General features: G+C 41.4%; 5 protein-coding genes across 9 annotated transcripts in view; 2 read left to right on the top strand and 3 right to left on the bottom strand.

Moving 5' to 3' along the window:
• Positions 1–57,557: 57,557 nt before the first annotated feature.
• On the top strand, positions 57,558–59,041 carry LOC127968639 (uncharacterized). The gene is made up of 3 exons (XM_052569952.1): positions 57,558–58,244; positions 58,345–58,455; positions 58,731–59,041. The coding sequence occupies exons 1-3, from the start codon at positions 57,854–57,856 to the stop codon at positions 58,991–58,993; spliced, it is 765 nt and encodes a 254-aa protein (XP_052425912.1). The 5' UTR covers positions 57,558–57,853; the 3' UTR covers positions 58,994–59,041.
• Positions 59,042–59,730: 689 nt separating this feature from the next.
• On the bottom strand, positions 59,731–61,480 carry LOC127968553 (uncharacterized). The gene is made up of 2 exons (XM_052569834.1): positions 61,038–61,480; positions 59,731–60,945 (listed from the first exon to the last, which is right to left on the bottom strand). The coding sequence occupies exons 1-2, from the start codon at positions 61,260–61,262 to the stop codon at positions 59,863–59,865; spliced, it is 1,308 nt and encodes a 435-aa protein (XP_052425794.1). The 5' UTR covers positions 61,263–61,480; the 3' UTR covers positions 59,731–59,862.
• A 2,349-nt stretch (positions 61,481–63,829) lies between these two features.
• Positions 63,830–95,824, bottom strand: sp1 (sp1 transcription factor). 3 transcript variants are annotated; one of them, XM_052568489.1, is made up of 6 exons: positions 95,459–95,824; positions 94,745–94,827; positions 80,087–81,203; positions 78,017–78,158; positions 72,928–73,121; positions 63,830–64,850 (listed from the first exon to the last, which is right to left on the bottom strand). In XM_052568489.1, the coding sequence occupies exons 1-6, from the start codon at positions 95,508–95,510 to the stop codon at positions 64,612–64,614; spliced, it is 1,827 nt and encodes a 608-aa protein (XP_052424449.1). In that variant the 5' UTR covers positions 95,511–95,824; the 3' UTR covers positions 63,830–64,611. The 3 variants fall into 3 exon arrangements, with proteins under 3 accessions (XP_052424449.1, XP_052424450.1, XP_052424448.1); XM_052568490.1 differs by having other exon boundaries at positions 94,745–94,830; positions 95,731–95,746; XM_052568488.1 differs by having other exon boundaries at positions 94,745–94,830; positions 95,459–95,659.
• Positions 95,825–103,560: 7,736 nt separating this feature from the next.
• myg1 (myg1 exonuclease) lies at positions 103,561–111,281 on the top strand. Its single transcript, XM_052568491.1, has 7 exons — positions 103,561–103,730; positions 104,793–104,905; positions 107,314–107,473; positions 107,539–107,688; positions 108,473–108,595; positions 110,658–110,839; positions 111,013–111,281. The coding sequence occupies exons 1-7, from the start codon at positions 103,584–103,586 to the stop codon at positions 111,194–111,196; spliced, it is 1,059 nt and encodes a 352-aa protein (XP_052424451.1). The 5' UTR covers positions 103,561–103,583; the 3' UTR covers positions 111,197–111,281.
• Positions 111,282–116,816: 5,535 nt separating this feature from the next.
• The window catches only part of col2a1b (collagen, type II, alpha 1b), a 47,958-nt gene continuing 20,595 nt past the window's right edge, over positions 116,817–144,179 (bottom strand). For all 3 annotated transcript variants that reach the window (XM_052568485.1, XM_052568486.1, XM_052568487.1), the window contains 35 exons: positions 142,227–142,271; positions 141,930–142,028; positions 141,520–141,573; positions 141,015–141,122; positions 140,798–140,851; positions 140,317–140,415; positions 140,178–140,231; positions 139,464–139,562; positions 139,245–139,298; positions 137,878–137,931; positions 137,747–137,800; positions 136,735–136,788; positions 136,590–136,634; positions 136,414–136,512; positions 136,202–136,309; positions 135,901–135,954; positions 135,014–135,067; positions 134,880–134,933; positions 134,469–134,522; positions 133,610–133,717; positions 133,466–133,519; positions 133,337–133,390; positions 132,682–132,843; positions 131,805–131,912; positions 131,386–131,493; positions 128,336–128,389; positions 128,141–128,248; positions 127,550–127,603; positions 127,325–127,432; positions 127,180–127,233; positions 125,465–125,572; positions 124,453–124,741; positions 124,200–124,387; positions 123,838–124,080; positions 116,817–118,376 (listed from right to left, as the gene is read on the bottom strand). In XM_052568485.1, the coding sequence (XP_052424445.1) occupies positions 118,230–118,376; positions 123,838–124,080; positions 124,200–124,387; positions 124,453–124,741; positions 125,465–125,572; positions 127,180–127,233; positions 127,325–127,432; positions 127,550–127,603; positions 128,141–128,248; positions 128,336–128,389; positions 131,386–131,493; positions 131,805–131,912; positions 132,682–132,843; positions 133,337–133,390; positions 133,466–133,519; positions 133,610–133,717; positions 134,469–134,522; positions 134,880–134,933; positions 135,014–135,067; positions 135,901–135,954; positions 136,202–136,309; positions 136,414–136,512; positions 136,590–136,634; positions 136,735–136,788; positions 137,747–137,800; positions 137,878–137,931; positions 139,245–139,298; positions 139,464–139,562; positions 140,178–140,231; positions 140,317–140,415; positions 140,798–140,851; positions 141,015–141,122; positions 141,520–141,573; positions 141,930–142,028; positions 142,227–142,271 (3,243 nt within the window). In that variant the 3' untranslated portion in view covers positions 116,817–118,229. The remainder of the gene's footprint in view (positions 118,377–123,837; positions 124,081–124,199; positions 124,388–124,452; positions 124,742–125,464; positions 125,573–127,179; positions 127,234–127,324; positions 127,433–127,549; positions 127,604–128,140; positions 128,249–128,335; positions 128,390–131,385; positions 131,494–131,804; positions 131,913–132,681; positions 132,844–133,336; positions 133,391–133,465; positions 133,520–133,609; positions 133,718–134,468; positions 134,523–134,879; positions 134,934–135,013; positions 135,068–135,900; positions 135,955–136,201; positions 136,310–136,413; positions 136,513–136,589; positions 136,635–136,734; positions 136,789–137,746; positions 137,801–137,877; positions 137,932–139,244; positions 139,299–139,463; positions 139,563–140,177; positions 140,232–140,316; positions 140,416–140,797; positions 140,852–141,014; positions 141,123–141,519; positions 141,574–141,929; positions 142,029–142,226; positions 142,272–144,179) is intronic.

Raw genomic sequence — 144,179 nt, 5'->3', positions numbered from 1 at the left:
AAAGGGGTGCTAAAAACACAAATAAGTGTGTGAAAGTGAAACATAAATAAATGGGTCTGTGAAGTTAGTAACACAAAAAAGTGTACACTAAAACAAAAAAAAAGTAAACTTATAAGAGTGTAAGGGAAGATGAAAGAGTGCTTGAATTCAAAAAATGCACTTAAAAGTGCTTGATATATTCAAAGAAAAGGCTCTGAAAAATTAGAAAAATTTAAAAATTCAAAAATAAACAGAGGGGAGGAGCCTAGGCCCTGCTCGGGGTATAAGAAGCTGCACACACAGCTCCCGAGTGAGAAGAGGATGACAGTTGATTTTTTGCTCCACCACATACATGGTGTTTAGAAATAAAATTAAAAAATTAAATTGAGCTCAGAGAGAAAAACATTTATTTTACACAAGTCATGCCTGAAGAAGACACAGAAAGCTGTCGAAACGTCGCGATAAAAGGCTTGTGTACTTGTATATAGTTTAAAATCTCCTCCCAAAAACCAACCCTGACCTTAACCACTTAGGCCCTGGGTAATAGAGCCCGGGACATTAGAGCCCTGACTGTTAGAGCCCTATACTGGGTGATGGGACACTCTGGTGTGAGCCAGTATGAAAGTGGAGCCTGCTTGGTGACCATGGGTGGGATGGACAGTGCACAACCCAGTCCGATGCCCTTTGGGCGTTGGTTCTGGTATCTCTACTTACCTAACTCAGCCCGTGCCTCTCTCTCTGGGCCTCGCTGGTCTCCCTTTACGGAAAACCATACTGGATGTCTCCATCTGTAAAAAATCAAAAAAGATATATATGGGTTAAGAGTCATGTAAACAGAATTTGTATATAGTTGGTTTAAATGTGATACACAAAAATGTACAGTAGTGAGCTAGAAAGAGGGATGTATCATAGCACAAAAAGGTGTATTTTTTTGAATGAAAGCACAGTTGATGTTGAAAAGACAATGGGGGTGCCGTGAGTGATACATAACACAAAAAAATGTGTTGTAAAATAAAACAAAGGGGTGCTAAAAACACAAATAAGTGTGTGAAAGTGAAACATAAATAAATGGGTCTGTGAAGTTAGTAACACAAAAAAGTGTACACTAAAACAAAAAAAAGTAAACTTATAAGAGTGTAAGGGAAGATGAAAGAGTGCTTGAATTCAAAAAATGCACTTAAAAGTGCTTGATATATTCAAAGAAAAGGCTCTGAAAAATTAGAAAAATTTAAAAATTCAAAAATAAACAGAGGGGAGGAGCCTAGGCCCTGCTCGGGGTATAAGAAGCTGCACACACAGCTCCCGAGTGAGAAGAGGATGACAGTTGATTTTTTGCTCCACCACATACATGGTGTTTAGAAATAAAATTAAAAAATTAAATTGAGCTCAGAGAGAAAAACATTTATTTTACACAAGTCATGCCTGAAGAAGACACAGAAAGCTGTCGAAACGTCGCGATAAAAGGCTTGTGTACTTGTATATAGTTTAAAATCTCCTCCCAAAAACCAACCCTGACCTTAACCACTTAGGCCCTGGGTAATAGAGCCCGGGACATTAGAGCCCTGACTGTTAGAGCCCTATACTGGGTGATGGGACACTCTGGTGTGAGCCAGTATGAAAGTGGAGCCTGCTTGGTGACCATGGGTGGGATGGACAGTGCACAACCCAGTCCGATGCCCTTTGGGCGTTGGTTCTGGTATCTCTACTTACCTAACTCAGCCCGTGCCTCTCTCTCTGGGCCTCGCTGGTCTCCCTTTACGGAAAACCATACTGGATGTCTCCATCTGTAAAAAATCAAAAAAGATATATATGGGTTAAGAGTCATGTAAACAGAATTTGTATATAGTTGGTTTAAATGTGATACACAAAAATGTACAGTAGTGAGCTAGAAAGAGGGATGTATCATAGCACAAAAAGGTGTATTTTTTTGAATGAAAGCACAGTTGATGTTGAAAAGACAATGGGGGTGCCGTGTGAGTGATACATAACACAAAAAAATGTGTTGTAAAATAAAACAAAGGGGTGCTAAAAACACAAATAAGTGTGTGAAAGTGAAACATAAATAAATGGGTCTGTGAAGTTAGTAACACAAAAAAGTGTACACTAAAACAAAAAAAAGTAAACTTATAAGAGTGTAAGGGAAGATGAAAGAGTGCTTGAATTCAAAAAATGCACTTAAAAGTGCTTGATATATTCAAAGAAAAGGCTCTGAAAAATTAGAAAAATTTAAAAATTCAAAAATAAACAGAGGGGAGGAGCCTAGGCCCTGCTCGGGGTATAAGAAGCTGCACACACAGCTCCCGAGTGAGAAGAGGATGACAGTTGATTTTTTGCTCCACCACATACATGGTGTTTAGAAATAAAATTAAAAAATTAAATTGAGCTCAGAGAGAAAAACATTTATTTTACACAAGTCATGCCTGAAGAAGACACAGAAAGCTGTCGAAACGTCGCGATAAAAGGCTTGTGTACTTGTATATAGTTTAAAATCTCCTCCCAAAAACCAACCCTGACCTTAACCACTTAGGCCCTGGGTAATAGAGCCCGGGACATTAGAGCCCTGACTGTTAGAGCCCTATACTGGGTGATGGGACACTCTGGTGTGAGCCAGTATGAAAGTGGAGCCTGCTTGGTGACCATGGGTGGGATGGACAGTGCACAACCCAGTCCGATGCCCTTTGGGCGTTGGTTCTGGTATCTCTACTTACCTAACTCAGCCCGTGCCTCTCTCTCTGGGCCTCGCTGGTCTCCCTTTACGGAAAACCATACTGGATGTCTCCATCTGTAAAAAATCAAAAAAGATATATATGGGTTAAGAGTCATGTAAACAGAATTTGTATATAGTTGGTTTAAATGTGATACACAAAAATGTACAGTAGTGAGCTAGAAAGAGGGATGTATCATAGCACAAAAAGGTGTATTTTTTTGAATGAAAGCACAGTTGATGTTGAAAAGACAATGGGGGTGCCGTGAGTGATACATAACACAAAAAAATGTGTTGTAAAATAAAACAAAGGGGTGCTAAAAACACAAATAAGTGTGTGAAAGTGAAACATAAATAAATGGGTCTGTGAAGTTAGTAACACAAAAAAGTGTACACTAAAACAAAAAAAAGTAAACTTATAAGAGTGTAAGGGAAGATGAAAGAGTGCTTGAATTCAAAAAATGCACTTAAAAGTGCTTGATATATTCAAAGAAAAGGCTCTGAAAAATTAGAAAAATTTAAAAATTCAAAAATAAACAGAGGGGAGGAGCCTAGGCCCTGCTCGGGGTATAAGAAGCTGCACACACAGCTCCCGAGTGAGAAGAGGATGACAGTTGATTTTTTGTGCTCCACCACATACATGGTGTTTAGAAATAAAATTAAAAAATTAAATTGAGCTCAGAGAGAAAAACATTTATTTTACACAAGTCATGCCTGAAGAAGACACAGAAAGCTGTCGAAACGTCGCGATAAAAGGCTTGTGTACTTGTATATAGTTTAAAATCTCCTCCCAAAAACCAACCCTGACCTTAACCACTTAGGCCCTGGGTAATAGAGCCCGGGACATTAGAGCCCTGACTGTTAGAGCCCTATACTGGGTGATGGGACACTCTGGTGTGAGCCAGTATGAAAGTGGAGCCTGCTTGGTGACCATGGGTGGGATGGACAGTGCACAACCCAGTCCGATGCCCTTTGGGCGTTGGTTCTGGTATCTCTACTTACCTAACTCAGCCCGTGCCTCTCTCTCTGGGCCTCGCTGGTCTCCCTTTACGGAAAACCATACTGGATGTCTCCATCTGTAAAAAATCAAAAAAGATATATATGGGTTAAGAGTCATGTAAACAGAATTTGTATATAGTTGGTTTAAATGTGATACACAAAAATGTACAGTAGTGAGCTAGAAAGAGGGATGTATCATAGCACAAAAAGGTGTATTTTTTTGAATGAAAGCACAGTTGATGTTGAAAAGACAATGGGGGGTGCCGTGAGTGATACATAACACAAAAAAATGTGTTGTAAAATAAAACAAAGGGGTGCTAAAAACACAAATAAGTGTGTGAAAGTGAAACATAAATAAATGGGTCTGTGAAGTTAGTAACACAAAAAAGTGTACACTAAAACAAAAAAAAGTAAACTTATAAGAGTGTAAGGGAAGATGAAAGAGTGCTTGAATTCAAAAAATGCACTTAAAAGTGCTTGATATATTCAAAGAAAAGGCTCTGAAAAATTAGAAAAATTTAAAAATTCAAAAATAAACAGAGGGGAGGAGCCTAGGCCCTGCTCGGGGTATAAGAAGCTGCACACACAGCTCCCGAGTGAGAAGAGGATGACAGTTGATTTTTTGCTCCACCACATACATGGTGTTTAGAAATAAAATTAAAAAATTAAATTGAGCTCAGAGAGAAAAACATTTATTTTACACAAGTCATGCCTGAAGAAGACACAGAAAGCTGTCGAAACGTCGCGATAAAAGGCTTGTGTACTTGTATATAGTTTAAAATCTCCTCCCAAAAACCAACCCTGACCTTAACCACTTAGGCCCTGGGTAATAGAGCCCGGGACATTAGAGCCCTGACTGTTAGAGCCCTATACTGGGTGATGGGACACTCTGGTGTGAGCCAGTATGAAAGTGGAGCCTGCTTGGTGACCATGGGTGGGATGGACAGTGCACAACCCAGTCCGATGCCCTTTGGGCGTTGGTTCTGGTATCTCTACTTACCTAACTCAGCCCGTGCCTCTCTCTCTGGGCCTCGCTGGTCTCCCTTTACGGAAAACCATACTGGATGTCTCCATCTGTAAAAAATCAAAAAAGATATATATGGGTTAAGAGTCATGTAAACAGAATTTGTATATAGTTGGTTTAAATGTGATACACAAAAATGTACAGTAGTGAGCTAGAAAGAGGGATGTATCATAGCACAAAAAGGTGTATTTTTTTGAATGAAAGCACAGTTGATGTTGAAAAGACAATGGGGGTGCCGTGAGTGATACATAACACAAAAAAATGTGTTGTAAAATAAAACAAAGGGGTGCTAAAAACACAAATAAGTGTGTGAAAGTGAAACATAAATAAATGGGTCTGTGAAGTTAGTAACACAAAAAAGTGTACACTAAAACAAAAAAAAGTAAACTTATAAGAGTGTAAGGGAAGATGAAAGAGTGCTTGAATTCAAAAAATGCACTTAAAAGTGCTTGATATATTCAAAGAAAAGGCTCTGAAAAATTAGAAAAATTTAAAAATTCAAAAATAAACAGAGGGGAGGAGCCTAGGCCCTGCTCGGGGTATAAGAAGCTGCACACACAGCTCCCGAGTGAGAAGAGGATGACAGTTGATTTTTTGCTCCACCACATACATGGTGTTTAGAAATAAAATTAAAAAATTAAATTGAGCTCAGAGAGAAAAACATTTATTTTACACAAGTCATGCCTGAAGAAGACACAGAAAGCTGTCGAAACGTCGCGATAAAAGGCTTGTGTACTTGTATATAGTTTAAAAATCTCCTCCCAAAAACCAACCCTGACCTTAACCACTTAGGCCCTGGGTAATAGAGCCCGGGACATTAGAGCCCTGACTGTTAGAGCCCTATACTGGGTGATGGGACACTCTGGTGTGAGCCAGTATGAAAGTGGAGCCTGCTTGGTGACCATGGGTGGGATGGACAGTGCACAACCCAGTCCGATGCCTTTGGGCGTTGGTTCTGGTATCTCTACTTACCTAACTCAGCCCGTGCCTCTCTCTCTGGGCCTCGCTGGTCTCCCTTTACGGAAAACCATACTGGATGTCTCCATCTGTAAAAAATCAAAAAAGATATATATGGGTTAAGAGTCATGTAAACAGAATTTGTATATAGTTGGTTTAAATGTGATACACAAAAATGTACAGTAGTGAGCTAGAAAGAGGGATGTATCATAGCACAAAAAGGTGTATTTTTTTGAATGAAAGCACAGTTGATGTTGAAAAGACAATGGGGGTGCCGTGAGTGATACATAACACAAAAAAATGTGTTGTAAAATAAAACAAAGGGGGTGCTAAAAACACAAATAAGTGTGTGAAAGTGAAACATAAATAAATGGGTCTGTGAAGTTAGTAACACAAAAAAGTGTACACTAAAACAAAAAAAGTAAACTTATAAGAGTGTAAGGGAAGATGAAAGAGTGCTTGAATTCAAAAAATGCACTTAAAAGTGCTTGATATATTCAAAGAAAAGGCTCTGAAAAATTAGAAAAATTTAAAAATTCAAAAATAAACAGAGGGGAGGAGCCTAGGCCCTGCTCGGGGTATAAGAAGCTGCACACACAGCTCCCGAGTGAGAAGAGGATGACAGTTGATTTTTTTGCTCCACCACATACATGGTGTTTAGAAATAAAATTAAAAAATTAAATTGAGCTCAGAGAGAAAAACATTTATTTTACACAAGTCATGCCTGAAGAAGACACAGAAAGCTGTCGAAACGTCGCGATAAAAGGCTTGTGTACTTGTATATAGTTTAAAATCTCCTCCCAAAAACCAACCCTGACCTTAACCACTTAGGCCCTGGGTAATAGAGCCCGGGACATTAGAGCCCTGACTGTTAGAGCCCTATACTGGGTGATGGGACACTCTGGTGTGAGCCAGTATGAAAGTGGAGCCTGCTTGGTGACCATGGGTGGGATGGACAGTGCACAACCCAGTCCGATGCCCTTTGGGCGTTGGTTCTGGTATCTCTACTTACCTAACTCAGCCCGTGCCTCTCTCTCTGGGCCTCGCTGGTCTCCCTTTACGGAAAACCATACTGGATGTCTCCATCTGTAAAAAATCAAAAAAGATATATATGGGTTAAGAGTCATGTAAACAGAATTTGTATATAGTTGGTTTAAATGTGATACACAAAAATGTACAGTAGTGAGCTAGAAAGAGGGATGTATCATAGCACAAAAAGGTGTATTTTTTTGAATGAAAGCACAGTTGATGTTGAAAAGACAATGGGGGTGCCGTGAGTGATACATAACACAAAAAAAATGTGTTGTAAAATAAAACAAAGGGGGTGCTAAAAACACAAATAAGTGTGTGAAAGTGAAACATAAATAAATGGGTCTGTGAAGTTAGTAACACAAAAAAGTGTACACTAAAACAAAAAAAAGTAAACTTATAAGAGTGTAAGGGAAGATGAAAGAGTGCTTGAATTCAAAAAATGCACTTAAAAGTGCTTGATATATTCAAAGAAAAGGCTCTGAAAAATTAGAAAAATTTAAAAATTCAAAAATAAACAGAGGGGAGGAGCCTAGGCCCTGCTCGGGTATAAGAAGCTGCACACACAGCTCCCGAGTGAGAAGAGGATGACAGTTGATTTTTTGCTCCACCACATACATGGTGTTTAGAAATAAAATTAAAAAATTAAATTGAGCTCAGAGAGAAAAACATTTATTTTACACAAGTCATGCCTGAAGAAGACACAGAAAGCTGTCGAAACGTCGCGATAAAAGGCTTGTGTACTTGTATATAGTTTAAAATCTCCTCCCAAAAACCAACCCTGACCTTAACCACTTAGGCCCTGGGTAATAGAGCCCGGGACATTAGAGCCCTGACTGTTAGAGCCCTATACTGGGTGATGGGACACTCTGGTGTGAGCCAGTATGAAAGTGGAGCCTGCTTGGTGACCATGGGTGGGATGGACAGTGCACAACCCAGTCCGATGCCCTTTGGGCGTTGGTTCTGGTATCTCTACTTACCTAACTCAGCCCGTGCCTCTCTCTCTGGGCCTCGCTGGTCTCCCTTTACGGAAAACCATACTGGATGTCTCCATCTGTAAAAAATCAAAAAAGATATATATGGGTTAAGAGTCATGTAAACAGAATTTGGTATATAGTTGGTTTAAATGTGATACACAAAAAAGTTACAGTAGTGAGCTAGAAAGAGGGATGTATCATAGCACAAAAAGGTGTATTTTTTTGAATGAAAGCACAGTTGATGTTGAAAAGACAATGGGGGTGCCGTGAGTGATACATAACACAAAAAAATGTGTTGTAAAATAAAACAAAGGGGTGCTAAAAACACAAATAAGTGTGTGAAAGTGAAACATAAATAAATGGGTCTGTGAAGTTAGTAACACAAAAAAGTGTACACTAAAACAAAAAAAAAGTAAACTTATAAGAGTGTAAGGGAAGATGAAAGAGTGCTTGAATTCAAAAAATGCACTTAAAAGTGCTTGATATATTCAAAGAAAAGCTCTGAAAAATTAGAAAAATTTAAAAATTCAAAAATAAACAGAGGGGAGGAGCCTAGGCCCTGCTCGGGGTATAAGAAGCTGCACACACAGCTCCCGAGTGAGAAGAGGATGACAGTTGATTTTTTGCTCCACCACATACATGGTGTTTAGAAATAAAATTAAAAAATTAAATTGAGCTCAGAGAGAAAAACATTTATTTTACACAAGTCATGCCTGAAGAAGACACAGAAAGCTGTCGAAACGTCGCGATAAAAGGCTTGTGTACTTGTATATAGTTTAAAATCTCCTCCCAAAAACCAACCCTGACCTTAACCACTTAGGCCCTGGGTAATAGAGCCCGGGACATTAGAGCCCTGACTGTTAGAGCCCTATACTGGGTGATGGGACACTCTGGTGTGAGCCAGTATGAAAGTGGAGCCTGCTTGGTGACCATGGGTGGGATGGACAGTGCACAACCCAGTCCGATGCCCTTTGGGCGTTGGTTCTGGTATCTCTACTTACCTAACTCAGCCCGTGCCTCTCTCTCTGGGCCTCGCTGGTCTCCCTTTACGGAAAACCATACTGGATGTCTCCATCTGTAAAAAATCAAAAAAGATATATATGGGTTAAGAGTCATGTAAACAGAATTTGTATATAGTTGGTTTAAATGTGATACACAAAAATGTACAGTAGTGAGCTAGAAAGAGGGATGTATCATAGCACAAAAAGGTGTATTTTTTTGAATGAAAGCACAGTTGATGTTGAAAAGACAATGGGGGTGCCGTGAGTGATACATAACACAAAAAAATGTGTTGTTAAAATAAAACAAAGGGGTGCTAAAAACACAAATAAGTGTGTGAAAGTGAAACATAAATAATGGTCTGTGAAGTTAGTAACACAAAAAAGTGTACACTAAAACAAAAAAAAGTAAACTTATAAGAGTGTAAGGGAAGATGAAAGAGTGCTTGAATTCAAAAAATGCACTTAAAAGTGCTTGATATATTCAAAGAAAAGGCTCTGAAAAATTAGAAAAATTTAAAAATTCAAAAATAAACAGAGGGGAGGAGCCTAGGCCCTGCTCGGGGTATAAGAAGCTGCACACACAGCTCGCGAGTGAGAAGAGGATGACAGTTGATTTTTTGCTCCACCACATACATGGTGTTTAGAAATAAAATTAAAAAATTAAATTGAGCTCAGAGAGAAAAACATTTATTTTACACAAGTCATGCCTGAAGAAGACACAGAAAGCTGTCGAAACGTCGCGATAAAAGGCTTGTGTACTTGTATATAGTTTAAAATCTCCTCCCAAAAACCAACCCTGACCTTAACCACTTAGGCCCTGGGTAATAGAGCCCGGGACATTAGAGCCCTGACTGTTAGAGCCCTATACTGGGTGATGGGACACTCTGGTGTGAGCCAGTATGAAAGTGGAGCCTGCTTGGTGACCATGGGTGGGATGGACAGTGCACAACCCAGTCCGATGCCCTTTGGGCGTTGGTTCTGGTATCTCTACTTACCTAACTCAGCCCGTGCCTCTCTCTCTGGGCCTCGCTGGTCTCCCTTTACGGAAAAACCATACTGGATGTCTCCATCTGTAAAAAATCAAAAAAGATATATATGGGTTAAGAGTCATGTAAACAGAATTTGTATATAGTTGGTTTAAATGTGATACACAAAAATGTACAGTAGTGAGCTAGAAAGAGGATGTATCATAGCACAAAAAGTGTATTTTTTTGAATGAAAGCACAGTTGATGTTGAAAAGACAATGGGGGTGCCGTGAGTGATACATAACACAAAAAAATGTGTTGTAAAATAAAACAAAGGGGTGCTAAAAACACAAATAAGTGTGTGAAAGTGAAACATAAATAAATGGGTCTGTGAAGTTAGTAACACAAAAAAGTGTACACTAAAACAAAAAAAAGTAAACTTATAAGAGTGTAAGGGAAGATGAAAGAGTGCTTGAATTCAAAAAATGCACTTAAAAGTGCTTGATATATTCAAAGAAAAGGCTCTGAAAAATTAGAAAAATTTAAAATTCAAAAATAAACAGAGGGGAGGAGCCTAGGCCCTGCTCGGGGGTATAAGAAGCTGCACACACAGCTCCCGAGTGAGAAGAGGATGACAGTTGATTTTTTTGCTCCACCACCATACATGGTGTTTAGAAATAAAATTAAAAAATTAAATTGAGCTCAGAGAGAAAAACATTTATTTTACACAAGTCATGCCTGAAGAAGACACAGAAAGCTGTCGAAACGTCGCGATAAAAGGCTTGTGTACTTGTATATAGTTTAAAATCTCCTCCCAAAAACCAACCCTGACCTTAACCACTTAGGCCCTGGGTAATAGAGCCCGGGACATTAGAGCCCTGATGTTAGAGCCCTATACTGGGTGATGGGACACTCTGGTGTGAGCCAGTATGAAAGTGGAGCCTGCTTGGTGACCATGGGTGGGATGGACAGTGCACAACCCAGTCCGATGCCCTTTGGGCGTTGGTTCTGGTATCTCTACTTACCTAACTCAGCCCGTGCCTCTCTCTCTGGGCCTCGCTGGTCTCCCTTTACGGAAAACCATACTGGATGTCTCCATCTGTAAAAAATCAAAAAAGATATATATGGGTTAAGAGTCATGTAAACAGAATTTGTATATAGTTGGTTTAAATGTGATACACAAAAATGTACAGTAGTGAGCTAGAAAGAGGGATGTATCATAGCACAAAAAGGTGTATTTTTTTGAATGAAAGCACAGTTGATGTTGAAAAGACAATGGGGGTGCCGTGAGTGATACATAACACAAAAAAATGTGTTGTAAAATAAAACAAAGGGGTGCTAAAAACACAAATAAGTGTGTGAAAGTGAAACATAAATAAATGGGTCTGTGAAGTTAGTAACACAAAAAAGTGTACACTAAAACAAAAAAAAGTAAACTTATAAGAGTGTGAAGGGAAGATGAAAGAGTGCTTGAATTCAAAAAATGCACTTAAAAGTGCTTGATATATTCAAAGAAAAGGCTCTGAAAAATTAGAAAAATTTAAAAATTCAAAAATAAACAGAGGGGAGGAGCCTAGGCCCTGCTCGGGGTATAAGAAGCTGCACACACAGCTCCCGAGTGAGAAGAGGATGACAGTTGATTTTTTGCTCCACCACATACATGGTGTTTAGAAATAAAATAAAAAATTAAATTGAGCTCAGAGAGAAAAACATTTATTTTACACAAGTCATGCCTGAAGAAGACACAGAAAGCTGTCGAAACGTCGCGATAAAAGGCTTGTGTACTTGTATATAGTTTAAAATCTCCTCCCAAAAACCAACCCTGACCTTACCACTTAGGCCCTGGGTAATAGAGCCCGGGACATTAGAGCCCTGACTGTTAGAGCCCTATACTGGGTGATGGGACACTCTGGTGTGAGCCAGTATGAAAGTGGAGCCTGCTTGGTGACCATGGGTGGGATGGACAGTGCACAACCCAGTCCGATGCCCTTGGGCGTTGGTTCTGGTATCTCTACTTACCTAACTCAGCCCGTGCCTCTCTCTCTGGGCCTCGCTGGTCTCCCTTTACGGAAAACCATACTGGATGTCTCCATCTGTAAAAAATCAAAAAAGATATATATGGGTTAAGAGTCATGTAAACAGAATTTGTATATAGTTGGTTTAAATGTGATACACAAAAATGTACAGTAGTGAGCTAGAAAGAGGGATGTATCATAGCACAAAAAGGTGTATTTTTTTGAATGAAAGCACAGTTGATGTTGAAAAGACAATGGGGGTGCCGTGAGTGATACATAACACAAAAAAAATGTGTTGTAAAATAAAACAAAGGGGTGCTAAAAACACAAATAAGTGTGTGAAAGTGAAACATAAATAAATGGGTCTGTGAAGTTAGTAACACAAAAAAGTGTACACTAAAACAAAAAAAAGTAAACTTATAAGAGTGTAAGGGAAGATGAAAGAGTGCTTGAATTCAAAAAATGCACTTAAAAGTGCTTGATATATTCAAAGAAAAGGCTCTGAAAAATTAGAAAAATTTAAAAATTCAAAAATAAACAGAGGGGAGGAGCCTAGGCCCCTGCTCGGGGTATAAGAAGCTGCACACACAGCTCCCGAGTGAGAAGAGGATGACAGTTGATTTTTTGCTCCACCACATACATGGTGTTTAGAAATAAAATTAAAAAATTAAATTGAGCTCAGAGAGAAAAACATTTATTTTACACAAGTCATGCCTGAAGAAGACACAGAAAGCTGTCGAAACGTCGCGATAAAAGGCTTGTGTACTTGTATATAGTTTAAAATCTCCTCCCAAAAACCAACCCTGACCTTAACCACTTAGGCCCTGGGTAATAGAGCCCGGGACATTAGAGCCCTGACTGTTAGAGCCCTATACTGGGTGATGGGACACTCTGGTGTGAGCCAGTATGAAAGTGGAGCCTGCTTGGTGACCATGGGTGGGATGGACAGTGCACAACCAGTCCGATGCCCTTTGGGCGTTGGTTCTGGTATCTCTACTTACCTAACTCAGCCCGTGCCTCTCTCTCTGGGCCTCGCTGGTCTCCCTTTACGGAAAACCATACTGGATGTCTCCATCTGTAAAAAATCAAAAAAGATATATATGGGTTAAGAGTCATGTAAACAGAATTTTGTATATAGTTGGTTTAAATGTGATACACAAAAATGTACAGTAGTGAGCTAGAAAGAGGGGATGTATCATAGCACAAAAAGGTGTATTTTTTTGAATGAAAGCACAGTTGATGTTGAAAAGACAATGGGGGTGCCGTGAGTGATACATAACACAAAAAAATGTGTTGTAAAATAAAACAAAGGGGTGCTAAAAACACAAATAAGTGTGTGAAAGTGAAACATAAATAAATGGGTCTGTGAAGTTAGTAACACAAAAAAGTGTACACTAAAACAAAAAAAAGTAAACTTATAAGAGTGTAAGGGAAGATGAAAGAGTGCTTGAATTCAAAAAATGCACTTAAAAGTGCTTGATATATTCAAAGAAAAGGCTCTGAAAAATTAGAAAAATTTAAAAATTCAAAAATAAACAGAGGGGAGGAGCCTAGGCCCTGCTCGGGGTATAAGAAGCTGCACACACAGCTCCCGAGTGAGAAGAGGATGACAGTTGATTTTTTGCTCCACCACATACATGGTGTTTAGAAATAAAATTAAAAAATTAAATTGAGCTCAGAGAGAAAAACATTTATTTTACACAAGTCATGCCTGAAGAAGACACAGAAAGCTGTCGAAACGTCGCGATAAAAGGCTTGTGTACTTGTATATAGTTTAAAATCTCCTCCCAAAAACCAACCCTGACCTTAACCACTTAGGCCCTGGGTAATAGAGCCCGGGACATTAGAGCCCTGACTGTTAGAGCCCTATACTGGGTGATGGGACACTCTGGTGTGAGCCAGTATGAAAGTGGAGCCTGCTTGGTGACCATGGGTGGGATGGACAGTGCACAACCCAGTCCGATGCCCTTTGGGCGTTGGTTCTGGTATCTCTACTTACCTAACTCAGCCCGTGCCTCTCTCTCTGGGCCTCGCTGGTCTCCCTTTACGGAAAACCATACTGGATGTCTCCATCTGTAAAAAATCAAAAAAGATATATATGGGTTAAGAGTCATGTAAACAGAATTTGTATATAGTTGGTTTAAATGTGATACACAAAAATGTACAGTAGTGAGCTAGAAAGAGGGATGTATCATAGCACAAAAAGGTGTATTTTTTTGAATGAAAGCACAGTTGATGTTGAAAAGACAATGGGGGTGCCGTGAGTGATACATAACACAAAAAAATGTGTTGTAAAATAAAACAAAGGGGTGCTAAAAACACAAATAAGTGTGTGAAAGTGAAACATAAATAAATGGGTCTGTGAAGTTAGTAACACAAAAAAGTGTACACTAAAACAAAAAAAAGTAAACTTATAAGAGTGTAAGGGAAGATGAAAGAGTGCTTGAATTCAAAAAATGCACTTAAAAGTGCTTGATATATTCAAAGAAAAGGCTCTGAAAAATTAGAAAAATTTAAAAATTCAAAAATAAACAGAGGGGAGGAGCCTAGGCCCTGCTCGGGGTATAAGAAGCTGCACACACAGCTCCCGAGTGAGAAGAGGATGACAGTTGATTTTTTGCTCCACCACATACATGGTGTTTAGAAATAAAATTAAAAAATTAAATTGAGCTCAGAGAGAAAAACATTTATTTTACACAAGTCATGCCTGAAGAAGACACAGAAAGCTGTCGAAACGTCGCGATAAAAGGCTTGTGTACTTGTATATAGTTTAAAATCTCCTCCCAAAAACCAACCCTGACCTTAACCACTTAGGCCCTGGGTAATAGAGCCCGGGACATTAGAGCCCTGACTGTTAGAGCCCTATACTGGGTGATGGGACACTCTGGTGTGAGCCAGTATGAAAGTGGAGCCTGCTTGGTGACCATGGGTGGGATGGACAGTGCACAACCCAGTCCGATGCCCTTTGGGCGTTGGTTCTGGTATCTCTACTTACCTAACTCAGCCCGTGCCTCTCTCTCTGGGCCTCGCTGGTCTCCCTTTACGGAAAACCATACTGGATGTCTCCATCTGTAAAAAATCAAAAAAGATATATATGGGTTAAGAGTCATGTAAACAGAATTTGTATATAGTTGGTTTAAATGTGATACACAAAAATGTACAGTAGTGAGCTAGAAAGAGGGATGTATCATAGCACAAAAAGGTGTATTTTTTTGAATGAAAGCACAGTTGATGTTGAAAAGACAATGGGGGTGCCGTGAGTGATACATAACACAAAAAAATGTGTTGTAAAATAAAACAAAGGGGTGCTAAAAACACAAATAAGTGTGTGAAAGTGAAACATAAATAAATGGGTCTGTGAAGTTAGTAACACAAAAAAGTGTACACTAAAACAAAAAAAAGTAAACTTATAAGAGTGTAAGGGAAGATGAAAGAGTGCTTGAATTCAAAAAATGCACTTAAAAGTGCTTGATATATTCAAAGAAAAGGCTCTGAAAAATTAGAAAAATTTAAAAATTCAAAAATAAACAGAGGGGAGGAGCCTAGGCCCTGCTCGGGGTATAAGAAGCTGCACACACAGCTCCCGAGTGAGAAGAGGATGACAGTTGATTTTTTGCTCCACCACATACATGGTGTTTAGAAATAAAATTAAAAAATTAAATTGAGCTCAGAGAGAAAAACATTTATTTTACACAAGTCATGCCTGAAGAAGACACAGAAAGCTGTCGAAACGTCGCGATAAAAGGCTTGTGTACTTGTATATAGTTTAAAATCTCCTCCCAAAAACCAACCCTGACCTTAACCACTTAGGCCCTGGGTAATAGAGCCCGGGACATTAGAGCCCTGACTGTTAGAGCCCTATACTGGGTGATGGGACACTCTGGTGTGAGCCAGTATGAAAGTGGAGCCTGCTTGGTGACCATGGGTGGGATGGACAGTGCACAACCCAGTCCGATGCCCTTTGGGCGTTGGTTCTGGTATCTCTACTTACCTAACTCAGCCCGTGCCTCTCTCTCTGGGCCTCGCTGGTCTCCCTTTACGGAAAACCATACTGGATGTCTCCATCTGTAAAAAATCAAAAAAGATATATATGGGTTAAGAGTCATGTAAACAGAATTTGTATAGTTGGTTTAAATGTGATACACAAAAATGTACAGTAGTGAGCTAGAAAGAGGGATGTATCATAGCACAAAAAGGTGTATTTTTTTGAATGAAAGCACAGTTGATGTTGAAAAGACAATGGGGGTGCCGTGAGTGATACATAACACAAAAAAATGTGTTGTAAAATAAAACAAAGGGGTGCTAAAAACACAAATAAGTGTGTGAAAGTGAAACATAAATAAATGGGTCTGTGAAGTTAGTAACACAAAAAAGTGTACACTAAAACAAAAAAAAGTAAACTTATAAGAGTGTAAGGGAAGATGAAAGAGTGCTTGAATTCAAAAAATGCACTTAAAAGTGCTTGATATATTCAAAGAAAAGGCTCTGAAAAATTAGAAAAATTTAAAAATTCAAAAATAAACAGAGGGGAGGAGCCTAGGCCCTGCTCGGGGTATAAGAAGCTGCACACACAGCTCCCGAGTGAGAAGAGGATGACAGTTGATTTTTTGCTCCACCACATACATGGTGTTTAGAAATAAAATTAAAAAATTAAATTGAGCTCAGAGAGAAAAACATTTATTTTACACAAGTCATGCCTGAAGAAGACACAGAAAGCTGTCGAAACGTCGCGATAAAAGGCTTGTGTACTTGTATATAGTTTATCCTCCCAAAAACCAACCCTGACCTTAACCACTTAGGCCCTGGGTAATAGAGCCCGGGACATTAGAGCCCTGACTGTTAGAGCCCTATACTGGGTGATGGGACACTCTGGTGTGAGCCAGTATGAAAGTGGAGCCTGCTTGGTGACCATGGGTGGGATGGACAGTGCACAACCCAGTCCGATGCCCTTTGGGCGTTGGTTCTGGTATCTCTACTTACCTAACTCAGCCCGTGCCTCTCTCTCTGGGCCTCGCTGGTCTCCCTTTACGGAAAACCATACTGGATGTCTCCATCTGTAAAAAATCAAAAAAGATATATATGGGTTAAGAGTCATGTAAACAGAATTTGTATATAGTTGGTTTAAATGTGATACACAAAAATGTACAGTAGTGAGCTAGAAAGAGGGATGTATCATAGCACAAAAAGGTGTATTTTTTTGAATGAAAGCACAGTTGATGTTGAAAAGACAATGGGGGTGCCGTGAGTGATACATAACACAAAAAAATGTGTTGTAAAATAAAACAAAGGGGTGCTAAAAACACAAATAAGTGTGTGAAAGTGAAACATAAATAAATGGGTCTGTGAAGTTAGTAACACAAAAAAGTGTACACTAAAACAAAAAAAAGTAAACTTATAAGAGTGTAAGGGAAGATGAAAGAGTGCTTGAATTCAAAAAATGCACTTAAAAGTGCTTGATATATTCAAAGAAAAGGCTCTGAAAAATTAGAAAAATTTAAAAATTCAAAAATAAACAGAGGGGAGGAGCCTAGGCCCTGCTCGGGGTATAAGAAGCTGCACACACAGCTCCCGAGTGAGAAGAGGATGACAGTTGATTTTTTGCTCCACCACATACATGGTGTTTAGAAATAAAATTAAAAAATTAAATTGAGCTCAGAGAGAAAAACATTTATTTTACACAAGTCATGCCTGAAGAAGACACAGAAAGCTGTCGAAACGTCGCGATAAAAGGCTTGTGTACTTGTATATAGTTTAAAATCTCCTCCCAAAAACCAACCCTGACCTTAACCACTTAGGCCCTGGGTAATAGAGCCCGGGACATTAGAGCCCTGACTGTTAGAGCCCTATACTGGGTGATGGGACACTCTGGTGTGAGCCAGTATGAAAGTGGAGCCTGCTTGGTGACCATGGGTGGGATGGACAGTGCACAACCCAGTCCGATGCCCTTTGGGCGTTGGTTCTGGTATCTCTACTTACCTAACTCAGCCCGTGCCTCTCTCTCTGGGCCTCGCTGGTCTCCCTTTACGGAAAACCATACTGGATGTCTCCATCTGTAAAAAATCAAAAAAGATATATATGGGTTAAGAGTCATGTAAACAGAATTTGTATATAGTTGGTTTAAATGTGATACACAAAAATGTACAGTAGTGAGCTAGAAAGAGGGATGTATCATAGCACAAAAAGGTGTATTTTTTTGAATGAAAGCACAGTTGATGTTGAAAAGACAATGGGGGTGCCGTGAGTGATACATAACACAAAAAAATGTGTTGTAAAATAAAACAAAGGGGTGCTAAAAACACAAATAAGTGTGTGAAAGTGAAACATAAATAAATGGGTCTGTGAAGTTAGTAACACAAAAAAGTGTACACTAAAACAAAAAAAAGTAAACTTATAAGAGTGTAAGGGAAGATGAAAGAGTGCTTGAATTCAAAAAATGCACTTAAAAGTGCTTGATATATTCAAAGAAAAGGCTCTGAAAAATTAGAAAAATTTAAAAATTCAAAAATAAACAGAGGGGAGGAGCCTAGGCCCTGCTCGGGGTATAAGAAGCTGCACACACAGCTCCCGAGTGAGAAGAGGATGACAGTTGATTTTTTGCTCCACCACATACATGGTGTTTAGAAATAAAATTAAAAAATTAAATTGAGCTCAGAGAGAAAAACATTTATTTTACACAAGTCATGCCTGAAGAAGACACAGAAAGCTGTCGAAACGTCGCGATAAAAGGCTTGTGTACTTGTATATAGTTTAAAATCTCCTCCCAAAAACCAACCCTGACCTTAACCACTTAGGCCCTGGGTAATAGAGCCCGGGACATTAGAGCCCTGACTGTTAGAGCCCTATACTGGGTGATGGGACACTCTGGTGTGAGCCAGTATGAAAGTGGAGCCTGCTTGGTGACCATGGGTGGGATGGACAGTGCACAACCCAGTCCGATGCCCTTTGGGCGTTGGTTCTGGTATCTCTACTTACCTAACTCAGCCCGTGCCTCTCTCTCTGGGCCTCGCTGGTCTCCCTTTACGGAAAACCATACTGGATGTCTCCATCTGTAAAAAATCAAAAAAGATATATATGGGTTAAGAGTCATGTAAACAGAATTTGTATATAGTTGGTTTAAATGTGATACACAAAAATGTACAGTAGTGAGCTAGAAAGAGGGATGTATCATAGCACAAAAAGGTGTATTTTTTTGAATGAAAGCACAGTTGATGTTGAAAAGACAATGGGGGTGCCGTGAGTGATACATAACACAAAAAAATGTGTTGTAAAATAAAACAAAGGGGTGCTAAAAACACAAATAAGTGTGTGAAAGTGAAACATAAATAAATGGGTCTGTGAAGTTAGTAACACAAAAAAGTGTACACTAAAACAAAAAAAAGTAAACTTATAAGAGTGTAAGGGAAGATGAAAGAGTGCTTGAATTCAAAAAATGCACTTAAAAGTGCTTGATATATTCAAAGAAAAGGCTCTGAAAAATTAGAAAAATTTAAAAATTCAAAAATAAACAGAGGGGAGGAGCCTAGGCCCTGCTCGGGGTATAAGAAGCTGCACACACAGCTCCCGAGTGAGAAGAGGATGACAGTTGATTTTTTGCTCCACCACATACATGGTGTTTAGAAATAAAATTAAAAAATTAAATTGAGCTCAGAGAGAAAAACATTTATTTTACACAAGTCATGCCTGAAGAAGACACAGAAAGCTGTCGAAACGTCGCGATAAAAGGCTTGTGTACTTGTATATAGTTTAAAATCTCCTCCCAAAAACCAACCCTGACCTTAACCACTTAGGCCCTGGGTAATAGAGCCCGGGACATTAGAGCCCTGACTGTTAGAGCCCTATACTGGGTGATGGGACACTCTGGTGTGAGCCAGTATGAAAGTGGAGCCTGCTTGGTGACCATGGGTGGGATGGACAGTGCACAACCCAGTCCGATGCCCTTTGGGCGTTGGTTCTGGTATCTCTACTTACCTAACTCAGCCCGTGCCTCTCTCTCTGGGCCTCGCTGGTCTCCCTTTACGGAAAACCATACTGGATGTCTCCATCTGTAAAAAATCAAAAAAGATATATATGGGTTAAGAGTCATGTAAACAGAATTTGTATATAGTTGGTTTAAATGTGATACACAAAAATGTACAGTAGTGAGCTAGAAAGAGGGATGTATCATAGCACAAAAAGGTGTATTTTTTTGAATGAAAGCACAGTTGATGTTGAAAAGACAATGGGGGTGCCGTGAGTGATACATAACACAAAAAAATGTGTTGTAAAATAAAACAAAGGGGTGCTAAAAACACAAATAAGTGTGTGAAAGTGAAACATAAATAAATGGGTCTGTGAAGTTAGTAACACAAAAAAGTGTACACTAAAACAAAAAAAAGTAAACTTATAAGAGTGTAAGGGAAGATGAAAGAGTGCTTGAATTCAAAAAATGCACTTAAAAGTGCTTGATATATTCAAAGAAAAGGCTCTGAAAAATTAGAAAAATTTAAAAATTCAAAAATAAACAGAGGGGAGGAGCCTAGGCCCTGCTCGGGGTATAAGAAGCTGCACACACAGCTCCCGAGTGAGAAGAGGATGACAGTTGATTTTTTGCTCCACCACATACATGGTGTTTAGAAATAAAATTAAAAAATTAAATTGAGCTCAGAGAGAAAAACATTTATTTTACACAAGTCATGCCTGAAGAAGACACAGAAAGCTGTCGAAACGTCGCGATAAAAGGCTTGTGTACTTGTATATAGTTTAAAATCTCCTCCCAAAAACCAACCCTGACCTTAACCACTTAGGCCCTGGGTAATAGAGCCCGGGACATTAGAGCCCTGACTGTTAGAGCCCTATACTGGGTGATGGGACACTCTGGTGTGAGCCAGTATGAAAGTGGAGCCTGCTTGGTGACCATGGGTGGGATGGACAGTGCACAACCCAGTCCGATGCCCTTTGGGCGTTGGTTCTGGTATCTCTACTTACCTAACTCAGCCCGTGCCTCTCTCTCTGGGCCTCGCTGGTCTCCCTTTACGGAAAACCATACTGGATGTCTCCATCTGTAAAAAATCAAAAAAGATATATATGGGTTAAGAGTCATGTAAACAGAATTTGTATATAGTTGGTTTAAATGTGATACACAAAAATGTACAGTAGTGAGCTAGAAAGAGGGATGTATCATAGCACAAAAAGGTGTATTTTTTTGAATGAAAGCACAGTTGATGTTGAAAAGACAATGGGGGTGCCGTGAGTGATACATAACACAAAAAAATGTGTTGTAAAATAAAACAAAGGGGTGCTAAAAACACAAATAAGTGTGTGAAAGTGAAACATAAATAAATGGGTCTGTGAAGTTAGTAACACAAAAAAGTGTACACTAAAACAAAAAAAAGTAAACTTATAAGAGTGTAAGGGAAGATGAAAGAGTGCTTGAATTCAAAAAATGCACTTAAAAGTGCTTGATATATTCAAAGAAAAGGCTCTGAAAAATTAGAAAAATTTAAAAATTCAAAAATAAACAGAGGGGAGGAGCCTAGGCCCTGCTCGGGGTATAAGAAGCTGCACACACAGCTCCCGAGTGAGAAGAGGATGACAGTTGATTTTTTGCTCCACCACATACATGGTGTTTAGAAATAAAATTAAAAAATTAAATTGAGCTCAGAGAGAAAAACATTTATTTTACACAAGTCATGCCTGAAGAAGACACAGAAAGCTGTCGAAACGTCGCGATAAAAGGCTTGTGTACTTGTATATAGTTTAAAATCTCCTCCCAAAAACCAACCCTGACCTTAACCACTTAGGCCCTGGGTAATAAGAGCCCGGGACATTAGAGCCCTGACTGTTAGAGCCCTATACTGGGTGATGGGACACTCTGGTGTGAGCCAGTATGAAAGTGGAGCCTGCTTGGTGACCATGGGTGGGATGGACAGTGCACAACCCAGTCCGATGCCCTTTGGGCGTTGGTTCTGGTATCTCTACTTACCTAACTCAGCCCGTGCCTCTCTCTCTGGGCCTCGCTGGTCTCCCTTTACGGAAAACCATACTGGATGTCTCCATCTGTAAAAAATCAAAAAAGATATATATGGGTTAAGAGTCATGTAAACAGAATTTGTATATAGTTGGTTTAAATGTGATACACAAAAATGTACAGTAGTGAGCTAGAAAGAGGGATGTATCATAGCACAAAAAGGTGTATTTTTTTGAATGAAAGCACAGTTGATGTTGAAAAGACAATGGGGGTGCCGTGAGTGATACATAACACAAAAAAATGTGTTGTAAAATAAAACAAAGGGGTGCTAAAAACACAAATAAGTGTGTGAAAGTGAAACATAAATAAATGGGTCTGTGAAGTTAGTAACACAAAAAAGTGTACACTAAAACAAAAAAAAGTAAACTTATAAGAGTGTAAGGGAAGATGAAAGAGTGCTTGAATTCAAAAAATGCACTTAAAAGTGCTTGATATATTCAAAGAAAAGGCTCTGAAAAATTAGAAAAATTTAAAAATTCAAAAATAAACAGAGGGGAGGAGCCTAGGCCCTGCTCGGGGTATAAGAAGCTGCACACACAGCTCCCGAGTGAGAAGAGGATGACAGTTGATTTTTTGCTCCACCACATACATGGTGTTTAGAAATAAAATTAAAAAATTAAATTGAGCTCAGAGAGAAAAACATTTATTTTACACAAGTCATGCCTGAAGAAGACACAGAAAGCTGTCGAAACGTCGCGATAAAAGGCTTGTGTACTTGTATATAGTTTAAAATCTCCTCCCAAAAACCAACCCTGACCTTAACCACTTAGGCCCTGGGTAATAGAGCCCGGGACATTAGAGCCCTGACTGTTAGAGCCCTATACTGGGTGATGGGACACTCTGGTGTGAGCCAGTATGAAAGTGGAGCCTGCTTGGTGACCATGGGTGGGATGGACAGTGCACAACCCAGTCCGATGCCCTTTGGGCGTTGGTTCTGGTATCTCTACTTACCTAACTCAGCCCGTGCCTCTCTCTGGGCCTCGCTGGTCTCCCTTTACGGAAAACCATACTGGATGTCTCCATCTGTAAAAAATCAAAAAAGATATATATGGGTTAAGAGTCATGTAAACAGAATTTGTATATAGTTGGTTTAAATGTGATACACAAAAATGTACAGTAGTGAGCTAGAAAGAGGGATGTATCATAGCACAAAAAGGTGTATTTTTTTGAATGAAAGCACAGTTGATGTTGAAAAGACAATGGGGGTGCCGTGAGTGATACATAACACAAAAAAATGTGTTGTAAAATAAAACAAAGGGGTGCTAAAAACACAAATAAGTGTGTGAAAGTGAAACATAAATAAATGGGTCTGTGAAGTTAGTAACACAAAAAAGTGTACACTAAAACAAAAAAAAGTAAACTTATAAGAGTGTAAGGGAAGATGAAAGAGTGCTTGAATTCAAAAAATGCACTTAAAAGTGCTTGATATATTCAAAGAAAAGGCTCTGAAAAATTAGAAAAATTTAAAAATTCAAAAATAAACAGAGGGGAGGAGCCTAGGCCCTGCTCGGGGTATAAGAAGCTGCACACACAGCTCCCGAGTGAGAAGAGGATGACAGTTGATTTTTTGCTCCACCACATACATGGTGTTTAGAAATAAAATTAAAAAATTAAATTGAGCTCAGAGAGAAAAACATTTATTTTACACAAGTCATGCCTGAAGAAGACACAGAAAGCTGTCGAAACGTCGCGATAAAAGGCTTGTGTACTTGTATATAGTTTAAAATCTCCTCCCAAAAACCAACCCTGACCTTAACCACTTAGGCCCTGGGTAATAGAGCCCGGGACATTAGAGCCCTGACTGTTAGAGCCCTATACTGGGTGATGGGACACTCTGGTGTGAGCCAGTATGAAAGTGGAGCCTGCTTGGTGACCATGGGTGGGATGGACAGTGCACAACCCAGTCCGATGCCCTTTGGGCGTTGGTTCTGGTATCTCTACTTACCTAACTCAGCCCGTGCCTCTCTCTCTGGGCCTCGCTGGTCTCCCTTTACGGAAAACCATACTGGATGTCTCCATCTGTAAAAAATCAAAAAAGATATATATGGGTTAAGAGTCATGTAAACAGAATTTGTATATAGTTGGTTTAAATGTGATACACAAAAATGTACAGTAGTGAGCTAGAAAGAGGGATGTATCATAGCACAAAAAGGTGTATTTTTTTGAATGAAAGCACAGTTGATGTTGAAAAGACAATGGGGGTGCCGTGAGTGATACATAACACAAAAAAATGTGTTGTAAAATAAAACAAAGGGGTGCTAAAAACACAAATAAGTGTGTGAAAGTGAAACATAAATAAATGGGTCTGTGAAGTTAGTAACACAAAAAAGTGTACACTAAAACAAAAAAAAGTAAACTTATAAGAGTGTAAGGGAAGATGAAAGAGTGCTTGAATTCAAAAAATGCACTTAAAAGTGCTTGATATATTCAAAGAAAAGGCTCTGAAAAATTAGAAAAATTTAAAAATTCAAAAATAAACAGAGGGGAGGAGCCTAGGCCCTGCTCGGGGTATAAGAAGCTGCACACACAGCTCCCGAGTGAGAAGAGGATGACAGTTGATTTTTTGCTCCACCACATACATGGTGTTTAGAAATAAAATTAAAAAATTAAATTGAGCTCAGAGAGAAAAACATTTATTTTACACAAGTCATGCCTGAAGAAGACACAGAAAGCTGTCGAAACGTCGCGATAAAAGGCTTGTGTACTTGTATATAGTTTAAAATCTCCTCCCAAAAACCAACCCTGACCTTAACCACTTAGGCCCTGGGTAATAGAGCCCGGGACATTAGAGCCCTGACTGTTAGAGCCCTATACTGGGTGATGGGACACTCTGGTGTGAGCCAGTATGAAAGTGGAGCCTGCTTGGTGACCATGGGTGGGATGGACAGTGCACAACCCAGTCCGATGCCCTTTGGGCGTTGGTTCTGGTATCTCTACTTACCTAACTCAGCCCGTGCCTCTCTCTCTGGGCCTCGCTGGTCTCCCTTTACGGAAAACCATACTGGATGTCTCCATCTGTAAAAAATCAAAAAAGATATATATGGGTTAAGAGTCATGTAAACAGAATTTGTATATAGTTGGTTTAAATGTGATACACAAAAATGTACAGTAGTGAGCTAGAAAGAGGGATGTATCATAGCACAAAAAGGTGTATTTTTTTGAATGAAAGCACAGTTGATGTTGAAAAGACAATGGGGGTGCCGTGAGTGATACATAACACAAAAAAATGTGTTGTAAAATAAAACAAAGGGGTGCTAAAAACACAAATAAGTGTGTGAAAGTGAAACATAAATAAATGGGTCTGTGAAGTTAGTAACACAAAAAAGTGTACACTAAAACAAAAAAAAGTAAACTTATAAGAGTGTAAGGGAAGATGAAAGAGTGCTTGAATTCAAAAAATGCACTTAAAAGTGCTTGATATATTCAAAGAAAAGGCTCTGAAAAATTAGAAAAATTTAAAAATTCAAAAATAAACAGAGGGGAGGAGCCTAGGCCCTGCTCGGGGTATAAGAAGCTGCACACACAGCTCCCGAGTGAGAAGAGGATGACAGTTGATTTTTTGCTCCACCACATACATGGTGTTTAGAAATAAAATTAAAAAATTAAATTGAGCTCAGAGAGAAAAACATTTATTTTACACAAGTCATGCCTGAAGAAGACACAGAAAGCTGTCGAAACGTCGCGATAAAAGGCTTGTGTACTTGTATATAGTTTAAAATCTCCTCCCAAAAACCAACCCTGACCTTAACCACTTAGGCCCTGGGTAATAGAGCCCGGGACATTAGAGCCCTGACTGTTAGAGCCCTATACTGGGTGATGGGACACTCTGGTGTGAGCCAGTATGAAAGTGGAGCCTGCTTGGTGACCATGGGTGGGATGGACAGTGCACAACCCAGTCCGATGCCCTTTGGGCGTTGGTTCTGGTATCTCTACTTACCTAACTCAGCCCGTGCCTCTCTCTCTGGGCCTCGCTGGTCTCCCTTTACGGAAAACCATACTGGATGTCTCCATCTGTAAAAAATCAAAAAAGATATATATGGGTTAAGAGTCATGTAAACAGAATTTGTATATAGTTGGTTTAAATGTGATACACAAAAATGTACAGTAGTGAGCTAGAAAGAGGGATGTATCATAGCACAAAAAGGTGTATTTTTTTGAATGAAAGCACAGTTGATGTTGAAAAGACAATGGGGGTGCCGTGAGTGATACATAACACAAAAAAATGTGTTGTAAAATAAAACAAAGGGGTGCTAAAAACACAAATAAGTGTGTGAAAGTGAAACATAAATAAATGGGTCTGTGAAGTTAGTAACACAAAAAAGTGTACACTAAAACAAAAAAAAGTAAACTTATAAGAGTGTAAGGGAAGATGAAAGAGTGCTTGAATTCAAAAAATGCACTTAAAAGTGCTTGATATATTCAAAGAAAAGGCTCTGAAAAATTAGAAAAATTTAAAAATTCAAAAATAAACAGAGGGGAGGAGCCTAGGCCCTGCTCGGGGTATAAGAAGCTGCACACACAGCTCCCGAGTGAGAAGAGGATGACAGTTGATTTTTTGCTCCACCACATACATGGTGTTTAGAAATAAAATTAAAAAATTAAATTGAGCTCAGAGAGAAAAACATTTATTTTACACAAGTCATGCCTGAAGAAGACACAGAAAGCTGTCGAAACGTCGCGATAAAAGGCTTGTGTACTTGTATATAGTTTAAAATCTCCTCCCAAAAACCAACCCTGACCTTAACCACTTAGGCCCTGGGTAATAGAGCCCGGGACATTAGAGCCCTGACTGTTAGAGCCCTATACTGGGTGATGGGACACTCTGGTGTGAGCCAGTATGAAAGTGGAGCCTGCTTGGTGACCATGGGTGGGATGGACAGTGCACAACCCAGTCCGATGCCCTTTGGGCGTTGGTTCTGGTATCTCTACTTACCTAACTCAGCCCGTGCCTCTCTCTCTGGGCCTCGCTGGTCTCCCTTTACGGAAAACCATACTGGATGTCTCCATCTGTAAAAAATCAAAAAAGATATATATGGGTTAAGAGTCATGTAAACAGAATTTGTATATAGTTGGTTTAAATGTGATACACAAAAATGTACAGTAGTGAGCTAGAAAGAGGGATGTATCATAGCACAAAAAGGTGTATTTTTTTGAATGAAAGCACAGTTGATGTTGAAAAGACAATGGGGGTGCCGTGAGTGATACATAACACAAAAAAATGTGTTGTAAAATAAAACAAAGGGGTGCTAAAAACACAAATAAGTGTGTGAAAGTGAAACATAAATAAATGGGTCTGTGAAGTTAGTAACACAAAAAAGTGTACACTAAAACAAAAAAAAGTAAACTTATAAGAGTGTAAGGGAAGATGAAAGAGTGCTTGAATTCAAAAAATGCACTTAAAAGTGCTTGATATATTCAAAGAAAAGGCTCTGAAAAATTAGAAAAATTTAAAAATTCAAAAATAAACAGAGGGGAGGAGCCTAGGCCCTGCTCGGGGTATAAGAAGCTGCACACACAGCTCCCGAGTGAGAAGAGGATGACAGTTGATTTTTTGCTCCACCACATACATGGTGTTTAGAAATAAAATTAAAAAATTAAATTGAGCTCAGAGAGAAAAACATTTATTTTACACAAGTCATGCCTGAAGAAGACACAGAAAGCTGTCGAAACGTCGCGATAAAAGGCTTGTGTACTTGTATATAGTTTAAAATCTCCTCCCAAAAACCAACCCTGACCTTAACCACTTAGGCCCTGGGTAATAGAGCCCGGGACATTAGAGCCCTGACTGTTAGAGCCCTATACTGGGTGATGGGACACTCTGGTGTGAGCCAGTATGAAAGTGGAGCCTGCTTGGTGACCATGGGTGGGATGGACAGTGCACAACCCAGTCCGATGCCCTTTGGGCGTTGGTTCTGGTATCTCTACTTACCTAACTCAGCCCGTGCCTCTCTCTCTGGGCCTCGCTGGTCTCCCTTTACGGAAAACCATACTGGATGTCTCCATCTGTAAAAAATCAAAAAAGATATATATGGGTTAAGAGTCATGTAAACAGAATTTGTATATAGTTGGTTTAAATGTGATACACAAAAATGTACAGTAGTGAGCTAGAAAGAGGGATGTATCATAGCACAAAAAGGTGTATTTTTTTGAATGAAAGCACAGTTGATGTTGAAAAGACAATGGGGGTGCCGTGAGTGATACATAACACAAAAAAATGTGTTGTAAAATAAAACAAAGGGGTGCTAAAAACACAAATAAGTGTGTGAAAGTGAAACATAAATAAATGGGTCTGTGAAGTTAGTAACACAAAAAAGTGTACACTAAAACAAAAAAAAGTAAACTTATAAGAGTGTAAGGGAAGATGAAAGAGTGCTTGAATTCAAAAAATGCACTTAAAAGTGCTTGATATATTCAAAGAAAAGGCTCTGAAAAATTAGAAAAATTTAAAAATTCAAAAATAAACAGAGGGGAGGAGCCTAGGCCCTGCTCGGGGTATAAGAAGCTGCACACACAGCTCCCGAGTGAGAAGAGGATGACAGTTGATTTTTTGCTCCACCACATACATGGTGTTTAGAAATAAAATTAAAAAATTAAATTGAGCTCAGAGAGAAAAACATTTATTTTACACAAGTCATGCCTGAAGAAGACACAGAAAGCTGTCGAAACGTCGCGATAAAAGGCTTGTGTACTTGTATATAGTTTAAAATCTCCTCCCAAAAACCAACCCTGACCTTAACCACTTAGGCCCTGGGTAATAGAGCCCGGGACATTAGAGCCCTGACTGTTAGAGCCCTATACTGGGTGATGGGACACTCTGGTGTGAGCCAGTATGAAAGTGGAGCCTGCTTGGTGACCATGGGTGGGATGGACAGTGCACAACCCAGTCCGATGCCCTTTGGGCGTTGGTTCTGGTATCTCTACTTACCTAACTCAGCCCGTGCCTCTCTCTCTGGGCCTCGCTGGTCTCCCTTTACGGAAAACCATACTGGATGTCTCCATCTGTAAAAAATCAAAAAAGATATATATGGGTTAAGAGTCATGTAAACAGAATTTGTATATAGTTGGTTTAAATGTGATACACAAAAATGTACAGTAGTGAGCTAGAAAGAGGGATGTATCATAGCACAAAAAGGTGTATTTTTTTGAATGAAAGCACAGTTGATGTTGAAAAGACAATGGGGGTGCCGTGAGTGATACATAACACAAAAAAATGTGTTGTAAAATAAAACAAAGGGGTGCTAAAAACACAAATAAGTGTGTGAAAGTGAAACATAAATAAATGGGTCTGTGAAGTTAGTAACACAAAAAAGTGTACACTAAAACAAAAAAAAGTAAACTTATAAGAGTGTAAGGGAAGATGAAAGAGTGCTTGAATTCAAAAAATGCACTTAAAAGTGCTTGATATATTCAAAGAAAAGGCTCTGAAAAATTAGAAAAATTTAAAAATTCAAAAATAAACAGAGGGGAGGAGCCTAGGCCCTGCTCGGGGTATAAGAAGCTGCACACACAGCTCCCGAGTGAGAAGAGGATGACAGTTGATTTTTTGCTCCACCACATACATGGTGTTTAGAAATAAAATTAAAAAATTAAATTGAGCTCAGAGAGAAAAACATTTATTTTACACAAGTCATGCCTGAAGAAGACACAGAAAGCTGTCGAAACGTCGCGATAAAAGGCTTGTGTACTTGTATATAGTTTAAAATCTCCTCCCAAAAACCAACCCTGACCTTAACCACTTAGGCCCTGGGTAATAGAGCCCGGGACATTAGAGCCCTGACTGTTAGAGCCCTATACTGGGTGATGGGACACTCTGGTGTGAGCCAGTATGAAAGTGGAGCCTGCTTGGTGACCATGGGTGGGATGGACAGTGCACAACCCAGTCCGATGCCCTTTGGGCGTTGGTTCTGGTATCTCTACTTACCTAACTCAGCCCGTGCCTCTCTCTCTGGGCCTCGCTGGTCTCCCTTTACGGAAAACCATACTGGATGTCTCCATCTGTAAAAAATCAAAAAAGATATATATGGGTTAAGAGTCATGTAAACAGAATTTGTATATAGTTGGTTTAAATGTGATACACAAAAATGTACAGTAGTGAGCTAGAAAGAGGGATGTATCATAGCACAAAAAGGTGTATTTTTTTGAATGAAAGCACAGTTGATGTTGAAAAGACAATGGGGGTGCCGTGAGTGATACATAACACAAAAAAATGTGTTGTAAAATAAAACAAAGGGGTGCTAAAAACACAAATAAGTGTGTGAAAGTGAAACATAAATAAATGGGTCTGTGAAGTTAGTAACACAAAAAAGTGTACACTAAAACAAAAAAAAGTAAACTTATAAGAGTGTAAGGGAAGATGAAAGAGTGCTTGAATTCAAAAAATGCACTTAAAAGTGCTTGATATATTCAAAGAAAAGGCTCTGAAAAATTAGAAAAATTTAAAAATTCAAAAATAAACAGAGGGGAGGAGCCTAGGCCCTGCTCGGGGTATAAGAAGCTGCACACACAGCTCCCGAGTGAGAAGAGGATGACAGTTGATTTTTTGCTCCACCACATACATGGTGTTTAGAAATAAAATTAAAAAATTAAATTGAGCTCAGAGAGAAAAACATTTATTTTACACAAGTCATGCCTGAAGAAGACACAGAAAGCTGTCGAAACGTCGCGATAAAAGGCTTGTGTACTTGTATATAGTTTAAAATCTCCTCCCAAAAACCAACCCTGACCTTAACCACTTAGGCCCTGGGTAATAGAGCCCGGGACATTAGAGCCCTGACTGTTAGAGCCCTATACTGGGTGATGGGACACTCTGGTGTGAGCCAGTATGAAAGTGGAGCCTGCTTGGTGACCATGGGTGGGATGGACAGTGCACAACCCAGTCCGATGCCCTTTGGGCGTTGGTTCTGGTATCTCTACTTACCTAACTCAGCCCGTGCCTCTCTCTCTGGGCCTCGCTGGTCTCCCTTTACGGAAAACCATACTGGATGTCTCCATCTGTAAAAAATCAAAAAAGATATATATGGGTTAAGAGTCATGTAAACAGAATTTGTATATAGTTGGTTTAAATGTGATACACAAAAATGTACAGTAGTGAGCTAGAAAGAGGGATGTATCATAGCACAAAAAGGTGTATTTTTTTGAATGAAAGCACAGTTGATGTTGAAAAGACAATGGGGGTGCCGTGAGTGATACATAACACAAAAAAATGTGTTGTAAAATAAAACAAAGGGGTGCTAAAAACACAAATAAGTGTGTGAAAGTGAAACATAAATAAATGGGTCTGTGAAGTTAGTAACACAAAAAAGTGTACACTAAAACAAAAAAAAGTAAACTTATAAGAGTGTAAGGGAAGATGAAAGAGTGCTTGAATTCAAAAAATGCACTTAAAAGTGCTTGATATATTCAAAGAAAAGGCTCTGAAAAATTAGAAAAATTTAAAAATTCAAAAATAAACAGAGGGGAGGAGCCTAGGCCCTGCTCGGGGTATAAGAAGCTGCACACACAGCTCCCGAGTGAGAAGAGGATGACAGTTGATTTTTTGCTCCACCACATACATGGTGTTTAGAAATAAAATTAAAAAATTAAATTGAGCTCAGAGAGAAAAACATTTATTTTACACAAGTCATGCCTGAAGAAGACACAGAAAGCTGTCGAAACGTCGCGATAAAAGGCTTGTGTACTTGTATATAGTTTAAAATCTCCTCCCAAAAACCAACCCTGACCTTAACCACTTAGGCCCTGGGTAATAGAGCCCGGGACATTAGAGCCCTGACTGTTAGAGCCCTATACTGGGTGATGGGACACTCTGGTGTGAGCCAGTATGAAAGTGGAGCCTGCTTGGTGACCATGGGTGGGATGGACAGTGCACAACCCAGTCCGATGCCCTTTGGGCGTTGGTTCTGGTATCTCTACTTACCTAACTCAGCCCGTGCCTCTCTCTCTGGGCCTCGCTGGTCTCCCTTTACGGAAAACCATACTGGATGTCTCCATCTGTAAAAAATCAAAAAAGATATATATGGGTTAAGAGTCATGTAAACAGAATTTGTATATAGTTGGTTTAAATGTGATACACAAAAATGTACAGTAGTGAGCTAGAAAGAGGGATGTATCATAGCACAAAAAGGTGTATTTTTTTGAATGAAAGCACAGTTGATGTTGAAAAGACAATGGGGGTGCCGTGAGTGATACATAACACAAAAAAATGTGTTGTAAAATAAAACAAAGGGGTGCTAAAAACACAAATAAGTGTGTGAAAGTGAAACATAAATAAATGGGTCTGTGAAGTTAGTAACACAAAAAAGTGTACACTAAAACAAAAAAAAGTAAACTTATAAGAGTGTAAGGGAAGATGAAAGAGTGCTTGAATTCAAAAAATGCACTTAAAAGTGCTTGATATATTCAAAGAAAAGGCTCTGAAAAATTAGAAAAATTTAAAAATTCAAAAATAAACAGAGGGGAGGAGCCTAGGCCCTGCTCGGGGTATAAGAAGCTGCACACACAGCTCCCGAGTGAGAAGAGGATGACAGTTGATTTTTTGCTCCACCACATACATGGTGTTTAGAAATAAAATTAAAAAATTAAATTGAGCTCAGAGAGAAAAACATTTATTTTACACAAGTCATGCCTGAAGAAGACACAGAAAGCTGTCGAAACGTCGCGATAAAAGGCTTGTGTACTTGTATATAGTTTAAAATCTCCTCCCAAAAACCAACCCTGACCTTAACCACTTAGGCCCTGGGTAATAGAGCCCGGGACATTAGAGCCCTGACTGTTAGAGCCCTATACTGGGTGATGGGACACTCTGGTGTGAGCCAGTATGAAAGTGGAGCCTGCTTGGTGACCATGGGTGGGATGGACAGTGCACAACCCAGTCCGATGCCCTTTGGGCGTTGGTTCTGGTATCTCTACTTACCTAACTCAGCCCGTGCCTCTCTCTCTGGGCCTCGCTGGTCTCCCTTTACGGAAAACCATACTGGATGTCTCCATCTGTAAAAAATCAAAAAAGATATATATGGGTTAAGAGTCATGTAAACAGAATTTGTATATAGTTGGTTTAAATGTGATACACAAAAATGTACAGTAGTGAGCTAGAAAGAGGGATGTATCATAGCACAAAAAGGTGTATTTTTTTGAATGAAAGCACAGTTGATGTTGAAAAGACAATGGGGGTGCCGTGAGTGATACATAACACAAAAAAATGTGTTGTAAAATAAAACAAAGGGGTGCTAAAAACACAAATAAGTGTGTGAAAGTGAAACATAAATAAATGGGTCTGTGAAGTTAGTAACACAAAAAAGTGTACACTAAAACAAAAAAAAGTAAACTTATAAGAGTGTAAGGGAAGATGAAAGAGTGCTTGAATTCAAAAAATGCACTTAAAAGTGCTTGATATATTCAAAGAAAAGGCTCTGAAAAATTAGAAAAATTTAAAAATTCAAAAATAAACAGAGGGGAGGAGCCTAGGCCCTGCTCGGGGTATAAGAAGCTGCACACACAGCTCCCGAGTGAGAAGAGGATGACAGTTGATTTTTTGCTCCACCACATACATGGTGTTTAGAAATAAAATTAAAAAATTAAATTGAGCTCAGAGAGAAAAACATTTATTTTACACAAGTCATGCCTGAAGAAGACACAGAAAGCTGTCGAAACGTCGCGATAAAAGGCTTGTGTACTTGTATATAGTTTAAAATCTCCTCCCAAAAACCAACCCTGACCTTAACCACTTAGGCCCTGGGTAATAGAGCCCGGGACATTAGAGCCCTGACTGTTAGAGCCCTATACTGGGTGATGGGACACTCTGGTGTGAGCCAGTATGAAAGTGGAGCCTGCTTGGTGACCATGGGTGGGATGGACAGTGCACAACCCAGTCCGATGCCCTTTGGGCGTTGGTTCTGGTATCTCTACTTACCTAACTCAGCCCGTGCCTCTCTCTCTGGGCCTCGCTGGTCTCCCTTTACGGAAAACCATACTGGATGTCTCCATCTGTAAAAAATCAAAAAAGATATATATGGGTTAAGAGTCATGTAAACAGAATTTGTATATAGTTGGTTTAAATGTGATACACAAAAATGTACAGTAGTGAGCTAGAAAGAGGGATGTATCATAGCACAAAAAGGTGTATTTTTTTGAATGAAAGCACAGTTGATGTTGAAAAGACAATGGGGGTGCCGTGAGTGATACATAACACAAAAAAATGTGTTGTAAAATAAAACAAAGGGGTGCTAAAAACACAAATAAGTGTGTGAAAGTGAAACATAAATAAATGGGTCTGTGAAGTTAGTAACACAAAAAAGTGTACACTAAAACAAAAAAAAGTAAACTTATAAGAGTGTAAGGGAAGATGAAAGAGTGCTTGAATTCAAAAAATGCACTTAAAAGTGCTTGATATATTCAAAGAAAAGGCTCTGAAAAATTAGAAAAATTTAAAAATTCAAAAATAAACAGAGGGGAGGAGCCTAGGCCCTGCTCGGGGTATAAGAAGCTGCACACACAGCTCCCGAGTGAGAAGAGGATGACAGTTGATTTTTTGCTCCACCACATACATGGTGTTTAGAAATAAAATTAAAAAATTAAATTGAGCTCAGAGAGAAAAACATTTATTTTACACAAGTCATGCCTGAAGAAGACACAGAAAGCTGTCGAAACGTCGCGATAAAAGGCTTGTGTACTTGTATATAGTTTAAAATCTCCTCCCAAAAACCAACCCTGACCTTAACCACTTAGGCCCTGGGTAATAGAGCCCGGGACATTAGAGCCCTGACTGTTAGAGCCCTATACTGGGTGATGGGACACTCTGGTGTGAGCCAGTATGAAAGTGGAGCCTGCTTGGTGACCATGGGTGGGATGGACAGTGCACAACCCAGTCCGATGCCCTTTGGGCGTTGGTTCTGGTATCTCTACTTACCTAACTCAGCCCGTGCCTCTCTCTCTGGGCCTCGCTGGTCTCCCTTTACGGAAAACCATACTGGATGTCTCCATCTGTAAAAAATCAAAAAAGATATATATGGGTTAAGAGTCATGTAAACAGAATTTGTATATAGTTGGTTTAAATGTGATACACAAAAATGTACAGTAGTGAGCTAGAAAGAGGGATGTATCATAGCACAAAAAGGTGTATTTTTTTGAATGAAAGCACAGTTGATGTTGAAAAGACAATGGGGGTGCCGTGAGTGATACATAACACAAAAAAATGTGTTGTAAAATAAAACAAAGGGGTGCTAAAAACACAAATAAGTGTGTGAAAGTGAAACATAAATAAATGGGTCTGTGAAGTTAGTAACACAAAAAAGTGTACACTAAAACAAAAAAAAGTAAACTTATAAGAGTGTAAGGGAAGATGAAAGAGTGCTTGAATTCAAAAAATGCACTTAAAAGTGCTTGATATATTCAAAGAAAAGGCTCTGAAAAATTAGAAAAATTTAAAAATTCAAAAATAAACAGAGGGGAGGAGCCTAGGCCCTGCTCGGGGTATAAGAAGCTGCACACACAGCTCCCGAGTGAGAAGAGGATGACAGTTGATTTTTTGCTCCACCACATACATGGTGTTTAGAAATAAAATTAAAAAATTAAATTGAGCTCAGAGAGAAAAACATTTATTTTACACAAGTCATGCCTGAAGAAGACACAGAAAGCTGTCGAAACGTCGCGATAAAAGGCTTGTGTACTTGTATATAGTTTAAAATCTCCTCCCAAAAACCAACCCTGACCTTAACCACTTAGGCCCTGGGTAATAGAGCCCGGGACATTAGAGCCCTGACTGTTAGAGCCCTATACTGGGTGATGGGACACTCTGGTGTGAGCCAGTATGAAAGTGGAGCCTGCTTGGTGACCATGGGTGGGATGGACAGTGCACAACCCAGTCCGATGCCCTTTGGGCGTTGGTTCTGGTATCTCTACTTACCTAACTCAGCCCGTGCCTCTCTCTCTGGGCCTCGCTGGTCTCCCTTTACGGAAAACCATACTGGATGTCTCCATCTGTAAAAAATCAAAAAAGATATATATGGGTTAAGAGTCATGTAAACAGAATTTGTATATAGTTGGTTTAAATGTGATACACAAAAATGTACAGTAGTGAGCTAGAAAGAGGGATGTATCATAGCACAAAAAGGTGTATTTTTTTGAATGAAAGCACAGTTGATGTTGAAAAGACAATGGGGGTGCCGTGAGTGATACATAACACAAAAAAATGTGTTGTAAAATAAAACAAAGGGGTGCTAAAAACACAAATAAGTGTGTGAAAGTGAAACATAAATAAATGGGTCTGTGAAGTTAGTAACACAAAAAAGTGTACACTAAAACAAAAAAAAAGTAAACTTATAAGAGTGTAAGGGAAGATGAAAGAGTGCTTGAATTCAAAAAATGCACTTAAAAGTGCTTGATATATTCAAAGAAAAGGCTCTGAAAAATTAGAAAAATTTAAAAATTCAAAAATAAACAGAGGGGAGGAGCCTAGGCCCTGCTCGGGGTATAAGAAGCTGCACACACAGCTCCCGAGTGAGAAGAGGATGACAGTTGATTTTTTGCTCCACCACATACATGGTGTTTAGAAATAAAATTAAAAAATTAAATTGAGCTCAGAGAGAAAAACATTTATTTTACACAAGTCATGCCTGAAGAAGACACAGAAAGCTGTCGAAACGTCGCGATAAAAGGCTTGTGTACTTGTATATAGTTTAAAATCTCCTCCCAAAAACCAACCCTGACCTTAACCACTTAGGCCCTGGGTAATAGAGCCCGGGACATTAGAGCCCTGACTGTTAGAGCCCTATACTGGGTGATGGGACACTCTGGTGTGAGCCAGTATGAAAGTGGAGCCTGCTTGGTGACCATGGGTGGGATGGACAGTGCACAACCCAGTCCGATGCCCTTTGGGCGTTGGTTCTGGTATCTCTACTTACCTAACTCAGCCCGTGCCTCTCTCTCTGGGCCTCGCTGGTCTCCCTTTACGGAAAACCATACTGGATGTCTCCATCTGTAAAAAATCAAAAAAGATATATATGGGTTAAGAGTCATGTAAACAGAATTTGTATATAGTTGGTTTAAATGTGATACACAAAAATGTACAGTAGTGAGCTAGAAAGAGGGATGTATCATAGCACAAAAAGGTGTATTTTTTTGAATGAAAGCACAGTTGATGTTGAAAAGACAATGGGGGTGCCGTGAGTGATACATAACACAAAAAAATGTGTTGTAAAATAAAACAAAGGGGTGCTAAAAACACAAATAAGTGTGTGAAAGTGAAACATAAATAAATGGGTCTGTGAAGTTAGTAACACAAAAAAGTGTACACTAAAACAAAAAAAAGTAAACTTATAAGAGTGTAAGGGAAGATGAAAGAGTGCTTGAATTCAAAAAATGCACTTAAAAGTGCTTGATATATTCAAAGAAAAGGCTCTGAAAAATTAGAAAAATTTAAAAATTCAAAAATAAACAGAGGGGAGGAGCCTAGGCCCTGCTCGGGGTATAAGAAGCTGCACACACAGCTCCCGAGTGAGAAGAGGATGACAGTTGATTTTTTGCTCCACCACATACATGGTGTTTAGAAATAAAATTAAAAAATTAAATTGAGCTCAGAGAGAAAAACATTTATTTTACACAAGTCATGCCTGAAGAAGACACAGAAAGCTGTCGAAACGTCGCGATAAAAGGCTTGTGTACTTGTATATAGTTTAAAATCTCCTCCCAAAAACCAACCCTGACCTTAACCACTTAGGCCCTGGGTAATAGAGCCCGGGACATTAGAGCCCTGACTGTTAGAGCCCTATACTGGGTGATGGGACACTCTGGTGTGAGCCAGTATGAAAGTGGAGCCTGCTTGGTGACCATGGGTGGGATGGACAGTGCACAACCCAGTCCGATGCCCTTTGGGCGTTGGTTCTGGTATCTCTACTTACCTAACTCAGCCCGTGCCTCTCTCTCTGGGCCTCGCTGGTCTCCCTTTACGGAAAACCATACTGGATGTCTCCATCTGTAAAAAATCAAAAAAGATATATATGGGTTAAGAGTCATGTAAACAGAATTTGTATATAGTTGGTTTAAATGTGATACACAAAAATGTACAGTAGTGAGCTAGAAAGAGGGATGTATCATAGCACAAAAAGGTGTATTTTTTTGAATGAAAGCACAGTTGATGTTGAAAAGACAATGGGGGTGCCGTGAGTGATACATAACACAAAAAAATGTGTTGTAAAATAAAACAAAGGGGTGCTAAAAACACAAATAAGTGTGTGAAAGTGAAACATAAATAAATGGGTCTGTGAAGTTAGTAACACAAAAAAGTGTACACTAAAACAAAAAAAAGTAAACTTATAAGAGTGTAAGGGAAGATGAAAGAGTGCTTGAATTCAAAAAATGCACTTAAAAGTGCTTGATATATTCAAAGAAAAGGCTCTGAAAAATTAGAAAAATTTAAAAATTCAAAAATAAACAGAGGGGAGGAGCCTAGGCCCTGCTCGGGGTATAAGAAGCTGCACACACAGCTCCCGAGTGAGAAGAGGATGACAGTTGATTTTTTGCTCCACCACATACATGGTGTTTAGAAATAAAATTAAAAAATTAAATTGAGCTCAGAGAGAAAAACATTTATTTTACACAAGTCATGCCTGAAGAAGACACAGAAAGCTGTCGAAACGTCGCGATAAAAGGCTTGTGTACTTGTATATAGTTTAAAATCTCCTCCCAAAAACCAACCCTGACCTTAACCACTTAGGCCCTGGGTAATAGAGCCCGGGACATTAGAGCCCTGACTGTTAGAGCCCTATACTGGGTGATGGGACACTCTGGTGTGAGCCAGTATGAAAGTGGAGCCTGCTTGGTGACCATGGGTGGGATGGACAGTGCACAACCCAGTCCGATGCCCTTTGGGCGTTGGTTCTGGTATCTCTACTTACCTAACTCAGCCCGTGCCTCTCTCTCTGGGCCTCGCTGGTCTCCCTTTACGGAAAACCATACTGGATGTCTCCATCTGTAAAAAATCAAAAAAGATATATATGGGTTAAGAGTCATGTAAACAGAATTTGTATATAGTTGGTTTAAATGTGATACACAAAAATGTACAGTAGTGAGCTAGAAAGAGGGATGTATCATAGCACAAAAAGGTGTATTTTTTTGAATGAAAGCACAGTTGATGTTGAAAAGACAATGGGGGTGCCGTGAGTGATACATAACACAAAAAAATGTGTTGTAAAATAAAACAAAGGGGTGCTAAAAACACAAATAAGTGTGTGAAAGTGAAACATAAATAAATGGGTCTGTGAAGTTAGTAACACAAAAAAGTGTACACTAAAACAAAAAAAAGTAAACTTATAAGAGTGTAAGGGAAGATGAAAGAGTGCTTGAATTCAAAAAATGCACTTAAAAGTGCTTGATATATTCAAAGAAAAGGCTCTGAAAAATTAGAAAAATTTAAAAATTCAAAAATAAACAGAGGGGAGGAGCCTAGGCCCTGCTCGGGGTATAAGAAGCTGCACACACAGCTCCCGAGTGAGAAGAGGATGACAGTTGATTTTTTGCTCCACCACATACATGGTGTTTAGAAATAAAATTAAAAAATTAAATTGAGCTCAGAGAGAAAAACATTTATTTTACACAAGTCATGCCTGAAGAAGACACAGAAAGCTGTCGAAACGTCGCGATAAAAGGCTTGTGTACTTGTATATAGTTTAAAATCTCCTCCCAAAAACCAACCCTGACCTTAACCACTTAGGCCCTGGGTAATAGAGCCCGGGACATTAGAGCCCTGACTGTTAGAGCCCTATACTGGGTGATGGGACACTCTGGTGTGAGCCAGTATGAAAGTGGAGCCTGCTTGGTGACCATGGGTGGGATGGACAGTGCACAACCCAGTCCGATGCCCTTTGGGCGTTGGTTCTGGTATCTCTACTTACCTAACTCAGCCCGTGCCTCTCTCTCTGGGCCTCGCTGGTCTCCCTTTACGGAAAACCATACTGGATGTCTCCATCTGTAAAAAATCAAAAAAGATATATATGGGTTAAGAGTCATGTAAACAGAATTTGTATATAGTTGGTTTAAATGTGATACACAAAAATGTACAGTAGTGAGCTAGAAAGAGGGATGTATCATAGCACAAAAAGGTGTATTTTTTTGAATGAAAGCACAGTTGATGTTGAAAAGACAATGGGGGTGCCGTGAGTGATACATAACACAAAAAAATGTGTTGTAAAATAAAACAAAGGGGTGCTAAAAACACAAATAAGTGTGTGAAAGTGAAACATAAATAAATGGGTCTGTGAAGTTAGTAACACAAAAAAGTGTACACTAAAACAAAAAAAAGTAAACTTATAAGAGTGTAAGGGAAGATGAAAGAGTGCTTGAATTCAAAAAATGCACTTAAAAGTGCTTGATATATTCAAAGAAAAGGCTCTGAAAAATTAGAAAAATTTAAAAATTCAAAAATAAACAGAGGGGAGGAGCCTAGGCCCTGCTCGGGGTATAAGAAGCTGCACACACAGCTCCCGAGTGAGAAGAGGATGACAGTTGATTTTTTGCTCCACCACATACATGGTGTTTAGAAATAAAATTAAAAAATTAAATTGAGCTCAGAGAGAAAAACATTTATTTTACACAAGTCATGCCTGAAGAAGACACAGAAAGCTGTCGAAACGTCGCGATAAAAGGCTTGTGTACTTGTATATAGTTTAAAATCTCCTCCCAAAAACCAACCCTGACCTTAACCACTTAGGCCCTGGGTAATAGAGCCCGGGACATTAGAGCCCTGACTGTTAGAGCCCTATACTGGGTGATGGGACACTCTGGTGTGAGCCAGTATGAAAGTGGAGCCTGCTTGGTGACCATGGGTGGGATGGACAGTGCACAACCCAGTCCGATGCCCTTTGGGCGTTGGTTCTGGTATCTCTACTTACCTAACCCTAACCCTCAAAACTGCTAGCCTTAGCCCCAAACAAAACTGCTAGCCTTAGCCCCACTGACCGTAACCCACTGACCCCTGGCCCCACCGTTTTTAAACGTGCCAGTCCCTAGACTCTGTAAACCTTTATCAACCAGACGCTTCATCAAATTCTGTACAGAAATATCATAAAACTAATATCATATTCTCCAGGATATAACCCTTGGCTTCTCGGTCGCCCTCTCCTGGATAAAACTGTGAATAGCCATGTGTAAAAAACTGATTAGGATTCCAATATTTTAGCAGGATTTGACACTCCAGGCGGAGCTCTTGAGCGGATGACTTCACTCAAAGACATCTTTCCAGTCTAATTTTAATGATGCACTCTCTCTCTCTTTCACAAACACACACGTACACTCCTGTGCACACTCACACGCACGTGTGCACACTCACACGCATATGCAGTCAAAACACACAGACGCACACGAACTGGCTGGAAAACTATTTTTATTCAGGCTAGTGATACCTTGTTCCTAAAAAGACAAATGATTTCACGGGTTATTTCGTTTGGATGTATTTCTTGTTTTTATCGATGACTGGCTTCCTTTTTGTCACGCTTTAGACTGATGTACGGTCACATTGGATTTGAAAACGACATCCTTTCTTCCATAGATCCACGCTACCTGAAAGAAGGCCGCCTTCTGAATCCAACGATACCAGTTATGTGCACATCGGACCTACGCTTCAAAAGATACGGACAGGTAAGCTTTGGCCAATCAGATCGCATATGCTAACGAGGGTGGAATTAATGAGGGTGAAACTCGTTTTTATCTATATACCTAGCTGCAACTGACCCCAAACTAGCCCCTAAACCTTAACCCTCAAAACTGCTAGCCTTAGCCCCAAACAAAACTGCTAGCCTTAGCCCCACTGACCGTAACCCACTGACCCCTGGCCCCACCGTTTTTAAACGTGCCAGTCCCTAGACTCTGTAAACCTTTATCAACCAGACGCTTCATCAAATTCTGTACAGAAATATCATAAAACTAATATCATATTCTCCAGGATATAACCCTTGGCTTCTCGGTCGCCCTCTCCTGGATAAAACTGTGAATAGCCATGTGTAAAAAACTGATTAGGATTCCAATATTTTAGCAGGATTTGACACTCCAGGCGGAGCTCTTGAGCGGATGACTTCACTCAAAGACATCTTTCCAGTCTAATTTTAATGATGCACTCTCTCTCTCTTTCACAAACACACACGTACACTCCTGTGCACACTCACACGCACGTGTGCACACTCACACGCATATGCAGTCAAAACACACAGACGCACACGAACTGGCTGGAAAACTATTTTTATTCAGGCTAGTGATACCTTGTTCCTAAAAAGACAAATGATTTGACGGGTTATTTCGTTTGGATGTATTTCTTGTTTTTATCGATGACTGGCTTCCTTTTTGTCACGCTTTAGACTGATGTACCCTCACATTGGATTTGAAAACGACATCCTTTCTTCCATAGATCCACGCTACCTGAAAGAAGGCCGCCTTCTGAATCCAACGATACCAGTTATGTGCACATCGGACCTACGCTTCAAAAGATACGGACGGGTAAGCTTTGGCCAATCAGATCGCATATGCTAACGAGGGTGGAATTAATGAGGGTGAAACTCGTTTTTATCTATATACCTAACCTAACCTAACCTAACCTAATCTAACCCTAACCCTAACCCTAACCTAACCCTAACCTAACCCTAACCCTAACTCTAACTCTAACCTAACCTAACCCTAACCCTAACCCTAACTCTAACTCTAACCCTAACCTAACCTTAGTCCAAACTCTGCACTTATTACAGTGATAGAACAACCTTAGTACAACCTTAACATGAACTCCACACAACCTAACCCCAACCTTAACTCTTTGCAAAAAAACTTACTCTTACCATAACCTTAATACAATCTAAGTCTAACCTAACCATAACCTTAGCATAGCCTCAGTACAACCTTAGTATAACGCAATTATAACCTTAATATAACCTCAGCACAAATATTTTACTGCTCTAACGCCACTTACAATACCCTTATCCCAACCATTCTAAACATAACCCAAATACAATTAAATTAACCTAACTTAAACCTAAATATAACTTAAACACAACCAAAAACCTTTTTTTCAAAAAAAAAAAAAAAAAAAAAAAAAAAAATATATATATATATATAAAATAAATTAAATAAATTAAATAAATAAATAAATAAATAAAATGTTAAAATAAAAGCAGTAGCAAACAGCAGTGGATAGCTCCACACTTTACCCTTGACCCATGACCCCCCAAAAAAAATTTTTGGGAGCCAACAATATGATTTTACAAGGTCAACTGGGTGCCACTGACATTCCCAGTCGACCCGAAGGGTAAAATCTGAGTCAGGATAAAATACTTCACCTTTACAGTACTGAACAGACACTATTAAAAGACACACAAGTTTGGCAGGTGGTAACGGCAAAAAAATATTTTTTACACATTCTTCACTCAAAACTAACCCAGAAAAGCTAGGGAATTATGGGAGGAGATAAAACACTCGCCATAGATGAAATAGTGGTACCAAACAATGGGTTTTTACGCATAAATTTGTGTTATTTAGCCTAGGAGTTTCTGCAGTCAGCGGTTTTCCTTGGTAAGGATGATGTCGGTCTGATTCTTGCAAATAGCTCTTAGGGGTGAGGGCTGGTAGAAGCTTGATGTGCAGAAATGCGCATCCGCCAGTTTGACCCCCGACCCACAGCTTTAGTGGGTTTAGATAAATCAGTGGGAGAGGGACAGGTGGCTTTGGCGGCCGTCTTCTCTCTGGGCTTTGAGCCTAATCTGATTTGGGCAGGAGGCTACTTTGGGCCCTGGGACTGGGAGGCAGTGATCCGTTCGCGGCTGGCTCGGTTTCTTGTGGTTCTTGGAAGACCTCTCACTCTGATTCATTTGGAGTAGGCCCCTTTTAGATGATCCCACTCCGGGGCTCTGACTTCCCTGGGGGTTCTGGGGTCCTGGGAGGCAGCGATCCGTTCGCGGCTGGCCCTGGGCTCTGGTCCTCTTGGTTCTGGTTGGAGTCCCGTACTAAATCGGCAAGGGCGGGGGAGAGGCAACGCTTCGTTCGTGGCTGGCTCTCCTACCCCGAGTCCTTTTCAGGACTTTGCTGATTTGGGCATGGGGTCCCCTTGGAGGTCCCGGATTTCCGGGATTTTTAGGAGAGCCTCAGCTTTGATATTTTCAAGGCATGCCCCAAGATGAGACCTACTCTCGCAGACTTTTCTCGAGTGGCCTGGGATACCTAGCGGTGTTAACGAAGGGTCATTTGGGGGAAGTGGTAAGTATCCAGCCCCCCTGGGTCCACTAGGACAGCACGCAGGGACGGTGGCCTGGGGCTAACAGGCCTTAATTGGAGCCCAGTCTTCTACTGGTGATTAGCACCGCTCACGCAACAGCACATTATGCACCAACACTACTACACACTGACTTGTCTTTGCGCTTCGTTTTTTGTTCTCCTTCTAGAAAGATTTTTTGTCTCAAAATCATGACAGCCAATGGTTTTCCTCATACAGGAATGATGTCAGTCCGGTCTGGCATGTTTTTTGGAAGGGTGATATGACAGAAGATCTTTGATCTCACACTCTTAGTTTTTGACCTTTCTTTTCCCTGATTTTCAGATGTTTTTTTATTTCAGTCCTAGTTTGTGACATCGTTTTGACCATTTCTCGACTTACTCTAAAACTCCAATAAAACCAGCTTCTAGAGTTAAATAAAGACCCACTCCAGAACCCAACAAATTCATTGTGGTTCTGTTCAAATTCATTTAGCAACCGGCTATGAGACACTCGTCTGGGATTGATCACCTCGGACGGGCCGCCTCAGAGGAGGGTGTCTAGTGTTTAAAGTGCCGAAACACCCGATGAATCTGAGGTACACTACTGAAGAAGTGTCTCAAATATTTCCCTCAAATTAACACATCTGGGGGAGTAGGAATTTAATGGCAAAACAGACTTGCCAAACAAATAAAACTGAAGGACATACCTTTTCACCACCCAATCCAAAACTAACGACTTTTAAAAAATGACTGTTTTAGTAATGTCAGGGCAACCTTCATTTGGATTTGAAACAAATCTTTTTAATGGGATATGATGCTGTGTGAGGTTTACCAGAAGGCCCCCTTTTGACTTACAGATTGATCCTCCATTTTGAAATAAGTTCTTTCAAGAACTTTACATTCCTAGATATTGTTGCATCTGAATATAGCCTTAGTCCAACCCTCACCCAAAACTTAACCACTCCAGCCCTCTGGGCCTACACATCTTCTGACCTAACTCCAAATATCCCTAACCCAGTGCTTAACATTACTCTAAACTTAACCCTCATTGGGGTGATGGGCATACAATTTGAACTCTTCTGCATTTCAAAACTAACCTTTTTAGAAGGCGATGCTAGGCAAGGATGACTGGATTGTGACTCTTTTGAATCGTGGTCTGCTTCGCTGGCCATTTACAAGTTCAATTAAGAACTTCCCATCCCTAGATCTTGTCAGATCTAAATCTAGCCCTAGACCAACCCTCGCCCAAAACTTAACCACTCTAACCCTGTGGACCATACATCCTCTGACTTGACTCCAAATATCTCTAACCCAATACCTAGCACTGCCCTAAACATAACTGTTAGGTGGTTGATGGGCATATAACTTGGATTCTTCTGCATTTCAAAACTAAACTTTTTGGAATGTAATGCTGGGCCAGGTTTATTGGATTGTGACCCTTTTTGCGGTCTACTTGGTCTGGAACAAGTTCATTTAAGAACCTCACATTCCTAGATCTTGTCAGATCTAAATCTAGCCCTAGACCAATCCTCGCCCAAAACTTAACCATTCTAGTTAGCCCTGTGGGTCATACATCTTCTGACCTGACTCCAAATATCCCTAACCCAGTACCCAACACTGCCCTAAACTTAACTCCTTTTGGGTTTATGGACATATAACTGGGATTCTTCTCCTCAAAAATTAAAGTTTTGAAATGCGACGCTAGACCAGACCTGCTGGATTAGAATCTTTTTGGGTTGCGATTTGTATTGCTGGATTAGAATCTTTTTGGGTTGCGATTTGTATTGCTGGTCCGGAACAAGTTCTGGTTAAGAACTTCACTTTCTTTTGATCTTATCAGATCTAAATCTAGCCCTGGACAAACCCATGCCCAAAATCTAACCACTGTAGCCATATGGGCAAGGCATCTTCTGGTCTGAATCCAGACTAGCCCAACTCGATACCATACATTGCACTAAACTTTACTTCTATGAAATGTTGGGCAAACAAATTATATTTTTCTTGACCACAAAAACCAGCCTGTTAGAACAGGAGGCTGGACCGAGATTGCTGCCCCCCTCCCTATCTATCATCAGCTTTGGACGATCCTTCGCCCAAAACCTAACCACTGCAACCCTTTGGGCCATGCATCCTCTGACCTGGCTCTAAATAAATCTAAACATCTAAGAAATTGAGGGATGTGTTTATAACTTAAATTCTTCTTTTCAAAACGAAATGGAATGTGATGCCGGGCCAGGATTACTGGATTGTAGCCTTTTCAGGCTGCGGTCTGGTTCGCTGGCCAGGAACAAGTTCAGTCAAGAACTTCACATTCATAAAATCTTGCTGGGTCTAAATCGAGCCGTAGACATACCCACGCACAAAAACCTAACCTATGGACCATATATCTTCTGAACTGGCACTTAATAAATCCAACCCAGTACTGAAAATTAACTCCTAAGGAGGGATGTATACATGATAGATTTTCAATGGAATGTGATGCTGGGCCAGGATTACTGGATTGTGACCTTTTCGGGTTGCGGTCTGGTTCGCTGGCCTAGAACAAGTTTAACCAAGAACTTCGCATTCCTAGATCCGTTTGGATCCAAATCTAGCCTCGTTGCATACCCACGCCCAAAAACCTAACCACTGTAGCCCTGTTGGCCAGACGTCTTTTGGCCTGGCTCCTTATAAAACTAGCCTAATAACAAACACTGCCCTAAAACTTAACCTCTTTGGACCTGGGGACATGTAACTGAGTTGTATCCCACCAGAAATTAAATCTGGTTTCTATACGCTGCCCTACATCCTACATTTTGTAGTCATATGGGCCAGATTTTTTATTTCTTCCACTCTTGTGCCTAGGCCTGATGCCCAGTAGGCATTTCCCAGACAGGATTTGATCAACAGCCTTGGTGGTATAATCTAACAAGCGTGGGCCCGTGCATCTCTCCTCAGTCTCCCTATTCCAAACCGGCCTAGACGAGGGCTAGGTTGGGGGGAGCTGTTGTATTTTTCAAAATCTAACCCTAACTCCAAATAATTTCAAATCAACAGAATCAAATTAACATCTCTCCTAATCACTGGTTTAAGTGGAAAACCCCTTTTAACTCAATCCAGACCCCAACCATGCAATTGTGGATCTGGTCAGGCCCAAATAGCAATTGGATACAAGACACGCGCTTGGGGCTGATCGTCCAAGCGAGCCGGCCTCAGCGTGAGGGTGTATAGTGTTTAACGGCCGAAACACCCGATGATCCTGAGGTACACTACTGAAGAGGTTGTCTTGAACATTTCCCTCACTCTAACTGTTTTGGGGGAGCAGGAAAGAATAATGACCAAAATGTCCTACTATAACAAATATCGTCCTTGAAACATGGCATTTGCCTGAAACAAAACTTCTTGGCGTGTTCAAAAACCCAACCGGTTCAACTCGGGTACTGTTAAATCTATAGATGGACCAAACCGCGCTCTAAACCTAACCACCATAACCGCAGCATTTAAAAACCTAGCCGGTTCAACTCGAGGACTGCTATTTTTAAGACTGGACCAAACCACACCCCTAAACTTAACCATCACAGACCCAACGATTATAATTTAACTATGACATTAACCGTCTTTGATAACATGGCAGTCTGGCTGAAACTGGACTTCATGACGGAACGCGATGCTGGGTCGGGATCGTCGGACTCTGAATTTCGAGCTGTGGTCTGGTGAGTACTGCTAAATTTAAGGCTGAACCAAACCACACCCTAAACTTAACCGTCACAGACCCAGCGGTTTAAAAACCTAGCCGGTTTAATTCTAACACAGCTAAATTTAAGGCTGAACTAAAACACACCCTAAACTTAACCATCATAGACCCAGTGTTTATAGTCTAACGATGACACTTACCGTCTTTGGGACAAGGCAGTCTGGCTGAAACAGGACTTCATGGCGGAACTCGATGCTGGGTCGGGATCGTCGGACTCTGAATTTCGAGCTGTGGTCTGGTGAGTACTGCTAAATTTAAGGCTGAACCAAACCACACCCTAAACTTAACCGTCACAGACCCAGCGGTTTAAAAACCTAGCCGGTTTAATTCTAACACAGCTAAATTTAAGGCTGAACCAAACCACACCCTAAACTTAACCGTCACAGACCCAGCGGTTTGCAAACCTAGTCGGTGTAATTCTAACACAGCTAAATTTAAGGCTGAACTAAAACACACCCTAAACTTAACAATCACAGACCCAATGATTATAATTTAACTATGACATTAACCGTCTTTGATAACATGGCAGTCTGGCTGAAACAATACTTTTTGGCAGAGCACGATGCTGGGTCGGGATTACCGGTCTGCGACCTTCGAGTTGTGGTCTGGTTCGCCGATCTGGAACAAGTTCAGTCAAGAACTTTGTGTTCTCATATCTACTTAGATCTAGATTGAGTGCTGGAACAAACTGCACTCTCAAGCTAACCGCCATAACCTCAGCAATTATGAACCCAGCCGGTTCAACTCGAGCACTGTGAAACTTAAGGGTGAAAAAATTCAGAGCCTAAATTTAACCAAAAACATAACTTTCACTTTTTTAGGCCCAATGCTTAGACAAGCACAGCTCCTAGACCGGAGATGATCTCATGCGATATGGTATAGTCTGACAAGCGTGGGCCCGTGCACCTTTCCCTCAGTCTCCCTATCCCAAACCGGCCTAGACGAGGGCTAGGTTGGGGGGAGCTGTTGTACTTTTCCAAACCTAACCCTAACTCTAACCTAACTCTAACTCTAACCTAACCCTAACCTAACCCTAACTCTAACCTAACCTAACCCTAACCCGCACCTAAACCTAACCAGGACAACCACACCGCACCTAAACCTAACCAACAGAACCACACTACACCTAAAACCTACCCAATCTACCACTAATGGTTGAAACCTACAAAATTATTTTTTATAATATAAATAATGATTATAATAGCATATTAATTTGAAGTCTCATTTTATTGGGGGGGTGTTGTGGGCCTGGGCTGTGGGGCTCTGCTCGAGCGGTGAAAACAGGTGGCCATCAGGAGTATAAGAAGGACAGTGCATTTACCGACGTTGAACTATGTTTCAGCTTCTGGATCTCATTCGTTCCTAACACTCTAACCTAACCCTAACCCTAACCCTAACCCTAACTCTAACACCTAACCTTAACACCCATTTTGTTGTGCAAACCTAGTGGAAATAACCACAAATATTTTAGCCCCATTTTGGATTTTTTTTGCATTGACTCATGGACTCGGTCTGGCTTGGATCGGTCTTTAGTGGTCAGTGGACGGATGGACCGTGCACAACCAGGTTCAGACCTCAGGTCTGGACCTTGGACGATTCATTCCCCTAACCTCTCCTTCTAACCCTCTAACCCTAACCCTAGCACAGCGAAACTCAACCCTAACAATAGAACAGCGAAACTCAACCCTAGCACTGCGAAACTCAAGTAAGGGTGCAGTACCATATCTCGGCCCCAAGAGGAGCTAGAGCTACCAAACTGGACTGGGCGTCCTCTAATTAGTATACACACCAAATTTCAGACCTCTAGATGCAAAACAACTGGGGGTGCAATACCATATCTCAGCACCTGGTTTCGCTAGAGCTACCAAACTAAGTGCAAACGATCGGTCGCCGTCTAAATAGTATATATACCGAATTTCAGCCCTCTAGGACCTATAGAAACGAAGTGCACCCCACCCTATAGGGGGGTGCAATTTCGCATTTTACCCTATATACCCTAACTCTAACCCTAACCCTACAAGAGTTAGGGTTAGGGTTAGGGTTAGGGTTAGGTAAAGTAGGGTTATCATATAATCCTTAATAAGGTGAGTAATGTTTACATTAGTTCGCTAACAAAAGCAAACTAATTTTACCAACGGAACATTTAGGCAACAGGAATCAGACAGCAGGTTTTTATATATGAAAAATACACTTAAATCCCCAGAAATATCATTGGACCAGGAATCCACATTTTGATTTAGCTGTCAAGAAAGCTTATTTTTAAACATAATACAGCTGTTTATTAGTGAAAAAATCATGGCAAAACTATATAGTCTTGTAAGACATATTTGGAGAAGCAGAAGATGTAGCTTTCAGCTACCGTATGGCATCAGACAGTGCACTATAGACTCCCTGAGGAACAGTTCCACTCATTCTCTACTATAGGAGAGGAAGAATTGTATAAACTTGTTGAATCATCTAAACCAACAACATGTATGTTCACAAGTTCACACTTACATATATTTAGCTGAAGTATTATAATGCATATTTGGTGTGCTGTTCGGGGAAGGGCTCCGAGCACAGGAATGGCCCGAACCTAGAGTACCCCCCCGTATAAGAGAGTGTAAAATGAACTCTAGTAGAGGAGATGGGGTGGAGGGGGGATGCTGATAAACCGTCAATAGAGACAGGTAGGCTAAGTCAGCTGTATTTATGTCCTAAGGTTGATTATCTTAAGTGGCTCCACCTGAGCTAATTAGGCTAAGTATCTGATTTGCTCCTCCTGAACCTCGTTATGAAACTACATTTCACGAGTTCACACTTACATATAATTAGCTAAAGTATTATAATGCATATTTGGCGTGCTGTCCAGGGAAGGGCTCCAAGCTCGGGAATGGCCCAAACCTAGATTACCCCCCAAAAAGCAATAGCGGAAAGGACAGCCGCCAGGCTAAGGACCCCCCACAATAGCTTTGACATCTGGCGGGCGCTGATATTTAAAAAGTTAGCTGTATGGCAGGTCGGAAGAGCCTATGCACTCCAGTGAGTGCAACTTTACCTATTGGAGAAATAAGCACTACCGGCTGCTTGTATCGGACTATGTGATTGAGGGCGACCAGTCGGAGGGGCTCAAGCCGTTGCACAACCGGAGCACCTCACTGCATTGGAACGGATGAGCCCTACCGGCCGATAGCGGAGGAGCGACGTGATTGGATTGCCCGACCAGGAGGGCCCGAGTTGTCTCGACCGGAATAGGTCCCGGTGTTGGCGTACGGGCCCTACTGGCTGATGAGCCCCTGCTAGTCAGTGGGCAACCAGGGCAGATAACTGACTGAGAGGACCCATGAAGCCTCTGACTGGAGATCGAGACTCAGGACGACGGACGTGTAAGTCCTCTCGGTTGAGCAGATAAACAGGCTTTGGGCCGCCGACAAAGAAGACTCTTGCGACACCCTACGGGAGATCAATACTCACGGCATCGGATGGATAAGACCTGTTTGTGGGCAGCAAGTAAAGAAAACCTGACTGCGTGGGCTCTCCCAGCATCCGATGGGAGATCAGGACTCAGAACATCGAACGGATAAGCCTCACCAGGTGGGGGAAAAAGATTTGGACAGAGTTTGGCGGGAGGTGGAGACTCTTGTCGTCGTATGGCGAGCACCGCCACCCGTCAAACAGGAACAAAAGTTAGGTAAGCCTCACTAACCGTAGGAGGAAAAGGTAAGGGTGTGTGGCCTGGAGGCTCGCGCCAGCATCCCATGTGAGCTTAATACTGACAGCGTCAGATGGGTAAGCCTTTTTGACCAAAGGATGAAAAAAGTTGTCTAGCCGGGAGACTCTAGCAACCATCTGACGGGAGCTCAATACTCACAGTGTCGAATGGGTAAGCCTCGCCGACCGTAGAAAGGAAAAGTAATGTGGTCTAGGCGGGAGGCTCTGACCGACGTCTGATGGGAGGTAATTACTCGCGGCATCAGACAGGAAAGCCTCTCCGAACGTAAGATGGAAAGGTAAAGTTGAATGGCCAGTATTTGGCCAGACAGTGAAGGAGGGTTTTTTTTTGTGGTGACCGATAAGGGTTTTTGATGGCTTCTTTAATGTGAAACTGATTAGTTCTGATATAGCTTTGGTAAGCTTCTGAAGACCATCTTCCTAGAGTTTGGATCTGCTGTTTGGAGAGGCCTTTTTGGGCTGCTGATGTTGCTGCCCCAATGCAAAAGGAGTGACTGGAGTAGTTCTCTGCTGGAAAACCTAATAATTGCAAGACGGATTTTAGATGTTTTTGGAACCAGAAGCGAGTGACCATTTTTTTTGGAGTCGTCTAAAAAGAGAGGCTCGTGGGGAAAATGAGTCCGGGATTTTCTGAGGTGGAGGTACTCGAAGACGGACTGGTAGGGTTGGATTTGGGAAGAGAGATTAAAAATGTAGATGAAATTACCTTTTTTAGCTTGGTCCGTCTTGCTTTGTTTAATTAAGAATGAGATTGTTTCGCTGTCTAGTACGGTTAGGTCTGAGATGGTGGGATTGATTTTTGGATCGAATTTTGAAGAGACGGTGAGTTCAGAGCATCTAAGATAAAAGAAAAAAGCTAGTATAAACATGGCATCGACCGTACGGGCTGTACTGAGAGGCTGGTAACCTGTGCGGAGAGTGTGAATACATTTGGTGAGAATGTCTAGCGTTATGGGTTGCCTAGAGTCGGGACGGGTGGGCTGAGATCACTGGATTCCCCTTATCAGAAGGGAGGTTTGGGAATTGTTAATTTCGGGCGAGGGAGCAACGAACATCAGTTTGTGGAAAAACTGGACGCCGCTCAGGTAACCTTTAATGGACCCGACTTGAAAACCTTTAACTCTGTTGAGAAAGGATATAAATGATGTGATTGAAAGTAGGGAAAAACCGGGGAACGGTATATTGTATGATAGGTGGAATGCTTTAAAGCATCTCCAAGCCGTCACATATGTCTGGAGGGTTCTGGGGGAAACTGCTTGAAGGATAGTGCAGAGAGATGCGTCGAAGAGGGGTTTAAATGGGTGGGTTACGGAAATATTAATTCTGAATAATGAGGAACTGGAGTAGGGAATTGGTCCGCCTCCGGAGCCAGCGTCCTGAATTTCTGAAACAGAAAACAAGACAGGGAGTCAGCAATTTGGTTTTCTGAACCTGGAATGTGCTTGGCAATTGTTATGAATTGGTCACATGCTGCTATCCATGTTAAGCGTCTAAGGAGAGGCATTAGATCGGGGGAATGCGAGCGGCCTTTGTTAATACACAGGACAGCTGCTTTATTGTCGCTGTGTACTAAGATACTTTTAGAAGCCCATTCTTTCCCCCACAGAAAGGTTGCTACCACTAGGGGGTAGAGCTCAAAGAAGGCGGAGGACAGGGGGGAGCCCTGCAACTGAGGGGGCCATGGAGAGGCAAACCAACGTCCTTGGTAAAACCCTCCGAAGCCGATTGAAGGGGCTGCATCTGTGTATAGCTGGATGTCTATGGGAGATTAAGTTAGGTTGCTGTAGAACAGGGAAAGGCCATTCCACTGTTTAAGGAACATTATCCATAATTTGAGTTTGTCGCGGCACGCATTAGATAGGTAGATTAACTCTTCGAGCGCGTGTACCGAAGACACGAGTGAGAGAAGATGTGAGATGAAAGGGCGGCCCTGGGGAATTATGCGCATAGCAAAATTTAAGTGCCCAAGAAGGGAAAGGAGTTTGCGTTTAGAACAGCTTGTGCTGTCGAGGAGGGTGGAAGAGACGAGAATTATCCTATCGATCTTTTCCTTCGGTAGAGAGAGCTGAAATTTAGTGGAGTCTAAATTAATGCCTAAGAATTAGATTAATGTAGTGGGGCCCATGGTTTTTTCTTGAGCGATGGGGATCCCTAGCTCGGAAAAAACTTTTTGAACTGTGGAGATGTGGGCGGCTGGGATTGCGTTGGGAGGTGAGATGATCAGGAAATCGTCGAGGAGGTGAATCAGGTGGGAAATTGCGTAATTGTTCGATAAAATCCAGCAAAATCAACTGCTTCTGATAATGTATTGAAAATTTTTGGGCTGCTTTTGCATCCGAAGGTTAGACAAACAGCAAAATAGAATTTCCCTCGCCATCATATACCGAATAAATGCCACGCATCCGGAAGAATAGGCATCACTTTGAAGGCAGAAGTGATGTCTATTTTGGCGAGCCAGGCTCTTTTAATCAGTTCGACTGCTTGATCTATGTCATGGTATTTGAGGGAAAATTCATCGAGAGGGATCAGGCTATTAATGCTTGGGACTGTGGAATTGTGTGGTGATGACAGATCGATTATTAAGCGTTTCTTGCCTGAAAATGTTCTGGTAGCCACTCCAATAGGGCTGATGCGATACATTTTGAAGGGGGGGGGTTTGAAGGGGCCGATCATGAAGCCTGGATTCACTTCTTTTTTTATTAAACTGTCTACAACCTCGGGCTCTGCGTGGGCGGACTGGAGATTATTGCATATGAAAATTTGGGAGAGCGCGCATTCGATGCCGGGATTAAAACCATTGCTGAGGCCAGAGAGGAGATTGTTAGTGAATTCTTTGTCCGGGTGGTTAGCGAGTTTGATGGTAAGGCGATAAATATTCACAGGAGTTGACAGGTAATTTTTTGATTTTTTATTCACACTTTTGAAAACTGGGCAGACGATGCGAGTGTGAGCTCCGCCGCAAAAGCTGCAGATATGGAGGAAATGACAGCGCTGTCTGACACATTTCCCACTGTTGAACGCGAAGCATGTTTGCCTGCCATCTGCTGTTACTGGGGCATTCTGCTCGGGACTAGACATCGCGGTGGTTGCGGTTCTTGGGACATAGCTGGTGGATTTCGTCGAGGTGTCGATGCATGGGGGTACTGAGGGGTTAACTTGTGGGCAAGACGTGGTGGAGTGAACGACTGATCTACATATGGAGCATGAAACATTTCTGCAGCCTAAAAATACTCTGCTGTGAAGATCTAGGTCGATTGCTCCCCAGTATGGGCACTGATTCCATTGGCTAACTCTAACTGCGCATTTAGCAGAAAAGAGCTTGTGTTACGTGTAGAAATGTCCCCCTCCATAGGACAACGCAAGTTCAGCTATGATGGATAGATAGACGTTGAGTTACCGTCGTCTGTGGGGGAAGGCTGAACATGATTTCAGTAAAGCGGCTAAATGCAATGGTGAATTCAGAAAAAGAAAGTGGTCTTGCTGAAAGATGATTAGGATTTTTTAGAGTGACTGAGATATTCCCGCAATTGAATTGCCTGTTTGAATCGGAAGTAGGCAGGAGGGAAAGAAGGGAGGAGAGATCGACATCTGCACCTGCTAATATCTGCGCTCTGATGTTTTGCGCCACTTGTGGAGGTTCATAGGCGATTGCATTTGATGGGGCGGGCATTGGTGTAGCGGTGAAGAGTGAGTATTGGGACTTTGCTTGGAGGAGATTGGTGGGGATTGGGGGCGGAGCTGAGTTTGACGGTGGGTTTGGCCAAATGCTCGTTTGAGCAGCGGCCCCGAAGCTGGCGGGAGCGGACGGCGGAGCTGTTTGTGGCCAGTACGGCCAGGCATTAGTTTGAGCCGCGGCCCCAAAACTGGAAGGAGCGGACGGCGGAGCTGTTTGTGGCCAGTGCGGCCAGGCATTAGTTTGAGCCGCGGCCCCGAAGCTGGAAGGAGCGAGCGGCGGTGCTGTGTTTGACGCCCAGTTAGGGCGACAACTTCTTTGGGCTACGGGGTCTGTATACAGAGTTGCGTGCTGCGGGGCTGTGGTCGGCGGTGGCGGTGGCCAGGTGCTTCCTTGAGCTATAGCCCCCTGTGTTGGAATGGCTGCAGCAGTGAGAGGCTGGGCTGAGGCTGACGTCGCGTGGACCCTTGCGGCTGAATCCACTTGCTGATGGCCTGTTCCCACGGCTTGATGGGTGGTAGGTGCTAGGCCTAGCACCTGAGGATGGTGGAGAATGGCGAGATGTATCTGTAAGTTGGCCTTTCTTTTTATTCTTCTTTTGGGTCGGGGTGGACGCTGGAGAGGTATATTATTTATCGGCAAATTAGAATATAGATCGTATAGTTCAGCCTTATTTAATTTGTTTGAAGGCTGGAAGTCTGCTTTAGCCAGCACTTGCCTGAGCCTCGACACCGTCCACTTTCCTTTTGGCGGTATCGTAGGCCTGGCTGACCCGTAGGAGGATGCCGGGGAATCGACCGGGGTTCTCGCTGGAGGCGGAGAGGGTGAGCCCAGGCGTCTCGGGAGGCAAGTAGCAGCCTTACCGCAGCCGCGAGTTGGAGCCTGGGGCTTGATTGGAGTGCCAAGCCGGGAAGGTGTGGCCTTAGAGCCGGCTTGTTGCGGCGGTGGGGCCGGAGGCGAATGGGGTGAGTCTTCCGATGAAGAGCTTTGGCTTTGCGGCATGGTGCTGTAGAAGCGAACCAGAATGCTGATAAACCGTCAATAGAGACAGGTAGGTTAAGTCAGCTGTATTTATGTCCTAAGGTTGATTATCTTAAGTGGCTCCACCTGAGCTAATTAGGCTAAGTATCTGACGTTCTCCTCCTGATCCTCTTTATGAAACTACATTTAGACCCTATACCATCTAAGCTCCTAAAAGAGGTGCTTCCAGAAGTCATAGATCCTCTTCTGACTATTATTAATTCCCCATTGTCATTAGGATATTTCATTTCAAGTTTATTTGAATAGCACTTTTTACTATACAAATCTTTACAAAGCAACTTTACAGAAAATTATGCTTCTACAATATTAAGTAGTAGCTTATGAGTGGTGACTGTCAGTTTGTGCACGTAAGACAGGATTTTTAGAAAAATTAATACAAGACATAGTCAGCCAGACGATTAGCATTATTAATAATTAATAATTATTATATGAGGCATTCACATTTGTAGCAATATTTGTTGGTTATGTTTGTTGATTCAGGTCTAGCATCATCTGAGGTCCTCTGAGGGTCAGCATCATCTCTTCTCAGGTATTCTGGATCCAGACTGGAGCTTGTGTAAACCCTAACATAGAAGTCAAGTCAAGTCACCTTTATTTATATAGCGCTTTAAACAAAATCTGTATCTGTATCTGCGGCTCTAGTTGTCCTGGTCTCCGCTGTCTTTCAGGGATGTAGAGGTCCTTTCTAGGTGCTGACCCACCATCTGGTCTGGATACGTATTGGATCTGGGTGACTGCAGTGACCCTCTGATGTGGACACAGACTGGATCTGGTGGCTACGGTAACCTCGGAATAAGAGAGAAACAGACTATTATTAGCATAGATGCCATTCTTCTAACCAGTTCCGGTTTACCTAATTAATGCAGCCTAAAAATAATTTTACGGATTTGGATATTAAAAGCATATTAGTATGTTATGTGTAAACCAGGTAAAAGAGATGGGTCTTTAATCTAGATTTAAACTGCAAGAGTGTGTCTGCCTCCTGAACAATGTTAGGTAGGTTATTCCAGAGTTTATTCGCCAAATAGGAAAAGGATCTGCCGCCCACAGTTGATTTTGATATTTTTGGTATAATAAGATTGCCCGAGTTTTTAAAACGTAGCGGACGTAGAGGATTATAATGTAAAAGTAGTTCATTCAAATACTGAGGTGCTAAACCATTCAGGGCTTTATAAGTAATAAGCAATATTTTTAAATCTGTACGATGTTTGATAGGGAGCCAGTGCAGTGTTGACAGGACCGGCTAATATGGTCATACTTCCTGGTTTTAGTAAGAACTCTTGCTGCTGCATTTCGGACTAGCTGTAGTTTGTTTACTGAGCATGCAGAACAACCACCAAATAAAGCATTACAATAATCTTGAGGTCATAAATGCATGGATTAACACTCCTGCATTTGACATTGAGAGCTAATTTAGATATATTTTCGAGATGGAAAAATGCAGTTTTACAAATGCTAGAAACATGGAAACAAATAGCACACCTAGGTTCCTAACTGATGACAAAGAATTGACAGAGCAGCCATTAAAGCCGCGTTTCCACCGCAGGAACTTTACCCAGGAACTAGGGACTTGGTCCGGTACTTGGTGTGTTTCCACCGCAGGAACCAGGAACTAAATAAAAGTTCCGGGTAAAAAAATGCCCCCCAGAAAGTCCCTGCTTGCGAGGTGGTACTTTTTCAAAGTTCAGGAACTTTCGGGGGTGGGACTAGGCGCTGAACACGCTGATTGGTCGGATTCACGCCGCATTTCATTGGTCGACTCCAGGCAGCAGTAAGTTCCATCCGCCATTTTCAAACATTTGTTGCGGTGCGAACATTCAACAATGGAATCTAATAAAAAATACGATCGTTGGACCGACGAGGAGGTGCAGGCTTTATTAAGCGTATTTTCAGAAGAGGACATCCAGCGGGAACTGGAAACGGCGACCCGCAATGAAAAGGTGTACTTGAGAATGTCGAGTCGGCTATGCGAGCTCGGGATAGTGCACACAGGAAAACAATGCCGAGAGAAGTTGAAAAAACTTAAGCAAGATTATAAGAAAATAAAGGATCACAACAACAGAAGTGGATCCGACCGGCGAACCAACAAGTGGTTTGACCGCCTAGACGCGTTACTAGGACACAGACCATCATTTTCTGGTGCAGCGGTGACGTCGGACTCCGCTACTGCATTGTTGGAAGCCATGCCGGAATCCGACGAACAGTGGGTTGAAGGTAAATACAAATATATGTATATATCACATCTAAATGATATCGTTTTAAAGTTGTTGTAGTGATAAATCAATCTAACTTTTTTTACACTATGTTTCTCCAGACGAATCGAGTGGGCCGAGTGAATTGCAGGCAACAGAGGTCAGCGTGTTTTCCCCTGCAATCACCAGTAGCCCTCGTCTCAATTGTCCCGCTGAATCACACACACGCCAAGGTATTACCCACGTTTGTCCAAAAACATAACTTTTCTTCAAAACTGACCTCATGGAAATGTTAATGGTTTTGTGACATTGTGTTTATTTGATATTTAAAACTAAGATTGCCCATGATCAAACATTAAAATATGGAACATGATGGGCCAACACGAATGGTTTAAAAGGAAGTTTTTTCAGAAAAAATAATCCATTGAATAATTTTTGATGATTCCCTTTATGTCAGGGTGGACTGTGTGTTTATTACCACATGTTGACTATTTTTCTTTCACTGTAGGCAAGAGGAAAAGGGATAGTGACTTCCTTGATGCATTGCGAGAGATGGAAGATGCTAATCGAGCCGTCCTGCAGCGTGGACAAGAACAGCGAGACGAGTACATGAAGCTGTTACTCAAGAGCCAGGCTGAGGAGAGAGAGATGAGGAGGCAAGAGTTGGCATTCCTCCAGTCAGAAGCTAGAGAAAGCAGGCACCAACAGAGAGACTTTCAGGCTGGGTTTCTGTCTGTTCTTGGAGAGTTTGTACAGTCTTTCAAAAAGTAGCCACTTGACTGAACAGATTCTCGTTTGCACTTTAAACCTTTGTCTTTGCACGCCTGCACACACATATATATAAAAAATATATTATATATATATGTGTGTGTGTGTATAAATGTTTCTTTGCACTGTTGGGAGTAGATATATAGTAGTCAACATTTGTAGTGGATCAAAATCTGTAATGTAAGTGGTCCTAGAATATTCTTATAAAGTCAACTCTGCACTTTTGATCCACGTCAAATGATGACTACTGTACTTTATATACCATTGGAATTACTGCAGTTAAGTTTTTTTCTTTGGCTGGGCTGCTGCCTGTTATTGGTCAGGTTCTAAAATACATTTGCACATTATTATTTAATTTTTCCAAAATTTTATTTCTATTTGTACATTTTATATTTTACTTTTGTCCCAATTACTAATGTAAAATAAAGTTTGAAGTGTGACTTGTTTTCCCGTGTCTTTTTTTTTCAATCATTATTAATTTTTTTAAATTCATTATTAATACTTTTTAAATGTTTTGGTTAGAAGTTAAAACATGTAACACATAATACATTACACATACAATATGTAAAAGGAGATACTACTTGAATTCCCTAATACTAGTAATACCCATAATGCTGTGACTAAGTACTGACTTGCAGTTTATCCATTAAATTAATCCATTAAAAACTAATAAGCTGTGTATTTATAGTTACAATCAAACACACATTACAGACTCATATTACAATGATAATGCACTTCAGTTTTAGTAAATTGAATTTATTAGAAGAAAGTTGTACACTGCTTTTGTTGCAATGTTGTATTACAGGTTTATCAGCATGAACACAAGGCACATCACAGCTGTTCACATTACATTGCAGTGATACTGCAGCTTACTATGTTGTCGTCAAAAACTGCATTAGAGCTGTGCGTGCATCTAGTCCCTCAGCCTCTACAGTGGCTGACTGAGCACCATCAGGCTGGTTTAATGCACCTGTCACCCATTCTTCCCTGAACTCATCACCATTCATTTCACAAAGGTTATGCAGAACACAACATGCTATCACCAGGGATTTGACCTTGTGCGTACTGCAGTCATTTCTTTTTAGCAAACACCTCCATCTTCCTTTTAGTCTGCCAAAAGCATTCTCCACCACCACCCTGGCTCTGCTTGTTTTTTGATTGTACACAATTTTTTGGGGTGTCAGTTGTCCGTTGTCAGTAAAAGGTTTCATCAGCCAGCTCTTCAAAGGATAAGCTGCATCACCAAGGACAAAGTATCCCACATCATGTCCACAAATGTTTTTTGTTACATCAGGTAGTAACAAACCCCTATCAACTAGTCCCCACAAACCTGACAAACGCAGCACTCTGGCATCATGCAGGCTGCCTGGTGCTCCAACAAAAACATTCCAAAAAAGTCCCCTTCCATCTACAACAGCCTGCAGGATGATCGAATGCCAGCCCTTTCGGTTGAAGTACTCTGTGTGGTAGTCCTCAGGTCCAAGAATGGGGATATGTGACCCATCAATTGCACCTACACACTGTGGCAACCCCCATCTGCGTTCAAAATATGTAGCCATTTCTTTTAACTTTTCACTGTTTGGTAATTTAATAACTTCTGGCATGAGTACTTTCTCGACAGCGGAGCAAAAATCATGAACACATCGACACACAGTAGCAACTCCAATTCCAAATAAATGAGAGATGCTTCTGTACTCGGAGTTGGTTGCTAGTTTCCACAGTGCAATGGCGATTCTTTTTTCGATGGTTATACAAAGTCTGTAGTTTGTGTCTTGTCTCTCCAGTTGAGGTTGCAATCGACGACAGAGGTACATAAAAGTATCTTTAGACATCCGGAAATTCTTTATCCACTGGGCCTCGGTGAAAGTCGAAACCACGCTGTCCCACCACGCAGTTGTTCTATTGTGTACCCAAACTGATGGCGCAACGCGACGTATTCGATAGTACTCGCAAATCTAGAACACACAAAAGTGGCAAAAATAAGTTCACGAAATCTATAATAACATTAGTCACAACTCTGGATAAATTCGATTTAATTATTTCTTACCAATCTTGTTCTTTCTGCTCGATGTCGCGCGTTAGTCCCAGCCATCTCACGGTCGATGTCGGCAATTGCTGATAAGACACGTTGTCTCGTTTTGTATCGAGCATTACGAGCTTTCTGGATACGCTTTACTATCAGTGCTCGTCTTTTTTCTGCCGTTTGGTTCATCATTTCTTGAGTAAACCAATACAACATGAGCAGAAGCAGCACTCCTTGGATCTCATCCATTCTACCTTTTCTGTCGCGCAAGAATGATTACGGTCTGTACCTGACAAGAAGAAGCAGTCGCACGCAATACTACGTCACCGGACAAATTAGCATAATCTTCCCGGTACTTTAGACCGCGGTGGAAACGCAGAAGGCAACGGGTCTGGGGGGACAAAAAAGTTCCTGGTAGAAAAGTTCCTGGGAGAAAAGTTCCTGGTAATGTCGGTGGAAACGCGGCATAAGTCTTAGACAGTGCTCTAAGTTATTACATGTAGAGCTTTTAGGTCCTATAATTAACACCTGTTTTTTTTTCCAGAATTTAGCAGTAAGAAATTACTCGTCATCTAGTTTTTTATATTGACTATGCATTCCATTCGTTTTTCAAATTGGTGTGTTTCACCGGGCTGCGAAGAAATAGAGAGCTGAGTATCATCAGCATAACAGTGAAAGCTAACACCATGTTTCCTGATGATATCTCCCAAGGGTAACATATAAAGCGTGAAGAGTAGCAGCCCTAGTACTGAGCCTTGAGGTACTCCATACTGCACTTGTGATCGATATGATACATCTTCATTCACTGCTACGAACTGATGGCAATCATATAAGTATGATTTAAACCATGCTAATGCACTTCCATTAATGCCAACAAAGTGTTCAAGTCTATGCAAAAGAATGTTGTGGTCAATTGTGTCAAACACAGCATTAAGATCCAATAAAACTAATAGAGAGATATTTTTTTTAGTTATTATTTTGATCATTTGATCAAATGTGCATTATTATTCTTTAGCTTGGGTTAAACTACTTAATTTTACTTTGTTGGATCAGCAGCTATGCTAATGATGTCTCTATTTGTTTCTCTGTTTCTGCTGGGATCTTCATCCCATGGGAACTAGGATTTACACAAGCTCCAGTCTGGATCTAGAACACCTGAGAAGAGATGATGCTGACCCTCAGAGGACCCCAGATGATGCTAACCCTGAAACAACATACAGAACTAACAAATATTGCTGTAAGTGTGATTACATCATATAATAATAGCTGTTAATGGTGTTCATTGTCTGAGTATATTTTTAATTCATTTTTCAAAAAATTTCTGCCATAACTGTCTATTCAAATTTTATTGTTTGCTACAGCAGTGAATGCAGTAACCGTACAGTTTAAAATAAATATTTAAATTTGTCATCATTTACATGTATTTTATGCACGTAATTTATATAAATCTTTATTAGCCTACTATTGACTATAGCTGCTGAGAAGCTAAGTAACTGGAAAAGAAATGTATGACGTTCCCATGCGTGACCAAACACCCAGAAATACATCATCACAATACTAATAAAAGAAAAACATTTTCTGCACTTACAAATTATTTTTAATGTTTTAATCTGGATGCAGTATTCAGCACTGCTTTTGAAGAAGCTTTTTCTTTTGTTTAATTTACCACACTTTAACAATATTTAAGCCTAAATACATTAAAGCGCATATTATTTTCAAAAATAATGCTTTTATATTAATACACACAATGTTTTTTTTTTTCTTTCAATGATTAATATTATACAAAACAATCTACACCATTATATAGGCTAAAATCACCAACATTTCAGTCATTTTGATTAGTTTTAGTGCCAAATATAATTATTTGAGTTTTAAATCCCATGCAAAGAGCATAAGCCTAAGTCGCAGCTCATTTTGATATCACTAAATAAACTTAAAAATGTGAGACACCTCATTAATGGATTTAAAGCCTCGGAATGGTGTCTGTTTCTACCTGGTGAAGGTGTTCTTCTTGTTTATTGGCGGTTGGCAGACAAGCTGTAAGGTGCATTACTGCCACCAACTGAACAGAGTGGAACAACGAGGAATGACTACTCTTAATCAGTGGGAAAATAATACTAATAATAACTAAATAAATAAATAAACAACAAATACTTCATTATATTTTCATATACAATCTTGTTGCTTTTATACTATATATGTCTAGGATTCCTCTTTCCTGCAATTTTATAAACAACACTCCTCTTTCATTTATGATATGTTCAACTCTCTTCTATATTACAATGACTGCAAAACCCATTATAAATAATATTTTTTTATAATAGTTACTAAGTCCAGTTTAAAATATACATAATCTTATTATTTCCTCTAAATATTGTGAATCTTATTTAACCACATTTCCCTGAATTCCATATAAATGTCTTCCCTTCGTTGCTCTGTCCCACACTTGCTGCCACAGATTATTTGATCTGAAATTCTCTTTTTGATAGCTACTTGGTCCTTTTGAACATATGGCTTTTCATTCTTTACCAGATCCTGGGTCTTTTGCTCATCTTTAAAAATATTCAAAATATTACTATTTTTTTACTTTATACAATGATTTACTAAAATTTCAACTGTCATGGCCTTGAAAAGCGTGGATGCATTCAGGCAATGGCACATACACAAAGTATTTCCAGTATATTCCATCTATATCCATTATTTACAGAATGTAGTGGGGAGCTGCTCATGGTTTGCAAAATGAAATACAGTCTTATGTGCACAGACATAAGAGATTTCACCTTAAACAGTGAAGGCATAAATAACAACTAGGACTCTTTGTGAAGTTCATCTTAATTTAATAATTATGAATGCTTTACACCAAAAGAGTAACATTCACCTGAGTTAACATGTAAAGGAAAGTGTAGAGCTTTGGTTTGAACTCAAGTTCATAAAAGAGCCCTCTCTAAATAAAGGCTTTAAGGCATCTGTATTTGAACTGGTTAACATTTCCCCTAGAAACCAAACATTAAGACCACAGAGACCAAGAAAACCATGACAATTAGCATTAAGCAACTGCATGTATTTCCTGTAACTTAAATGTGTTCTGCATATCAAGACAAAGAACTGAAGCAATACAAAATGTGTTACGGAAGATCTACTTAATATAAAAATGTTGACATTTAAGACTGCAATAATTCATACGTTCACAAAACAAAGGTCATTTCAGAATTTGCAGTTTTCCATACTTAGAAAAAATATAACTTGTGTACAAAAAGCATCACATCTTTTTGTTTCATCTTATTTACCGTGATTAATACATGAAAGCATGATGGCTTGTGAGTAAACTATTAAAAAGAAGACTACGATATATCACTTTCACACAGTTTTTTCCATCTTTCTTTTGGTGTCGTTCTGTTTTAGCCCAAGGTATCCACATTTCTTGACATCAAGTGACTGCTGAGTGACCGCATCACAATTTCAGTTCAGGGAATCGGTGAAAGAGGGGAAAGAGAGCTGAGAATATACATGGAAGGGATGCAGAAGAGAGGACGAGGCTCTGTCCGTCCCGGAGCCTTCTCAATGCATCGCTCAGTCACATCTCTCAGACACCAGTGCATTAATAGCCATTGCTGCTGAGATTGATGGAGTGCAGATCTGTGACCTGCAGCACGCTGATGCCGCTGGGTGTTAACCGCTGGTCCACAGGAGCCAGAGTCTGCTGATCGGCCGCCGCGTCATCTGTGCTGCTCACTACACCAGGGCCCTTCTTATTCAGGTGCGTCTTGATGTGCTTGGACAGGTGGTCACTGCGCATGAAGCGTTTAGGACACTCGGGGCATGAGAACTTCTTCTCACCTGTGAGCAAACAAAGCAAATACAACAGTTTGAGTGCATGTGTTCACCGTAAAGCCACTGCAAACCTCTTAATCTGTTCTAGTTCAAATGAAGGAATTAAAGCAGGGCTGTCCTTCAGAGTCTAGTGCGTCTGAGCTGCTCCAGGTGTGTAAGCTGAACTCTGCAGGACTGTGCTCCTCAGGAACAGCTTTCAGGGAACACAACTGAGAAACCAACTCTTGCATCAGTCAATCAACAGCCAGCATCCCACTCTTAATAAACTCATAATGACTGGAGCTGTGGATCCTTTAGCTCTGCTCTCTCACACAAACTCCTGCTAGAATCAAACCGTCTACAGCGGGGGTCTTCAGCGCTTCTCAGAGCTACGACCCGGATTCCAAACGTGTCTTCAGCATTAATGGAAACGAACCATACTATGGTTAAGAATACATTATAATGTGTTTATTTATATTAAGACAGTATACTTTTCATGCATTAATATGTACATAATTACAAAAGGTTGCTGTGTGTAACTGGTCATCAGTTCTCTCAGCACCATGAAAAACAGCACTTTTATTCAATGGTTTATAGCCATATAGCATTGACAGTGTGAAAGACTGTGTACGATCACTAAAATGTGGTCTTTGTAATCTCGCAATGATCCTTTACAATCTATAACGTTGTCTGCATGCACAATCTCTCTTTTACTTGCATTATATTGTATTGTATTCACAAAAGCAGGCAGCACTCTCTGGCGTTTTGAGAGGTGCGTGGATTCTAACTTAAACACCTCTGATTGGCCATTGTGCTCATGACATCAACAAGCATCCCTGTGATTGGCTACATTTCTCACCACTGCAAACAGGAACATTTCATGTTTTTAGAGCTAAAACTCAAAACCACAAAGGATCATTTGTTAAATCTGTTTTATGATTACAGATGTTGCCCATGTTTTTATTTGAAAAAAACATTATTTGTCATCAAATATGAATTGGTGGACCCCCTGTACTACCGCTGTGGACCCCCAGTTGAAGAACCTTGGTCAATTGTGAAAAACTGTAAGAAATAAGACTGCAATTGTGAGAAAAAGCTGCTCTGATGGGGCAGACAAAACAGGCAAAACCGGCTTCTCCTGAACTCCTCCTCACACCCAGGAATGAGATCAAGTTATCTAACGAATCCACACACCAGGCCTATCTTCATCAAAACACACACACACACACACACTCACACATTTGTTTTTTGTGAAGACAATGGTTTTTATACTGTACAAACCGTTCGTGTAACCCTCCGTAACCCTCACAGGAAACTCTGTACATTCTTACTTTCTCTAAAAAAATAACTCCGAGTGATTTATAAGCGTTTTGAAATTGTAATTATACAGATGTGTGTCCTCACACACACACACACACACAGTTTAAAAACAACAACAGCAACAAAACAAGTTCAACTGCTGGCCAGTGGATGAAGGAACCGATCAGAATGTTTTAAAACAGGACTGAACATCTTGTTACCAAAATGACATTTAATAAACAGAAATGAGATTTTCATAAACCAAATAATTATAATTTAAAGGGTTAGGTTCACCCAAAAAATCAAAATTATGTTATTAATAACTCACCCTCATGTCGTTCCAAACCTGTGAGACTTCCGTTTATCTTCAGAACACAGTTTTAGATATTTTAGATTTAGTCCGAGAGCTCTCAGTCCCTCCATTGAAGCTGTGTGTACGGTCTACTGTCCATGTCCAGAAAGGTAAGAAAAACATCATCAAAGTAGTCCATGTGACATCAGAGGGTCAGTTAGAATATTCTGAAGCATCGAAAATACATTTTGGTCAAAAAATAGCAAAAATATGACTTTATTCAGCATTGTCTTCTCTTCCGTGTCTGTTGTGAGAGAGTTCAAAACAAAGCAGTTTGTGATATCTGGTTCAGGAACGAATCATTCGATGTAACCGGATCTTCTTCAACCAGTTCACCAAATCGAACTGAATCATTTTAAACTGTTCGCGTCCCCAATATGCAACCGGTTTATTGAATCTAACTGTGCGGAGGAAATACTGGTGATCCGAAAACCAATGCAACCAGTTCTTCACTCGTGAACGAGTCGGTCTATTGTTAGTTATCTGTCTCAGCTCTGTGTTCATCTTCAGTCCTCTCTTCACAGCAGTTCAGTCAGTGTACTGTTTGAGTCAATGAATTACTCCGGGATATTGGTTTGTTTGAACTCAGAGGGAGTGTCAGACACATTAAACAATTAACAGCTTAAGTCATTTGTGGATTAATGAGTATTAGAGACGCGAACCGTTTAAAACGATTCAGTTCGATTTGGTGAACTGGTTGAAGAAGATCCGGTTACATCGAATGATTCGTTCATGAACCAGATATCACAAACTGCTTTGTTTTGAACTCTCTCACACAGACACTGAAGAGAAGACAATGCTGAATAAAGTCATAGTTTTTGCTATTTTTGGACCAAAATGTATTTTCGATGCTTCAGGATATTCTAACTGACCCTCTGATGTCACATGGACTACTTTGATGATGTTTTTCTTCTCTTTCTGGACATGGACAGTAGACCGTACACACAGCTTCAATGGAGGGACTGAGAGCTCTCGGACTAAATCTAAAATATCTTAAACTGTGTTCTGAAGATAAACGGAAGTCTCACAGGTTTGGAACGACATGAGGGTGAGTTATTAATGACATACTTTTCATTTTTGAGTGAACTAACCCTTTAATGGCTGTGAATAAGACATTGTGAATAAGACATGAATAAGACATTTAACTGTTGTATTGATATTTCTATTAAGAGACAAAATAAGGTTAGCTGAATGTTCATCAAAAACTTTGAACCCAATCTAACCCTAACCCATTTTTAACTTTCCCCACCATTGAGGAGTTATCTGGTTTTTAAAAGTCAACGCTTCTCTGCCAAAAGACATGTTTTAACAGCTTTTCATGTTTTCACTGTTATACTCTCGGGGGTGTGATTACACATCTTCTGAACGAGTACAAAACCTCCCGAACAAACACACAATCTCATGTAAACAGATGCATATGAGAAATAATGTGATCATCAGCAATTGATGGAAGCAATTTACTGGATTTATTGCTTTGATAATCATACTGAATATTATCCAGATTTCATCATCTCTTTGATAAAAAATATTCATTGTTTGTGAAACCTACCTAGATGCAAGTGTTCATTAAAAAAAAAGAAAAAAAGGAATGTTTTAAGGTAGACTAAAATGTATTTTTTTGTTTAAAAGTAGACGCTCAGATATGTATTTTGGCGCATGGCATATTCAAATATTCATACACCAAAATATACAGAAGACCATCAAATTCTAGTGAAAATCATCAAAATTGCTGGCAACTAATTATTTTATGCTAGCGGGGAAAGAGTAAATTCAAATTATGAAAAAGTGGTTTGAAATACTGGTTCAATGACAAATACTTCATTACTTGAAAGATCAGCATTTTTGAACAAATCTTTTGAATGATTGAATGACAAATAAAAAAATTTAACAGTGACTTGTCACCTAGTGGAGAAACAATGCAATCAACTAACATTATTTGAAGCTCCAGTTACTTTCACAAGATGACTTGCTCTATTTCGATCACTACCATAGACTACAAACATTCACCCCAGTATATCGGTGTTTATATGAATGACTAAAACAGAAATAAGATTGTGTAGTGTGAAGACGGTTTCTTGGTAAATGTCTGCTCTCTGTGTCAGTGGCAGCGAACGCAGATCTGACTGCTCGGGAAAGACTTTTGGAAGGTTTAATAGCCACGGTAGGATCATGTCATTTAGAAATCAGATTGTGTGGGTGTTTGAATTGAGATCACAATTCAAAAATCACAATTTACCTTTATTCCACAACCTCTGTCCCTTCTCTGAGAAACGAGCTGATCATTTCCTGCTTTTAGAAAAGCCCTCCCTCAAATACAGACGATGGGCTCTGATTGGTTAGCTAGCCCGTTGTGTTGTGATTGGCTAAACCGACTCTAGTGCCGCTCACCCCAGTGCATGTGCTCCGGTTGAAAGTGACGTGACATACAGCCAAGTATGGTGAACCACACTAAGAATTCATGCTCTGCATTTAACCCTTCCAAAGTGAACACACACCGCAGTGAACACACACACACACACAGCAGTGAGAGCGACAGCGAGAGAGACAGAGAGAGAGAGAGAGAGAAAGCGAGAGAGAAACAGAGAGACAGCGAGAGAGCGAGCGAGCAAAAGAGAGAGAGAGAGAGAGAGAGAGAGAGAGCGAAAGCAAGAGAGAGAGCGAGAGATAGCGAGAGAGACAGAGACAGAGAGAGAGAGACAGCGAGGGAGACAGAGACAGAGAGAGAGAGAGAGAGACAGCGAGGGAGACAGAGAGAGAGAGAGAGAGACAGAAAGAGAGACAGCGAGAGAGAGAGAGACACAGAAAGAGAGACAGCGAGAGAGAGAGAGAGAGAGAGACACAGCGAGGGAGACAGAGACAGAGAGAGAGAGAGACAGAAAGAGAGACAGCGAGAGAGAGAGACACACAGAAAGAGAGACAGCGAGAGAGAGAGAGAGAGAGAGAGACAGTGAGATGCAGAGCAGGGGACGTGAGGAACAGTATTAAGAACCAATGTGACTAAAACATGACGAGACGTTTTCGAGTTTTCGTTGACGAGACGGACCTGGGGCGGGGTTACACGTACTTTTAAATGCACACTTGAGCAGCGCAGCACACTGTGACTCCATGTTGCTTTGAGCACATCATTCTGCACCCGCGATGTGCATACGCGCTTTGTGCGCTCTGTTTTGAAGTGTTTCATATTATCATGGGTTTGCGCACTGAAAGATTGTTAAAAGCCTATATTTTTATACCTAGCCTACACAATACATTTAAAATGAACAATTTAATTGTATATTATTTGTGTGTAGTGTAGTGTTAAGCATTTTCATCCAAAAGACTAAAGGGGGTCGCACACCGGACGAGAAGCGCAGCGCCGCGCCACGTCTTTAAAATTCGAACACATTATTCTCTATGGGTGTACACACAGCGGCGGCGCCATTCGGCGTCTGTCCGCGGCGCCCAGCTACGACTCAGAACGCTGTTCAAATTTCTGCCGCGCCACAGAGCGCCATCTGCATGGTTTTATATTAAAATACCCAGATGTTATAAACTGAACCTAAAATACAGTACACTTGTTTCATTCAAATAAAACATTACAAAGTTTGGTTACAAAGTAAAGTTACAAAGTTTGGTTACGTTTTCAGCTGCACAGTTGCCTAGACAACAGATACAACAAAACAATAACAGACTTATTATAACACAGATTCTTTTCATTAATTAACGTTCAAAACTCAGCTTTTATTAATTAAATTCATATATTTAAAATAATAATAATAGATGAAGTTAAAACTCTCCCATCTTGCTGTGAAATTGAGCTCACGCATATAGAATGTGCGCGTCCAGTGTGCGATACCTCGAGTTGTCCTACATGCGGCGCGACGCGACGCTTCTTGTCCGGTGTGCGACCGCCTTAAGACTAAAACTAAAAGGGCTGCCAAAAACAACGCCGTTAAGAACCGCTGCATTAAAACATTGATTTTAAACTTGTGAATGCATTACAATTATTACAGAATCACAATTTAATCTAGGTATCCTCTGTCTTCCTCTTCTCTGCCTTGGTGCCTTTTCCTGATAGCAGGGTTTATCTGGGTTTGTTACATCACAAACACAGGAAGTAACTTGTGTTACCTATAAGCTTTTTTAGGCATTAAAATGACAGAATCTTTTAAAGACAATATCTCCATTTGCATTGAACTTTCAGCTTTACAACTTTGCAGATATTGTTTTAGTATTGTTTCGATTCCTATACAAGTATCAGAAATATCACAAATACCACAACAAATTCTTGCAACGCCGAGTACATGAACCCATATACCGATCAGATACCATTTTCTTAAACAAGACCTAGTTATGACCGCTAGCTTTGCCTAACCGCTGCACGGTTGTTCTTCGCTGCTCAGAATGCAGGAAGTAGTGCCGTGTTGCGTTTAGAGCAGCGAAGAAGAAATGAAAACGCGTTAGCAGTATGTCCGCTGTATAGCAGTATTTCAGACTGGACCAACCAGACAGTAAAACAGCGACTAGGGATGCCACAAAGTACTGGCACTTCACTACCAAGTCGGTGCTGAAATTGTAAAAATGTGATTATACCAGCGTCTCTGTATTACCGGTAGAAAGTTTGAGTGTATTCTGTACCCGCAGCTGCGTTCAGTCACTTCTGCGTTAGTCAAAGCGCAGGGCTCCGGACTGTAGCCGAATATAGTGTCTGTGAATATTAAACTGCAAAATACTATTTAAATATTACTCCTGCAAATTCTACATCTCTGTGGGTGACGGGCGCAGATGCGCGGGAGCTCGCTGTTTTGTAGTCTCTTCCGTGTGTCACTATATGAGGACACGAACACATAAACCATCACTTCATGAGAATTTACCATTTCATTTGAGAAAACTGTCATATCATAAACACAGACACTCAAAGATCTTCATGGCAATCCATCAAAATAAACGTTCAGTTTAACGTGAGTACATTGACAATATGTTAAGCTACTGTTGTAGCCTACAGTAGATTTAGCTATGTCTCTATGTAGTAATAATAATACGTCTCTATTAATAATAATAATAATGCTAGACAGTTGCTTGTTTTTTTACTTGTTTTGTTGTAAAGAGATTATATGATTAATATCATTTTTTTATATTACTAGTTTTATTTATTGCAGTTTTTTTATACAGTTATATTGTAAAACTAAAATACCTTTTTTAGTTTGTGGTGTTAAATTTTTGGCTGCATTTGAAGTTCTTTTTCGCTTAAGAAAATACTGTCAAATTCATGTCAGATAATAAAAATACTGTAATAAATACAGTAGTTCACCATGCATTTGTTCATGTTTTATTAAGGGATCAGTCTGAAGCACACCATAAAATAATTCTAGCAATTTACACAGGGCTAGTAGTATATACAGCTGTATATACAGATACACACCCAGGTATCGGATCAGTACTAGGTATCGGCCGATACCCTGAGCCCAGGTATCGGTATCGGGAAGAGAAAAAGCGTATCAGAACATCTCTATATTGTTTATGCTCAAACTTCAACATAACATACTAAATAATGTTAAAAAAGTGAATATCGCAATCAACCACCCCTTTAAATAGCATGCCTATTATTAACATATTGGCTGTTTATTAGTACATATTCAACATCCCTACACAATACCTAAACTTAACTACCTAGGAGTTTGAGGCAAAAATCTTAGTTAATGTTTTGTTAATAACAAGAATGGAACATTAACAAAGTGTGACCAATAGATATATGCAATTGAATGTTTAAATGAAATAAACTGTTTTACTTTAGTTCTATAAAATTTATTTTTCCAGTTTTAGAAAATAGTTCCGTTCATTGATGCTTTACAGTAAAGCACAACTATGACTAAGCCACATAATCAATATATCCTAAATACTATTCCATGTATGAAGCATTTCAGCCCAACTAAGGGTTTGATTGGTTTAATGAGTGACCCCTTCTGGTCAGTATATTAGAATGATTTCTGAAGGATCGTGTGACACTGAACACTGCAGAAATGATCACATGTTGAACTGTAATGTGACAATATTACTGTTTTTAATTACTTTTGATCTAATAAATGCAGCCTTGATTTTGTCACAGATCTATTTTAAATATATAACCGTGTTGAGTTGAATCCTCAAGATGAGCATTCGACCGTGGCTAATCAGAAGTTAATCACAAGCAGTGTGAGGGCAGAATCAACTTAAGACTTACTGAGTTTATTCAAATTTCTCTTAAAATCACCAAATACATAGAGCTCTTTATTTTGTTGTTCATACATGTTTTTTGTCAACAACTTTATAGGTTTCTGCAATCTGCATGGCTATACTTGCATAACAAATAACCCTGCAACATGAACTAAATCTCTCACACACACACACACACAGATATACAGTAAGTAAGTGCCCTCACTTTAACTCTTTAAGTGCCTGTGACCTCTGCGAACTCTGCGAGTGTGTGAAACTCACCTGTGTGTGTCCTCTTGTGCCGCTGCAGCTCATCGGAGCGGGTGAAGCGTTTCCCGCAGAAGGACCAGGAGCACACGAAGGGCCTCTCTCCAGTGTGCCAGCGCAAGTGTGCCCGCAGATGAGACGTCTTCCCATACACCTTCCCACATCCGGGAATATGACAGATGTGCTGCTTCTTCTTACTGGGGTCACTGCTGCAGGAAGAGCAGGCAAGATGACAATTTAACAAAGACTGAAATATGTAGGCAAGGCTTTTACAGCTGGCCATAGTGAATTGGTCTAGTAAAAATTGTCTAAATATCCATCCCATCAAGTATTGTAGTTAATAATAATGTTTTGTTTATAGAACACCATTCAAGCATCGAAAAACACAAATCACAGTTAAAGTCAGTGATAGCTTCAGTCAAGTCAACTTCCAGAAATCAGAAGTGTATCGTTTACTGGATCCATGCATCAGGTCTTAAAGTGACAGCAGCCTATAAATACCTGCTGCTACAAAACACAGCTTTAAAACAAGGATTAAAGGGTCAGGACCTCTTTTGGACCGGTACTTAACTGGGTTGATACCGGAGTACTGATAAACATCAGGAGAAACGATACGGTTATCGATACTTGCGTTGTTACATCTCCTTATACTTCAGTGCAAAAGCTGCTTGTCATTTTCTTCATTGAATGATGTGGCCTAGGGACTTTGATAATGAATGCGATATTGCATAGCTTGTCAGTGATCTGTGGCTCTATTAATGCTGCTCCATTTGAAAGCAGGTGACGGTGATTTGGCTGTAATCACGGAACCAGATTTATTGACTAGAGCCACTTTTCCACCGCAGGAACTTTACCCAGGAACTAGGGACTAATGTCCATCAGAGCTGTTGTCCATGAACTGAATGTTAATTTCTCTATCATAAGCCATCACCATAAGTGTTTCAGAGAGTTTGGCAGTACATCTATTCGGCCTCACAACCACAGACCACGTGTAACCACACCAGCCCAGAACCTCCACATCCAGCATCTTCTCCTCCAAGATCATCTGAGACCAGCTGAGGACAGCTCCTGCAACAATCGGTTTCCAGACCCAAATCATCTCTGCACAAACTGTCAGAAACCGTCTCAGGGAAGCTCATCTGCTGCTCGTCGTCCTCATCCGGGTCTCGTCCTGACTGAAGTTCATCATCATAATAGACATGAGTGGACAAATGCTCACATTCAATGGCGTCTGGCACTTTGGAGAGGTGTTCTCTTGACGTATGAATCATGTTTCTCACTGTACAGGGCAGATGTCAGACAGCGTGTATGGCGTCATGTGGGTAAACGGTTTGTTGATGTCAGCGTTGTGGACCGAGTGGCCCATGGTGGCAGTGGGGTTATGGTATGGGCAGGTGTATGTTATATACAGACATCACCTCATGTTGCAGCATGATAATGCACAGCCCCATGCTACAAGGATCTGTACACAATTCCTGGAAGCTGGAAAACATCCCAGTTCTTGTATGGTCAGCATACTGCGGACATGTCACCCATTGAGCATGTTTGGGATGCTCTGGATCAGTGTATACGACAGCGTGTTCCACTTCCTGCCAATATCCAGTAACTTCACACAGCCATTGAAGAGGAGTGGACCAACATCCCACAATCAACAACCTGATCAACCCTATTGCTGTGTCCGAAACCGCTCCCTATCCACTATATAGTGCACTATATGGGGTGTCAGCCATTTTGCATTGCTGTCCGTATTCTGAGTGAATTACTTCATTCCCTACATTTGTCCACTACTTTTTACCCACAATTCATTCTGATTTCGAGTGTAATTATATACCATCAATGTAGCCACAAAGCTGACACAGAGGTATGTATAACTGCAATAAAAAGTAATTCTGAGTATTATTGCTATATTACTTTCAAAAATTAGGTACACATAATATAAAAGTACATATGGCAATGTTTTTGCAACAGCTCCAAGTCTCACACGCAGTGTAGGCTATACGTCACTGTCTGAATCCATTCACTTATTTATTTGTTCACTCCTTCCTGATATAGTGAACTCAGCTGCCATACACTATATAGGGATTAGTGAATGAGTTAGCGATTTCAGACACAGCATATGTGAAGGAGATGTGTTGCACTGTGGGAGGCAAATGGTGGTCACACCAGATACTGACTGGTTTTCGGACCCCCCCGGACCCCCAATACAGTAAAACTGCACATATTAGAGTGGTCTTTTATTGAGGCCAGTCTAAGGCACACCTGTGTAATAATCATGCTGTCTAATCAACATCTTGATATGTCACACCTGTGAGGTGGATGGATTATCTCGGCAAAGGAGAAGTGCTCACCAACACAGATTTAGACAGATTTGTGAACAATATTTGATAGAAATAGGCCTTTTGTGTACATAGAAAAAGTCTTAGGTCTTTGAGTTCAGCTTATTTCGATCGGTGTAACTGTGACTGAATTCATCCGAAAGAAGAAAGTCATATACACCTAGGTGTATATGGTGTAGTGTGGTGTGGTGTAGTGTGGTGTAGTGTGGTGTGGTGTAGTGTGGTGTAGTGTGGTGTAGTGTGGTGTGGTGTGGGTGGTGTAGTGTGGTGTGGTGTGGTGTGGTGTAGTGTGGGTGGTGTAGTGTGGTGTGGGTGGTGTAGTGTGGGTGGTGTGGTGTGGTGTGGTGTGGCGTAGTGTGGGTGGTGTAGTGTGGTGTGGTGTGGGTGGAGTGGTGTGGGTGGTGTAGTGTGGGGTGGTGTGGTGTAGTGTGGGTGGTGTAGTGTGGGTGGTGTGGTGTGGTGTAGTGTGGGTGGTGTAGTGTGGTGTAGTGTAGTGTGGGTGGTGTAGTGTAGGGTGGTGTAGTGTAGTGTGGTGTGGTGTAGTGTAGTGTAGTGTGGGTGGTGTAGTGTGGTGTGGTGTGGTGTAGTGTGGTGTAGTGTGGGTTGTGTAGTGTGGTGTGTGTGGTGTAGTGTGGGTGGTGTAGTGTGGTGTGGTGTGGGTGGTGTAGTGTAGTGTAGTGTGGTGTAGTGTAGTGTAGTGTGGTGTAGTGTGGTGTAGTGTGGGTGGTGTAGTGTGGGTGGTGTAGTGTGGTGTAGTGTGGGTGGTGTGGGTGGTGTAGTGTGGTGTGGGTGGTGTAGTGTGGTGTAGTGTAGTGTGGGTGGTGTAGTGTAGTGTGGTGTAGTGTGGTGTGGTGTAGTGTGGTGTGGTGTAGTGTGGGTGGTGTAGTGTGGTGTGGTGTGGGTGGTGTGGGTGGTGTGGTTGGTGTAGTGTGGGTGGTGTAGTGTAGTGTGGGTGGTGTAGTGTGGTGTAGTGTAGTGTGGTGTAGTGTGGGTGGTGTGGTGTAGTGTGGTGTGGGTGGTGTAGTGTGGTGTAGTGTAGTGTAGTGTGGTGTAGTGTAGTGTGGTGTGGTGTGGGTGGTGTAGTGTGGTGTGGTGTGGGTGGTGTGGTTGGTGTAGTGTGGGGTGGTGTAGTGTGGGTGGTGTAGTGTGGTGTGGTGTGGGTGGTGTGGTTGGTGTAGTGTGGGGTGGGGTGGTGTGGTGTGGGTGGTGTAGTGTGGTGTGGTGTAGTGTGGTGTAGTGTGGGTGGTGTAGTGTGGTGTGGTGTGGTGTAGTGTGGGTGGTGTAGTGTGGTGTAGTGTAGTGTGGGTGGTGTAGTGTAGGGTGGTGTAGTGTAGTGTGGTGTGGTGTAGTGTAGTGTAGTGTGTAGTGTGGGTGGTGTAGTGTGGTGTAGTGTGGTGTGGTGTGGTGTAGTGTGGTGTAGTGTGGTGTGGGTTGTGTAGTGTGGTGTGTGTGGTGTAGTGTGGGTGGTGTAGTGTGGTGTGGTGTGGGTGGTGTAGTGTAGTGTAGTGTGGTGTAGTGTGGTGTAGTGTGGTGTAGTGTAGTGTAGTGTGGTGTAGTGTGGGTGGTGTAGTGTGGTGTAGTGTAGTGTGGTGTAGTGTGGGTGGTGTGGTGTGGTGTAGTGTGGTGTGGGTGGTGTAGTGTGGTGTAGTGTAGTGTGGGTGGTGTAGTGTAGTGTGGTGTAGTGTAGTGTGGTGTGGTGTGGTGTGGTGTAGTGTGGTGTGGTGTGGGTGGTGTGGTTGGTGTAGTGTGGGTGGTGTAGTGTGGGGTGGGGTGGTGTAGTGTGGGTGGTGTAGTGTGGTGTGGGTGGTGTAGTGTGGTGTGGGTGGTGTAGTGTGGTGTAGTGTGGTGTGGTGTAGTGTGGGTGGTGTAGTGTAGTGTAGTGTGGGTGGTGTAGTGTGGTGTGGTGTGGGTGGTGTAGTGTGGGTTGTGTAGTGTGGTGTGTGTGGTGTAGTGTGGGTGGTGTAGTGTGGTGTAGTGTGGTGTGGTGTGGGTGGTGTAGTGTAGTGTGGTGTAGTGTGGGTGGTGTAATGTGGTGTAGTGTGGGTGGTGTAGTGTGGTGTAGTGTAGTGTGGTGTAGTGTGGGTGGTGTAGTGTGGTGTAGTGTGGGTGGTGTAGTGTGGTGTAGTGTGGTGTAGTGTGGGTGGTGTAGTGTGGTGTAGTGTAGTGTAGTGTAGTGTGGGTGGTGTAGTGTGGTGTAGTGTAGTGTAGTGTGGTGTAGTGTAGTGTGGTGTAGTGTGGGTGGTGTAGTGTAGTGTGGTGTAGTGTAGTGTGGGTGGTGTAGTGTGGTGTGGTGTGGGTGGTGTAGTGTAGTGTGGTGTAGTGTAGTGTGGTGTAGTGTGTGTGGTGTAGTGTAGTGTGGGTGGTGTAGTGTGGGTGGTGTAGTGTGGTGTGGTGTAGTGTGGGTGGTGTAGTGTGGTGTAGTGTAGTGTAGTGTGGTGTAGTGTGGTGTGGTGTAGTGTGGGTGGTGTAGTGTGGTGTAGTGTAGTGTGGGTGGTGTAGTGTGGTGTGGTGTAGTGTGGGTGGTGTAGTGTGGTGTGGTGTAGTGTGGGTGGTGTAGTGTGGTGTAGTGTAGTGTGGGTTGTGTAGTGTGGTGTGTGTGGTGTAGTGTGGGTGGTGTAGTGTGGGTGGTGTAGTGTGGTGTGGTGTGGGTGGTGTAGTGTGGGTGGTGTAGTGTAGTGTAGTGTGGTGTAGTGTGGGTGGTGTAGTGTGGTGTAGTGTGGTGTGGTGTGGTGTAAGCCTGTGTCTGTGTGACATGATGAGGAGCGTACCGTCCCTCTCCGTCTTTGCAGAAGGGGCAGGTGCAGGCTTCTCTGCGTGTGCGTCTGCTGCTGGGCGTCGGGCTGCTCTCCATATTCTCCTCCAGCGCACCACTGTCCTCCAGAGCGTCCCCCGTGGTCCCGCTCCCATCGCCTGCACACAAACAGACACAAGCAGCTCGCAAAACAAGGGCTAGATTATAAAACTGCAGCTCCTTCCATCAATGTGCTAACTAGAAATAACGTCTTACGTTTCCATAACTGTGTTCTGTGCTTCACTAGAAATGGTCAATTATAAAGACACGCAACATCATAAAGTCATGAAGTTTGCTTGTTAACTGAATGTTGAGACGTGGCCAGAGGTAAGTGAACGCAAGGGTTTAGGCATCAATTCACCAGTTTTTCACCATTTCATTTGAGAAAACTATCAGATACAGATAGAAGGTCTTTACAACAACCTGTCAAAAGAAAAGTTTAGGTTTAACTTGATTGAATTAAAAGGAATCTGAGGAACCTAAAAGACACTTCCGTTTTACATACGACAGGCAATTAACATTAGTCAGTGAGATCACAGATAAATGATTTCAATGTGGTAATTTATTTAATCCTTTACTTAGTCAAGTAAACTCAGGCAATTTGATAACACCTAGAGTATCAAAATCAACTGCGGGCGGCAGATCCTTTTCCTATTTGGCTCCTAAACTCTGGAATAACCTACCTAACATTGTTCGGGAGGCAGACACACTCTTGCAGTTTAAATCTAGATTAAAGACCCATCTCTTTAACCTGGCTTACACATAACATACTAATATGCTTTTAATATCCAAATCCGTTAAAGGATTTTTAGGCTGCATTAATTAGGTAAACCGGAACCGGAAACACTTCACATAACACCCGATGTACTTGCTACATCATTAAAAGAATGGCATCTACGCTAATATTTGTCTGTTTCTCTATTATTCCGAGGTCACCGTGGCCACCAGATCCAGTCTGTGTCCAGATCAGAGGGTCACTGCAGTCACCCGGATCCAGTACGTATCCAGACCAGATGGTGGATCAGCACCTAGAAAGGACCTCTACTGCCCTGAAAGACAGCGGAGACCAGGACAACTAGAGCCCCAGATACAGATCCCCTGTAAAGACCTTGTCTCAGAGGAGCATCAGGACAAGACCACAGGAAACAGATGATTCTTCTGCACAATCTGACTTTGCTGCAGTCTGGAATTGAACTGCTGGTTTCGTCTGGTCAGAGGAGAACTGACCCCAACTGAGCCTGGTTTCTCCCAAGGTTTTTTTCTCCATTCTGTCACCGATGGAGTTTCGGTTCCTTGCCGCTGTCGCCTCTGGCTTGCTTAGTTGGGGTCACTTCATCTACAGCGATATCATTGACTTGATTGCAAATAAATGCACAGACACTATTTAACTGAACAGAGATGACATCACTGAATTCAATGATGAACTGCCTTTAACTATCATTCTGCATTATTGACACACAGTTTTCCAAATGAATGTTGTTCAGTTGCTTTGACGCAATGTATTTTGTTTAAAGCGCTATATAAATAAAGGTGACTTGACTTAGTTTCACTGCCCGAGGGTGAATCCAGGGTATGGATGAAATCAGTCTCATTATTCATGTAATCTACACATTGGCCCTCATTCATGAAACACTAGCAGGAACTAATTTTTGTGAAAAGCTGTTCTAACACAAATGTTTTAATTCATGAAAGTGTTCATATTTTCATATTGTTAGTTGGTACGAAATAAATGTATACCTGCTCTTTACCAGATGTAAATGGTGTTAAACATTGTGTTCTCTTTGGCAAACTGAAAAAAAGTCAACATGTTGGTATTTCTTGCTGGGAATCTGCTTTAAAATAAAGGTTTATTGATCTTTGAAAATGTACCTGCGTTATTATACCATTAACTTCATATTAATTGAAACTGGTCTTAGAACAACAATATTATCATTTATCGCAATGATTTCTTGGAGAATTTATCGTCCAGCAAAATTTGTTACCGTGACAGGCCTACTGATGACAGGTTTATAGAAGGGACCGAACAGAAGAAGGGTAGCAGACTCACCCGCTGTGTTGGTGATGGTGATGGGAACCCCCTGCAGCTGGTGCATCTGCAGCCCTGTGTTTCCCAGTGTGTTCAGGTTGATGGTCTGCAGGCCTGAGAGCGTGCCGGGCTGTGCTAGCGTGATCTGGGTGTTAGCGGGGCTCTGCAGCTGAAGCGTCTGCCAGCTGACCTGTCCATTCGGCCCGACGGTGCGGATCAGGATGGGGCTGCCGTTGGCGATGGTCTGGATCTGAACGTTCTGCAGTCCGTCCTGAGACAGGCTCTGTGTGGCGAACACCTGGCCGCCGGCCGAGACACTCTGCAGCACCTGCTGCGGCTGAATGACGATCTGAGCCTGACTCACTTTCGGTCCATCTCCGGACGTGTTCTGGAAGGTCTTCCCGGGCTCTGATGTGTTGCTCTGGGCCAGCGTCAGGACGCCTCCCGGCGCAGTGGTCTGTGTGCTGGTGGAGGTGGTGCAGTACTCTGCTGCTGTGGTGCTCTGGAGCAGCTGCTGAGGAGCTCCTCCAGCGTTAGCGTCACTTACAGAGCCCACCGGCAGGAGCGTGATGTTGGCATTGAGCGGCATGTTGGTCAGGAACTGCGCCTGATTGGGCAGCACGGCTCCGCTCAGGCTGAGGTTCTGCAGTGGGATGGCTTGCTGGAAGAGCCCAGGGACAGTCAGGATGTTTCCAGAAGCTCTGCTGGGGGCAGCGATGAGCTGTTGATTCCCGCTGGGAGAGGTCACCAGCTGAAACTGCCCCGCTGTGGACACCTCCGGAGCCGTCTGAGTGAACTGGAGCTGCTGTCCGTCCACAGTCTGGAACTGCGGGATCATCTGGTACTGGACGCCCGGCATGACCCCAGAGAGGGTGCTGAGCACCGGCGCCTGCAGGTTCTGAGAGGAGGCCATCACATACTGCGGCTGCAGCAGGGCTCCGGTGCTGTGAGAGCTGCTGGACACCGGAGCACCTGCAGGGATCACATGCCAGCCGTTACTGCTGTGGCTCAGATGGGGCTGCTGGAGCTCGATCTGGGAGTCCTGGCTCTGGCGCGACTGCTGTTCTGCCGTGTCGTTTTCATCTATCCGACTGCAGGTGGCAGCCAGCAGTGCTAAAGGGGACGGCTGCTGCGAGTCCTGGAGAGAGAAATATGCTTTAGAGCCATTCCAGAAATTACTGTTGTTGCTATTTAAAAACAAAAAGTCAGCTAATTTGTTGTATTTCAAAAGCAAACAATGCTATCATTGCATCTCTACCATGTACTAACATTTAAATGATTTAGCTAGCCTTCAGTTGCAGTGGCAAATAAACCCAAATAATTAACATTTTTAATACAATAGTGTTCTCATTATTACGTTATATATGACAGACCCAATCATAATTATTAAAGGGTAATTTAGCATAACTAAAAAGAAATTCTGTGTTCAAAATAGATATGACGATGATCCGAGAGAGAGCGAGGCTGTGCATGCAAGGTGCATTTCTATATTAACAGTGAAGCTGTGGCTTTAATCTCTTTAGAAACAATGATGTTACCAGCTACTTGAGGAGAAAGATAATTTAGCTCGAGCGATTAAGCTATTTATACTTTATAAAAATATGCGGTAAAAGGTTTGATCCTGAATGTCTGATTGCACACAAAGCGTGTGAGTGACTGAGCATATGTGTAAGATACAGAAGACAGCGCATTAGTTTAGAACTCTCTTCATTTTATTTGTAAAAAGTAGAGAGTGCATTCATTTGTGCAATGATAACCCTACAATCAATGTTAAGATGATATATATATGACTACATTACAATATAAATTAGAACAAGTACATTATAATTTATGGGCTTAAAAACAAAATGCAAACAATCAGTATGTTTTACCTGGTGGGAGTGCCCAATGTAAACATGAAAAACATGAAAACATGAAACGGGGGCCCTTCATATTGCAGAGGTCAACTGCTTAGAGTTAGCACTGGCCCTAAAGTACGCAGCATTTCATAAACAGCTGTTTTACTAAATTCTACAGAGGTAAATTCTATGTTTTGTCTGAAGGGTATAGAAAAGGTTAGTATACCGCGGCAGCCCTCTAGTTCAAGCCTCCTCATGTGAAGACTGAAGAGTATCGTGCGACTCTACCGTGCGACTCTACCGTGCGACTCTACCGTGCGACTCTACCGTGCGACTCTACCGTGCGACTCTACCGTGCGACTCTACCGTGCGACTCTACCGTGCGACTCTACCGTGCGACTCTACCGTGCGACTCTACCGTGCGACTCCACACCGGGAGGGTTAGGGTTAGGGACACCGGCAAGGGATACAAGTATAGCTTTGATTAAACTCTTTTTCCTTCTACAGGTTTCATTTCTGTTTCAGTTTTTTTTACCAATTCTTACCAGATAATCAAAATATTTTTCGATTAATCGTTTTTTAAAATGTGGTCGATTCAAAATCGATTCTCAAAGGCCATGAATCGATTTTTTCCATATTTATTTCCACAGACATTGAACGTAAGATTAGCGTTAATCTAATTACAAATCTTCTCCACTAGATGTCACCCTCTTATGTGCCTTGTGCGATGTTACCAACGAACCTGTCATTCATTCATTCAGTTTAAAGCAGTGGTTCTCACACAAAACTTTTGCAACTCACTTGAAGAAGTTCAAGCAAATGGAAACACAATATAATATGCAGCAATCATCCTTAATTGAAGAAATGTGACAAAACATGTCTGGAGAGAACCTCATATTATTAAATTCGAAAGTGCTTTCCATATTTGGATCAACATAGGCTACATTTGTGAACGCACATTTTCTGCAATGTCGCGCGTCAAGACATGCTCCTGTGCGCATCTTACAGACTGCATCTTACGGTGGTAGGCGTGACGTAAACATCGTCATCGGAGAGTGTGTGCAGATCTCGGAGCAGACGACGCACGGACAGGTGTGTGTGGTCAGTAGTCTTCAAAAGCATAATTGCACATGTTCAGGCAGAGTGAAGAAGCTCATTGCCAATCGAACCTGTGCAATCCGTCAATACAGAATATAAAGACGGCGATGTGCAATGATTCTGGGAAATTGTTTGTTCACATGTTTGTTGCAGAGCGGACCATCAGCGTGCGCTTTCGGAAGTATAAATGGAAGAAGTCCACGTCCGCACTGACCGTGTACACGTCTGGATTGCTCATCCGGAAAGTATAACACAGGTTTTACAATCGCAACCTCATTGTGCTGTTACACAAAATTGTTCAGCTCCCGACAGAATGAGGTGTAGTCAAATTATTTATTTCAATGAATCTAATCGATTAGATATCATATTATTTAGGCTATAATATTATAAATCAGGTTGGTTTGTATTGGTGACGTAATGTGTAAATCATATGCGTGCGGCCCGTGAGGCTTGTACTTGGACCATAATGCGGCGCGCTGGGAAAACAGGTTGAGAACCACTGGCTTAAAGGGTTTCAGGTGGTTTGTCAACGTTGATGCCACCTTCACATAAAAAGTCAGAGGTATGGAAGCATTTTAGATTTCGTAAGCAAGACTACGACGATAGTGTTGTGGACAAGAACAAAGCATTTTTCATCTTGCATCAAACTTGTATTTATTTAAAATAATTGTAAGCATTCGAAAATTAGAGATGGGTTCTGTTTTAATGTACCCACCTAAAATAAAAGAGTTTAATATACAGGTTTGTGGCTCTTAATTTATTTTTGTTAATTACCCAATTGTAAACTTATGTTCACTGTTCTTTTTTATACATATATTATTTGTATTAAATCTATATTCATTGACTTGAATCGAGAATAGAGTATAGAAAATGGAGCTTAAGATCTTTGCCCGGACCCGATCGGACTTCATTTCGATTCGGGCTTCATTTATATCATTTTACACGGACTCTGGCTTGTGCCGTAAATGGGCAGTCATGTAATGTGTTTCGAACAGCACGAGAAAGAGGTGAAAAATGTATGCTGAGTAGGTGTAACGGAGGCCTGTCTCTGACGATTACGTTTTGGTAGCACCAGCAACTAAAGCAAAGTCTAAGGTTTGGAAAAGTTTTGACCGTGTTTATAATGAGAATCCTTGAATAATGAGCCAGAGGGTTATATTGCTGGACGCACCATCAGTGAGCGCAGGAACACGCTGAAGACATCTGCAGTGGATTCAATCATTCTCCTCCACAAAAACAGGTAGGCCTTACCTAATCTTGTTGAGTAAATGTTTTTCAAATAACTAAATATTAATTGAGTCTTAAATGCATAATGTAGACAGAGTAGGCTATATAAGCTAATGTTGGCATTAATATTTTATTATGTCAGCTGCTATGGCGAAGCAAATCCGGCAGAGCCTTCATCTTAATTCTGTTATTGCCAAATCTTCATCTTAATTTAGAATTTATCTTAATTAAATATTTTAAGAAAGACTTGTTTTTATTGGTGCGTTGGCCTATTTATATGCTAAACGAGCCTATACCTAGGGCTATTTATAGAGCGCTGAGATATTACGATGTTACTATAGAGGACTTATTTTATTTCTTTGTTCAAACTTCCAAGTGGCTTATTACGTTAGTCATGTATAAATGACTAATTTCTGACAAAAGGCAAAAGAGCTGTGTGCGTTGTACATTTGAATAATGTTGGGTTGTGAATGGGTTCGGGCTTTTGAAAAGATTTTATTTTTTTTTTGATTGTGTGAATTATTTTGTTACTCCTGAAGCCAGCTCAATGCAGCGGTTCTCAATTCCAGTCCTCGTGCCCCCTGCTCTGCACATTTTGTACACTTCTCTTATCGCTTGAGACTTTTGATCTATTCGAACATAAGTGCCCTGCGAAGTGAACATCATTGGATATTCCACCATGATTACGAAATGAATGTAATATGTGCCATTCAAAGTGCATTGAAGTTTCAGAGTTTGTTTTATTTACGGAGGTATATGATGTTACAGTTGTCTGTGTGTGAAGACTCTGCGTAGCACAAATCCCTGAATTAATGTTTGGCTCATGGTGTAGGGAGCATGTCAATGGGAACAGTTCATGCATGGAGCTCCCTTCTAACAGTAACTGAAATGTAAAACTGTTAAACATATATAATACACTGCGCATATAAATGAATGCACGAAGCATTTACAATGTGCACATCCGATGTGCAGAATGAAACGTTAAAGCAAATCGGCGGATGTGCACATTGTAAACGCTTTGTGCTGCACTGTATTTGTTTTGTCCTATCGTATCCATCATATGTTGGCTTTTTAAAAAAAATATATGCTATACATTTAAAATAAATTTATTTTATATTTTATAGTATATACTAACATAAATACATGAATTTATGTTTTTAATGAATGGGTTTAATAATAATACAAATAGCAATGTGTAACATTTTACCATATTTGTTCCCCGCAAAAGTTTTTATTTTTTTCAATAAATCTTTGGATTTCTAAAATTATTGTGCACTGATTTTCCTAGAATAACTCTTGCCAAACTAACCACTAACCTAGTTTGAAACATTTTTGTCATTGATTGTTAATTTGCATAGGCCTATATTTTTACATATTTTATTTCTTCCCTTAATAATGAAATCGTCTGCATCTAGTAGACCGGCATGAAAACGGGTCAGGGGTGAAAAAGGTGAGAAGGATATAACTCCTCTAGGGGGGTCCGGGGACATACTCCCCTGGAAGAAAATGTTTATATTTCATATTTTAAAGCATCAATAGCCCCTTTCACACTGCCATTCCGGCAAATACACGGGTAAAGTGTTCCGGCAATTATTCCCGGGTCGCTAGATTTGGCACTTTCACACTGCCAGTGATGACCCGGGATATGTGCGTGCTTTCACACACAACCGTAAAGATCCCGTAACGACACGTGACATCAGCGTGTGACGTGTAATGTATGAGTCGACAATGCTAGGCACGTTATACTTTCACTGAAGCAAGCAAACGATCTCGGCGTCAGCGCGGAAAGTGAGGAACTAACTGATCTCTGCTTCATTACAGTTTGCACATATTTTTTGTCGCGAATGTTTATATTCCTTCAAAACAACCGATAAAAGAGCCGCGCAATAACGTGCATCATCACTCTGACACGCCATTAAATCTGGCTTATGTTCACCGGCGCCCGTCCCGGGTTGAACCCGGCAATGTTACTAGGTCCCCGAACCCGGGTACAATGCCGGAATCAATCCCGGGACGGGTTTGCTTTCACACAGAAGGCGACCCGGCAATGTTCTGGCAATATGCCGGGCCTGACGTGTAGTGTGAATGGGGCTAATCTGATTCATTTTGAGATGCTTTTTTTGCCAACCTGTGTTTTAGCATGTGTACCTATTTAAATGCATAAAAAAAAAAAAAACTTAATTTGTTAAATTATTTTCTTAATATAGCTTTATGAAAGGTTTTTCCCCCCCTTGGAAATTCTGTTGTGTATTTACATTGTTCTGGTTATTAAATAAAGGCATAAAACATAAATTTAATTTATCTTTTAATTATTGAAAATTAAAACATACTTTTTTTTGGTTTATTATTCAAAATAAAACATGGAAATGTTGTGTGATTACTCCTTAAAAAAAAATTATGTTTGTTTAATTTTAGTAGTAGTAGTAGTAGTAGTGGACTAGAGGTCGACTGATATATCGGGCTGATATTTGTCATTTTTTAATATATCGACATCGGCCGATATCCGTGTTTAGTAGCGCCGATTTAAAGTCAGGCACGTCGGCGGGCAGCCCCGTGTAATTGTTGCAGTGGAAAGTGCTGCTGCGCATGTGAAGGATCCCAAGCCAAAACTTTTGGAAGATTCAACAACAGTCCTGGGAGATAAAGGTAGCCAGAGAATCTGCCTCTGTAAATGGTGTGAAGTTGGCAGCTCTAACAAACACTGCAGCGTGATCGAGTGCTCCGTTACTCTGCCCCGCTCACAGACAGCACCGCGCTCGGAGAAACAGCTGTCCTGGACCTGCCCAGAACTGTGAATAACATTTGTTCAGTAGCATGGTTTGATGCAGACTATAACCAGTTTTCCATCCAACTGATTTGTATTTGGGGATGTCAATATTCGATAATTTCCATGTTCCATTTCCATACTTTTTTTTTTTGCTTATCCGAAAAATGATCCGATCCATATGAGTATGAGCGAGCACGGGTTTGACTAGATTATTTGGAGATCATCCTCTTCAAGATCATCCTCTTCACATGAGCAAAAACGTCCTTGGCATAACAGAGTGGACTGGTATACTATGGTCTATCAGGAAACATGGTGTTAGCTTTCACTGTTATGCTGATGATATTTAGCTCTATATTTCTTCACGGCCCGGTGAAACACACCAATTTGAAAAACTAATGGAATGCATAGTTGATATAAAAAACTGGATGACGAGTAATTTCTTACTGCTAATTTCTGAAAAAACAGAGGTGTTAATTATAGGACCTAAAAACTCTGCTTGTAATAACCTAGAACACTGTCTAAGACTTGATGGTTGCTCTGTCAATTCTTCGTCATCAGTTAGGAACCTAAGTGTGCTATTTGATCACAATCTTTCCTTAGAAAGATTAGAGTGGCTAAAAAGACCTACGCTAAAAAGTTGGAAGACCAGTTTACTTCCAACGACTCAACTTCAGTGTGGAGAGTTCTAAGAGCCACCACGAACTACAAGACACCATCCCCTTGCACTGAGGCTAATCAACGACTTGCTAACGACCTGAATGAGTTTTATTGCAGATTTGAAACCCCCAACACCCATTCTGACCATCTCCCTGCACAACCATTAACACCTCCTGCAATCCCCCGTTCCACACCTCCTGCTCTTCAAATCTGTGAAGATGATGTGCGCCAGGTCTTCAAGAAGAACAAAAGAAGAAAAGCACCAGGCCCAGATGGTGTTACACCAGCCTGTCTGAAAACCTGTGCTGACCAGCTGGCCCCCATCTTTTCACAGATCTTCAACAGATCCCTGGAGTTGTGTGAAGTGCCTTCCTGCTTCAAACGCTCCACCATCATCCCCATCCCAAAGAAACCCAAGATAGCAGAACTTAACGACTACAGACCTGTGGCTCTAACGTCTGTCGTCATGAAGTCGTTTGAAAAACTGGTTCTGGGTTATCTGAAGGACATCACTGGACCCTTACTGGACCCCCTGCAGTTTGCTTACCGAGCAAACAGGTCCGTTGATGATGCAATCAACATGGGATTGCACTTCATCCTGCAACATCTGGACAAAACAGGGACTTATGTGAGGATCCTATTTGTGGACTTTAGTTCGGCATTCAACACCATCATCCCAACAGCCCTTCAGACCAAACTGACCCAGCTCTCTGTTCCTAGCTCTATCTGTCGGTGGATCACCAGCTTTCTGACAGATAGGCAACAGTTAGTGAGACTGGGGAAATTCACATCAAACAGCTGCACCACCAACACTGGTGTCCCTCAGGGATGTGTTCTCTCCCCTCTGCTCTTCTCCCTTTACACCAACGACTGCACCTCTAAAGACCCCTCTGTCAAGCTCCTAAAGTTTGCAGATGACACTACAGTCATCGGCCTCATCCAGGATGGTGATGAGTCTGCTTACAGACAAGAGGTTGAGCAGCTGGCTGTCTGGTGCAGTCTTAACAACCTGGAGCTGAACACGCTCAAAACAGTGGAGATGATCGTGGACTTCAGGAGAAACCCCTCTGCACTCCCCCCACTCACCATCATGAACAGCACTGTGACTGCAGTGGAGTCATTCAGATTCCTGGGAACCACCATCTCTCAGGACCTGAAGTGGGACATTCACATTGACTCCATTGTGAAAAAGGCCCAGCAGAGGTTGTATTTCCTTCTCCAGCTGAGGAAGTTTAACCTGCCACAGGAGCTGCTGAAACAGTTCTACTCAGCCGTCATTGAGTCTGTCCTCTGTACTTCAATAACTGTCTGGTTTGGTTCAGCAACAAACTGGTTCCGACATCTGTTCGGACTGCTGAAAGGATTATTGGTGCTCAAGAACTGTATACATCCAGAGTGAGGAAAAGGGCTCAGAAAATCACTCTGGATCCCTCACATCCAAGACACCCCATCTTTGAACTTTTGCCATCTGGCCGGCGCCTCAGAGCCGCAAACACCAGAACAGCAAGGCACAAGAACAGTTTCTTCCCCCAGGCAATCTACCTCATGAACAGTTAAATGTTCTCTACTTATGCTTATAAACGTGCAATATCCTTATATTTATTTGTTAACCCTCCATCCTAGAACATTCCTGCATCTCACTCAATCCTATTCCATTATCATTTATAGCACAATTGTTTATTCACTTATTTATTTGCCAATTTGTAAATCTCTCTCAATTAGTAAAAAAAAAAATTTCTTCTTTTTTTTTTTTCTGTGTGTTGTTGTCTCTGTGTACTGGAAGCTTATGTCACTAAAACTAATTCCTTGTATGCGTAAGCATACTTGGCAATAAAGCTCTTTCTGATTCTGAATGAGCTCCTTTTACATTATACTCCTCTACGTCCGCTACGTTCTCAAAACTCAGGCAATTTGATAAAACCTAGAATATCAAAATCAACTGCGGGCGGCAGATCCTTTTCCTATTTGGCTCCTAAACTCTGGAATAACCTACCTAACATTGTTCGGGAGGCAGACACACTCTTGCAGTTTAAATCTAGATTAAAGACCCATCTCTTTAACCTGGCATACACATAACATACTAATATGCTTTTAATATCCAAATCCGTTAAAGGATTTTTAGGCTGCATTAATTAGGTAAACCGGAACCGGAAACACTTCACATAACACCCGATGTACTTTCTACATCATTAAAAGAATGGCATCTACGCTAATATTAGTCTGTTTCTCTCTTGTTCTGAGGTCACCGTAGCCACCAGATCCAGTCTGTGTCCAGATCAGAAGGTCACTGCAGTCACCCGGATCCAGTCCGTATCCAGACCAGATGGTGGATCAGCACCTAGAAAGGACCTCTACATCCCTGAAAGACGGCGGAGACCAGGACAACTAGAGCCCAGATACAGATCCCCTGTAAAGACCTTGTCTCAGAGGAGCACCAGGACAAGACCACAGGAAACAGATGATTCTTCTGCACAATCTGACTTTGCTGCAGTCTGGAATTGAACTACTGGTTTCGTCTGGTCAGAGGAGAACTAACCCCAACTGAGCCTGGTTTCTCCCAAGGTTTTTTTCTCCATTCTGTCACCGATGGAGTTTCGGTTCCTTGCCGCTGTCGCCTCTGGCTTGCTTAGTTGGGGTCACTTCATCTACAGCGATATCATTGACTTGATTGCAAATAAATGCACAGACACTATTTAAACTGAACAGAGATAACATCACTGAATTCAATGATGAACTGTCTTTAACTATCATTTTGCATTATTGAGACACTGTTTTACTAATGAATGTTGTTCAGTTGCTTTGACGCAATGTATTTTGTTTAAAGCGCTATATAAATAAAGGTGACTTTGACTGACTTTGAAATCATAACATTAGCACAGAATCAGTTCAGAATCAATCACCAAAAGAATCAGTTCATTTCAGACACGCTCTGTGTTAGGCCGGTGACACACTGGCTGCATGGTGTCTCTGCCGCGTGTCAGTTGCGTGGCGGCTGCCTCGTGTTTTCTGTGTCTTTACACACCAGAACTGTGCTTAATGGGGCGCTTGTGCGCTGCTGCTGCTGCTATAGGTAACATAGAGGGAGACCGCCGACAGACCAGGCTCTTGTCTTCACGACAACAATATCAACTTTCTTTTACACACCTACGCCTACTGATAAAGGACACCATCAAAAGTATTGACGGCAAAATATACTATGTTTGACAGGTGCAATATTTGAAAATCGATAATTATTTATTTTTTTAATTACATTTATATCTGAGTTTACCTCAACCTTTCAGACATCAAAATGTCATGAATTAATATGTATTTGTGTAAAAAAAAAAAATGACAGACATTTTCCTATTATATTTTGCCTGGAAACACTTCAGACACGCGCGCGTGTTGAGTAAAAAAAAAAAAACGTGTTGGTTCTAATTCTAGCATGCACACGTTTTCCGCGCTGCTCGAGCCGTGCCTGAGACGCTCGTCTCACACAGTCAGTCTGCAAGCTCTAACCTGTTAACATGGGAGCTGAATTAAAAACGGACACGCCACGCAGCTGAGACGCTTGCGCCACGCATTCAGTGTGTCACCGGCCTTAGTCTGCTTCACGCTGAATCACACATGCGCAGTATCATCAGCTCCTCGGTTCTCTAATCGGACGCATCCGACAGAAATGGTTCTCGGTTCAGTGAACTGTGGATCCGAAAACCGATGCAACCGGTTCCTGACTCGAGAAACGCTCCGGCGGTGAGCGTGTACGTATGTTATCTGGCTCTGCTGCACAAATGTTCCCCCGGCCTTTATTTGTCACTATCAGAGGCCCGGCGTTTATTTGACTGCCGGTTTTTATTGGAGGAATTGCGGTATATACATTCTGCTGAACAATAGTAATAGTACAAATGGCAAATACTTGTCATAAAATTAAACCTGACTTTTATTTTGACAGGTTACCGTACCTTTACAGTTGTGTATGTGATACGACAGTCTTATGATGTGATATGATGCTAGTTTTACTGAAATCAAACAGTCAAATGCTCATGAAGTGACTGTCAGAGCAGTTCTGGAGATGTTGTTCATGTGTTCATCTTTATTTAGATGAATAGCAGAAGCTGAAATCACTGCGAGCGACACGCGCTTCAGTGTGTGTGATAAAGGAAGATGCGCTTCTGCTCCATTCATTAACAGAGACACGCAGAACATGAAGGATTCATATTTAAATAGACTGTTCAGGCTTTAATATTTACAGATATTAGTCAGTATCACGATTTGATGTAAGTGTAATGACCTATTTTTGATTAATTCACTCAAAATTTAGCAAATTCCGTGCCATTCCGCGTTAAACTGTGAATTCCGTTTTTATGACTGGATTCTGTGATTCCCTCCGTGTTTTCTGCATCATGGAAATCAAAGGACCCTATCTGTGTCTCTCGCGGTGCTTGATGTCAAACACGGATCGGTCTGCGGGAGAACACAGAAAGGGACTTCGGTCAAACACACTCCCATCTACCAGCCTTTAATCTCACCTTCTCTGCACAGACTGAAATAAATCCTTCTGTGAGATTATGTGGTTTCTTACATAGAAAAAAAACATATTTCCTAGTTTTCTAAGCAGTGATGAAAAATATGTCGATTCACACTGCATACTGTATATAATGAAAATTATAATCATAAACTCAGATAAACCATATATTGCCATAGTTGTGTGTTTATTGGTCATGCTGAATCAATTAAAGCATTTTAGTAATTAGTTTCTTCTGCGGGGTGTATTAGGAGTTTCTCTGGTCTTCAGATGGAGATTTACTGCTGATCACAGAACTGTGCTTCACTCAAAGATATGCATGTCACTCGCATCTTCTGTCTAATCGAGATTTCATTACCATTTATCCCACAGCCCTGCTATTAAATCCTCTATTAACTAAGATTCTATATGTGATAAATCATGTCTCTATACATAATATACACTATTACAATGTACAATTGCACAAAAAGCTGCAAATGCACAAGTGAACTGTAACAATGTGCTAAAACATGCCATGCATTGTTTTTTTCAGTAATGTTCTTAATACATTTAATCTAGCCTTTATGACAGACTTGCCCTTGCACTTCACTGTATTTTCTTTTTCGAAGTGATTCCAAACATATTTCAAGCAACTAAAAACCTGAGTGCATCTGAAGTGTCTCTGAAGAAATGCATGATCGAATTTAACATCGGCCAAATATTCTTATCGGTGGATATCAATAACAGTAAAGGTTAGGGGTGCTTCGATTGGGCTAGTGATCACGATCAGCCGATTATCAGTTTGGGATGTTTGATCAGCCGTGTCTATGAAGAACCAATCTCAAGCTGATGATGGGTAAAACAATTATAATGCTGAAGGTGAGGTACAATTCATATTTCTTTATTAACTTAGTCATTAGAAACCTTTCTGTGAGAATTTCACAATCAGCACACGCACTCTCTATTTCTCTATAAATGCACGACTCAAATCACATCGTGTCGGTCTATAAGCGAGCTGCACACTGACAGGAATTATTACTTGCACAATCGAGGCAGTGTTGCATCATCACTGAAGTTTATAAATTGCATTTCTTTTTAATGGTTTGCAGTGTTTAACCATTCAGCGCTCGCACGCTCTCCTGGAGAATGAGCTCATGCTCTCTCACACACACACACACACACACACACACACGGACTGCCAACAGAGTAAGTGTGAACCTCACACACAGATCACCAAATCAGGCTTGTGGTGTGTGTAAGCGACGAACACTTTTCACAAGACTGTGTTCAACATCAGCATCGTAAATCCTCCAAAGCTTTTCATATTTATCTGTTTTTAAACATTTCTGTACAATTATATCATTATTCTTTGTATTATATGACCTTTGCATCAAAGTACAAAACAACTAGTTATATTGATGCAATGGTGTTAGCGTATCTGGGATCGACGGTGATGTCTGTCTGCTGTTATCGGTCTCTCTCAGTTTGTGTCCTTTTTATGAAAGTCAGGAAAATATTATCGTGGAGTTTTTCTTCTGCTACAAAACCTATTTGTGATGTTCTCCTTCACTGCTCAAGTTAACCCAACACTGACGGCTTCTGCTGCTGAGAAAGTGTGAAAAAGGTCCAGTGTGTGATGCAAAGGTGTCACTAAAAACATTATGGGGAGAAATATGTGTCAAAAAAAGTAAAACATGCTTCCCTCAACCTAAAGAATCTCTCTGACAAGAGTCACCTAAGAGGGAAACTGCCCCTAGTTTCAAAAATGAAATTCAGGCCCTGAATAAACGTCTAATAATCTTGACTGGTGTATCACTATAAATAATAACAAGATGAGTATTGTTGATCGTATACTGACACTGCTTCTGTGATACTCTGAATCCTGATCGCAGCGCTAGTAAAACTGAACCTGTGTCTGAAGATCGACACCAGAGCGAGGAATTAATCACACTCTTCATTTCTGGGTGAACCAACCCTTTAACTGTACTGTGCAATTACCATAATACTTGTATTATACTTATATATAATAACATTTACTATTTTTCATATTTGTATTGGACTGCATTAAACCTGCAAGCATCATAATAGTTATTTTAACACAAGATTATGGATCCAACAAGAATTAGTAAAAACATAAAAACACGTGTGATCAAGTATTGATAATAAATAGAGAGATTTCAATTATGTTGGACAACTGCACTTTCTGAAATTTCTGGTCACCTACTTTGAAACTAAACTGATTAAGAACATCAATAAAGAACCCATCACACTTTTGTTTCTAATCTAGACAGAGAACTGAATAATGACAGAAACACACTTTACAGCAAGTACAAACTCTTCATCAGCATTTGGACAAAGGACTTTCCCGCACACAAAATCAACAATTATTAACCCTACAAACACCTGTCTCCACAAACATTCATACAGTCTGTTTCAGTCTGTTTTCCAATCACAGAGCAGAGGACTCGGCTGCGTTTTATTTCCAGAAAGAGTTTTAAGAGCAGACACTCCTTCCTGATCCACCCATAACCCTCCCATCAGAGCAGGAAGACACACACACACACACACACAGGACAGGGAAGGGAAGGGTTAAACAGTGGAGCACTCACTGGAGCTGTGCTGCTGGGGTTTCTCTTCTGAATGAAGCTCGTGTCGTTGTCCACCAGCGCCGCCATCTCACTCTGCTGTGGATCTACTGACACAGTTAACACAAACTTATTTCACTCGTCTGTGGATCTGACACACGGTTAACAAAGTCAGAAAGAGCACAAGCATGTGTTTATTTGTGTGCTGTTCACTGCTTTAAGGTTAGCAGAGCAGGGTTAGCAGAGGAGCTGACACGCGTTCAGTGGCCATATTCCTTCACTAAAACACTTTAACACTTATCCGCTTCTTCATGATCTCCGTCGCCATCATCTTCATCATCATCATCGTCGCTGACGTCCATTCTGTGACGTTAGTTCAGCGCGGTTTATCGTCGCTCGTGTTATGTAAGTTAATAACTCAATGTAGGTCGCTGTAAAGATCAACTCAACTTTCAGAACTTAGCAAACAAGCTCAAGATCACGGTCACTAACTCCAGAAACAAAAACAAATAACTTCTAACGTTACATCAAATTTAGATGGCTCCTGTTTGCGATTTCGAGACGATGATTGTTGTTTATGATCACTTTAGCGGTGTACGAACAACATAATCTGCTGTTTAGGGCGAATCGATGTCAGTGTTTGATAATATCACACTCGCTGTAAAACTCATCAAGTACAGTTGTCGTTAATCGTGATTAAAGCTCATGAACACACTCAGATGTATAAAGTGAACTCACCGCTCATTATGTGTGAAGGCGCGAGTTTTTCACGCTTCTTTAAGTCTGACATGAACTCTTTAACAACTCAACCAAACTTGATGAACAGAAAGGAAGGAGTCAAAGCGGCGGGGGCAATGGGCCAATTAAAAAGCGACTCGCTTTCTCCTCGGCCAATGGGATTTTTTTGTTTTAACCCTTGTCACGTAGACGCTCAGAAATACTGCTCAAGTACGAGTAAGACACTGGCTGCGCACTCAATGAGTAGGTACTTCATTTCAACAAGTACTTACTTTTCGAGAGCTAAAACAGTACGAACTCTACAGCCTAATCTCGTTTAGTACGAATGCGATCCGGACGTCGTCCGCCATGTTGACGTTATCATGTGACCTATGACGTAACAACTTAAAAATATATGAGCGACAGGTTTAATTCATCTATCTGTAAATATTTCGATGTTGATGCAATTTGCTCATTTTGTGGTCTTTTTGAAGAAACATCTGTAGCTCAATTGATAGAGTATTGCGCTATTATTACGATTGTGTCATAACCACTCGACTCTCTGTCGCACAGTAGAGAAATTACTGTACAGACAGGAGGAGAAGCTCGCAGGCAATTAACTTAATATGGCGTACTGGCGTTACATTTTAAAATACTATACAAAATAATTAATCAGAACTCCCCGCTCAAGCTCGCCGTCTCTGTAAGATTAACGATGGCAGTTTGCACGCACAGCTACTAGAAGATTTACATCTGTCAGACAGGTTCCTGACGTCATCAAGCTTCGTTTGAGTCTGCGCGTCAGAAACGGAAGTGCTAAAAATAGCTAAAAATGGGCTTCACTTGTCTCAGTTGAGCTCCAATGGGGTCGCTTTGTCCATTTCTTTTACTGTCTACGCTCATAGCACTTGGTCATGTGTCGCAACAGAAGCGTTTCGGAATAGAAAATTTGAAATTGCTAACGGTTCCAGTTCTTTTAAAAAAACAGATCGGTACCCAACCCTAGTTAGGATGGACGGGGGAAGATGCATATTTTCAGGTTTCTCCAGAAATATTTGATTGTGTTTAAATCCATTCTGTGGCTGGGCCACTCAAGGACATCCACAGAGTTGTCTAAGCCACTCTTGCTGTGTGCTTAGGATCATTTTCCTGTTGGAAGGTGAACCTTCTGCCCAGTCTGAGCTGGGTTTTCATTAAGGCTATCACTATATTTTGGTGCATTGAGCTTTTTTTTTACTATTAGGAGTCCCCTAGTCCCTGCTGCTGAAAACAGCCCCACAGCATTAGACTGCGACCAGCACACTTTACATTTAGGATGTTACTCTGCAGGTGATGAGCAGAGCTGCTTTCCTTCAAACATGATGCTTAGAATTGAGGTTCATTAGACCAGAGAATCTTGTTTCTCACAGTCTGAGGGTCCTTTAGGAGCTTTTTTTTCCAGATTCCAAGTGTGTTTTTATGTGTTTAAGATTGAGTATAAATCCCAGATCGGTGGAGTGTTGCAGTGAAGTTTGTCCTTCTGTAGGTTTCTCCTATCTGCACATATGATCATGGAGCTCAAATAGATTGACCATCAAGTTCTTGGTCACCACTCTAACCAAACCCCTTCTCCATCAATTGCTCAGTTTGGCCAGGAGGCCAGCTCTTGGACGAGTCGTTTCAAACTTCCTCCATTAAGGTTTATAGACAATACATGCTTCTGTGACCCTTCAATGCAACATCATTTTTTCGGAGCTCTTCCCCAGATGTGTGCCTTGACATAATCATGTTTCCGAGCTCTAAAAGGAGTTTTCTTTTAACCTCAGGACTTGGTTTTTGCTCTGATATGCATTTTCAGCTGTTAGACCTTTTATTAAGATGTGTGTGCCTTTCCTTAACACCCATTTAATTAAATTTGCCACAGAATTTGTTAACTAATGAACCTTATTTTAAAATGTTTCCAAAATGATTAACATAAAAAAACATACATATTCAAGCCCGTAATTCAGATTCTTAACTTCATAATGTACAGATCCTTTTGACCTTTCTTGGGAGCCCATATTATGAAATCTTAAATATGAAATATTATTTTAAATTTTCATTTTCATTAACACAGTTAGTGTCTAAACAAACTTATATGTTAAAATGCATAAGATTTCTATAAATACACTGTTGCTGCTGCAAGAACATCTATTTGAAACAATGATAATTAATAACCAGCACTGTTGTAATTACTGGGAGACACCAGGGGTACCTTTTAGATTTAGTGGCACATTAACAGTTCAGCTAGAGTAGTTTGTCTTATTTAAGCACTATAATGTGTTAATTTCTTATTTAATCTCCTGCTTTGTAGATTATCTGATGTTTGTGTGTATGTGTGTTGTATCCATCTGCAGGTTATCTGGCTGCATGGTAACAGAGGAAGGCTGTGGTTATTTGTCTTCAGCTCTGTGTTCAAACCCCTCACACCTGAAAGAGTTGGATCTGAGCTACAGTCCCCCAGGAGATGCAGGAGTCAAGCTGCTCTCTGAAAAACTGGAGGAGCCAAACTATAAACTGCAGATACTCAAGTATTTTTGACAGTAACAGGTTTTACTCTAGGTCAATAATAAGGTTAATCTCAGTTGGATGATGTAAGTTGCATTAGAAGATGATATGTATAAACATACTAGGGGTTTGCCCAAAGCTGAATACCTTATTCGGAAAGGCATGTATAATGGCTTCAAAAACGACAAGCCAGGGGATCAGCGCAATATTTTACACAAACCTCTAAAGTCACACGATAATGAGTGTGTGAAGTGAATGAATGTATAAACTTTATGAATGAAAAGAGCGCAAATCAAACACTGCATTGATGTTGACTCTCTGTGCATCTCTCAGAAATCGGAGCTTGGCAAGAGTAATATCAACTAAAATAATACAGCATACATGTTATATTATTTGTGTATATTTAAAAGGCAATGGTTAAAACCGTATAGGCTATGATACACTACACTAATGAATGGATTAAGTACACCGGGAGGGCCAATCGAAACAGTTGCATTGCCATCTTGTGCATCTATCAAAAACCAAACCAGCTCTCTTTCAAGAGTAGGCTAATAATCAACTTAGATACAGAAACATTTTCTACATACATGTTTGCTTCTTTTTCTTTTGCTGGTTTGCGTGGTTTGCGTAAGTTCAAAAAAGATTTACTTAAAGAGCTATGCGTAATAAAAAACCTCTCTGCTTGTATGATCTTTTTTTTTTTTAGAAATGATTAATTTTTTTCTTTTATTTTGGAACACTGAATAGAGCAAATAGTCGAAACACAAATATTTTTCCATACTCTGTTCTTGGGGTGTGCAATGTGGCCAAAATACAAAGCCTTTAACGGAACAAAATATCTTACATTTATTTATTTTTCTGCTGAACATAAATGCTATTTTGAATAATATGGAAAAACAAACAGTTGCTAGTCCCCAGTGACTTCGAGAGTATTTTTTCCTACTATCAAATTCAATGTGGACCAACTACTGTTTGGTTACCCTCATTCTTCAAAATATATTATTTTGTGTTCAGCAAAAGAAAGAAATTAATAGCTATAGGTTTGGGACAACATGTGAGTAAATAGTGACAGAAATATAATTTTAGAGTGAACTATCCCTTTGATGACAGCTGGGAGCATGTTTAGTACTGTGCCTTTAAGAGCTGCACACATCTGTTTTTCTCTCTACTGTTTACTTTCATTTTAGACATATCTAACTGAGTCCATATGTAAACCTTGTGTGTTGTGACAGTATTAGCACACAAGATAACTTAGTTCAGTAATCAGTTGCTGTTTGACAGCGTTTTGAGCGCACAGGCTTCGGGTACGTGCAGATAATGTACTTTTGTGACTGTGAGTATGTACAGTGTCCTGTGTTGTACAGTCTGTTGAGAATGGAGGTGCCAGAACTGCAGCTGATAGAATGTGCTTTAGCAAGACACTATGATATTTCTTCAAAAGCAGATCGTGGAGACATTTTTATAATCCACAATAAGAAATTGTCATATCGCACATCCCTACTCTGTTCTCATTTTTTTCCATTCTTTTCCAGGACTGCAAAGTGAAATACTTTTTTAAACTGTGCAGCAATCGGTGAGACAAAGGATATCATGTTGTTTTACATAAACCTCTTATATCGCAATGCAGTAACAAGTGTGTGAAGTAAATGAGTGTAAACTCTATGCATGAAATACGTGCAAATAAAACAGCAGTGTTGTACTTGCCTTTTTCCATGCATTTCCTGGAAATAACTTAAATCAATTTCCATATGTCTAAACTGCGTAGGAACCCTTTCTGTTCTAATGAGAAGATATAAAAATATTTATTTATCAGATAACGAAAGGTCCCCAAGCTGGGACTTGTGTTCCCCAAAGTACAACCGCACTACATTTCGAAGTACTCCCTATACAAAGGTATTCGGTTTTATCCGAATACAGATACAGATACAGATACAAAAACTAGCTTCGCTGCTAACACTCCTAACACAAACAATACTTTACTAACAAGGATGTATGTATTTTTGTGATTGTGTAAAGTAAGCTGCTTGCCTAAAATTAAGCCTTTGTAAAAGAAACCGATAACTTTTGAATTTCACTATTTTATTTGCATTATTTTGTGTTGATTCAGTTGAACTAGGATTTATTCTCGCAGTGTTTTTTATTTCTTTGGAGCTCTGCAACTGTTAGGCTTGTGTCATTTTGACCAGTCCTGACGTTCATTGAGTGCTAACTGATATTTAAGCTCTTACATGCATACTTTTAATAATCAAACATTAAGCATTTGTGGTTAATATGTGTCTCTTTGTTGTTTGGAACATGGAGGCAATTTTAGAATCACACCAGGACTGAGAAAATTTAGGTCTTTTCTCCCTCACACACACACACACACACACATCCTTATGTCCCCACAAAGATAAAGGAATATACTAAAGAACCCCAGCAAAGACATCTTAAAAATGATAATAAAGATTCATAGAATGTTAAAGGAGACCTATTATGTTCATTTAAACCAAATGTGAAATAGGTCTCTGATGTCCCCAGAGTGTGTATGTGAAGTTTTAGCTCAAAATACCAAACAGATAATTTTTCATAGCTTTGTGTTTGTCCCTTTAGATGCAAATGAGCTGGTGCTTCCCGTCCCCTTTTCTGAAGAGGGCAGAGCTTCAAGAGCTCAAGCTCCAGCAGTAGATCATTTGCACACGACATCGCTGTGAGCTCTACCCACTGAGCGGCTAAAACACTGAGCGGCAGCATTGAGTTTTCAGCATGAATGCTATGAAAGAATACAAAAACACATCTAAAATGAGAAAGATTGACCGTACAAATAAATTTGTCAAGAAATCTGAGGTATATTTTTACAGACTGCGGAAAGTTACAGAAAAGGGAATCAAATGGATCACTACAAGTCACAAAAACAAATAGACTCCAGGCAGCTAAATACTTTGGTGACCAAGAGGTGACATGTCCAGTTCACTTAGTTTTGTCCTGGCTAACGACATAATAACTAGTGGGAACATGATATTATGTTGTAGCTTCTAGATACTATGCTGAGAGAACAACATATTTTTCTCGTGGCCAGGGGTTTAATGCATAAACAAACCTACGTGACCATAGAAACTCTGGATCATTATTTACATTTACATTTAATCATTTAGTAGATGCTTGTATCCAAAGCGACTTACAAATCAGAACAATAGAAACAATCAGACCAACAAGAGAACAACAACAGTATAGAAGTGCCATGACAAGTCTCAGTTAGTCTAGTATGGAACACATAGACAGGTTTTTTTTTTTTTTTTTTTTTTTTTATGTGATAGACAAGAAAAGGAAAAGTGCTAGTATTAGTGTGTTTGAGCATAAAAAATATATGCAAAGTTACAAAGCTCAAAGTCCAATTCAAAAACAGAAATCACTTTTCAAAAACTACAACGAATGACTCGTTTGGACTACAATTAATATTTTCTGGAATTTGTGATATCACTTGAGAAGGAAACAAGTGTGATCTCTATTTCAGACATGCTAGCTTTCCCAAGACAGACGAGTATAGAGTGGTTACAATCATCCGGGTTGAATGAATCATGCTCAAATTGATTTGACTTTGACACAATATTTACACTGAAACTTGCAGGTACCTATGGTAAGGGGCATAACCTTTCCTGACCAGGTTTCGAGTGGAGCCAATCACAACACACACTGGCCCACTTAACCAATCACAGCACACACTGGCCCAGTTAACCAATCACAGCACACACTGGCCAAGCTGACCAATCACAGCACACACTGGCCCAGTTAACCAATCACAGCACACACTGGCCCAGTTAACCAATCACAGCACACACTGGCCAAGCTGACCAATCACAGCACACACTGGCCCAGTTAACCAATCACAGCACACACTGGCCCAGTTAACCAATCACAGCACACACTGGCCCACTTAACCAATCACAGCACACACTGGCCCAGTTAACCAATCACAGCACACACTGGCCCAGTTAACCAATCACAACACACACTGGCCCAGTTGAGTAATCATTTAAAGAGCCACACAGATGGGAAATCAAAAATTACCTGTATTACACTGTATGATGTAGCTGTCCATCAGTGTAAACAATGTGCAAAGTAATTAAACCAAAAAGTACACGATTTATAAAGTTATTGGCTTCTAAAGTAAGGAGTCGATTCTGAATCGCTGAAACGAGTCGTTATAGATTTCAAATCTTTTGCCCATCTCTATGTATGTCACTAGGAGCACTTTGCATAATAATCTCCGCCTACCGTCTTGGGAGAAACTGACCTCTGACCTGCCCCCCCACACACACAGACGCTCTGGTTGGTGTGAGAGCATCATGTCGAGGAGACAGTGTGTTTTTAATTGTAAAGGCAAGTTTGTTTTATTTTCACTGCCAAAGAATGAAGATCAGAAGAACCAATGGCTAAAATTGATTTTTACCACAATACCAGAGCAGTACAACAAATCCTTGTTGTGTTCACAACATTTCACTGATGACTGCTTTTCTAATCTCGGTGAGTACAGCGGGATTTTCAAAGCGTTTGGCCATAAAACAGGGTTCATTACCAACTTTATTTAGAACAAAGAGCATCTCCGAATCACAACGGGAAGTATGATTATGAAGTTATGTGTTTGTTTTCTCTCGAGCGTCTTATCAGTATGTGTGCTGTCTGTGCTGATCGTCATGTACAAACACGTCATTAAAAGGAAGTATAACTCTGTGAATACTCAACGAAGAGACATGAGAGAGATATCTATAGAAAGCTTGACATGTCTACTTTAAAACTAAACAAGTGCTGCTAACAGATATTCTGTGATAAAGTAATCCATATGAAAACAACGCGATGTCTGTTTTTCACGTCTCCCTTCATTATATCTAATGTGACCACGCCCCCGCGCTGAACGTGCTATTCAGATTCAAACTGAAGCGCGGCTTGAATACACACACACAGAAGAAAAAGCAGCGAGACTGTTCAAGTTTTTTATTTTACTGTTTGCTTCGCGATGAGAGGAATAAGACATAATTCACCGCAAACAGATGCTAACGCATTGTTTACCGTGAAGTTGTGTGCGGAACAACCAATCAAACCTGACTATGTCAGTTGACCAATCAGAACACAGTATGCTACCGAAAGGTGGGGTTTAAGGAAACTGAATCTTTTGAACAGCTTCGCGCGAACCGTTTGGGGATCTCTGAGAATTGAGGTAATTTTAAAATGATATGTTGATAAAATGACAATGTTTTTTAACCTTGGATGGATTTAAACCTAATGTACAGGACTTATAAACAGTGATAGGAAGCTTAGAATTTTCATCTTACTGGCTCTTTAAAACATTTATTTTATCACTTATAACTTAAATTTTATCATTTTTATTCATTTATTATTTATAATTTTTTATTTAATTAATGTTTTAATAACGATGCAATTACTTTGTAAGCAAATCTTGGGATTTGTACAGCTCAGAATTAAAATGTCTCCTGAATGCCCAGTGAACAGTGTTTTATTAAGAGCAACTGATGAAATAAGACACACCGTGAGATCGCTTCACACTCCTGACCGACAGGAGGCGCTAACGCTGCTTCGCCAGCCGTGAAACACCCTTCCGGAGGAAGAAGGAGAAGAAGAATTCATGAGCGCGCTCCGCCGGGTCAGTCACGTGTTTCTGAATAACGCTGTTCTGAGGAAGGTGAAGATGAAGATCGGGACTCATAACGGCACTTTTCACTGCGATGAGGTTCTGGCGTGTTTCCTGCTGCGACAGCTGCCGGAATACAAGGTGCTCTTCATCACTCATTCACAGTCTGTTATTTCACTTCATCATCAGATGAAGCACTTCATCACACAGTGAATCAAGATAAACAGTCTCATGTTCACCGTGTCTCTTATGTCAGCGTGTAGTATGCTCTACTTATTCCTCCTGATCTGAGGGTTTAAGTGTTGTTTACTGTAGGAGCTGCGATAGATGAGTTAATTACAGGAGAATGATCATCTGTGTGCTCTTCTTCACCATCTGTGTGCTCTTCTTCTTCGCCATCTGTGTGCTCTTCTTCATCATCATCTGTGTGCTCTTCTTCTTCATCTGTGTGCTTTTCTTCGCCATCTGTGTGCTCTTCTTCGCCATCTGTGTGCTCTTCTTTTTCATCATCTGTGTGCTCTTCTTCACCATCTGTGTGCTCTTCTTCTTCTTCATCTGTGTGCTCTTCTTCTTCTTCATCTGTGTGCTCTTCTTCTTCTTCATCTGTGTGCTCTTCTTCTTCATCTGTGTGCTCTTCTTTATCATCTCTGTGCTCTTCTTCTTCTTCATCATCATCTGTGTGCTCTTCTTCTTCGCCATCTGTGTGCTCTTCTTTTTCATCATCTGTGTGCTTTTCTTCGCCATCTGTGTGCTCTTCTTCGCCATCTGTGTGCTCTTCTTTTTCATCATCTGTGTGCTCTTCTTTTTCATCATCTGTGTGCTCTTCTTCTTCATCATCTCTGTGCTCTTCTTCTTCTTCATCACCATCTGTGTGCTCTTCTTCTTCGCCATCTGTTTGCTCTTCTTCATCGTCATCTGTGTGCTCTTCTTCGTCATCTGTGTGCTCTTCTTCGTCATCTGTGTGCTCTTCTTCATCGTCATCTGTGTGCTCTTCTTCATCACCATCTGTGTGCTCTTCTTCATCGTCATCTGTGTGCTCTTCTTCATCACCATCTGTGTGCTCTTCTTCTTCATCACCATCTGTGTGCTCTTCTTCTTCGTCATCTGTGTGCTCTTCTTTTTCTTCATCATCTCTGTGCTCTTCTTCTTCATCATCATCTGTGTGCTCTTCTTCTTCATCATCTCTGTGCTCTTCTTCATCAGGAAGCAGAGATCCTCCGCAGCAGAGACGCGTCGCTCCTGAAGCAGTGTGATGTTGTGGTGGATGTTGGAGGAGAATATGATCCCAGTCAGCAGCGCTATGACCATCATCAGAGGTACATCTTCATCATTATCATCATCATCATCCTGCACTAGAACTATACAGAGCCTTAATGCAGCGTTTCTTCATCTGCCCAAAACTCTCACCTTATTTATCAAACCTGGCCAATTACAGAAGCTGTCAATGAGTTTTTGAGGTTATTAGACATTTACCCACTTTTTATGTGCCTCTATGCTATATGTGTCCCTGCAGCACAAAAGCAGTCGTCAGTATCACAGGTACATTTGAAGAAATAGACAACAATACATTGTATGGTTCAAAATTATACAGTTATTTTTTATGCCAAAAATAACTCCACCTATGTCGTTCCAAACCCGTAAAACCTCCGTTTATCTTCAGAACACAGTTTTAGATATTTTAGATTTAGTCCGAGAGCTCTCAGTGCCTCCATTGAAGCTGTGTGTACGGTCTACTGTCCATGTCCAGAAAGAGAAGAAAAACATCATCAAAGCAGTCCATGTGACATCAGACGGTCAGTTAGAATATTTTGAAGCATCGAAAATACATTTTGGTCAAAAAATAGCAAAAACTACGACTTTATTCAGCATTGTCTTCTCTTCCGTGTCGGTTGTGAGAGAGAGTTCAAAACAAAGCAGTTTGTGATATCTGGTTCATGAATGAATTACTCGATGTAACCGGATCTTCTTCAACCAGTTCACCAAATCGAACTGAATCGTTTTAAACGGTTCGCGTCTCTAATACGCATTAATCCACAGATGACTTAAGCTGTTAATTGTTTAATGTGTCTGACACTCCCTCTGAGTTCAAACAAACCGATATCCCTGAGTAATTCATTTACTCAAACAGTATCTGACTGAACTGCTGTGAAGAGAGAACTGAAGATGAACACCGAGCCGAGGCAGATAACGAACAATAGACTGACTCGTTCACGAGTGAAGAACCGGTTGCATCGGTGTTCGGATCACCAGTATTTCCTCCGCACAGTTCGATTCAATAAACCGGTTGAAGAAAACGGTTCACCGGTTCTTTTGCGCTTGACGTAATGGTGTCATTTGTGATGATTGCCCTTGATTCAAGCCTTCGGTTTACCTGCACCCATAACACTAGCACAGAATCAGTTCAGAATCAATCACCAATAGAAGGCTTCCTGTTTCTCAGGGTTATTATGTCATTGTATTATGAGTGATAAAGTGTGTTTGTTTGGGGAAAACGTCTGTAGAGTTCTGCAAGAATAAGCTGATTTGAGGCAATAATGAAGTGTTTGGGTAGTTTTAGTGCATTCTGAATGTGAAATGAACTGCTGTGTCAAATTGAAAGATGGTTAGGAGAAATGAGTGAAAAAGTGACTTTAGTACTGAGAAATGTGTCTTAGTGATTGGAAACATTAATAGATCAACAGACTCCTTCCTGAACTGATTTGTAGTTGGAAGCAGGTTATGGGAGATCAGGTCTCATTACTGAATCCTTTATCTTTATCTGAGAGCACTGGTGAATCCCTCATCGATCATTCGTGATGGTTATTGAAGATCAGTCAGGCTTCAGGAGACGGTATTTTCCAACATAACCACTAATCAAGTGCATGCATCATTTTGATCTAATCATAAGCTACACACCGTTCTCCTTCAGCATACAACACTTTGATTTATGGCAGTGACTTCCTTTAAAATATGTGAACAATCAGCAGTGAACTTGAAACCTTCAAAGCATAAAAGGAAATTTAAAAACTATTATTTAACTATTAATATGAAATTACTGTAATTCCTCAAATAAAACCCAGGGCCTTTATTTACCTGAACTGCAGAAGGTAACAGGCTTTTATTAGAGGCAGGCCTTTATTTCCAGTTCCATCTGTTTGATAAGTAATTGTTTTAAATAAAAGTGATTGCGTTCCAGTGGACAGAGATCATAACATTAGCACAGAATCAGTTCGGTTCAGACGCTCTGTGTCGGTCTGCTTCACGCTGAATCACACATGCGCAGTATCATCAGCTCCTCGGTTCTCCAATCAGACGCATCTGACAGAAAACGTTCTCGGTTCAGTGAACTGAGGATCCGAAAACCGATGCAACCGGTTCCTGACTCGAGAACGAGAAACGCTCCGGCGGTGAGCGTGTACGTTCGTTATCTGGCTCTGCTGCACAAATGTTCCCCCGGCCTTTATTTGTCCGTGTTGACCACGTCCCGGCCACTATCAGAGGCCCGGCGTTTATTTGACTTCCGGTTTTTATTTGAGGAATTACGGTATACATAAATTACCATCAGCTAACCATGAGAGACCCTAACCCTGTTTGTGCAGACGAATCTGTCAGCAGTGATATTACAGATGCAACATGTTATGAATCACAAATATTCTTTGAACTGGAGCACTGATGCATAGTTCAGCAGGAGAGACTCTGAGCACAGTGTGTGTGTGTGTGTGTGTGTGTGTGTGTCGCTCCACAGGTCTTTTGTGGACAGCTTCCACAGCCTGTGTCCAGAGAAGCGCTGGGTGACGAAGCTGAGCTCGGCCGGTCTGATCTATCTTCACTTCGGCAGACGTGTTCTGGAGCAGCTGACGCAGCTGAAGCAGGACGAGCCGCAGCTGGAGGTCCTTTATGACAAGGTCAGTTCAGTCCAAACACTTTGAGCAGCACACAGACCGTGTTCACAGACTCCTCTCTGCTCCAGATGTACGAGAGCTTCGTGGAGGAGGTGGATGCGGTGGATAACGGGATCAGTCAGTGTGATGGAGAGGTGCGTTACACCATCAGCACCACCCTCAGCGCTCGCGTCAGCCACCTCAACCCTCGCTGGAACAGCACCCATCAGGACACCGAGGTGAACACAGACACCCAACTCACCTCGGGACCAGATCAACTCACAAAGCTCTTGACATTCTTCTGAGAGACGTCTGTGAACCAGCAGTTTCTGAAGATAATAAAACTGCAGTGTTGATTTGAAACCACTGTTGGAGTGGATGCATCAAATACGTTTGGACAAAAACCAATATCATAAATACTTCAGCCTTTAGACCATTTTTCTAGGGTTAAGTCAAAATCATAATTGATGATGTATTTCTGAACACAAACAGCAGACGCTCTAATATAAAATGCAGGTCTGATTGGTGACTGCAGCTCACATCATCTTTTAAAAGTGACCCATGTACAATATCTGCATTTACAATGTAGATATTACATTATATATACATTATCATTAACATTATCAAAACTAGCCTGACGTCCACCTGAGTCGAGGAGTCGACACCGTCATGTTTTCAGTGGCGTACGACTCTCTGACAGAAGAATATCTGATCTGTTCGCTTGCATGGCAGATGCGACTGTCTCTGATTCATATTTGCACATGTCAAAATGCTCTCTAAAACACTGATCGCTCAAACCACATCAGCAGATGAAACTGGACAAGTCTAACTGCTAATTGTGCTCCTCCTACAATGTTGAAATAATGAACATGTGAGAGCATGTGCTGTCCTCCTGCTTGTACTGTAAATGCTGCATCCACTACACAACAACTGAATACATTAGCATGAAGCTCAGGTGAATATCACACTCTTTTGGAGACATTTAAAGAATATTTCTTGAATCTTAAAACTTCTTCCTCTCAGGAGGGCTTCCATAAAGCCCTGGCTCTTGTAGGAGCAGAGTTCACGGACCGCTTGGATTACTTCCTGAAGGCCTGGCTCCCGGCGAGAGAGATCGTGCAGAAAGCTGTTCAGAACAGATATCAGGTGATTAATATCTCACCACAGTCCAGCTCTGACTCCATTCACTGATGTGTGTGTGTGTGTGCGTGTGTGTGTGTGTGTGTCTGTCTGTGTCTGTGCGTGTGTGTCTGTCTGTGTCTGTGTCTGTGTCTGTGTCTGTGTGTGTGTGTGTGTGTGTGTGTGTGTGTGTGTGTAGGGATGGGTACTGAGACCCGGTATTAAACTGGCCCGGGGCTAAATTATGAAAGACCGTAGTATCAGTAAGATCTGACGGTATCGGTTCTTCTCTCGGTACTGGAGGGGAAAACATTAATGTACTATGTATTTTTGCTTAATAATGTTATCATGCACATTTTATCTCTCCAAACATTTCTAATGTGCGATCATATGAAGACGTTTGTCTGTGAGATCTGCGAGATCAGTCACACACACACACACACACACACATAACAAGAACGAGCGCGGCGCACACACGCACAAGGGGCCGTTCACATATCGCTCTTTTGCGCTCAAGTTCATTATTTCTAATGCAGGTGCGCGGTATGCACGCTCATAATGGAAGCGACGCGGTGCGAAGAGCTCGTCTTTTCCAGGAGCGTCCGCACCGCATCGAGTTAAAAACATCTCAGCTTTTCAGAATGCCGCAAGTGCACCGCGGGTCATGTGACTTCCTCACCTTTTCCATAACAACGTTGAAAGCTCAGCCAAGATGAGGGAACAGCTGAAAGCTGTATGTGGATTTTTAAATTAATTTAGTAGCAGTGCTACTGCAAGCTGTTTTTAGAGCTGCTAATCCATTCATCCATCGCTGAAATTTACACGTCTTCATGGAGGGAGCAGGTCATGGTTGCTTAGCAACGGCAGACTCCTCAGGAGCACAAGTGCCCGAAGGATTTGGGGAAAAAAATCAGAAAAGCGGCGCCCCTAGCGTTTTCTACGCGTTTTTAGATGCGATATGTGAACGGCCCCTTACAGTACGATAACTCCTGCTTAATACAAAGAGTGACGATGGTGGAGACAGCAAAACGGTTCAAAGTGTGGTTATACTTCACTAGAGCTGGTTGTCATAAGTGCAATAAAAAATTTTCATGTAAGGGCGGAAACACAAGCAATCTGTCAAAACATCTTTCAAAAGTGCATTATGTGCAGACAGAGAAAAGCAAAGTATTCGACTGCCTAACACAACACAAAGTACTGATTAGAATACCGTTAAAGAACCGGACCGTTAAGCAGTATCGGTAAGAGTAGTAATAACGTTAAAACCTTGTGTGTGTGTGTGTGTGTGTGTGAGAGAGAGAGAGAGAGAGAGAGAGTCTGCATTTATGATTTAGGCAATTCAAAAATGGATTTAATCATTTTAATAATGATTCAATCCATTTCAAACAAATGTTCAAAAAAATGAAACTTTAAATGGACCTGAGAAACAGGCCATGTGTGTGGTTTTTTATTTTTATTTTTATTTTATTTTTTTATTGAACGTAACCCACACTAGAAAGGCATATTGAAATGCGCAAAAAGTTACAAATTTATTGGACAGGAAAACAATTCGATCAACATTTTCGGGGTCCAGAGCATTTTCATTTTCGGGATTTATTCACTATATGTCCAGCTGTTGAGAAGACGTGCTCCGACCCACTGATGTCCCAGGGACACTCAGGTACAGCTGATCAAGGTGGGGGTATTACTGCCATTTTCCACCACAAAAGCTGGTCGGGGTCAGCATGCAGCGGTCCTTTTTTTATAACTCAGAATCTCCTGTAACTAGATGAATTCGCATCTACCACGCCGCGAGACTTTACATTGACTTAACATTGAAATCATTTCCGCCAGACGCTCTATTCGCGTTTGTTGTGAACACAGCATTAGCCTGTAGCTCGTAAAATTGCTGGTATTTTCTGTTTAGCTTTCTATTGTCATACAATTGTCATAATCTTAATTAAAAGATTAATATGGCAGAAATTAAGTATTTTAAAATATATTTTTATTTAATAATACAACTGTAAAATCTGTTCCGCTGTAGAAAGCCTGTCCCAGTGGTGTAATGGTGTATTAGTGAGATGTGGTGTGTAATCAGAGTCGTGTGCAGGTGGATCCCAGCGGAGAGATCGTGCTGCTGGCTCAGGGAGGCTGTCCCTGGAAAGAGCATCTGTTTGTGCTGGAGAAGGAGCTGAAGGTGGACGTGCCCATCAAGTTTGTGCTGTACTCGGATCAGAACGGACACTGGAGAGTGCAGTGTGTCCCGGACGGACTCAACACCTTCCAGAACAGGTGTGACTTCTTCTCTCATACTGACTCCATGAGCACACGCTTCTCCAGCGGAGTGTATCAGACGTGAAAGATCTTCAAGTGTAATAACTGAAGGCTTCAGAGATGCTTTACTGTATTCACTGTTGATCACGGCTGAAGGAGAGGAGATTGATGTGTGCTGGTCTCATCTCTAGACTGAGTCTTCTGGAGGAATGGCGCGGGGTCCGAGACGAGGCTCTGTCGGAGCTGAGTGGGATTCCTGATTGTATCTTCGTCCACGCCAGCGGCTTCATCGGGGGTAACCGGACACAGGAGGGAGCGCTGGAGATGGCCAAGAGAACGCTGCAGACCGCTCCCACACCTTTACCCAGCACCTGACCACTCTAATAAATACAGCGTCTCTTGTGCTTGTGTTCATACTTCTGTTTGTGTTCACGATGGAAAATACAGAACTGTACACAGATTATTTGTGATGTTTGTTCTTTCTGTCTCTGTGGAAGGATTGAATTTCACACTAGAAGAACTGCACAATACACATTCAGTGACCTTTTTATACAGATAATGAAATCACTGACCATGTTCTTGGCCTAAACACAAACAGTTTGGTCATGAATGTAAGCAGACAATTAATGACAGACCATAGTCAGAGTAGAGCCATATCTCATTTTGGAAGCTGTGATGGAAATAGAGAGCATTCAGTGGATTGAGAGAAGCCTCAAAGAATGATTTATGTGTAACTAAATCGCAATCTTGAACTTGGCAAAGTGTGCTTTTTCTGGTTCTTCTTAGTGTCAGACACATATCTGATGGCAATGAGTCCCAGTGTGTCTGACTACTTCCATTTAGAGTTTGGATGATGGTAAGTTTTGCTTTTGCTCCTTTCCTTGAACAATTTGTAGCAAATTAGCTCAAAAGGGAAATACAAATAATTATAGTTTTTTATATCAGCTGCCAGATCTCTAGCAGATTTAATATTAAAATCAGCTAATCTGTTTGTCCAGTGAACATTCAGTGTCATCTCATTTCAACTCTAAGAAATTGTATTTTCATAGCCACAGAAATGAACTGTTGCATTACAGCAGAGTTGAGCTCCAGCCCTGATCAAACTCCCTGCGGTTTCCTGATGATCCTGGAGACATTGATGAGCTTGCTCAGGTGTGTGTGACTGGGTTAGAGATGAACTCTCATGGGCCAGAGGTGAGGATCCCAGCATTAGAGCATGTATCAAGATTTGTTTAAAGTAGTGACCACAGAAACCAAACTCATGCAAAAGACTGCTTTTTAAGCATATCCAAAACCTCAGAACAACTTGATGATGTAACAGAAACTATGGACTCTCTCTTTTCTAGCACTTTAAATACAGTTGCTCCTTTACGCTTAAGGAAGGTTAAGGAAAACAGTTTGACATAATGGTATAATGAGCATACTCGCACCCTAAAGAGAGCAGCCCGAAAAATGGAGCGCAGCTGGAGGAAAACAAAACTAGAGGTATTTCGTATTGCTTGGCTGGAAAGAAACCTATCCTACAGAAAAGCATTAAAAACTGCTAGATCCGATTACTTTTCTTCTCTTTTAGAAGAAAACAAACATAACCCCAGGTATTTATTCAATACAGTGGCTAAATTAATGAAAAATAAAACCTCAAGTGTTGACATTTCCCAACACCACAGCAGTATTGACTTTTTGAACTATATTTCTAAAATCGATACTATTAAAGATAAAATTGCAACCATTCAGCCGTCAGCTACCGTATCACATCAGACAGTGCACTATAGACCCCCTGAGGAACAGTTCCACTCATTCTCTACTATAGGAGAGGAAGAATTGTATAAACTTGTTAAATCATCTAAACCAACAACATGTATGTTAGACCCTATACCATCTAAGCTCCTAAAAGAGGTGCTTCCAGAAGTCATAGATCCTCTTCTGACTATTATTAATTCCTCATTGTCATTAGGATATGTCCCCAAAACCTTCAAACTGGCTGTTATTAAGCCTCTCATAAAAAAGCCACAACTTGACCCCAGAGAACTAGTTAATTATAGACCAATCTCGAATCTCCCTTTTCTGTCCAAGATACTAGAAAAGGTGGTATCCTCACAATTATATTCCTTCTTAGAGAAAAATGGTATATGTGAGGATTTCCAGTCAGGATTTAGACCGTATCATAGTACTGAGACTGCTCTCCTTAGAGTTACAAATGATCTGCTCTTATCATCTGATCGTGGGTGTATCTCTCTATTAGTTTTATTGGATCTTAGTGCTGCGTTTGACACAATTGACCACAACATTCTTTTGCATAAACTTGAACACTTTGTTGGCATTAATGGAAGTGCATTAGCATGGTTTAAATCGTACTTATATGACCGCCATCAGTTCGTAGCAGTGATTGAAGATGTATCATATCGATCACAAGTGCAGTATGGAGTACCTCAAGGCTCAGTACTAGGGCCGCTACTCTTCACGCTTTATATGTTACCCTTGGGAGATATCATCAGGAAACATGGTGTTAGCTTTCACTGTTATGCTGATGATACTCAGCTCTATATTTCTTCGCGGCCCGGTGAAACACACCAATTTGAAAAACTAATGGAATGCATAGTTGATATAAAAAATTGGATGACGAGTAATTTCTTACTGCTAAATTCAGAAAAAACAGAGGTGTTAATCATAGGACCTAAAAACCCTGCTTGTAATAACCTAGAACACTTGATGAAGACTTGATGGTTGCTCTGTCAATTCTTCGTCATCAGTTAGGAACCTAGGTGTGCTACTTGATCACAATCGTTCCTTAGAAAGCCACGTTTCTAGCATTTGTAAAACTGCATTATTCCATCTCAAAAATATATGTAAATTACGGCCTATGCTCTCAATGTCAAATGCAGAAATGTTAATCCATGCATTTATGACTTCAAGGTTAGACTATTGTAATGCTTTATTGGGTGGTTGTTCTGCACGCTCAGTAAACAAACTACAGCTAGTCCAAAATGCAGCAGCAAGAGTTCTTACAAGAACCAGGAAGTATGACCATATTAGCCCGGTCCTGTCCACACTGCACTGGCTCCCTATCAAACATCGTATAGATTTTAAAATATTGCTTATTACTTATAAAGCCCTGAATGGTTTAGCACCTCAGTATTTGAATGAGCTCCTTTTACATTATACTCCTCTACGTCCGCTACGTTCTCAAAACTCAGGCAATTTGATAATACCTAGAATATCAAAATCAACTGCGGGCGGCAGATCCTTTTCATATTTGGCTCCTAAACTCTGGAATAACCTACCTAACATTGTTCGGGAGGCAGACACACTCTTGCAGTTTAAATCTAGATTAAAGACCCATCTCTTTAACCTGGCTTACACATAACATACTAATATGCTTTTAATATCCAAATCCGTTAAAGGATTTTTAGGCTGCATTAATTAGGTAAACCGGAACCGGAAACACTTCCCATAACACCCGATGTACTTTCTACATCATTAGAAGAATGGCATCTACGCTAATATTTGTCTGTTTCTCTCTTGTTCCGAGGTCACCGTAGCCACCAGATCCAGTCTGTGTCCAGATCAGAGGGTCACTGCAGTCACCCGGATCCAGTACGTATCCAGACCAGATGGTGGATCAGCACCTAGAAAGGACCTCTACTGCCCTGGAAGACAGCGGAGACCAGGACAACTAGAGCCCAGATACAGATCCCCTGTAAAGACCTTGTCTCAGAGGACCACCAGGACAAGACCACAGGAAACAGATGATTCTTCTGCACAATCTGACTTTGCTGCAGTCTGGAATTGAACTACTGGTTTCGTCTGGTCAGAGGAGAACTGACCCCCAACTGAGCCTGGTTTCTCCCAAGGTTTTTTTCTCCATTCTGTCACCGATGGAGTTTCGGTTCCTTGCCGCTGTCGCCTCTGGCTTGCTTAGTTGGGGTCACTTCATCTACAGCGATATCATTGACTTGATTGCAAATAAATGCACAGACGCTATTTAACTGAACAGAGATGACATCACTGAATTAAATGATGAACTGCCTTTAACTATCATTCTGTATTATTAACACACTGTTTTCCTAATGAATGTTGTTCAGTTGCTTTGACGCAATGTATTTTGTTTAAAGCGCTATATAAATAAAGGTGACTTGACTTGACATGCTATTGTACGCACAAGATTGATCAACCTAAGCACTTAACATAACTAGTTTAAACAAACATGCATACGTTTATACATTAATGGGGTGCACTGAGAGATAATGTGTTGTTTAAAAACTTGTGGCTTTCCCAAAACTCCTTTACAGCAGAGCCATGATAAAAAAGAACACAAAAAGAAGCTGAAAATGACTGAGATTTAGTGGATATAGAGGCTCAAGCTTGGATAGGAAAAACCAGAACAAATGTGCAAAGATCCCAAACCATAATATTTCAAATAATTAGTTAATTAGGACATCAAAATTGTAAGGTCATGCTGCAACTTTCATAATATAATAATTATTGTTAGTATATGGAGCCCTCAGTCGTTAGCTGTCTGACCGACTGAATGGAGAGAGATTCTGCGTCTGTGCTGGAGAACTGAAGATCATGTGTGCTGGATGTTATCTGTGAAGAAAGTGAGAACAGTTTTGTGTTTCTTTCTCAGAAAGTTCTGGGTCTGTGGTGTTCCGTTTACAGCATGTTCCTCTGTTACCTGCACTCATTGTATGCAGGACATCACCTTGAATTATATTATGCCAAGTTGATAAGGGGTTTGGTTTCTTCCCAACACTTTATGAATGCTCTCACATGGGTTTCCTCTGGACTTCCACAAGGTGTCAGGATTTCTCTTGTCTCTATCAGTATCATGCATTTGTGTGTCCAGTGATTGTACATATTTTTTCTGGCTTGTTTTTCCATATACATATATTCTCCAGGTGTGAAGAATCAAAAAAAAAAAAACATAGCTTCCTTTGGGCTGGAGTCAGACCTGTTCATCATCTCCTATGTTAATTTTGGGAACTATACTCACATTGTTAGACAAGTCTCTCAGTGTCACACTGAACCAAACAATAGCTCTAACAAGCTCTTTTCTAAACACACACATGTGTCTGGTGTTAGTGCTCAAGAGCATCTATTAACAGATTCATCCAGCAGAATATTTACTGTTTAAATATGCCTTATGCCAACAGTCATGACTAAAATCTGCTGCCACCATGAAATATAACCAGATCATGTACTGTATGGATAGACTCACATTTATTTGAGGAGAAATGTAACAAGTATTGGGAAAAGTGTGTGTGTGTATACACCATTGAGAAAAGTGGTATGTTTTATATCAAGGTGTATGCTGAAAATGTTCTGTGACCTGACATCGTAACACCATGAAGACCTTGTACTCTGCTTTCAGTGATAAAAACATCCAGCTTCTCAGCGCTTTGAGAAATCTTTTTAGAAATCTGCTGCTCTTCCATAAAGTGCACTTCCAGTAGATTGTCCACAACAGCGGTGGACAAACACACTTTAGGACGTCCAGATCTTCTCAGGGTGATGTTCAGATGCTAGAGTTTGGTGGAGAGAGCTGTACTCTGATCATGTGCTGTGTGAAGGCTGCTCTGAGGAGAACGTCTCATCTTCACACATCAAGGTTTTTACTGTACACCATCTTTGAATAACAAAGGGATTTGATGTCTTTTTGGCTGACCATATGACCTCAGAGATTGCTTGTGGAGCACAATGAAGATGACTGAGGTGAAGACTCAAGGAAGAAGATCCAGATCTGACAAACAGCGTCTCAGCAGCATATCAGAAAACAGACTTCTGTTGTGTCCTCGTAATGAATGGATGAATATTCATCTAGAGAACACAAGAGATTATAAGTGTGGCTGTTTGCTTCAGTCTGAACAATGATCATTATGTCTTCTCTTTCTGCTTCTTCTGTACATCATAACTCAGTGTGTTATCTGTGATGCTACTTCGTCACTCTGATATCCTCACAAGGCTGTACAATCATAATCATAAGAACAACCAAAGATATACCAACATTATTTATTTAATACAAATGAATCTATGTGCTATTTGTACGGTAAAAATCATAGAAAAACAGAGCGCAAATGTAGAAATGTATGAAACACAAAAACACTAACCAGACTGCACTACTGTACAATGTATTATGTGTACAAAGATGTATTATCTGAAATATTAAGGACCGTCAAAATTAACTATTTTACTTAAGCTGTGATGCTATAGTTTTTCTTTATTTTCCAAAACAGACAAAATAAATCAACCCACCTCTAAAACCCGAAGACTATATAAAAGAACAAAGATGTACTATCCTTTTATTTTAGCAAAAAAGTAAAAAGCAACACAAAAAAAAGCAAGCTCTTACTCTTTGAGCTCTTCTCTGTGTCTAAGAGTGCATCTAAAACTAAAACAAAAGAAGGAAACCGGATAAAAGCAATCTCTAGGTTGTACATTTTTTACATTTGCATTCATTAAAAACATAAGAAAATAAAAACAATAAAACGACAGCTCTTCACTTTTCCACGATCACATACATAGGTTTTCAGAGGACAGGATGCAAGACAGTGGAAGGTAATTTTAGCAAATTAATTTCATTCAATAAAGTCATTTATAAAGGGTAGCATAAAGCAGGGAAAATAACTATATTTATCTTTTCAATTCTGACCAGAGCACAGTCTGGCTTAACTTTACAAATTAGCAAGACTTGTCTTTTTCTGTGATTTTTTTTTACAGCGTGAGGTAGCTTAGAAGAAGAAACTCAAAACTGGGCGACAGACCACATATGTGGAAGGTCTGTGTTAAGAGAACATTGAATAGCGTGACATAACAGGACTGTGGGGAACAAGGAAAAAACCTAGCTTTAATGCAGGATCACAAAAACACAAACAATTAGATGTCTATGATATATCTGGACACTGGAAAAAATGCAGAATGTTTTATAAGATTAGCACCATTGATTATGTTTTAATGCACAGTAATTTACATACACTGTAGTGATAAGAAAGACGAACACTTGCATGTGATTGTCAAAGTTCAGGCTTTTGTAGAACTTGTGAGTCCCATAATTATAGAAGAAAATGATAAAATACTTAGTGTGGGACTCACTCTGGGTTCAAATGCACAGGGGAAATATCACCTTAACAATAAATAAATAAAACCAAGACACACTTCTGCTCCTGTCTTTTCTCTGGCTTCTCTCTCATGTAGCGTTGTGTTGGATTGTGAGATGTTCCCAGAGTGCCGAGGGTCAGGGTCAGTCACAGAGGAGTACTGCTGGTGCCTATCAGTGCATATCCTAAAATACTTTCGGAAGCACTACTTTTCTTGTCATAAAGATGACCCACTTAAAAATGTCAAGTTCTTTAGTTTATTGTCTTTCTCTGTTTCTCGCTCTCGTGTCCCGGTTTCATCTGTTCCTCTGTCTTTACAAGAAACAGACGGCACCCAGGTCCACTCCAAACTCCTGATGAGCTCCTCCAATATCCATCGGTGCGATGTCCACAATGGGCAGGCGAGAAGTCTTCTGGGATTTGTACTCGATGACAGTCTTGCTCCATTGTCCTGTGTGTTTCTGTAGAGACAAAAACTCAGCTGTGAGGAACCTGTTCACACAGAACATGTTTTTGCTCACTACAGATCTGCTTCTCTATTGTTTTTGTGTGTAAACGTGAGCAGCACATTTGTAGAAAGTGTTTGTTAGCCACACTGTATTGTTGTTGTTATACTATACTATACTACACTATACTATACTGTATGCAGTTGTCAACTTGTTCTCTTTGACCCTGTTTACACCTGGTATTATGCTGAGATTTCATTGATCAGATCACAAGAGGATGATGCTAAATACAGGTGTGAACAGGTTTAAAATGTTTTGAGCTTGTCCACTTTATACCAAATCCAGAGGTATTTTTTAAAACACAGAAAACATCTCGGGTTACTTGACTGTAACCCTGTTCCCTGAAAAAGCGGGAACAAGATGCTGCCCTCAATAACGCTAATGGGAGAACATTCTTTGTTCGACCGGTTGTGAAGCATGCGTGTCAAACACGTCAAGAATTGGCTTAAATAACCTCGGCAGGTGACGTCACTGATAACGTGCACCTGCAGGTTATAAATAGACGTGAAACGGAAACATCCTCAGGTTACCCCTTTGTCTGAAGAGACGTCCGGACATGTTGACAGTGCGGCATTGAGGTGCAGCATCTCGTTCCCACTTTTTCAGGGAACAGGGTTACAGTCAAGTAACCCTAACGTTCCCTACTCTCGATGCTGCGCTCAATAGCGTTAATGGGAATGAGAATACCAACGCCGCCGCACTGTAAGTGTCCGAAGTGTATAGAATCTGACAAATGTGTGCCGAGAGGACCAACCTGCCGCATCAAGCCTTTGAAGATGCAACCTCACTGGTTGAATGGGCACTAACTCCTAGAGACGAAGTTTGACCACGCGCCTCGTAGGCTAGGGCAATAGCAACCTTCACCCAATGTAAAACTGTTTGCCTGGTGGCAGCCGCACCTGTGACTGCGGCCCCCATGGCATATGAAAAGCTGCTCTGACTTACGCCACTGGCTAATGCGGTGGAAGTAAATCTGGAGAGCACATACTGGACAAAGTAAGTGAAGTCTTTCCTGCTCCAGTATTGTACATGGCGGAGGACAGAAGTCTTTGAAAATGAGTAGTATGAACATCCAAACTATAGAACCTGACAAATGTGTGCGGAGAGGACCAACCTGCCGCATCACACACTTGAGCAGGAGCATCCGTCACCCAATGTGAAACTTCTTGCCTGGAGGCAGCCGCTGCCACCCCCCTCCCCCCGGTTGAGGCCCCCATGGCACATGAAAAGCTGCTCTGACTTACGCCACTGGCTAGTGCGGTGGACGCAAGTCTGAAGAGCATGTACTGGATACAGTTAGGAACATTCAGAAGATAATTAGGGTGAGGATGCAAAATAGCTTTGACTCGTCCAGGGGCAAAATTGGAACAGGATGACAGGACTGACAAAGCCTGTAAATCCCGAATACTCCTTAGAGAGGTAATGGCCAAAAAAAAAAAAAAAACATATTTAGAGTCAGAAGCCTGGAAGGCGCTGATTCTAATGGTTCAAAAGGGGTGCCAACCCCTCGAGCACTACGGCTAAATCCCCTGAAGGGCCCGTAGCTCTAGTGGGTGCCTCTGAGCCCCATGAATGAAGCGGGCGACTAGAGGGTGCTTCCCCACAGAAACCCAGTCAATCAAAACATGGCAAGCGAAACTAGCGGCCATGTAAGTTCTAAGAGTACTAGGGCATGTGCCTGAGGACAATTTCTCTTGCAGGAACTCCAGTACTGAAACAATTTGGCAGTGAGCTGGGTCTGCATGGTGTGTCATGCACCAGCCCTGAAAAACACTCCTTATGAGGGCATAAGTTCTTCTAGTGGAGGGAGTCCTAGCACTTAGAATAGTCTCTATTACTGTGGCTGGAAGGCCAGCATCTCTAGTTGGTCCCCCTCAGGGGCCAGACGTGAAGGTTCCAGAGCTTAGGCCGGGGATGAAGTACTGTCCCCTGTGCCTGAGAGAAGATCTCTCCTGACTGGAATTGCCCATGGCGAGCCATCGAGGAGGGATATTAGATCTGAGAACCAAACTCCGGTCGGCCAACAGGGCGCTATCAGTAAGAGGCAAGACCCCTGTTGACGGACCTTGGCCAGGACTCCCGGGAGCAGAGCAATCGGAGGAAAGACATAAAGACGCATGGGCCGTAGTGTCCAGACCCAGGGGAGCTGGATGAGTCAGAGAGATGTAGAGGGGACATTGTGCCATCTCCTGTGAAGCACAGAGGTCCACTTCTGCTACTTGAAATCTCTCCCAGATTTGACTACTTAGGGGGGGAGTTTCCATTTCCCGTGTTTCACAGCTTGTCTGGACAGCAAGCCTGCTCCCACATTCATATGCCCAGGAATGTAAATCGCCCTAAGGGACAGGAACTTGTCCTGTGCCCAAAGCAGAACCTGGTGCGCCAACTCGTTCGAGCAGCGCGACTGCAGTCCGCCCTGGCGATTTATGTAAGAGACTACAGATGTGTTGTCCATCCGCACTAGGACATGGTAGCCTCTCAACTGCTGGAGGAAGTATTTCAGGGCCAGGAATACAGTCTTCATTTCGAGGCAATTGATGTGCCAATTCGAGAAGATGACCTCTCCAGATCCCTTGGGCTGGACAGCCAACTAAGGCCGCTCCCCAGCCCATGAGGGAAGCGTCTGTCATTAGCATCTTGCAATGACAACAAGGACCTAGAGTGGGACCCAAACTCTGAACCACATAGATAGGGTACGAAGCCCCTGGTGCGTAACCCTTATTTGCCACTGGGGATTGGCCCTTGGATGAAATCCCCTGGCTCTGAGCCACAACTGAAACGATCTCATGTACAGGAGGCCCAAAGGTATCACCGTGGATGTAGCTGCCATGAGACCTGAACAGTGAATTTCTGGCCTAGCTTGATGATCTTTAGGGTGTTTAGAATGGATTTAACGCATGCAGGAGACAGCTGTAGCTGCATTGTGATCGAATCCCATACCACACCCAAATACGTTGTCCTCTGAGCTGGAGAGAGAACGCTTTTCTTGGGGTTGAGTCTCAACCTCAGAGATTCGAGATGAGCTAGGACGACATGCTGATGTCGAAGCGCAAGCTCTTGAAACTGGATCAGATTCAGCCAGTCGTTTATATACATTTTAAATGTGGATGTCCTGGAGTCGTAGAGGAGCTGCATCCATGAATTTCGTGTAAGTGCGGGATAACAAAGCTAGGCCGAATGGAAGAACATGATACTGGTAAGCTTCGCCCCCAAAAGCGAACCTCAGGAACCTCCTGAGTTGTGGCAATATTTCAAAATGAAAATACACATCCATTAGATCTATGATTGGACGCAGCCCCCCGTCTTTCTTGGGAATCAAGAAATACAGACTGTAATAGCCTGACTCCCTGTCTGGCAGGGGAACACATTCTATGGCCCCTTTGACCAGCAGAGTCTGTGATTCCTGTGTCAACAGATATGCACATGCCGGTTTCACAGAGGTGGAGACCACGCTGTTGAAACACAGAAGATGATGTGCAAACTGAATACTGTAGCCCTTCCCTACAGTTCCTTCGACTCATGGGGAGATATTTGGCAGTAGCTTCCACACTGCCAGCTTCTCCAAAAGGGGCACTAATTGTGACACTTTGTTTGTTGTGGGGGGGGGGGGTGGGGGGTAGATGTCTGGTGTCCTGAAACGTAGCAGGAATCCAACAGAGCATGTATCATTTCACTGGAGACCACTGCCCCCCGAAACACCGGTGGTGTTGGAAGTTGTTCAGTGATCCCCTAAGGGTGCCAGGGAAGAGCATTATAAGGGACACACCCTTTGTCCTGCGTACAGCTTAAGGCCCTTGATTTGATCGTGATGACTGTACTTTAGTCCAGCTCCATCTGCGGCTGCCAAGTGTAACAAGCTGCTCCCCTGTCTTATGCGGGGGGCAAACAACACACCACACTCTCTCTTTGAACCTCCTACCCCAGAGGAGCTGGATCGGGTCGGGACTGTTTATTTATTTATTTATTTATTTCTTGACAGCCCTGACACTTGAGCACAGTGAGTGAGAAACATATTAATATATATATATATATATATATATATATATTCATCATCATCTCATTATCATTTTTTAATTTATATTTTTAATTTATATTTTTATTTAAATTATGTTGCTCCAATAGGGGAGAGATAGCAGCTAGCATCTCTCTCACCTATGAAATCATAATGTACAAAATCTAATTTTAAGGCTTTAATCTGGTTACTGCACGAGTCATCACCTAGTAACTCCTCATGTGCTTATAATCGCGAGAGGAGCGCTAGGAGAGAGCACTCTCAGTGTCCATTTCAACAGGAGCTAGAGCTACAGCAGCCTCTGCCCAATCCGAAGAAGTGCCTGGGCATGCTTCGGAGGTGGGCATGAGAACGCGATCTTAATGAGCAGGGAAGCGGCTCGTTCCTCGTGAGAGCAAAGAGCCTAGCGCGGATAAGAAGATTTTCAAACAATAAACATGCGATTTCTCTTCAGAGATCGGCCATGGAGAGCGAGGCACGCAACTCTTATAGAATCAGCAATAATAGTTAGAATTTTTTTTTTTCATTTTTTTTTTTTAAACTAATACTTTCATCAGCGTGACACACACACACACACACACACACACATAAACACATAAACACATAAACACAACAATGTGGTCTCTGAAGACAAAGAAACCTGAGGATGTTTCTGTTTCACGTCTATTTATAACCTGCAAGTGCACGTTATCAGTGACGTCACCTGCCGAGGTTATTTAAGCCATTTCTTGGCGTGCTTGACACACATGCTTCACAACCGGTCATACAAAGAATGTTCTCCCATTAGCGTTATTGAGTGCAGCAGGGAACTAAAGCTTGCCTGCTCTCCGCTGACTGAGCTCATTCTGAGATGTTCATTTCCCATCCATTAACTCACAAAATTAGAATGTTAAATTAGATTTACATTAAATTACTACTGATAAATGTACATCATTCTTTAATATTTTTTTTTCTTTTTAGTGGTTTAGTTTTACATGTACATGAACAGAATGAGAGGGAAAAAATAACAGAATAAAATGACATAGGGAAAAAAATAGACCTACACAAAATATGTTTCAGTTAAATAATTAACAAATTAACAAAACAAAAAGGGAAAGAGTATGTTTCATGAAAGAAATTCTGGAAAAATATATTTATCCATGCCATAAACATTAAAAAATATATATCTATTTGCATTGTTCAGCTCTAATGTAAATTGCGTGAGCTTATCTCACAACATTACATCGAAAGATCTAACCTCTCCTCAAAAGAAAGGATGGATTAAAACACCAGGTGTAAACAGGCCCTTTGTATTATTTTGCTCCAGCGAAACTATTAGGGTTACATTCACTTCCATACATCCATTATTATTATTATTATTATTAAATTTTTGCTCCCTAGGCCTGGTCAGAAGTGTTTCCTCACCTTGCAGCCATCCTCCAGAACAGTGTATGTGAAGCGGCTGTTGCCCTCGGCTCTGATCTGCACATCATTGGACCCCTGCAGCAGCAGAGCTCTCTTCAGGTCTCCGGTGGACTCGTCCATGTAGGCCACGCTGTTCTTGCAGTGGTAGGTCAGATTCTGTGAGGCTTCTGTGGAAAGCAGTCTCAGGAAAGTCATCTGAATGCTTGCTGTGTTAGGTGCCAGGTTGTCGTCTCCATAGCCAAACTGTGGAGGGAAAACAGAAGAAAGCACATTAGACAGAGATGATCTAATCCTGAAGAATCTTTATGAATTGACCTGAATCCAGTTCAAGGCTCAGCAGGACCAGGAAGAGGAAGACTCACATGGAATCCACCATTCATGGCTTCTCCAAACCAAACGTGTTTACGCTCCGAACCTTTGGAAGTCCACCAGCTCTTGCGTGGGATATTGGCAGGTTTTGGATAAACGCAGGTCTCGCCAGTCTCCATGTTGCAGAAGACCTTCATAGCATCAACAGTGCAGCCCTGGTTAGGATCAATCCAGTATTCACCTGCGGAGAGACGGCACGTTATTCCCGAACATGTTCCCTGTGCTTCATGAAGACAGGAAACTCACCGCTCTTCCAGTCGGGGTGGCAGAGCTTCAGGTCCCTGCAGGTGCGGGCCGGGCTCTTCTTGGAGCCGTCAGGACTGCGGATGTTCTCCATCTGATTGTTGAGAGACTTCAGACTGGCGTCCACCTCTGCATCGTTCTGGACATTACCTTCGGCGGCTTGGTCTGCCCTCATGTATTGCAGGGATTCCGGACCCTTCTCAGGATGAGACAGACCAGCGAAAGCAGACAGATCGATGCCGGGCCCCGGTGGGCCAGGGAGACCGGGGGGACCAGGGTTTCCTGGGGGGCCCTGAGAAGAAGCAGTGTATGAACACATCTAATGTTCAACACATGGCTATCAGAATGTTTAAGACCAGCATCTCCCAGCCCTGGTCCTACAGTATCCCCAACCAATGTTGCCTCTAATTTTTTTTTTTTTGCTGAGCAAAATTTTCTCTATTGGGTGCACATTTTGGCCACCTGAGCAAAAAATTTTTTTGTACCATACCTTTAACTGTTAGCCTTAATATGCTATTTGTATTTAATTTTACCCATGATGTAACTAAATGATGCACGTTTTAGATTACCAGACAAAACATTTTTTACAGTCTTACCAAGAAATTCTAAAAAAAAATCATTTTTTGAAAAAAAACTCAAGCTGAACAGTTAATTTTGTTTGCGTTGGGTCTTGTGTTGAGCTATTTCGTCAGCAACCATTTGAGTATTGGATTTCTACAGCGACTGATTTGGCAAACATCATTCTCTTTCTATGAAACCTACTGACCACATTCGCCGGTTCTACAGCAACATCAACTCTATCGCATTTACTATAATTCAATCAAAGGCTTTCCCAACTCATTTCTGCATATGTGTGGCATATTGTTAATTCTGTGCGTTCACAGCGTGAGAGGGAACATTGCCCCCAGAAGTTTACATTTAGAAAATATCCTTCATCTGATGCCCATTCCAGCCCGTGGAGTCTCTGCTAACTGTTTAACTAGGGAGTATAGAAAATGTGAAGTGTGCTACTCACAGCTGGGCCAGTCTCTCCAGAACGGCCGCGAGGTCCAGGGGGTCCAATGGGTCCAGGCAAACCATTGGATCCATCTTTTCCAGCTGGACCAACGGGGCCTGGGGGTCCCTGGGAAGAGACAGAAGTCCGAGTCTCAGTAGAGCATTCACCTGTTTGCATGATCCAAGACTTTAAGGCCTCCAGAGTTAAGTTCCAACCTTCTCTTACACACCATTTTTGGGCCTCATTTATAAAATGTTCCATTCTACAATCCCACAAGGAAAAGTGTGTATATTTGGTTAAACCCTGATGGTGGCTTTCAGTGTACACACACTAGGGGTGTGCAGTGAAGTCAGTATTTGTATCTGTAACAATCCCAAAATTATTTTTTGGATAAAACCGGAACCGGAATTTATAATTGCTAAGACCGTTATGGTTTTAGAGACTTATAAGTGGTGTTTATTTAAATATCTTCTAACAGTCGAAGCTGATACCCTTGTATAGACAAAGTTTTGAGCGCAAGTTTGAGTCCCATTTTGGGGACCTTTGTGATCCATGAATATTTAAATACCTTCTAATTAAAACAGGTTCCTATGCAGTTTAGAAATATGAAAATCGATTTAAGTAATTTCTAGGAAATGCATGGAAAAAGGCAAGTGCAACACTGCTATTTCATTTGCGCTTATTTCATTTATAAAATTTACACTCATTTACTTTACACACTTGCTGCTGCATTGTAATATTAGAGGTTTATGTAAATCAACATGATTTCCTTTGGCTCACTGGTTCCTGCACAGTTTAAAAACTAAAAACTAAAAACTAAGTAATTTTCAGGTCTAGAAAAGTATGGAAAAATCTTTGTGCTTCGACTATTTGTCCTATTCAGTGTTCTAAAGTATAAAATTAATCTCTAAAAATAAATTGATCACACAAATAGAGCTTTCACGACAAATGTTTAGTAATTGTCTGAACACGACTGAAAGTGACTCAAGGTGCACTTTTTCATTACGCATAAATCTTTAAGCAGTCTTAAGACTTTTTTGAACTTCACTAAACAAATGTGCGTGTGCCACACAAACCAGCAAAAGATAAAGAAGCAAACATGTATGCCTAGTAGAAAATATATCTGTATCTAAGCTGATTATTAGTCTACTTTTGACAGAGAGATTAGTTTTTGAGAGACACGCAGAGACGGCAACGCGGCTGTTTGATGATCACGCAGTGCTTATTCATGTATCATTTCCTAGCCTATAAGGTTTAAATCATTGCCTTTTAAATATACACAAATAGTAGAACATGTATGGTGTATTATTTTAGTTGATATTACTCTTGCCAAGCACTGATTTCTGAGAGATGCACGGAGAGGCAACAGCAATGCGGTGTTTGATATGCACTTTTCATTCATAAAGTTTACATTCATTCACTTCACACAATTATAATTGCTTTAGGAGGTCTGTGTAAAATATTGCGCTGTTCCCCTGGATCACCTGTTATCTAGCAAACACCACACTGTGCTGCAGCCTCAGCCGAATATTCGGGCAGAATTTTTCGTTATCCGTTATTCGTTTTTGAAGCCATTAACCGTGCCTTTCTGAATAAGGTATTCAGCTTCTTGCACACCCCTAACACACACTCTAAGATCAAATTGTAGAAACGAGGGCCCTTGTGTTTGATTAAGGTTGGAGCTAAATGCTAATATAGCTACAGAGGCAGTAATAATGCTCCTGGCTACATACTCTTGCTCCACCGGGTCCAGCAGGTCCAGAAGCTCCTTGGTCTCCAGGTTGGCCCTGTGTGTGGAGTGTAACAGTGTTTGTGTGTTAGCACATCTAACCTCAGTATCTGCATATATAATGCTTTAGCAAAGAAACAGCTACTTACAGGAGGCCCAGGCAGACCTTGAAGACCAGTGAATCCTCTGTGTCCCTTCTGTCCTCTCTCACCCGAATCCCCAGCCTCACCCTTATCTCCGCGCGGGCCTTGTGGACCCTGTGATTAATGGACATGAGCATTGGAACTCTACATTAACTCTAGAAGTCTACATCCAGTTGTTGTGTATGAACTGACACATTGACCATTAAAAGCAGAATCGAGTCAAGCACTCACAGGCATTCCTCGAGCTCCAGCAGGCCCCAGAGATCCAGCAGGTCCTTTGGGTCCCTACAGTTAAAAGTAATGAGTGTGTCAAGAGTGTTCTATGTAGAATCTTTTGGCTTAAAATCATCTACTCTATTTTAATTCCAGTAGTGTATTTTTGGAATGGCCAATGCTTTCCATGCTTTAAATGTGTATTAACGGCAGCTTCGAGACGCAATCCCATCCAGCTATACCACTTTCCAGATGCAACACATTTAAGGGAAATTCAACTGAGAAAGCTTGGACTGTCTCAACAGTTTTGATTGAAGTTTTTATAGTTTTGTAGTGCATTAATGTCACTCACATACATCCCACCCTGTTGATAGGAATGGCATGAGTATTGATACTGAATAGACTTTTCATCATGAAACTAGTACAAAAATAGTTGACAAATATTCCAGGTTGTTTGTTAACTGGTTTAATCAAGTGTATTTACTGAGCTTTCATTCAATTCACATGGAGACTATTTTTTGTTAAAATCCCTTCAAAAATACTGTTCAGTACCACAAATAATAAATAACACAATGTTACACTTTAAGTGTTGTTTGAATCTGTACTCACAGCCTCTCCTCGGTCTCCCTGTTTGCCGGTGGGTCCGACCGGACCAGGAGCACCAGTTCCACCCGGAGCACCAGGAGCACCCGTGGGTCCAGTGTCTCCACGGTCACCCTGACAACAATACACGCAGTGATGCAGATACAGCAGTTACCACAGCACGTCTGTGGAGGGATATACACTATCATCTTTGATGCTTACCTTTATTCCTGCAGAACCATCTCGGCCAGGAGGACCATCAGATCCAGGATTGCCCTGCAAAATAAATGATACTATTAAACTTGATGTGAGCTCTTTATGTATGCACAGCATATATGCATGTATTTATTAATTTCAGCTTCAAGACAACAAGCAACTGTGTACAAGGAAAGCATCTAATATCCATTTCTTATTATTGCAATGTTTTTCAAAACATTTTTGGCAAACGGTAAAACTGGTTTGTATTGGTTTGGTTTTCTCAGTTCAAAACCAGTCCTATAACCCTGAGCTTGTTCAATTAGGTATATGGTAAAAGCCTCTGGAAAATAACCTTATATTTCCTCCCCCCAAAAAATAATGCTTGTGTGTTAAATTTTTTTCTTCAGATTTACAAAACGAAATCACATTGCTTAACCAGTATGTGTGCGAAAGCAGTGTTTTTAAGTTGCAGTAAGTCCATATGAAATGTTCAATCATTCATTACGCTCTGTCATCCACATTGCCATTTGCACCCTAACCATGTTAATGCTTAACCCTGTTAACATTTCTTTGTTTCTACATTTGCCCTCCTCTCCTCTCCTCTCCTCTCCCGTCCCCTCTCCTCTTCTCTCCCCTTCTCTTCTCTCAACTCATATCCTCTCCTCTCCCCTAATCTCCTCTGCGCTCCCCTCCTTACCACTCATCTCCTCTCCATTCCACTCCTCTCCCCTTCCCTCCTCTCCATTTTACTTGTCTCCTCTCTCTCCACTCCGTTCCCATCCCCTCTCTTCTCTCTCCTATCCCCTCCCCTCCTCTCCTCTCCACTCCACTTGTCTTCTCTCTCTCCTCTCCCCTCCCGTCCCCTCTCTTCTCTCTCCTATCCCCTCCCGTCCCCTCTCTTCTCTCTCCTCTCCCCTCCCGTCCCCTCTCTTCTCTCTCCTATCCCCTCCCCTCCTCTCCTCTCCACTCCACTTGTCTTCTCTCTCTCCTCTCCCCTCCCCTCTCTTCTCTCTCCTATCCCCTCCCCTCCTCTCCTCTCCATTTCACTTGTCTCCTCTCTCTCCTCTCCTTTCCCACCTCCTCCTCTCCTCTCCACTCCACGTGTCTTCTCTATCCTATCCTCTCCTCTCCTCTCCACTCGACTTGTCTCCTCTCGTCTCCACTCTACTCCACTTGTCTTCTCACTCTCCTCTCCACTTGTATTCTCTCCTATCCCCTAATCTCCCCTCGTCTCCACTCCACTCCTCTCCTCTCCTTTCCCCTCCCCTAATCTCATCCATTTCACTTGTCTCCTCTCTCTCCTCTCCTTTCCCACCCTCTCCTCTCCTCTCCACTTGTCTTCTCTCTATCCTCTCCTCTCCACTCCCGTCCCCTCTCTTGTCTCTCCTATCCTCTTGTCTCCTCTCCTGTCATCTCCTCTCCACTCCACTTGTCTCCTCTCTCTTCTCTCCACCCATCTCCTCTCCCCTCCTGTCCCCTCTCCTCTCTCTCCTCTCCTTTCGTCTCCTCTACTCTCCTCTCCCATCCCCTCTCCCCTTTCCTCTTCTCTCCTCTCCACTCCACTCCACTCGTCTTCTCTCCCCTACCCACCTGTCTTCTCCTCTCTCTCCTCTCCACTTTTCTCCTCTCCCCTCTCCTCTTTTCTCATCTCCTCTACCCTCCCCTTCCCTCCACTCATCTCCTCTCCTACCCACTTGTCTCCTCTCTCCTCTCCTCTCCACTCGTTTCCTCTCCTCTCCTGTCCCCTCTCCACTCCTCTTGTCTCTTGTCTCCTCTCTCCCTTTATCTCCCCTCCCCTCTCCACTCCTCTGCCCACTCCTCTACCATCCCCTCTCCTCTCCTCTAATCTCCTAATCTCCACTTGTCTCTTCTCTATCCTCTCCTCCTCTCCACTCCAATTGTCTCTTATCTCTCCTCTCCACTCGTCTCCTCTCTCCCCCTCCTCTCCTCTCCACTTGTCTCCTCTAGCTCCTGTTCACTCCACTTGTCTTCTTTCCCCTCCCATCCCCTCTACTCTCCTCTCCCCGCCCCTAATCTCCTAATCTCTATTTGTCTCCTCTCTATCCTCTCCTGCTCTCCACTCCACTTGTCTCCTCTCCTCTCCCCTCCTCTCCACTCGTCTCATCTCTGTCCTCTCATGTCTTCTCCTCTCCACTCGTCTCCTCTTTCTTCTCTCCACTCCACTCATCCCCTCTCCTCTCCACTTGTCCCCCTCCTCTCCCCTCCCCTCCTGTGCACTTGTCTCCTCTCCACTCCACTTATCTCCTCTCTCTCCTCCTCTCCTCTCCTCTCCACTTGTCTCCTCTCTTTCCTTTCCACTCCACTCGTCTCCTCTCTCTCCTCTCCTCTTGTCCTCTCCTCTAAACTCCACTCGTCTCCTCTCCTCTCTCTTCTCCTCTCCCCTCCTCTCCATTCCTCTGCTCTTCTTTTCTCTTCTCTTCTCTCCTCTCCCGCCCCTCTCCTTATTCTGAAATGTTAACAATGTATTTCTGCCTCATTATTTCTCCAGGATCCACATTGCATCACAGTCAGTTCTAACACTGTTTTTCTGCTCTACAAAGTAAAAGCATTGTATTAAGTGTCATGTGAATCTTGAAGCTAAATGTAGCTATAATTTTGCTCTTACCCATATTCGATTACATTTCATTATGCATTTTATCAAAAGAAGTCAATATACAATTTCTGTGGGGATCAGACGGATGTGGGTGGGATGTAATGACATAACTTACACATCACTGCTCAGATCAGCTTTTCTCCTGACAAAATTAGTTTAATATTTCCATCCGCTGAATGTAAACTTTTCTATATTCCAAGCTTGCCTGCTGCTCTGGTGCCTTCATGTGGTCATGAGTCACAATTATGAAAATAAATCTAGGAATTATTAGATTGTTGTACTTCAAATCAGTAAGGGTTGAGGCATCAATAGTATTGATGGTTTGAGCAAAATTCACACCTTTGGATCTGTGCAGAATGTAATGAATGAAACATCATTAAGGTGCAACCTGTTCAGTGCAGTCTGCATGTATTGCTTGGTTTGAGCGGGTTTTAAGGGATGCGCTGGATCTGTGACGTACCTCTCTCCCAGGTTCCCCAGCAGGTCCAGTCAGACCCGGCGCTCCCACAGGTCCAGGGGGTCCACGGTCTCCAGGTCCTCCAGCAGCTCCTTGTTTACCAGGCTCACCCTGTGATGGGGATTCATCAGCAGAAAGTGAAACACCTGAAATATCTCTGCACTCGCCTGGATAAAACTCTTTAACATTAACAGCTATGTGTTTCATTGGCAAGGGCAGTTGATCCTCAAACATGGAAAAACATTCTCATGCTTTTATCTAATTGTCATATTCACTTGGCAACTGAAAAGCTGGCAGAGTAGAACTAAACAGAGTTCACCTTAAAGGAAAATCTGATAAAAAAGCTTAAAGAATGTTTTTTCTGTCTCCTGTCCCTGTCATCATTACAATCCTAAATGTCAGCATGTTTATCTGGGACTCACAGAGGGTCCAGGCAGGCCAGGGAAACCTCTTTCACCACGTTGTCCTGGAAGTCCAACAATCCCACGCTGACCAGCCAGACCCTGAGGACCTGCAGGCCCATCCGGACCCTGGGACAGGACAGGAGTGAAAGCCACAATGACAATAGAACTTAAAATTTTTTGGAAATATGACACATCATAAAAAATGAGTCTGGACTTCGCATTTAAATTCTCATAGTAACACTCAGAGTTTAGGCTAAATGATTTATCAAAATTCAACCGAAGTTGCAGTTTGGCTTAATGCGATTTTTTAAATTGCAATGTTTGCAGTTTTTTATTAAATGAATACATGCACGGCATCAGTAGTAAATGCTGCTCAATCACTGCCAGTGCTCATCCTATTTTGGGCATAAACAGGAAAAATAATATTTCCCTCTAAAGAAATGTTAAAGGATACTCCACTCCAAAAGGATCTTTTTGTCATTAATCACTTACCCCCATGTTGTTTCAAACCTGTAAAAACTTTGTTCATCTTCGGAACACAATTTAAGATATTTTGGATGAGAATAAAACATGAGGGGAAGTGATTAATGACAGAATTTTCATTTTGGGGTGGAGTTTACCTTAAAGTAAACATATGAAAATCCATGTTTTCTGTAAAACAAAACTATTATTCTTCTTATCTCAGCATTATTTTTTATCTAATTATATATATTGTTCATTTGTTTTAAAAATCACACTTTAAATAACAATTTCGAAAAAGAAAAACATTTTTGTTTGGTAAAATTTTTGCAGCCTACCTCAGAGTACTCCTGTCTTTACTATGAGTTGAGCTGTTAATGCTGTATAATCACACTGATGAATGTCGAGCTAAATGAGAGCCTGTAAAACTACATACGTGAGGCCCATCTTCTCCAGGATCTCCCTTCTCTCCAGGAGTCCCAGCCGGCCCACGCAGGCCAGCATCCCCTGGTCTTCCAGGAGGACCACCGTCACCACGCACACCCTTTGGACCGTCTTTACCAGGAGGACCAGCAGCACCTGCTGGACCCGGGTTACCCTGAGAACCATATCAACCAATGCACATTAGTAGAACATCTAAAGTGGACTATCAAAATAGAGTGTAACTGAAATTTGTTGTCTATTTATGAACCTAGAGGTTTTGGCTGACCAAAATATTTTGTTCTCTGAGGTCCACTTATAATGTTATCAAGATTTTTACTTAAAAATATTTTTTGATTATTATTATTTTTTTTAAGTAATAGGCTTATTCTATCCTGGGCTATACAGGCAGTGCTGTAGAATCGGTGGGCGGGGCTAGAGAGATGGGGCGGAGCTTATCCACCACTATTACATCATAGAGTACCATTTTGGCAGACTGGCTACAATGTAAGTGGTTTTTAGACTAATGACAAAGTTTTGAATTCTAAACTAGCAGGATGTTTTATAGTACAATGACCTCTATCAAAAGGTCAAGGGAATTTTGGTTTCTCAGTTCATGACCCTTTAAGTGAGGTCTTTGTCATAGTGAACAGGTCCGTTGCTTTACTTACATTGGGACCAGGAGGTCCAACTCTACCAGCGGCTCCAGGGAAACCTGTGGCACCCTACAAAATTAATAAAAATAAACATTCAGTTTCATGATCAACATTTACAAAGGATAGTCACTTGTTAGTACTTACAGGAGGTCCTTGAGCACCGCGAGCCCCTTTCGGTCCAGACACACCAGTTGGTCCCTATAACCACACCAGGAATACATAACATGAAAAAATACAGGGCAAATGTTGTCTTGAGACGGGAACGCAAATTGATTGCGCTGATGTTACCTGAGGACCTGGAGCTCCAGAAGACCCCTGGGGGCCCGGTGCACCAGCATCACCCTTCTGTCCACCTTCACCCTGGTCTCCCTTAAGTCCAGGCTGTCCATCTGCACCCTAACACACCCAGATCAATCAATGAACAATCAGCTCATCACTGTTACTGCTCCAACACTCTTTTTACATCACTGATTAAGATGCAAACGCAGTTCATCTGTCCTTAATATCACTTTCCAAATGTTACATCTATTCATTTCAGGTTTGATGTACAATTCAATACTGAATGAACTTTAGTTCTTGATTTAGAAATTTTATAAAACTCCTTTCTGTTTCTTCCTCCACAGCGTTTCCTTAAATATGTCCTAAAATCAGTTCACAGTGATGATTTAAAACAGCTGAATTAGCAACCATTTCCACAGCTCCAGCTCCTGAATCAACTTCACCACTGAGGATAATGAAGACGCTTTAGATCAGGGCTCAGCTAACTCTGTCCTGCAGAGTTTAGCTCCAGCTTGCCTCATAACTCCTGCCTGGAAGTTTCCAGAATTCCCAGGAAGACCTTGATGAGCAGCTCCACGTGTGTTTGATTAGGGGTGAAGCTGAACTCTGCAGGATCGAGTCTGGTCATCCCCTCTTTAGAGGGACTTTGACTGCACCAAATCTGAGTTGACTTTATAAAGCTGTAGTGTGTCACTGTCAGAGAGGTTTTTATTTGTGGATTTCATATTAAAAACAGCTATTCCAGTAGTTTGACGGTAAGAATGTGTGAGCGTGGCGTATAAGAGCATCTGAGATTTTACTGTTAGGCAGAAATAAAGAGAGAGTGTAAATGAAGTGAGGATTTTAAGATGGTCATTGGTGTACTTACAGGAGGACCAGCGAAACCAGCAGGACCAGGAGGACCAGTCTCTCCTCTGTCACCCTGTCCAAAACATAACCTCTCAGCTTTACTATATCATACTAGTTGTACTATGTACAATAATGATGCCATGACATCAGCTAAAACAGTGTTTAGATTATAGAGGTTGCTCATGTCACACTCTCTTCCTAGAAGTGCATTAGTATAAAACATATACAAATATATAAGAGTTCTTGTGTGTGTCATATCATGTCTGGTTTATTAAAACTGTATGATGTAAATTCAGAGGTCGGTATGAAGTCTGAGCAATAGAAGATTACTGCAAAAATATATTGACTTCAATGTGGAGAGTATAGAAAGTAGATCAATGGCACTGCTGTGAACACAGACGTCTGAACACTGATATAATTAGAGACTCACAGGAACACCACGAGTACCAGCGGCTCCAGACGGTCCTGCAGGTCCAGACTCTCCCTGAGGGACACACAGAGGAGAGATTAATATTACACATTCAACTCCTTAACAAACTGATAATACACTGATCACTTCAGTACCTTTTCACCGTTGGGTCCCGCAGGTCCAGTGGGACCGATTGGACCTGTTAAACCCTGTAAAGACAAAGCAGTTTCTCTATAACTCTATAGACACAACACACACACACACATACACACACACACACACACACACATGAATTCACACACGCATTCATCCCAAACTGAACTCATGCTAACATATTCATGCAGTTTATGTCCTTTGTGTTTAGTTATATCATGTAAACCATCAGTGTTCAGTAGCTCAAAGACTACACAAACAATCTGGCTTTATCATACTTCTCCTTATTGCCATTTTTGAACCAAATCAGATACGTAGCTCAGTTCACTGGTAAACTGAGAAGCATCTTAAGAGCAGTGCTGCACACACACACACACACACACACAATAGATGACAGTACATTCACTGGAAATCACCAGCCAACCATACATGTAAAAACCAACAGAAAGTAAATGTTGAATATATTAGAGGAAAAAACTAAGGGTCGCTACAAATAGTACCGTGAGGTTTTACTAAAGAGACACAGTGAAGAATTAGCGCTGAAAAGACATGGACAGTTATTTTTGTGCCTGACCTTTTAGATGCAAAATTTGTAGGAGTAGAAAATATAAGAATGAACCACGCAACTCGATTTACTAATGTTTGTTCTCAGTTAAATACTGGTATTTGCACCATTAACACCCAAAAAAGTCTTAAGGTAGAGGTAATCTGTGCTGCTCTCGGTGTGCTGGTTATTATGGAAAGATATGCTGCGTCTGTTCTTTAGTGTGTGTGTATTGTCAGTAAATCACACAGAATTTTCCTTCCCATTGTTGCTTTTATGGAATTGCGCTCTAACGCTAAATTGCCCTGTTTAGTAAATCTGGCCCAAGATGTTCAATCTTCTTACTCTTGCACCATCCTTCCCAGGAGCTCCTTCAGGTCCTTTATCACCGTTGTCCCCCTGTGATACACAAACATCCAGATCTTACGACTGATATCCATCACAGTACTTGTAGTGAAAATATCTGCACACACAGCAGTCATAGTGCTTTACTAACATTGTCTCTTCTAATATTTTCTAAACAAAGCAGCTGGAGTGTTGATGAATGTCTCCCAATCAAGCAGTAGGTAACAGATCAACAGAGTTTCATAAACATGAGTTTCTCTTCATTCCCCAAATTCCCAAAAGCTAAATACATCTCACTTACTCTGTCCCCCTTTGGTCCAGGAATGCCAGATGTCCCTCTCTCTCCAGGCATCCCCTGCAGTCCTGGGGGCCCCTGAGCACCAGGAGTCCCCCCCGGGCCGACGCCACCCTACAGATGACCAGATCACCACAGGCTTCAGCACATTTAACACAGAGAGGGCTGAAGCATGTGTGCGTGAGACCAGACCTCCATATGGTATCTGATCTGCTCACCTTGGGCCCATCAGTTCCTGGAGTTCCTGGAAGACCTCGAGGCCCCTGGAGGCCCTGGGGCCCCACACCTCCTCTCTCTCCTGGGAAACCCCGCTCACCCTGAGGAGGAACAACTTTAACACACAAGAACACTAAGCACTTACAAACCGAAGACAGCGCATGGAGCGGAGACTCACGCGTGGTCCGGTGGCCCCTGCGGCCCCAGCTTCTCCTGGAACACCCTGAGGGACAGAGACAGACGCCAGCCTTCATTACACATCTGTGTGCAGCAGCAGAATGATATGAAAACAAGGCTTCATCTGCTTCTTCAGGAACTCTCACCTGATCGCCAGGTTTACCTCCTTCACCAGGGGGCCCCGGGGGTCCGGGCAGACCCTACAATCCACAAACAAACGCTTTGTTCACAGCACTATGACATGCACACACGCTGTTAAACAACCATTATGTGATTGATAAAATAAATCTTCAAGTAGCACAACTAGCTGTAGAGCGACAGATCCATTTAAAGGATGTTTTTCTTAACCTCCATTAATCTTAATATTATTCCAGGATCGGAATGATTCACTGAAACAAACAGAAGCCCCTCAGAAACATCATGATGTGCAAAGACATGATGTGAGCGAATGCCCTGCTGGGACGGCACTTATTTTACATGATCGTTGGCCATATTTATCCAGGAAATAAAAAAAATAAATACATTTTTTTAGAAGTGTCCTAGCAAAGATTCATGACAGATTCATCTGTACTTAAAAAACACACACCATTTGCTTGGATCATCCATAATAAAATATGGTCCGCATTTAGAATGAAGAAATTCAGCTCCAGTTTAGTGGAAGAAAAGGACTTCAGTAATAAATCACTGAAATGAACTAATGACCAACTGAGAAATCATTTACATCAGAACAGGACTGAAGAGTAAGTACAACTTTATATTCAATATCAATTCCTTCATTTATGTTAAATCATGAGTTTGTTGTCATGGGGTTAAACTGATACAAAGCATTAAAACCGTTTCCCATCAACAGGAATACACAGATTGACATCAGCAGTCATGCAGACGGATGGGAATAATTAGCTTCAACTGCAGAATGATTTTTATAAATACATATCTCTCATCATATTGCTGGAATTGTTAATGTTAACTATTCTAAGTAACAATCTGTGATAGCGAGTTTACAATGACTGTAAGAAATGTTCAAAACACTCTGGCTACCTCCAGCTGTTAGCTTCCAGAGCTATTCTTACCTGATATCACACATAGAAATGAATGAATGCAGTGAGGATGATTGTGTGATGATAAATACTCTTGAATAAGATGAACATAGCAACTCACCTGGAAGCCGGAGGGTCCGGGCTGACCTTGCTCTCCTCTCTCTCCTGCAGGACCCTGTCAACATCCCATCATCATCATCATCATCATCATCAGACTCTACTCATAAACTCATCATGTGCAGACAGACTCACAGCAGGTCCAGGGGGTCCGGCAGCACCCGTCTCACCGTCTTTCCCCGGCAGACCCTGCAGAGCACACACATCGGTCACTCCATCAGCGCAGAGATCTGTGTGACGCTGCCCTAATCTCAGCACCAGACAGACAGCAGACGACCCCAGAGCTTCTGGAGATAGACACTGAGGTTTGCCTCCGCCTCTCACGGTATGATTCGTCTCCTATGTTTACCATTCTGGCAGCATTTTCTTCAAAAATAGTAATACAGGTGTGTGTGTCCTCATAGTTCTGTTGAGGCTCTGATCACTTAGGATTCCCTAATGTGTGTGGGGTTTTGTTTAGTGTCCAGATGAAAAATGCCATACAAAGCATTCTCAAATGCTGCTTATTTAAAAAAATAAAATAAAATGTTTTCTACTTCACAAGGAATAATCATTCACCAATCAAAACGTGCCTTTAGTGTTTATGCAAGCATGACATGCCTTCACAAGAGCAGGTGCATCATAAGGTTCAGACGTGAATCCCAGACTCCAGGATAATAATGCTGGACACATCTGAGCTGAACCAAGCGTCAAAATGCCAAGGGCCTGTGTTTGCATCATGCATTGTGAAGAACTGTTCTAACTAACTAGAAGTGTTTCTCGGTTGGGTTAGATGCTCAACTATCCAATGACTTTATCAGTTGTGGAGCAATATCTCCTTTATCTGCAACTGAAAACTCAAAAACAAGATGATTTCCACCAAATTCACCCGTCCAACAATTACAGATGGAAGAAAAAAGTTCACTGCTGTATGATTGACAACTAATGAGGGCCCTTTACATGAATCTGAACAAAATCTTAAGCAAATGGGCCAATACATTGTTTTTTCTTTTAAATGAATGCTAGGACAATAGCAGACTCCTTCAGGAGCTTGTTTAGTCCTCAAACATAACTCTTCAACAGGTTTAAAGATCTGATGCACATTAAGGAGTTACTTCCCTGCTGAGCTTCTCCAGCAAACAGCTGCTCTGTAGTTAGGAATTATAATGTTCATGATCCACTCTGCTCTGTGCACATTGACTTGACGTGAAATAAAAGGCAATCACTAGTTTTGGAAACAGCATGTTTTCTTTATAATATCTCACTTACTATTTTCCACTTTGTAAATTACCGTTTACCCAAATGTATGTTTAGAAAAATCATAAAGTTGACTCAAATATACAAGATCAAATGTCCAGTTTTCTTTAAAACAAGCCACTGTTTTAGCTCTGGAAGAAGAAAACTGGCAAGAAACCCTGCCAAGAGAGCTCGCTGCTTCAATCCTGCCCACAGCTCAGTCGCTCTGAAGATCAGTCCAGCTTCGTTTGCTGTGTAGATGTGTCGAGGATCATGGAGAAACTTACACGCAATCCAGGAGCTCCAGCGAGTCCCTTGTCTCCAGACTTCCCAGCTTCACCCTGCAGAGAGAGGAAGAGGCCTTCATCGATGACTACGTGAAATAATCATTTAGATGCAGAGCAATAACACATGAAAAAGTGTTTAAGAACAAACAGAACAGTGATGTTGACAGTTGTTGTGACACAAACAAGGAGACATGTATGAACAAGAGTTTTATGGCTTACACTGCCACCCTTGGGTCCAGGGAAGCCCATGACTCCCGGCTGACCCCGAACACCCTGAGGGCCCGGGGGTCCTGGCCGACCGTCTTCACCAGCAGCACCCTACACACACAACACAGCACTGCAGTCACTCGGGGTACAGCTCTTAAACACCTGTGTCAGTCTCGAACAACCCTGAGGCTTTTGTGAGGGATCAAGGACCCTCTATCATATCACATAAGAAGCAGCATGGCCTGAGATTTGGCCAGAATCAGGAAACTGTCTCCACATTCATTCCTAACACACAGAGTCTTCACGACTGTCTGCTGCTGTGGACCCAAGCGGCTTTATGCTTCTAACAGACGAAGGGCTGGATCACATAGAATATGTTTTTCCATTTCACTGTGTTGCTTTTCCAAGCTGCGAATAAAACAAGCTGGAGTGCACATTTAGAAGAAAAGACTAATTCAGTCTTTCGGCTTCAAAGTTTCATGTTTAGTTCAAAGTACAATTACTTTGTAACTATTTAGATTTACAAGAAATTTCAGAGTGAAAACTCTTTCTGCACCAATTATGTTTTTCCATGTACATTGTGATGGAAGACTGAGACTTCAGATTGGCTGAAATCATAATTAGAAATCATTATTGTAATGGTCAAATGGTCACTATTAACCCTACAGTCAAAATATCTGTGTGAAAATCTAAGCATAATAGTGATGTACGAGAGCGTTTACTCACAGACGGACCAGCTTTACCCTGTGGACCAGCATCGCCCGGGCGTCCTGTCAGACCCTGCGTAACAGAATAATGAAAAGCGTGTAAAACCAGCATCAAAGCTGTTTACACTGTTTAACTGCAGACAGATGTGCTGATTTACCCGTGCACCAGGCAGACCCGGTTCTCCAGGCCGGCCCGGATCTCCGCTGGCTCCCTTGGGTCCCGACACCCCCGCAGCTCCCCGCTCGCCCGGAGCACCCTGCAGCACAACACCAGAAACTCTGTTCATCAGCTAAAACATGCCTTTCACAGCCATGAGCTAACTAATGGTTAGGTTTGCAATGTAGTGAGTGCAGTCGAGACAGAAGAACACAATCAGACATGATGACAAGAGACACCTTCACACAGCAAATCTGCTGAACTGCTGTAAAATTGTGGTATTACAACTCTCTGACGTCAATCATCGGAAATTACCTTCAGACTGCATTTTGTATGAGGAACAGCTTAAAAACTTTTATGAGAAACTTCACTTCGTTTACATTGGCAGAACTTATTTACTTCCAGTTCACTCGTGATCTCTAAACAGTAAAATGCTTATATTCTTCTTGAAGACTGTATGTGTGCTGCATGGGGCGTCTCACCTTTGGACCAGCCAGACCATCTTGTCCAGGAAAACCTCGATTACCAGGAGCTCCCTGCAGAAAACATGTCATCCTTCTTGAACCATATTCATAACACGATGCAGTGTAAAGCTTCATCTCAAAGGACTTTCTAACCCAATGTTTCCTCATATGGGTCATGTATAGAAGGTACAAGTGGCCACGCATTGCTAAAGATGAGGAAGCAGCCGTGTCTTACCCTCTCTCCGGGCGGCCCGACGGGTCCAAGAGCACCCGGCTCTCCTCTGGGTCCTCGCTTACCCTCCTCTCCAGCAGGTCCAGGGGCACCTTGAGGCCCAGCGTTGCCCTAAACAAACCATCCTTTATTTAAAACCCCGTTACCTTCCACAGCTGTGAGGCAACACATGTAACTCATTCTCGGACAGAAACTTAATACAGAACAAAAACACTCTGATAGTAGGTTTAAATGACTTTTCACTTGCTTCTGCACACATGTAAAATTAATAGTTTAGTTACTTTTAAATACAACTAATTAAAAACATTTTAACATGTTAAAAAGAAATGTAAACTCAAAAGTATTATTTGAAAGTGACACTGCTTTATGTTAGAAAACACTCTTCCTGAACGAAGGGATTGCCGTGCACTGGCTCCTTGTATTTCAGCTGCAGATTTAGAAGTTTATTTATGAAGTTACATGAACACTATGAACAACTTCTAATGTGAACGTAAGGAACAGAACTTACAATTTCTCCTTTTGGGCCGGCCTCACCCTTGAACCCTGCGAGACCCGGATCACCCTAAAGACAAACACACATCAGATCTAACGACACACGAGTTCATCTCATCTAATATCAACATGATCAGAAACAGACCAGAAGATATTCTGAAGGAAGCTTTCTGAAGGACCTTATTTAATATAAAGATTAATAGTTATTTTTTAACATTATAAACTGTCATTGAAAAAAATAAAAACAAAAAATAAGACAAATAAATAAATTAATACAAATATATAAATCAAACCGCATTATATAGAACTAATATCACACTCATCTCTAAGCCGGAGAGTTTATCATTAGATGATGTTTACTGTGGTCATTAGCACACGGTGTGTGAAACACAAACAGCCTCATATGAAGTGAACTCAGAAACTCACAGACTGTCCCTTGGGCCCCAGAGGTCCAGTGGCTCCCTGAGGGCCGGGAGGGCCCCGAGGGCCTGGAAAACCAGAAGCACCAGCGATACCAGGAGCACCCTGTGAGACGACACAGAAGAGCATGTGAAAACAGCTCCAATCCTCTGCTGTGCTGCTTCTGGAGAATCGAATTATGGCAAGTGATTCTCAGATGTTTTGAAACAGGAAGGATTGTCAGATGAAGTATAAAGAGCAGCTCATTCCCAGTGGATCACAGTTACAGTGAGCGGTGTGCTCTTTACATGCAGGTGTACGTACCCCTGATCCTTTGGCTCCGGGGAGGCCATCAGTCCCGGGGTTACCCTGCAGATAGAGAGACAGCACAGTCAGACAGACTACATACACTACAACACTTTAAGCAGCAATATCTTTGCTCTGGCTCCCTATCAAACATCGTATAGATTTTAAAATATTGCTTATTACTTATAAAGCCCTGAATGGTTGGTTACACTTTATTTCGATAGTCCACTTTAGACATTTTACTGACTATAAGTAACTTTGTAACTACATGTCAACTACATATCAACTAAATCTCAGAAATTTGGAACTACATGTCTACTAACTCTCAGAGTAGACTGTTAGGGTAGGTTTAGGGTTAGTATAAGTTGACAATAAGTTGACAAAGAAAGTGTTAGACGATATTAAGCAGACAGTCTACTAATACTCTACTAACTGCTAGTTGCCATGTAGTTGCAAAGTTACTTACTGCTAGTAGAATGTCTAAAGTGGACTATCAAAATAAAGTGTTACCGAATGGTTTAGCACCTCAGTATTTGAATGAGCTCCTTTTACATTATACTCCTCTACGTCCGCTACGTTCTCAAAACTCAGGCAATTTGATAATACCTAGAATATCAAAATCAACTGCGGGCGGCAGATCCTTTTCCTATTTGGCGCCTAAACTCTGGAATAACCTACCTAACATTGTTCGGGAGGCAGACACACTCTTGCAGTTTAAATCTAGATTAAAGACCCATCTCTTTAACCTGGCTTACACATAACATACTAATATGCTTTTAATATCCAAATCCGTTAAAGGATTTTTAGGCTGCATTAATTAGGTAAACCGGAACCGGAAACACTTCCCATAACACCCGATGTACTTGCTACATCATTAGAAGAATGGCATCTACGCTAATATTAGTCTGTTTCTCTCTTGTTCCGAGGTCACCGTGGCCACCAGATCCAGTCTGTGTCCAGATCAGAGGGTCACTGCAGTCACCCGGATCCAGTACGTATCCAGACCAGATGGTGGATCAGCACCTAGAAAGGACCTCTACTGCCCTGAAAGACAGCGGAGACCAGGACAACTAGAGCCCAGATACAGATCCCCTGTAAAGACCTTGTCTCAGAGGAGCACCAGGACAAGACCACAGGAAACAGATGATTCTTCTGCACAATCTGACTTTGCTGCAGCCTGGAATTGAACTACTGGTTTCGTCTGGTCAGAGGAGAACTGACCCCAACTGAGCCTGGTTTCTCCCAAGGTTTTTTTCTCCATTCTGTCACCGATGGAGTTTCGGTTTCTTGCCGCTGTCGCCTCTGGCTTGCTTAGTTGGGGTCACTTCATCTACAGCGATATCATTGACTTGATTGCAAATAAATGCACAGACACTATTTAACTGAACAGAGATGACATCACTGAATTCAATGATGAACTGCCTTTAACTATCATTCTGCATTATTGAGACACTGTTTTCCTAATGAATGTTGTTCAGTTGCTTTGACGCAATGTATTTTGTTTAAAGCGCTATATAAATAAAGGTGACTTGACTTAAATCTGCTGCAAGTCTCTCCTAGAATTACCAAGTCAAAATAAAGCCTATTCAATTCAGGAACACAATTCATCTGTCCATGGGACAAGACCAGTCCACTTCCAAACTGATCAACCCGTTCTGAATGTTCTTGTCTTCTCGTATTCTGTGGCTGTCCAGTGCAGTGGAGGCGTATAATAGCTGTATCTATCACATTCACTGCTCAGAACCTTTGAGCTGTAAAGGTCATTTATCTCATTAATGTCCACCCAGCTATGATCTTTCTTGCAGTGTTCAGTCATGTTTTAGGCACTTGTCAGAGCAATATTACATCTGCAGGGCATTACTTCATTTCATTGCCCATGTCAAGAGCAAAATATTTCCATCCTCCAAAGTGACTTCCAATGCCTTTGGAGTAACCTAAGGGGCCCCTGACCTCTGACCTCTGACCTCATAC

This window comes from Carassius gibelio, chromosome B11 (assembly GCF_023724105.1).
Source record: "Carassius gibelio isolate Cgi1373 ecotype wild population from Czech Republic chromosome B11, carGib1.2-hapl.c, whole genome shotgun sequence".
NCBI classification, from domain to species: Eukaryota; Metazoa; Chordata; class Actinopteri; order Cypriniformes; family Cyprinidae; genus Carassius; species Carassius gibelio.
This window is presented reverse-complemented; position numbering and strand designations above follow the sequence as displayed.

Excerpts from the sequence above, each read along its gene's own strand:
- sp1 (XM_052568488.1), bottom strand. The coding sequence starts at position 95,510 with ATGTCAGACTTAAAGAAGCGTGAAAAACTCGCGCCTTCACACATAATG. Across the intron at positions 81,204-94,744 it reads ACCCCAGCAGCACAGCTCCA|GACTCGCAGCAGCCGTCCCC; the intron begins GTGAGTGCTCCA and ends TTCTCTCTCCAG. Across the intron at positions 73,122-78,016 it reads TGCAAAGACGGAGAGGGACG|CAGTGACCCCAGTAAGAAGA; the intron begins GTACGCTCCTCA and ends CTCTTCCTGCAG.
- myg1 (XM_052568491.1), top strand. The coding sequence starts at position 103,584 with ATGAGCGCGCTCCGCCGGGTCAGTCACGTGTTTCTGAATAACGCTGTT. Across the intron at positions 103,731-104,792 it reads GACAGCTGCCGGAATACAAG|GAAGCAGAGATCCTCCGCAG; the intron begins GTGCTCTTCATC and ends CTTCTTCATCAG. Across the intron at positions 110,840-111,012 it reads CTCAACACCTTCCAGAACAG|ACTGAGTCTTCTGGAGGAAT; the intron begins GTGTGACTTCTT and ends TCTCATCTCTAG.
- LOC127968639 (XM_052569952.1), top strand. The coding sequence starts at position 57,854 with ATGGAATCTAATAAAAAATACGATCGTTGGACCGACGAGGAGGTGCAG. Across the intron at positions 58,245-58,344 it reads CGACGAACAGTGGGTTGAAG|ACGAATCGAGTGGGCCGAGT; the intron begins GTAAATACAAAT and ends ATGTTTCTCCAG. Across the intron at positions 58,456-58,730 it reads TGAATCACACACACGCCAAG|GCAAGAGGAAAAGGGATAGT; the intron begins GTATTACCCACG and ends CTTTCACTGTAG.
- LOC127968553 (XM_052569834.1), bottom strand. The coding sequence starts at position 61,262 with ATGGATGAGATCCAAGGAGTGCTGCTTCTGCTCATGTTGTATTGGTTT. Across the intron at positions 60,946-61,037 it reads GAGCAGAAAGAACAAGATTG|ATTTGCGAGTACTATCGAAT; the intron begins GTAAGAAATAAT and ends TGTGTGTTCTAG.